Source organism: Tachypleus tridentatus, chromosome 13 (assembly GCF_004210375.1).
Source record: "Tachypleus tridentatus isolate NWPU-2018 chromosome 13, ASM421037v1, whole genome shotgun sequence".
Lineage (NCBI taxonomy): Eukaryota > Metazoa > Arthropoda > Merostomata > Xiphosura > Limulidae > Tachypleus > Tachypleus tridentatus.
Window position 1 is genome coordinate 150,398,154 of NC_134837.1, and position 101,979 is coordinate 150,500,132.

Consider the following 101,979-nt stretch of genomic DNA (forward strand, 5'->3'; position numbering starts at 1 on the left):
AAAGCTATTAATTATGAAACAGTTTCTTTCCTAAAACATGTACAAGTTAATGATAAGTTTCCTTCTGAACATTTTCCATCTGCATACATGACACATTCTGAATCAAGTAATTCAATAAAAATAACAGGAAACAACTATGTACTCACAACATACATAAAACAATAACAATTACACTGACACTACAGAAATTGTGCATCATGATTTAACAAGAAATAACATTTTTTATTCTAATCACAACTATTGAACGATTTGTATTTCACATTTTAACAGACAAAATAGCAGTTAATCAAAATGCATATTAATATTAAAGACTAGCTTTAAATTTAAATATTCTTTACACCTATAAAAAATTTATTTTGCAAGTTTCATAAAATACAGAGATCCTCAATAGACAAATATATATACCTTAGCTAACTTATGTGTCAAGGGTCAGACCTTTATCAAAACATTTAACAGTTTAATAAACTTAAAAACAAAAACATGAAGCCTCTATTGATTGGAACTTTCCTGAGCTATGTGTACATTTTAATGAACAATGAGAACACTCAAAATGTGTCCAAAATGTCCGTATAAAGTGTACCAGTGCTAATTGATGTTTATTAATGCCTTTACAATAAAACAAAAACGACTGACAAATATACATCAAGCAAATTAATTTACACAACTACTTTTGTATACATGTCAACAAGATCACTAAACTGTAACATAGTTAACTACTGATTGAAAAAGTAAGACTTGAATTGTTTATACTGGCTCTCCCTCAAGTCCTGGAATCTTTATTCTAGTGTAAGTTAGCTGATTTAAACCACTACCTATACCAATGTCTCCCTGGATACTTGCATTCTGTTAAAAATAGAAGAGAAAAGATTTATATCTTATAGTAATCACTTAATAACATGATACTCATATTTCATGTGTACATTAAACATTTATAGAAAGATAATGAATGTAGTAATCCTCTAGACTTCAATTGCATTGTATATCTAAAATTTGACAAGCTTTTTATGCAATTAATTTAATAGCTCTTGGAATATCTAGAACATAAAATTACAAAAAAATGTTATTGTAGTTTGGATAAATATAAATTTTATATATTTATTTGAAAAGAGAAATTTCACTTGCTATATAACAATAATTTACACATTTTGCATTTATATTACAAAGTGAAGAGCTTAAATATTTACATATTAATAGATCTTCAAGCACAAATTTTCATTCACTTTTTTGTATTTAAATATTTTCATACCACTTACAGCACTATAGTAAAAACAAAGTTCAAGTTAACAGATAAAGATAAAGAAATTCAGGTAATTTCATTCTAATAATTGAAGTATAATTTTATTATATGGGTCGTGTAATTGTGGCTTTAAATTTCGAGAAGTTATACTTCATAATTTCAACTGCTAAATATTATTTAAATTGATCAAAGTCAGTCATGGCTGAAACAATTTTACATCTAGATGCAAAATAAAAAGTTCATTTAAATGCATCATTATGAAATAGATTTAAAATTATTAAACACATTTTCAACACATCTCTAAGATTTAAAGAAAAGAATAAACTGCTTTTTTTAATGTTACCTCAAAGCTAAACATGCATATTCAGTATTTACTGCCAAACAAGTACATTTAAATTTAATATTACAGGCAACAAACATTTGTTTAAAATATCCAATTAACTTCTAATCATACTTAAATGGTTACACATTTTACAATGTGGTTGTAAATAATATAATATAAAAATACAAAAATCATTAAGAAAAACTCAGTATACATATGAACACATACATGCAGATACAGTTTCAGTAAGATGCAGTGAACTTATGCTGAGGCTATAAAGAAAAAAAGTTGTATTTAAAAAAAGAAAAAGTTATAAACAGTAGTATAAAACCATTTTGAACAAAAGAACGTTTTCACTCACGAAAATCAATGACAAAAGATACAATTCTGATATGTCAAATTTAGAAACATTGTTAACTTTGTGAAAGTGATAAGGCTAGAAGAGCAAGTCCCATAAATATGAATATCAAAATCACTGCAAATTCCTTATTTTTAAATCACAAATATCAAATTATACTCATGTTCATAAAAAGAGGTATACAACACATTTCCTGCACAATTGAAAAAGATTTTTCACATGCTCATATATCTCGCTATAAAATAATTAAAAGTTAATACCAGCAAAGATAAACTGAAAAAAATTGTGTGTGTGTAATCATGATTAAAAACATAATTTTTTTAATAAATATATATTAATCACAATTATGTACAACAGTCAGATAGGTAATACAAACACTACACACACTACTGTAACATTTGTATGTATAAAATGCTAATTTCCAATATTCCCAGTGATACAAACATTACACTAAAAATTAAGCTTTTACTGTTTGTAGTGAATATCACAGAATAAATTTGCTGTTAGATCAGTCATACAAACTCACAAACATATCTAATAGAACAAATTTATTCTGGAGATAAAGTCATATGTGGTTGATAACATAAGCTCTATTTCAGACAGCTTTTGAATATTCTGCTCAATTTTGACCCTCTATATAATAGATAATAAATATCTACATACAATATGTACTTTTTATGTACAAAATCAAATTAAAGATATTTACTATTTAATTATGTATGGCATTAAATTACTTCTTTCTAAACTGGTGATTAAAATAAAACATCAATAGCAGGTATACATGCATGAAAGTTTAGAACAGGGAGGGGGGTGGACAAAAAAGTTACCCCCTATAAAATTTTGTTTATTTGATACACCTTTTATTAGATAACAAATATGCAAAACTGCTTTTACAATGCACTCAACAAGATTTTCAAATATGCTTTTAAATCATAATTTTATTGCTACCTTTTGCAAATACCTAAACTTTTCATGATTATAGTTACATTTTCTCAAAAAGTGGTGTGCACCTACTGTAGTTTCTTAGATCTTATTCCAATTAACCTACAAAATTATCAAACAAGTTTCTCTACAACCATGGAATCCAATTAACAGAAGATCACAAGCTAAATACATAAAATGAACTTTTTGAAGTACTCAAAAAAGTATGGCAGTCAATCACTCAGAAATATCTGCACAAACTCAATAAAAGCATGCCATGTTGATGCAAAGCAGTACCAAAATTCAAAGGAATGCCTGCTAAATATTAACTCGTGAAGCTGGTTTGCGTTATTTGGAGCTTCATTTTTATGTTTGATTATTGTAAAAACAGTTTTGCATATTTCTCTGCAACTTAGTCAAAGATGACTTTATCAGGGGAGCACTTTTTTTGTCCAAACCCTATAATGTTAGATCTTTGTGAATCAAGTCACTCATCCTTTAAACACTTCACTTTCACCAAATAAAAGTTTATAAGTTATAAATAAATTGATAAGTTAAGTATATAATTTGTTATATCCACTTATTATTAATTCTGGTTTTGGAGTATTGACAACAAAGTTCAAAATTATAATACCTTTTCTGGTGACTGGGGATCACTAACAGTAGCATTGGCATCTTCTATACAAAATGGCTACAAACAATTTTAAAATTATATATCAAATGATACATGTTTTCAAACTACAGCAAAAGCTTATTTACATTAAGAATTAGTCACAAAATATACTTATTTTGAAACATGAATATTGAAGTAAATATGAATGAATGTAATAGTGCAAACAATTATTTTTAACTCTCCATTAGTAAGTAATTAAAGCATTATTATTAAGTTTATAATTCCTGGTATATGACAAAATATTATAAACATAACTAAATGTTTTTACTATATAGAAAGTTTAAGTTAAGTTTATGAGAATGTTGCGAGTTATAACAAGCAGTAATACTAAATACATAAAACTATGTATGGAGAAAACCATGTTGCATCTTTTTCAATATGTAAGTACAATAAACATATAGAGCCTAGACTGTTTCAAAATTTGTGTATGTTACTCAGTCATAAGACATATGTTAAGCCTTAACATTTACTTATGTTAATAACTGATAACAGTATAATAAAATATACAAAATAATTATTAATACCAAGAAATCATTTACAGCTGTAACGACTATTAACTGCCAAGTTTATTTTGTAACTTTGGCCTTATGCCTAAAGTAGGAAAATGCAGATTAAACAGACTGTGGACCAACAACAATAAAATTGGTCAAAAGGACAACAGAGCATTAAATATTTTAACCATACTAATACTAATAATTAACAATCAGTTACTTAAAAATTCTTTTAACAATGAGAATGCAAGCAAGGCAATAAGGTAAATTTAAGTTGTAAGGATTAAACTGAAATAACAGATTTCAAACAATTACATACTAGTTTATACAATGTTCTAATGGCTTAAAAATGATATAGATCCCTATAAGAGTAACATGTATGTGTGAACAAAGCATTTTACACTTAATTCTTACTACTGATTGATGCAGTTCAGAAATATTTTTCTGAGTTAACCATGTACTGAATACTTTATTGCACACACATCATAATGGCCATATTAAAAACACTTGATAAAACTGTTAATACTTCATTTGTCATTTCTATATTGATATTGTTTAGGAAATATTCCAAAATATGCCAGTTTGATGACTGCTGTTTTCCATTTTCACATTCCCTATTTTAACATAATCACATACTGTTAAACACTTCAAACTTATGATGTAATATAATCTTAAAATTAAAAAAAAAGGATATTTTCTCTTGTATACAATTTCTTGAAGGAAAATTTTAGGATAATGATTTTCAGTTTTGGTGAGCGTGTTTTCCTATTAATTTTATCTCAGTGCATGATCATAAAATAAATTTCAAGCATGAATTGATATTCAAAGATTTAGAAATATTTAACTGTAAAGACTCTTACCTTAGAAACAGAGTTTTGGCTGCTTAAACCCCTGCCACGAATTGTGGTAAAGTTGCTTTCAATAATTTCCAATTCTGAATCCGAGTCATCATCATTATGAATTATACCTTCCTATAATATGTTAATAAGAAAGTCTGAATTAAAAGACTAACAATACTTTTTTAATGCTTAATATTTTCAAAAAAGCAATATATATACATGTAACAGTAGTTTAAAAAGGAAGGGTGTGTTTATGAAAATATTTTTAGCCATGGATGAGCAACTCAAAAAACAGTTCCAAGTTATTCATTCAAGGTTCATTCAATTGATAAAGAATATTTTTTTTCCTCAAATTCTAATGAACATTCAAGTATTGGTTTATTTTTCCACCTTCCATTTGATTTAGAAGAAGCATAAATACTCATTCAAATTTCCTAAACCTGCTTACAGTTATGAAGCTTATATAATTTATATATCAAAAGTTTCAATGGCATACTGCCACACCATGAGAGCATTATCTAAAATGTCTTCGCTAATCATTTATACAAAATAAAAATAAACGAGTTATGCCTCTAACAAAGTTTAATGTAAACAATTATTCTATTAAAGTAATATATATAAATTGAGAAAATAAGTTTTGCTACAAGAACGGAAATAAGAATGTGAACTGCATTACACAATTACATTTAAAATCATGTACTAAAAATTTAAATTTAATAACAGTGATATAAAAATCCAACAAACATTTCTACTAACAAAACTTAAATGTTTTTGTGAAATTCATGTTTTTTTAAATACCATTTATATTCCTTTAACTGATGTTTAATAATACTAATTAAATATATGATGCAGATGACTATGCTAATATTCAATACAATTCATTCAGATCTGTCAATAAACATCATAATATGCTAAATTGATTGGGAAGTTTCATGGGAAAATTAATTTTAATAACATGAAAATTCCATTAATTATAAAAGTGCAATTAACAGCAGTGGATATTTCAAAGTAACAGGAACCATCAATACAGTTAGGCCTAATTGCTTTATTCAAGTTGAGTAGATTTTGTATGTCTTGCATATCATTTGTTGTTTTAATTTTAGTTTTTCATCTTCTATAAGGGCCTATAACAAACAATGTGCAAAAAAGAGTTTTGGCTCTTTCTTGTTTTCTTAGTATTTAAACTGTTACACTTTTAAACACTGATACTGTTCAAATCATAAAAGTGATTACCAGTTACCCACAATTTGACTACAGAAAATGTTGCATAAATAGTACAGCTGTTAACATATTTAGCCAAATGAAACTGTTATTGTTATAAGTTTCAACAACTGCGACTACTTCACCTGTGACAACTGCTTCTCTGTTGTTAATAGTTTAGAAAATGGCAGACAACACTCAGGTAGAGTTTCTATCAAGGTAGGGTGGCTGTGTGTCAGAAGGGGTTTCATAAATCTGGATTTCCATTAAAGAATCTAATAAATTTGTTTACTACCCAACAAACCTTTGATAACTTAAAAGAACTAAATGAGTAACAGAGTAAGAAAATAACATGTGAACATTTCTCAAACCAAAGTATTAACACTTCCTAATAACATTTAATTTAAAAATGAAACATAACTTGTACTTTTGAAAGCATCATGACATTTTCTAAAAACCAAATGTGGCTTTTTTATATTTAAACTCACTTTAAGTAGCATTTTCCTATATACGTTTTTTTTTTTTTATTTAATACAAAAAATCACAAAAGGATACATCACATCAAAATTTTGCCACTTTCGAACCAGCCAAGCTTTTTCATATGGTGTTCTAGTTTCAGTCACAGATGGTGGACCTCTTAGTTCATTTGGTGTGGAGACTTGGGGAATCTTATTAAGAAAAATAAAAGAGCATTCATAACTTGAAAACACACATCTAAGTGAATTATAAATTAAAACATTTTTGAAGGAAAAACATTTTTATATATATGTAAATGCATGTTTTTGCAATGTTAAAATAGTTAATTTTTGAGCAGAGCCTGTACACAGTAAGTTTGTACTCTTTCTTGCATTACCAATGTGTTTAATTATATTTGTGCTGGAAGGTGAATTTTTGACGTTCTTAAGTTTAAAAATAGAATCTGATTTTTTTTAGTTAATGTACATACGAATGTTTTAAAACATTGTGTGTGTGTGTGTGTGTGTGTGTGTGTGTGTGTGTATTCAAATTAATTTAAACAAAATTTACAAAAATTGCAAATTACCTATCATATTGTGTAAAACCTTTTTACAAATACATATTTTTAATGTGCAAACTCCAAGATTTCCCTAAAATTATGAACATACAAGCATTTCAACAAATACTCATTAATGCAAGAAAAAAGAACGAGTTAATAGCCAGTGAAACAAGTGAAAATCACAATACCGTTCAAAATGCTGTCACTATCTGCATTATTTAAAATTATTAATAAATATTAAAAAACTAGATTGTATTCAAATATGCTAGCAAGTAATATATAAAAAAAATTGAGCAGAATTACAGAAAATTTATCCAAGAAAAGAACTTGTGCAGAAAAAGAAAGGAAGAGAGACATTTACTTGTGAAAAGCAGAGTTATTTGAACATTAGTTCATATTGAAAGAAACTTTTTGAACAATAGCAGTTGGTGCTAGAGTAGGGATTACAGTTAGTGAAACATGTATATGGAGATAGTATTTGGCTTACCGCCTGAGAATCCATTGTATTATACACCTGCAAACAATAAATTTTTTACTCATGTGACTACATCTTATGGCCTTTCCAATTCTATTTTGCATTAAGATGCTCTAACTACAGTAAACACATTTCAACATATGTAAATAAAAATATTACTTAATAAACACAACAAGAATGAACATAAACTTTTACAAAAGAAAACAAAAACTGGTACATTGCAATTAGAGTTTAATACAAATATAAACAATATTATACAAAGAACATTAATACACTCTTGATGACAAGTAACCCACTTGAAATAAAAATGCATCTCGGAAGGTCAAAACATTGTTCTCTGCTTATCAATAAAAGAAAGAATACCCATACCAGCCATTCTGAGATACATTAATATACACTATTACACAAGTTACATGAACATGCAATCAAATCTTGCACACCAACAATAAACAAGTTCTACATTATGAAATACGAGGTCTGTTCAAAAAATACGCGGACTGACGTCATAAAACAAAATGTACTTTATTTAGAAGTTACAAGTCTGGGACCCCTTCAAAGTACTCTCCTCCCCAACGCACACACTTATCCCAACGGTGTTTCCACTTGTTGAAACAGTCTTGGTACGCTTCTTTTGTAATTTCCTCCAGCTCCTTCGTCGCATTTGCCTTAATCTCAGGAATCGTCTCAAATCTTCTTCCTTTCAAGTGTCTTTTGAGTTTGGGGAACAAGAAAAAATTGCAAGGAGCGAGGTCAGGTGAGTAGGGGGGGTGGGGAAGAACAGTGATCGAGTGTTTGGCCAAAACACCCAAGAGTTCTGAGGGCTGAATTTCGCAGCAATGCGATGCATCTTCAATTTTTCGGTCAAAATCTCGTAACAAGATCCAACTGATATCCCACACTCTTCAGCAAGCTCCCTGACAGTCAGACGTCGATTTGCCCGCACCAGGGTGTTGATTTTGTCGACGTGTGGATCTTCAGTTGACGTGGAAGGACGTCCAGGGCGCTCATCATCTTCAATGGACTGTCGACCATCCTTAAAACATGCCGTACACTTCATAGCAACATCACCGTAAGCCGTGTTAAGCATAGCAAAAGTTTCAGTCGCAGATTTTCCAAGTTTAACACAAAATTTCATAGCAAGTCGTTGCTCCTTCAAGTCATTCATTCTGAAATCCGCCAAACGAAAAAATCGCACTTCACTTAAAACCGCGTAGCTAATACACAAATGAAGATATCTGCAGTCGGGAAATGACGTCGTAATCAGCCGATCTATGCAAACCTAGCGACACCAAGCAGATTCCCCTGGAACCAACTGGAGCTGCGCAATTCAAACAGTTGGCGTATTTTTTGAACAGCCCTCGTAGAGGCCACACACACACACACACACACACAAGTACAACAAATACAGGTTGAAACTAAAAGATTTAGTTAATCTACAAGTACAAAGCCCTAAAAGGGTTTATTTTGTTTAATCAGTTACATTCATCATACTATATACTTTGATAATATTATTTTTCGAAATAAATGTATACAGTGTAGACCTAAGAGCATGCTGCAAATTTCCCACAACTACACCTGCCATTTATTGGTGTTAATACTTTATTATTAATTAAATCTCTATGTTACCAACACATAACCTCATACTTGTACATATTTTATATGCATTGGTATATCCTTTGCATCAAAAATTAACCTTATGTTGGCAAATTCAGTGTTAATGTTAACAAGTGGATTTTGTACATGTATTTAATTGCTTTTGAACTTGTGTTTTCCTAACATCATGTACCACAGGGAGAAAATGTATAAAGCAGACATAATTTAAAAAATTAATTCATCAATAAAGCAACAAGTTTCTATTTTAAAATAGAAACAACCATTTTATACCATTTTAACTGCTCCAATACTAAGAATTATTCTGCATAGATAAAAGTGAGCTTTGCTAAACTGCAACTCAGCATTCAGTTTTAGGTTTTCACTATTTCTTTCAGTCTAATCAATGTGTATATTGTCTTTACTGAAGATGCTAACCGTGCAATATGTACACTTTTAAAAATTTTATTTTTGAGCTATTTTACCAAGGATCAAATGCATATTCATCATCATAGAAATGTGCAAAACTTATTTGATATTTTTACTAAAGCTGCATTATAATTTTACTGTAGGGAGATTCAGATAATCAAACATCTTTGGAGTAATTAAGGATGATATGGAGAATTTACTTAGAATGTAAACATAATTTTGTCATTTAATATACATTTATATTTTGGAACAAATCAACCATGTACTGAGAAACTGTTAGCAACACAAGATTAACTAACCTATTTAACTGTAGAAACCTGCTATTTTCAGTCAATTTCACCAAATTAATAGCTAACTTTTAAAATAAACAGTAGAACACAACTGAGATAAGTATGTTGATCCAGACAACTTGTACCACAATACATTTGAGAAAGTATTAGTATTCCATATAAATGTATAGCAAATAAGGAAGTTTCATGTTTCATTTTCAAGAAGACTACATATATTCATTAGAGGTAAACTTTGAAAATAGTGATGTGGATGATAGATCAATACTAAGCATGGCTTGCCATTCTATAAAACTGAAAATGTGCAACTGTAGATCACCATTTGTGATGAAACAGTTTTTATCTGATAACTGGCATCTTCAGTGATCTAACCATGAATTTAATCATGTGTGGTTGTCCACATTTTGAAAATTTTCATATACAGTACACTCAAAACAGTATGACTCCATTACCTGCAGGACAAACATGGGATGCATGTACTACAGAATGGAAGTGACAAAATTCACCAATATCTGGTAAATCTACTCATTCACAGATGAAAACCTTTCACCTCTTTTGCCTTTGTGTATTTTCAGTTCTTAACCATACAAATCTATGTAATTAAACATAGAATATGAGGTCTTATCAAAAAGTTCTAAGACTTCTATTACAAGTGCCAGTACAGAGGCTTCACTGAGGTGTGTATAAAGTACAAACAGTGATCTACCTCACAAACAAGCCATTTCAGATCTTATACCCATGTTGAAAAAAGTGTTCAAAGACAGATGTATCTCTTGCCCCTGTTGTAATAAAAATGGACAGAAAAGAAGAGCAACGTGTTTGCATCAAGTTATGTGTGAAAAATGGTAAAAGAGGAATAGAAATCCTCGATGTGTTAAGAACTGCCTTTTGTGATGAATGCTCAGGTAAGGCTGTCATTTATCAGTGGATAATATCCTTCCAAGATGGCTGAGAATCTGTCAAAGATGACCAACATTCTGGGAAACCTTTGACATTGTCCACTAATGAAACGGTCATTAAGGTGAAAGAAAACATTAGGTGATACAATTAACTATCTGTGAAATTGCTGATGAACTGGACATTTCCTTTGGAGCATGTCAGGCAATTTTAACTGAAAAATTCTGCATGCATCTTCATCGTGACAACACAGCTGCACACACTGCTGTGTCTGTTCAAGAATGTTTGGCAGAAAAAACATTCCTGTGATACCACACCCCCCATATTCTCCCTATCTTGCCTTGTGTGGTTTCGTTTTGTTCCCAAAATCAAAAGTAAATTAAAAGGAAAGATCAGATGGAATTCCAACCATCTATAATAAGGTGAAAGCAGAACTCTGCCATACAACAGTTGAAGACTTCCAGCATTACTTTTGGTTGATTTGGTGTTTTATGGCACAATGCAGCTAGGCTATCTGTGCCAATCATCTGGTAAAAAGTTAAAATTAACATGAATTTAGTAAAATTCATAAAAGGAAATTAAAGTAAAACAAAAAGTTAAAAACAAACAGCATAAAACCAATGTTTACATCTAGTTTACAGCAATAAGAGAAAACTATAGTAAAACAAGTTGTAAAGGACTTTCTGTAGCATAATTGTAATTATCAAAACTCACTAGGAAGACTAACAGATAAGTTCAAAAACTACCATCAGCCACCTGAAGTTAGCCTTTTCAGTCCTGGTTGAGTTATATGTTATAGCCATTTTCAAAAAATGTTAAAACTTGTAGCAAAATTATAATAACTCACCAGGATGACTAAAGGGTAGTTCAAACAGCAGTGTTAGTCACCTGAAGTTGGCCTTTTTAGTCCTGGTTTCAAGTATTTTGACATTATGGCCATTTTCTAATTTCAAATACAACTATGTGTACTTTGATTCTTAAAAGGGAATCACATTAAAAAAGGTATAATGTATAAATTAAAAAACTTTTATGGCATTAAAAAGATTAATGGCCTGTAAAAAAACTAAAAACAGTGTCACTGTCTTGCCATTGTTATGACTCTTAATGACAGCACCATTTTAAACATGTTCTGTCCTAGGGCTTATCCATAACATTAGCAACACAGTAAAATGTGGCTTATTGTGGCATGAGCATTACACAGACAACACTTGTGCATCAATCCCAGATAAAAGAAAATGAGCTAAAAAAACTGACCAATGTGTAGTCTAGTTGGAACAACTTCCTCTTTCTGATCCTTATGGAAGCAAGATGGCCAAAGTCCAATATAGGGTGTTATTTGAAAAGGCTTGTTTTCATGTTACTCACTCTGAGTCAACTGCAACTTGCACTGAGCCAAGTCTTGAATACAGGACCACAGTCCATGTATGAAACATGCACAGCTGTGATAGTGCCAGAGAAGACAGATTCAGCTGCAGTATCAGCAAGCTCGTTCCCGTGAATACCAACATGGCCACGTATCCAGAAAAACTGGATCGAAGTAGATGTTAAAATAACGGGCCAGCTGGTTCTGAATATTGTTGAGAACAGGGTGTGAAATAACGTGAAGCAATTCCAGGGCCAGTAGAGAACTAAGCAAGTCAGTATAAATAGTGCAGTTTGAGTACTGACTAGATTCTATGGGATCCAGGGCAAGAGAAATGGCATACAGTTTAGCACGAACACAGAAGCTGTAGAGGAGATTCTGTGCATGACCACCATTTTGAAAACTACAACAAACCATGGCAGAGTCCACACAGTCACCTAATTTCAAATCATCTGTAAAATAGGAATGGAAGGATGGTTTGAAAGATGTTCAGCAAATAAAAGACAGTATTTCCAATCAGGAGTGTCTGCCTTTCTCAGATGACTTAAAGATGGGTCACATTTAGGGACTGTAAAAAGCCATGGTGGGATGGGTTGACCAGTGAATACAGCAATGTTATCCAAGGACAGACTCAATTCATCCAACTGCACTCCTGGATTAGAAGACCAAAAGCAGCAATGGCAGATCATCTGTTCTGAAAAAGTATGGCCCACCAAGGAAGGAAAACACAGCTCCAGGTGGGATGCTCTGGAAAGAAACAAAATTTAGAAGCATATAATAAAGATAGTTGCAAACAGCAGAGGTGCAAAGAAGGTTTATGAAACAATGTATAAACTCTGAACTAAGGAAGAATGAAAGGCCCTAGTGCAGAGCCAAAGTCCTTGATGATGAATGGGGTCTAGCATCTTTAAGGCCAAGGTCCTGGCAGAGTAACAGACCAGTGATCCATAGTCAAGTTTCAATCGAATAAGAGTATCATATGTCTTTAGCATAGAACATAGATCTGCTCCCCAAATGGTGGAAGAGAGAATTGACTAGGTGCAAGAAACTAAGTATAAAAACCAATACTGAAAAGAGAAAGGTTGTGTTTAGAGCATACAGTCTATGGAGCAACCCCTCCCCATCAATATCAGCATTTCCCTAGAAAGAATTATGTCCATTTAAGTCCCTAGGATTAAAAATGGAGATGGCAACTGTTCAATGAGAGCATCAAGGTCTGATTGATCATAGGTCGCTCTAGGCAACAGGTAGAGAGAACAAACCATAATGGTACAACCTGAGGAAACATGGATGCCTACGGCCTCCAAGGGTGTATCAAGTAGCAAAGACAGGGTGGGTATGTGCTGATCAACGAACACCACCACATATCCATGCACTCATCCACCACAATTTTGTACAAAGAAAACTGCCCAAAAGGTGACTGCATCAGCATGTTTCAAAAATGTTTCCTGTAAGGAAAGACATACAGGATGGTAGGAAACAATTAGTGCTTTGATGTCATCCAGATGACATAAACCTCAAATCTTCCATTGTATCAAGGTGGCCATTTTTATTTATGTGTAGGTGAATTAAGTGGAGAACTCTTCTGACCTCCATCAATCCTGCCCTAGGTCGATTGGACAAGGTCTTTGCTGTTGGAAGAAAATTCCATTGACTGAGAACATGAACAAATGATCATTTATGATCTTGGGGTGGGAGAAAAAGACGTACCCAAGGAAATGCCTGTACCCGGAACCAAAGGAAGTGGATCTTCCTTTGTTGGGACAGAGATGGGTGTTGAAGTTAATTCATCAACTTTTTATACCATGGAGGTCAAAAGACTTTTCATTTGGCTTGAGAATGATTCTTTTGGAGGCACAGAGATCAGTCTGCACTCCCATTGTAGTAGTGGAAGGAAGTGCAGCACCATATGTCTGAGATGAAGTAGTAAACAGCAACTTTCAAGCCTAAGGGTAAGTAATGTTTGGAATAATTTTTAAATGCTGCACCTCTTTCTTCCAACATTTTAGGGCAAAACCAAAGGTAGAACAGGTGAAAGCCATTGCAATTGATGCAGTGAGGTTCCATTTTACACTTGTAGGCATAGTGGTCCTTACCACCAGAATGGGCACATGTTAAGAAACCACGACATAATGTCTTCGAGTAACTGAATCACTGACACTGGAGACATGCGAGAGGGTTTGGAATGTATGGCCATACTCTGCAATTAAGATAACCTGCCTTGATGGTGGCAGGTGTACGTGGTAATGTAAATGTCAGAATAAAGACATTGGTTGGCATCATAATTCCATCTTTGCAAGTGTAGATATGCCTCACTACAGAAACTCCTTGGGTGGAGAAATCAGCAAGAATCTCAGACTTAGGGATGTTCTTCAAATCCCTCTCAACCATAACTCCTTGTAATGAATTCAAAGTAGCATAAGGTGTAACCTCAATAGATATATCCCCAACCGCCTTTGAATGCAAGGAGTTCACTGTGTTGCAATGTGGATGTTTCCACTCGTGTCACTAGACCAAAGCTTCTTTACTGATTTTGGAGAGCCAGCTAGTCTCTCTAGTCCCTCCTGAATGAAAAATGGAGATATCTATTCTAACAGTTTGTCTGAAAGAGAATGTAGTATAAGAAAATGAAGTACAGGTGTTACAAATGTTGAAGATTGCTACTCAAAATCTTCAAGACATGGTCATTTACCTATGGACTGTTTTCTCACTATTTTATTTATTTGGAGGATCCACAATAATAAAAAAAAAAAATATTTCGGTGCCCACTGTCCCCACCTGCTATACGAGGGGATGCACTATAATGTTAAACAAGGACACTGTGGCAACACCAATGTTTCACGAGCTCTTTTTCCAAACACCAGCATCAGATACAATGTCCATAACACCTGTTGAAAACATCCAACACTGGTACTTGGTTGACCCTAGCTCAAGTGGACCAGCTGATTGACCCAAAGGGGGTCAACCCCAAGGCTGCCCATTTACAGGAATTCAAGGCCAAAGTGGTGTGTTAGGGTTGGACCCCTCAACCACCAGGATCCTCTCCTCCCCTTCACAGGTCACCATGCATGGCAAACACATGGGTATATGTTTAGATCCTAAAGGAGGTAAACTGAATGAACAGAACCTTCCATGGGAGGTCCCCTCACCACGTATAGGAATCCACATTGAAGGGCACTGCTTCTGAAAAATGGCAGGAACATTGGAACAAGTGTGTGTCAGCTGGGAGAGATTACATTGAAGGGGATAGCATATAATAATGTACGTACATTATTCTTCAGAATAAGAGTGAAGTCTTAGAATTTTTTTGATCACAAGTCATATTCTTGAAAGATGACACTTGTACACAATAATATATCTGAAATAAGAATTTTGTACATGCCAGCAAAACAAATTACTAATATTCACAGCAGGTATTTGTCTCAATTAAAATGCCCAAAACTTTGCTGCTAGATGCATTGGCTTTAACATTGACACATCTTAAACGTATCAGATACTTGGATGCGCAGGTTTGAAAAAGTTAAGTATACTCAAAATTGTTCTTTCAGCTTATTATCAAAACACAACATCATTCACATTTACGTGCTGACAAATAACAGTTCTGTTCTCCACCTTGCACATCTAGATTAATCTGCTGTTGCAGTGTGTACCCATTATAAACTCAGATGCATTTCATACTGTATTCACCTTAGTTCAACATGCATATTTATTATGCAAATACTTCATTGTAATTATTCTCACCCATGTGTAATTTAGAAAACAATATTAAGGCATACATGTTAAAGAAGGTATTTTTAAAAACGTTCATTCCCTGGTAAGTAACAATGATAAGCTGCTCTTGTATAAAAAGTAACTTTTACATGAGGTAAACCTACAGTGAGTCAGAGTGAGTGAGTGAGTGAGTCAGAGTGTGTGTGTGTGTGTGTGTGAATTTATAACTTGAGTTATAAATAAATAAATACATAAATACCTAATGTATTCAAACATACAGGTATATAAAGGTAATTTGGAAATATTCTCAACATTCTTTCTCCAGTGTGGAGTTTGTTCCAATGGACCAGCCCCATGCACATCTTTTGGTTGATAATAGCTTCAGTAGCCTTTTAAATTGGAGTTGTACTATACTTTACACTATGTACAATGGTGGGGGCAGACATGTACAAACTTTGTCATTCAACAGAGTATTATGTATTTGATGTCAGAGTTATCAACCATCCATTTTACTCTACTTTGCTGATTTAGGTGACACTTACTGAATCCAATTGGAAGGTGCTCTTCTTGTAACAAATATTCACTGTATGTTATCCAATGTTACTATAATCTAAACTTACTGCTTGAGCTCCACTCAGTTGAAGCATCTCATGCTCTTCTTCAACTCCAACTCTAAAACAACCATTGAAACATACATTAAGCAATTTACAGGCTACAAAATTTACAAACTGTATACAACTTGACTAAAATAACACAGCCAATACATGCTATTTAATCATTTTTATAAAATTAAAGTACAAGTTTGTTTTCTGTTCAAACTAATGCAAAATGATTTATTAAATATTAAGCTAATATTCATTACAGTTATTCTAATAAATTCAGTAACAGTATATCTTTCATGGATAAAACCTTTTTCCAGAACTTACCTATAACAAAGTTTATTTAATGATAGTTCAATAAATTTTAGAAAAGTAAAATGCCAAATTAAGAGAAAACTCTCTCTTGAACACATACATGCATGAATGTTTAATAATGTACTTCAATAACATGTATACAAACTAAAATAAGATACTTCCTATATTAATTTACAATGTGAATTTGTGAATTCATCTTGAAACAAACTTTGTTAGGCAGACTGGGGGGGTGGGGTGCATCCTATTTTTTTGATGTGGTTCCCCTACCATAAAAAGGCCAAAATATATATGGAAGGTTATCAAAGTACAATATAGGTCTAAAAGTTGGTTTTCATGGTCCATGAACTTTAAACCTATTATCTTGTAAATGGAGGTATGAACACAGTTTAAAACATGAGCACTCCTGAGATCCTGAAGGAGATCTAATAACAATATTCAATGCTAGGTTAAACATGGCACATGTGCTCTGGTATCACAGAGGGTATCCTAGCAAGTTTTTGTTTTGGAGCTTAATTCCCTTGCAATAACAACAGAAGTGTACGAGGGGACTAGAACGTGCCCAAGTTATCAAAACATGATAGAGGTCTAAGAGCAATTGATCCTAAATCTGGCACTGGTTTGTGTTTTTAGATTTATACCCCTTCCTAGGGATCCCAGTTGTGTCATTTGTTAACACTACCACTTACAAACTATTGAGGCCAAATGTGGTATGCATCTACAGGCACCTTTGGCAGGTGTCCTAAAAGTGTATGCTTTAAGGTACCTAGAAGTAATTATGAATAACAGAAGCTTTAATCAGTACATTGGGGCCTTTGTGAATCACACAGATCTTTTAAACTCTGTACCAGGGCACAAGTATTTTGTTAGTTTGCTATAATTTGGTATTTCAAGCAAATACTGTTTTAAATTCTTTTCTAAAAGACAAAAGATAATAAAAGATAAGTGAATAGATACAAGAATATTGCATATTGTCTAGATAAAAGACAATGCGTACTTTAGATTCTGAAAAAGCTTCTGATAAGGTGCAATAGAAAAAATTAAACGAGAAAATTAGTGAGTACTAGACACACTAATAATTGGATTGTTGGGTGGGCTTGATGAAAGAAAACAAAGTTACTTATGGAATCCAATCAAACTGGACAATTTTTATTATGTACTTGAAGAGTTAGAGCTTGGGCCTTTTTTTTCCTTACATTAATGATACTGATAAGGATAATTAATAAAGATTTTTGATGAATAAATGCTCAAGTATTTCTAGCTGTAATGAAGATACTCGGGTATTATTGGTTAGCCTAGATCAATAGAGTAACTGAGCAAATAGATTGTAATGACCATTTATAGTAAGTGCAAGATAATGCATTTTGCTTCACTGTAATTTGGATGTTAAATGGAAATATACTCAATACTAGAGAGATGAACTGATCAGACCAGTCATACTTTCCCAAGACTAATGGACTCATTCAAAATGATGTTCCAGGTCTTCTATATCTTATGTTACTTAGTTAAATTGACAAAAGACTCACCCAAAACAACCAGTGCTACCAATATTACTGGACATTCTTACTCAGATATAGGGGAGGATGTTATCTCAAGATATTATCTAGCTTTCCATTGTTGAACATTGGATGTTGATAATTGTGCTGTTTTGCTGTATCCCAAAACAGGTGTAATTCTCCACAGAATAATAAAGGAGAAAAAGCAATTAGAACAGAGTCAATTCAATGCTTTTCTTTCTCATGTTACATAAAAACTGCAAGGTATGCCCACGAACCACACTGTATACATATTGCATACCTCTGCATATTTACAAATCACTTCTTATCTATATGGAGTTAGACCGTGCACATACAAGTTACATCTGATAGGCATGCATGTCTTGCATCTGTTATGTATATTTGCAGTACATATTTTAACTTCAATGTTACATAACAAAAGACAACAAGGGATATGATCCACCTAGGCTGTCACATTAACTGAAAGAAAAAGTAAACCATTATAAAAGAAAAACAACTCAAAGCCAGTCATTATCATTCAAATATTTATCAAACTTTCTCATGCAGTCAATTAACTGTATCCACCACATCTAAATGTAACCACTTCCAGAAGCCAACTAACATGTTAGAAAAATACAGCTCTTAACTGAAGATAAATACTTCTACCCTACCAAAATTCATATTTTAGTCTTATCATTTTCACCATTAAATATTAAAAAGAAAATGAATCAACACTATCAATTCCCTTAACAAACTTAAATTCCTAAATAAGTTTTATTTTAATACCTAGGATGGAAAAGTTATTTTAATAAACCTACTCTGAAGAACCATTTAACAATTCACTACCTCTTAATCTTCCATAATCCTCCAAATCTCATATCTTTGCAGTTAAACTTCTTATATTTAATTTTATCTTTATATCCTTTGTGAACCAACAAGGTTTTCTTTACTTGCACCCAGCTATTTAGTTAATGATGAACATACTTGTATTGAATACTAAAGAACACTGCATACAAATGGATTTTTGTTAACTTTTTTATACAGTAATTTAACTGTATGCAGTAGCTAACAATTTTGGTTCAGTCTATTTATTTTTCAGGTAGAAAGAACTACAGCCATGTGAAAAAGTTAGGACACCCTATGAAAGCCTGTGTATTTTTGTAACATTTTTGGATATATAGATATTTAATCTCAATTTTAACAATACTGAGAGATTATAGTAATATAACCAAACAATTAAAACTGAAGAAAAAAGACTTGTCAAGATCTTCTGTAAATGTAATTCTACAAAAATGCATATTCTAACTGAGGAAAAAGTTACGACACCCCTACATTTATTCCCACTTAAAATTGCTCAACTCACACACAGGTGTATCACACCAGGTGCACATCATTAGAAGATTGTTACTCAGCATTTTGAATGAGGCTTGCCCTATTTAAACCTCAGACATTTAGTTTGGTGTGCTCCTGACTGTTGAAGTGAGAGTGAGCACTATGGTGAGAGAAAAAGAGCTGTCTGAGGCCTTCAGAAAGAAAATTGTAGCAGCTTATTAGTCTGCTAAGGGATTTTGAAATCAGCCATTCCACTGTCCAGAATATAGTCAACAAGTTGAGGGCTTTCAAAACAACTGCCAACATGCCCAGGTCTGTTTGTCCAAGCAAGTTCACCCTGAGAGCAGACCGCAAGATGCTAAAAGAAATCTCCAAACACCCCAACATGTCATCACGGGACCTACAGCAGGCTCTGGCTACTGTTGATGTGAAAGTGCATGCCTCTATAATCAGAAAGAGACTTTCTAAGTTTAACTTGCATGGGAAGTGTGCAAAAAGGAAACCTTTGCTCTCTAAAAGAAACATCAAGACCACACTGAAGTTTGCCAGGATTTCTTGAATAATGTTCTTTGGACAGACGAGTCCAACATTGGATTATTTGGACACCAGAACAGAGGACATGTTTGGCATAAACCAAATACAGCATTCCAGGAAAAGAACCTCACACCAACTGTGAAGCATGGAGGTGGAAGTGTCATGGTTTGGGGCTGCTTTGCTGCAGCAGAACCTGGACAGCTCACAATCATAGAATCCACAATGAATTCTACTGTGTATCAGAGAGTGCATGAGGATCATGTGAGACCATCTGTATGAAAATTGAAGCTGAAGCAGAACTGGACCCTGCAACACTACAATGATCCAAAACATACCAGTAAATCCACCGAGGACTGGCTGAAAACTAAGAAATGGAAAGTCCTGGAATGGCAGAGTCAAAGCCCAGAGATGCTGTGGGGTGACTTAAAACAGGCTGTACATGCAAGAAACCTCTCAAACATCTTACAGTTGAAAGAATTCTGCATTGAGGAGTGGGGCAAACTTTTTTCAGAGTGAAAAGTTACCAATGGGGGTAACAATAGTTATTAGGGGGTAGAGTGTCCTAACCTTTTCCTCAGTCAGAATATGCATTTTTGTAGAATTACATTTTCAGAAGATCTTGAAGTCTTTTCAGTTTTAATTGTTTAGTTGCATTCCTATAGTCTCTCAGTATTGTTGAAATTGAGATTAAATATCTATATATCTAAAAATGTTATACAAATACACAGACTTTCATAGGATGTCCTAACTTTTTCATATGACTGTATAGCTGGTCTAAAAAACTTAATCTGACTGCAAAACATATATTTTTTAAAGAAATTAAAATGACTGTTACCACTGAAACAATCATAAAGCTAAATATACCTGCAATTTTTCTATTTTTACATATATTATAACTGTTATTACCACTATATCCACAGTTTCTCTGCACTACAAGTTTAACTAATTTGACTTATAAATCTGCAAATTCCACTAAGTTACATATTTTGTCTCACTTATCTTCATCAGCTCTTGAATACACATTAAGAAGTGTTTTCTTAGCCTGTTCATCTATTACATACCAGATTTGTACATAAAGAAAATATGTGCTGAAGATATGCCTGTCACAAACCACCTACAGTATGTGTTTTCCATACATCTTGCAGAAGAAAGTTTTATTAAGGTAACTGAGAATTACACAATCAAAATAAACTGCAATAGTTTTACTTACGGTATACCAAGCCATGTCAATAACTGGGTTGTGATTCCACCACAAAAAAACACAGTGACAATAGCAATCATAGAAGTTGTAGTTAAAATAAGCTGGCGAGGTTCTGATAATGTATTTCTAAATGCCAGAGCAAAAGCCATTGCCCCTCGGAGACCTACAGTATACATTAAAAAATAAATAAAACACTATTTCACACTATTTTAATAAAATTTAAAACACTGTCTGCAAAATGATTATCATTAAACATTAGAAAAATAATCAATGATCAGGATCTGAAGATTTATCATTAATGAATGCATAAAAGTGCTGAGTAAGTACAAATGGGACTTCTTTACTTGGTCAAAAGGTACATGGACTAAGACAAAACAAAAACCCTTATCAACAGTAACAATAAAGGCCATTTAAAGCAAATATACAACTCAGTTCTAAATTGAAATTTTAGAATAATTAGAAATTAGCATTTTAAACATTAACTGTACTTTAAAAAAAATTCAAAATTTTAAAAATAAAATATAAGCAACAAAAATATGGTCCACAAGATGCCAGTTTAAATTAGACAATTTTGTAAGTCACATTTTATATGAAACTCAATTTTGTTCAACAGTATAAACATGTTTGATTACTATGATACATCATGTTACAAGTTTAAAAGGTAATTTTCAAATCTTCCCCATGTTCAGAGATGATCAAAGTATTTATTCAATAGAACTAGTAATTATAATAGTTAATTTCATACAACTCGTATATACCACTAAACTAAACAACGTTTAAGATTACTCCATACCTTTTTACACTTTTTATAATGATTTTCAACTAATATTACAGATTGCAGGTACATACTCTGAGATACTGTACTTGAGAAGTTTTTTTTCTGTGTTAATCCTTGAAGATTGAAATTAGACTTGTTGCTTGTTGGGAGATTAAGAACTTATGACAAAATGCCAAAAGTTAACAATTTTTCAACAACACAATCTGCTAAATCCAGTGCTAATAAATAATTTTATCAAACATCCAAGCATATTAAACGTTTTGGAATACAAGACATGGTGGTTGTTGAGATACTATCAAAGTGCATGATCAAGAAAACTGAGTTCCTGAATTGTAATTTTTTTTTTATCAAGTTATTGACAAATCAGAATTAGGTTTGAACACATAACACTTATATTAGCTCCAAATATTTTATTATTTTTTTTATTTGAATTAACTTTCCTCCTCATTCAGAAGAATTAGTTGTGTTAGAAATTCAATTCTCATACGAGTAAGCAGTTCTTAATATGAAAAATAATTTTACACCTCTTGACCTTAGTTTTCAACGTCTTTCTTCTCCTGTTGTATCTTCTTACTCCCCAACATTGTTTGAACAATGCTGATTACTGAACATTTGTTAGACTACATTCTTATGAGATTTCACCTCATACTGTACAGAAATTGCATATTTCAAAATTAAAAACTTCTACATCCACAGTTATGTTAACAAATTTGTATTTATACTTAACTATCAAATTGTACTTTTTGAATTTAATCTTAATTATCTTCTGTACATAAATTTGCATGTTTTATTAGCTATTTCAATTTTGTAAAATTAAAAATATATTTAGTGCTCATTTCAACTCTGTAGAACTAAAATACATATCTGGTGCTTACTTTGGTTTTATAAATTGGAAAAAAAAGATTTTTTGGGCTAATTTTGACTATGTAAAATTAATTTCAACTCTGCAGAATTAAACTGCAATTATTCTTAATTGTGCGTGTTGGAAAATTTAAAACCTTTTACTACACATTTTAGTAAACTGAATTGTCAAACTAACCCAAGTTTTATTCCAGAATTAAATAAAAAAGTTAAATATTACTTTAGCTTGTTGATACACATTTCTATGTAATTTTCTATTTAACTTATACTTTTAATACTTTAGAATTTCACACACATTTTATAAAAGACAAATACTGACATCTAACCATATCCAATTTTCTTTAAGTTTATTATTCTTTCATTTTCAAAACATTGCATGACACCAGTTAAATCTCAAAGCATTTATAGAGAGCAAAGATCATAGTTTTTGTAAATCCATTATTACTTTCTAAAGATTTACCTGAAAAAAAGAGCATGTGCTGAAAGTTGAGCGATATCTTGTTGTGCCGTCCTAAATTTAACAAGAAGGACAGTGGGTAAACATGTACAGCTCTTCCTACTGCAATAGCAAGCTGAGTAAGTTAAAGAAATTATTCCCATTACATGTTGCTTATTTTCATTAAAAATGAAATGAAACCAGCATACCAAAACTGCAGGATATTTCCTAATTGAATATTATAACATTATAAAACAGAAGGTTAGTTATACAGTCTCCAAGTTATTTGCTGGAAATGTGATGTTTATTTGCAGATGTTATTTTATACCAGATAATTTTGTTTAGGACATACAAATTTTTATAGCAATAATTTTTTTAATAACTATCCTTTTAAATAATTACTTAGATAAAATTTAATTATCACCTACTGTAAAGAAATGTATCACTTAGGAGCAAAATCTGTTTATAAGGTTACATACAAGCTGCATAAAGGTTGCAATGCTAATTACTCCTTTTTCTTTTATAAATATAAATATTGAGATAAAATGTACCTTATAGGTATGTTTTGTTTTTGGAACTAATTTATAACTCACCATGCTCAATCAGATGGCTGTGATTATGTACTACTGCCCTACAATTTAGTTTTAACTAAGAATGGCAAGGTAAAACTCAGACCATACACCTTGACAGCCTTTCCATTGATCCTGCACTGTACATGACCACATATTTCAAGACCATGCTTAGACAGATCAAAGTCAAAACCTTTTACTGGATATACATTGAAGGAATTGGTTGGATAAAACTGCTGTGATTCTAGCTTTTTTTTTTGTTCATGAAAATAGCCTTTGATTTGAAGAAGTGGGTGAAAACTTGTAAACTTAAGCCTTGCAAGTCTTTTCTATCTTGTGAATAATGCCTAAAATATGTGCTTAGTTTCACTGCAATGCTTTTTTTTTGGAATAGATGGTTTTCATCTGTAACAGCAGCATTCACTTTCCTAACAATGGCATTGTTCCAGATTAGGTTAGTATGAGGTTTTAGAGCTTGCCAGTACACATGTATCTGCAATGCCTTACCATTTCATCAGCATATGCAACTTATTAATATAAAACGTGAATAACCATTCATAAATAACTTATTTCCATATGGTTTTGTAAATTAACTATAAAGTATAAACGTATAAAAATTTTAGTATACTACTAATCGAACTATTCCACTCTCTTCCTTCAAAACAAATGAAAATTAAACCTTAAAAGTAGTGTTATCAATTTCTCTTCCCAAATATTTTAATGCTACAAAGTTTTATTTTAAAAATTAGTAAATTCATTTTACATTTATATCTTTTGTTTTGTCACAAAATGCTGCCAGGTGCTCACACTACAACGAAATACACTTAAATCAATTGCTTTTAACTTTTGCCTCGTGCCTTTTGACAAGCTCACTAAAACTTTCTTTGACATAAAATCTGTTACACTGAAGTAGCACTCATTTTCATTTTTGAAGTAATCTATGCATTCGACTAACAATTTTTCATGAGACAATTTTGCTTTATATATCAACATTATGATCTGTAACTGCCCTATAATAAAGTTCTAAAACCACAATTCAGACTTACATTTACCAACCTGTTTTTCAATATAACAAGAGATCTAGCTAATTATTGTTACCCAAGCTGAACAACAAAGCAGCATTTTTATTCAGAATAAAATTCTCATTTATTCTTTTCCTACAAGATATTGACAAGAGTTTGTAAAATTATTTAAAAGTTAGGAAAAAAATCCTTTATACCCAGTATTAAGAAGAAAACCTGGTACAAAAATTGTTTTTCCAAAATTGGGGTTTAACTAAAGAAAATCTGTAAATATTTATTGTGAATTAAAAACTGAAATATTCTAATATATATATATAAATGAAACCAAATTATTACATCAATGTAAAAAATCCAAGTAGGTTCTAATACAAATGCTATAATTATTCATTAGGTGGTACGTACTAATGTTGACCCCATTCTAACCTTGAATATATAAGTGGTTTATTATTTAAGAACTTTGATTTCAGTAAGTTCAGATCATGTATTCATTATACCTAAAGAAACCTTAAATTCTTATCAATACAAAGGATACAAAAGCCACAATAATGAAGCCAACATCCCATAGATGTTTAGTGAAAGTGAACATAGATACACCAATATATGTGAAGATGAAACTTTCTGCCACAAAGTTCAAGAGCTCAAACAGCTGAAACAATATAAAGAAAACAATATATTTTTCCTATTGAGTAATATCAGGATGTCTAACTATAATACCACCTTAATTCTGATGCCAATTTCCAAACTTTATCAACTAAGCTTAAAACATAAGAACTGTGTGAAATATAATTTGTAATAATAGACACTAAAAGTAAACTTAATACATCAGTGATCATACTATCTTTTTGTCCATGCATTCCAAATTTCCATGCCAAAAAATTTGCATTCTGCATTTCAGAGATTGTCTTGAAATAATTACTGTTTGTTTGCAGAAAAACGGAATTTTATTTTCCCCCAAGATACATTTGTCACTAATTAAATATAACTATACATAATTTGAAAATTGATGGCTGTCAAAATGATGTCTGTAAACCATATCTCAATTCAGAATTTATGCTGTGTTATGTGCTCCACAATAAATTGTAAGAATTCATTTATAATGTGAAAGCTTTTAGACAACAAGTAATTGATATGCACTTGCCATTTGTTTGCTCATTTCTTTGTAATTTTACCAAAACATCTTAGAACATAGTTTACAAATTTTAAAGATAATATCTTGAGCTGCTTCCATACACTTATTAATGAATCAAACATTCATCAATACTACCAACAAATAAAGATCCAGACTAGATTTTGTTCAAATCAATGTAACTCAACAGAAAAAAAAGACTTGCATCAAGTTAGATAAGAGACATGTTGAACAGTTGTTTCCATAAAAATTATGGTGACAGCTTTCAACTAATTTAAAAAAAATACTTTAGTTAATATTTTAAAATTCCATTAAGTGTAATTCATACGAGTTGTAGAACTAGTTTTATAAAATTTTCATTTCTTAATATTTGAGATTTTTTAAATTTCAATTAAGAATTGAATAAAACTAAACTCGGCAGTGGAGTTTGGATTGTATCAGTTGTAAAACGTGTTTCATGATTGAATTAAAAAATTACTGAAGCTCGAATAAGTTGCACTGTATTAACTTGATTGTTCAGAACAGCATCTCAGCAAAATGAGACACCAAACCAGTCCTGATAGAGTACAATGCATCTTAATTTATTGCAAAACTTAAAATTTTTTAATATGCTGTGAATGCAGAAAATTTATTCTTTTATGGATCAGTTTAGTTTATTTGTCAAGAATGTGCATCTTTGCATCAATGTAACAACTTGTCCATGATTAGCCACTTTAATCTGTATAGAATATGGTAATTAAATATACTTCCTAAATGTATATTATAAAGTTAGTTACTGTACAAAGAATTTTGTTTTAGAATGTTTGTTCAAAGCTACACTGACATTCCTAACATTCAGAGAGACCAGAGGAGAGGTTGATTGATTGATTTAGTGTTTTATGGCACAAAGCAGCTAGGCTATCTGCACCAAACATCCAGTAAAAAGGTAAAAATAAATGAAATATAGTAGAATACATAAAAGGAAATGATGGTAAAACAAAACATCATTGAAAAACAGAAAAAGCATAAAACCAATATTGAAACCTAGTCTACAATGTTAAGAGAGAAAGCAGAGTAAGAGAAGTTGTAAAGGACTTTCTCTAGCAAAATGGTAATGATCATAACCCACCAGGAAGACTAACAGGTAAGTACAAGAACCACTAGTAAAATTTGTAAAAGGAAACAAAGGTGAAAACAAAACAGCATTTAAAAACAGAAAATGGCATAAAACCAAAGTTGGCATCCAGTCTACAAAGTTGTAAAGGACTTCCTGTAGCAGAATGGTAATGATCATAACCCACCAGGAAGACTAACAGGTAAGTACAAGAACCACTGTCAGTCACCTGAAGTTGGTCTTTCCAGTCTTGGTTGCAGGTTGTGTGTCATTATGGCCAGTACCAAAAGGTAAAATAATAAAAGTGTTAAAAGACATGCAGCAAAATTATAACAACTCGCCAGAACAACTAACGGGTAGTTCAAACAAATAGTTCAAATAGCAGTGTTAGTCACCTGAAGTTAGCCTTTCCAGTCATGGTGTCGAGTTATTTAATGTTCTGGCCATTTTCTAATTTCAAATTGAATTAGAGAGATTGAAAAGGTAATCTCAATTAAAAAGGTGTAATGAATAAATATCCAACACTTAAATGAGATTAAAAAGATCAATGGCCATTAAAAAACTATAAACTTTATCAAGGTGGACAGTGTCACCATCACCAATAACACTGTCCAATGTTACAGACAAACCCTGGGACAGAACATGTTTAAAATAGTGCTGTCGTTGAGAGTCGTAATATGGCAACAAAGTAAATGGTGGCTTACAGTAATTTGAGACACAAACTACACACTGGTGCAACATTTCCAGATAAAAGAAAATGATGAGTTAAAAAACTGTGACCAATGCATAGTATAGTTAGAACAACTTCCTCCTTCTGAACCTTACGGAATCTAGACGGCCAAAGTTCAATAGAGGGTCTTATTTGAAAAAGCTTGTCGTGTTGCTCACTCCAAGTGGACTGCCAGCTGGCACAGATCCAAGCCTTGAATACAGGATCACAGTCCACGTACAGAATAGGTAAAGTGGTGATATTGCCAGAGCAGATAGATTTAGTTGCCGTGTCTGCAAGCTCGTTCCTGCGAATACCAACATAACATGGTATCCAGAAAAACTGGATAGAAGTAGATGTTAATGAGAAATGGGCCAGTTGGTTTTGAATATCAGCAAGAACAGGGTGTGAGCCAAAGTGAAGTGATCCCAGGGCCAGTAGAGAACTAAGCAAGTCAGTATAAATAGTGCAGTTGGAGTACTGCATAGCTTCAATATGATCCAGCACATGAGATATGATGTACATTTCAGCAGTGAACACAGAAGCTGTAGAGGAGATTCTGCATGCAACCACCAAACCACAACAAACCATGGCAAATACCACAGAATTACCTGAGTTGGAACTATCCGTATACATTGGAACAGAATGATTGTTCAAAAGATGTTCAGTTATCCAAGGACAAACCCAATTCATCCAATTGCACCTGGATGTGAAGGCCAAAAGGAGCAATAGCAGATCGTCTGTTCTGAAAAAGTATGGCCCACTGAGGAAGGAAAACATCCCCAGGTGGGATTGCTTTGGTAAGGATCGAAGTTTCTAAGAATATAGTAATGACAATTGCAAACGGCAAAGGTGCAGAGAGGGTTCATGAGATTCTATGTACAAGCTTTGAACTGGGGAGGTGTGGAAAGCTCCAGTGCATAATCAAAGTCCTTGATGATGAATGGGGTCCTGCATCTTTAAGGCCGAGGGTCTGGCAGAGCCATAGACCACTGATCCATAGTCAAGTTTTGATCAAATAAGAGCACGATATATCTTTAACATAGAACATCGATCCACTTCCACACTGGCGGTAGACAGGACACGGATGATGTTCAGTGCTCTTGTGCATTTGACCTGAAGCTGCTTTAAGTGTTGTATATAGGTCAGCTTACGTTCAAAGATAAGCCCCAAGAACTTGGTCTCAGGGACCACTGGTAGCGAAACTTCACCGATATGGAGTTTGGGATCAGGGTGAATACCCAGTTGGCAGCAAAGGTGCATGCATTTAGAGAGAAAAATTAAAGTCGTTCACAGTAAACCACTTCGGTACATGATTGAGGGCAGATTGCAGTTGCCGCTCAATATATCTCATGTTCGACAAGTGACACGAGATGTGAAAGTCGTTGACATAGAGTGCATTCTCAACAGTGAGAGGGAGTTGTTCAGTGATGGCATTTATCTTTATACTGAAAAGTGTGACACTCAAAATACAGCCCTGAGGGACCCTAAGTTCCTGTACAAAAGAACAGGAAAATGTCAAATCCACACAAACTTGGAATTTCCTGTCCATTAAAATTTTTTTAATAAACATGAGTAAATGGCCATGTAACCCATATATATGGAGGTCTCACAAAATGCCATACCTCCATATTGTGTCATGAGCCTTCTCAATGTCAAAGAATATTGATACAACATGTTGGCATTTGAAAAAGGCTTCTCTGATCGATGTTTTAAATCAAATTAGGTGGTCCGTGGTGGAGTGCTGTCGAAGGAACCCACACTGGGTGAGCGAGGGGAGGTTGTTTGATTTGAGGAACCAAACAAGATGAGCATTAAGCATCTTCTCTAAGGTCTTACAGAGACAGCTTGTCAAAGCAATTGGACAGTAGTTTGAAGGACTCTTGGGATCTTACACAGGCTTAGAGAATGGTAAGATAATAGACTGGCACCAGGAAAAACATTCTCCTGCCAGATCCAGTTAAAAACAATTAGAAGAATATCAAGAGAAGCAGGAGAGATAGCACAGCATGTCATAATGTACATCATCAGGTCCAACAGATATACTGCCAGACCAATGAAGGGCCATTTTCAGTTCCACCAATGTAAAGGGACAATTATAGTGAAAGATACAGTCAGTTCGAAAGGAAAGAGGTGAACGCTCTGTCCAAGTCTTGATGGCCAAGAAGGTGGAGGAACAAGCAGAAGTGCTAGATACTCAACAAAAGCTTTCACCTAGAGTATCAGCGATTCTCTGGAAATCAGCCACTTCTTGGTCATCAGAGAGTAAGATCGAGAGGGGGACAGAATTGTAGTGCTCACAAACCTTTCAAATCCTGTCCCATATGAACTTGGAACAGGTGATAGAAGATATGCAAGTTGGGAACTTAATCCAAGATTCCTTCTGGCTTTGACGTCTTACCCACCTAGCATGTGCACGGGCCACTTGGAAAGCGATACGGTTCAAAAGTGTGGGATATCTACAGAAAGTATCCCAGCCCCTTTTTTAAGCCTTTCGTGCCAAGTGGCAAGCAGGATTCCACCACGGACGAGAATATCATGGAAAACGTGTCGAGGTTTTAGGAATACACTGAGTAGCTGCTTGTATAATACAGTCAGTTACTGCTGCCAAACAGTCATCTATTGATGACTGATTCACGATAGCAGGATCAAGTTCTGCCAAAGCAGTGAAAGTGGACCAGTCTGCCTGATCCAGCTTCCACCAGTGCATGCAGGTAGGGTGGCATCAACCACAACCAGTCTCTCTCAAAAGTATAGGAAAATGATCACTGCCTTCCATGAAAAATGGGAGAATAATGAAGGGGAGCAAACTGAGAGATCAATAGTGGTAAAGAACTGACTAGGTGCATGAAAATAAGTGGAAGAGCCAGTATTGAAAAGAGAATAACAGCACTTCCCCAGTGGGGCTGATGACCATTAAAGTCCCCCAGGATTGGAAAGGGAGACAGCAACTGTTCAATGAGAGCATCAAGGTCTGATTGATCATATGTCTCTCCAGGGGACAGGTAGAGAGAACAAACATTGATGGTATGACCCAAGGAAACACGGCCTCCAAGAGTGTGTTATGTGACAAAGACAGGGTGGGCACATGCTGATCAACCAATAGTGCCACCCCTCCATGTACTCGTCCATCACACAGCCTGTCATTTCTGTAGAGAGAAAACTGCCGAATGGTGAATGTATCACCAGGTTTTAGAAATGTTTCTTGTAAAGAAAGACACACAGGATAATAGGAAAAAATCAGAGTTTTGATATCCAGATTAGAACGTAAACCTCGACAGTTCCATTGTATCAAGGTGGCCATTTTTAGTGACGGGTAGGCAAAGTGGCTGTTTATGACTACGTCTTTTTTATTTACTGTCCTCAGTCGGAGGAGATCTATCGATCTCCATGGATCCTGCCCTGGGTCCATGGGGCAGGTCTTTGCTGTTGGAAGGGGATTCCAGTAACTGAGGACGTGAACAAATAATTGTTTTGCATCTTGGGGTGGGAGGAAAAGATGTATCAGAAGAAGTGCCTGTATTTAAAATCGAAGGATGTGGATATTGAGGTTTGTTGGAATGTATGAGAGGAACAGAGATGGATGTGGAAGTCGATTCAACCTTTTTAACCTTGGAGTTCAAAAGGCTTTTCATTTGTTTTGACAACGATTCTCTTGGAGACACAGAGATCTGTCTGCACTCCCACTGTCGTTGTGGAATGAAGTGCAGCAGCATATGTCCAAGATGAAGTAGTGGACAGCAATTTCCAAGCCTCAGAATAACTAACGTTATGGGTCATTTTCAACCACTGCACCTCTTTTTCCTCCAACCATTTTGTGCAAGAACAAAGTAGGAAGGCTGAGAACCATCACAGTTGACACAATGTGGGTCTGTGTCACACTCATAGGCATCGTGGTCCTTGCCACCACAGCGAGCACATGTCAGAGAACCACGACATGACGTCTGAGTGGCCAAACCTCTGACACTGGAAACATCGGAGAGGGTTTGGAATGTACGGCTGTACCCTGCAAATTAAATAACCTGCCTTGATGGTGGCAGGTGCACGTGGTGATGTAAATGTCAAAACGATGGTATTTGTCGGCAGTGTAACTCCATTTTTGCAAGTGGAGATGCACCTCACTGCAGAAACTCCTTGAGAGGAGAGACCAGCAGGAATTTCTGACTCGGGAACATTCTTCAAAATCCCTCACAACAATAACTCCTCGTGATGAATTCAAGGTAGCATGAGGGGTAACCTTAATAGGTATATCCCTAATTGCCTTTGAATTCAAGAGGAGTTCACTCCTGTTGGGTTGTGGATGTTTCAATCAATGTGTCTCCAGATTGAAGCTTCTTTACTGACTTTGGAGAGCCAGCAAGACCCTCTAGTCCCTTCTGAATAAAAAATGGAAACATTTGCCCTAAAAGATTTTTCTGAAAGAGAATGTAATAAGAAAATGGGGTACGTGTGTTACAGATGTTGAAGATTGCTGCTCAAAGTGTTCAAGACGTGGTCGTTTACCTATTGACTGTTTCTTCACTATTTTATTTCAATTTTTTGAAGGAGGATCAATAGGAAAAAAGGAAAATTTTGGTACCCACTGACCCTACCCAACAAGGAGCCCTATGAGGGGATACACTACAATGTCACGCAAGGACATTGCAGCAACACCAGGGTTTCGTGAGCACTATACCCAAACACCAGCATCAGGCACAATGTTCACAACACCCATTGAGAACTTCCAACACTGATACTTGGTTGACTCTAGCCCAAGTGGACCAGCCAATTGATCCAAGGGGGGCCATCCAAAGGCTGCCCGTGTCTACAGGAATTCAAGGCCAAAGTTGTGTGTTAGGGTTGGACCCCTCAACCACCAGGATCCTCTCCTCCCCTTTACAGGTCACCACGCACGGCAAACATGTGGGTGAATGTTTAGATCCCAGAGAAGGTAACCAGATAGAACAGAACCTTCCCTGGGAGGTCCCCTCACCACATACAGGAATCCACACCAAGGCGCAGAGGAGAGGAAGCTAGTATAAAGCACCCACCGTCAACCCTTGGGCTACACTTGTTTGACTGAAGAGTGGGATTTGACTTTCACTCTCATGTTGCACTCAGGTACACTAACTGTTAGGTTATGTAAAGAAATGTCAGCTGGAAGAGATTTTAAATCTTTCAGCTCTATAGTTTTAAAAGTTTACGATTCTCTATGAAAGCTAATATTTGATAATTAAATGTAGAAATATTAGCGTGGATATAAAAGTATTTTTAATGCATAATGTTTGGGTATGTACCTTTTACTAGGTAAGAATATCTACAGAAGTCTCCTTTTATTTTGTAGGTAGTCACCTGAGGGAATGTATTTTCTCGCATGTAGTGAAATAAAATAAACTGGTGAATTCAAACAAAACGTACTACAAAAATAACTGTTTTGGGTTCAGACTTTAAACTAATAGCAATCTAGTCCATTTTTTTTAAAACACTTTAAAATTCACCAAACCATTTTTAATTCAAAGTATTCCATACAAACTAAAGTGACCAATCACATACACACATTTGCACTGATGTAGGCATATGCATTCTTGGCTGACAAAAACATTCTGCATTCATGGCATATGGAAAATTGAAAACGTATGCAGTAACACAAGATTCATATCAACTTCTTCTGGACCAGAAAAATATCAATTACAATGTCTCAAATTTTGTTGTGAGATGCTCTTTTAAAAATTCAAGATACAACATCACTGATTTTGTAATTGAGGTTGATGAAATTTGTTTTAAACCAGCTGCAAAACAAGTTCTACCATTAATACAATCCAAACTTTGTCAAAAACATTTAAAATTAATGAAAATCTAATTCCCTCTTCCAAGAAATGTTAAAAAATTTGCCAAAATTGTTCAATACATCTTTTTTTTTAATACAAAGCATATTAAAACAACAACCAAAACTGATCAACCTACATATGTTTATTTGAATAATTTGTTGTGGCCACACAAAATAAAGTGCACAGATTCTTATCTTACCTGCTTTGTCCTAATCCTGGATTCATCAGATAAGTTATTGTATGTATAATGAGCTTGACATATTCCACAGAACAAAACAGCAACAATCCCTAAAATATATTAAATCAGCAATTAAAAAAAAAATCTGAAATACTACTGGGATTTTGCTGAGAGGTTCAGTTATATCAACTTTGTTTTGTTCATATCAAAAGTGTTTACCCATTACAAAAAAAAAACACTTTAAAATTAGATTAACCACTTTTCAATCACAAAAATGTCAAATTTGATATTTTTCTTTAATAACACGTGTTCATTATAACTGGAGTTTAGAGACTTACCTGTTTAATAATGTTAAGTGCTTTTCTCAAACAATTTATAATACATTGCATTTAATGATAACAGTTCATTCCATCTTTTCAGTTTTCCTACTGTAGGTAACTTTTAAGACAGCTGTGATATGCTTACTATGTTATTTCACAGAAGCAATTGTGTACTAAATTGAAACTTTTCAATTCCTTTCTTACAGGTATCCTTTCCTGTGAATAGCACAAGATTTTACACAATTACATATAAAATTTAATTAAGCTATTTCATGACCAATATTTGTCAATGATATCAGAATTATAATTTATTTATGGTTCAAAGTTTTATATTATCTCATTCTAAATTCCTTTGTTTCCAAAAAACCCTAAAGAAAGATTCATAAAGTTAAGTTTTATTCTCACATGATCTACAAGTTTACAAAACCTTAAACTTGTATCTATGTAGCCTGAATACTTCTTTATGTACAAACTTCCATCTACAGAAAGAAACTAAGTTAATTGCTCTGTTTACACATTCTGCTTTCAAGCTCCTTAAGGCAAATTGAAAAAAAAAAGGCGAAATATTTTTCGGAACTTTTGACAGGTGCCAAGTTACTTTCTATATAAATCTGATTGATTGATTGATTGATTTAGTGTTTTATGGCACAAAGCAGCGAGGCTATCTGCGCCAGACATTCGGTAAAAATGTAAAAAATAAAATAAAAAAATAAATGTAGTAATAGACATAAATGGAAATGAAGGTAAAACAAAAAAGTATAAAACCAATGTTGACACCTAGTCTACAATGTTAAGATAGAAGGCAGAGTATAAGAAGTTGTAAGGTATTTACTCTAGCAAAAAGGTAATGATCAAAACCCGCCAGGAAGACTAACAGGTAAGTTCAAGAACCACCGTCAGTCACCTGAAGTTGGTCTTTCCAGTCCTGGTTCCGGGTTATGTGTCATAGCAACCAGTATCAAAATGTAAAATAATAGAAGTTTTAAAAGATACATAGCAAAATTGTAACAATGAGTATCCAAATGTCCAGTAAAAAGATAAAGTCAAGTAAATGGAGTAGAATTTGTAAAAGTAAATGAAGGTAAAAACAAAACAGCAATTAAAACAGAAAATGGTGTAAAAACCAATGGTAACATCCAGTCTTCAAAGTTGTAAAATATTTACTCTAGCAAAATGGTAATGATCATAACCCGCCAGGAAGACTAACAGGTAAGTATAAAAACCACCGTCAGTCACCTGAAGTTGGTCTTTCCAGTCCTGGTTCCGGGTTATGAGTCAGTATGGCCAGTACTAAAAAGTACTAAAAAGTTAAGTAGTAAAAGTGTGAAATGATATGCAGCAAAAGTACAATAACAACACGCCAGGATGACTAACGAGTAGTTCAAACAGGAGCGTTAGTCACCTGAAGTTGGCCTTTCCAGTCCTGGTGTCGAGTTATTTAATGTTCTGGTCATTGTCCAATGTCAAATTGAAGGATAGATATTAAAACTGTAAAAAAGGAACCACAATTAAAAAAGTGTAATGAATAAATATGCAACACTTAAATGAGATTAAAAAAAATTAATGGCCATTAAAAAATTAAAAACATTATCAAGGTGGACAGAGTCACCATCACCAATAACTCTGTCCAATGTTACAGACTGACCCTGGGAAAAAATATGTTTAAAATATTTCCGTCGTTGAGAATTGTAGCGATGGCAAGAAAGTAAAACGTGGCTGATAGTGATTTGAATGTTACACAAACTACACATTGGTGCATCAGTTCCAGATAAAAGAAAATGATGAGTTAAAAAACTGTGACCAATGCATAGCCTAGTGAGAACAACTTCCTCCTTCCAAACTTTATGGAAGCTAGATAGCCAAAGCCCAATTTTGGGTTTGATTTGAAAAAGTTTGTTGTCGCGTTGCTCACTCCAAGTGGACTGCCAGCTGGCACGGAGCCGAGCCTTGAAGACAACACCATAGTCCATGTACGGAATAGGCATAGGAGTGATGGTGCTGAAGCAGACATATTTAGCTGTAATGTCTGCAAGCTCGTTCCCACGAATACCAACATGGCCTGGTATCCAGAAAAACTGCATTGAAGTAGCTGCTAATGAGAAATGGGCCAGTCGGTTTCGAATATCAGAGAGAATAGGATGTGAGCTAACGTGTAGCGATTCCAAGACAAGATTAGAACTAAGCGAATCAGTATAAATAGTGGAGTTGGAGTACTGCTCAGCTGCAATATGATCCAGGGCAAGAGATATGGCATACAGTTCAGCAGTTAACACAGAAGCTGTAAAAGGGATTCTGCACGCAACTACTAACCCATAGCAAACCATAGCAGAGCCCACTGAATTACCTGATTTGGAACCATCTATATAAATGGGAACTGAATGATTGTTTGAAAGATATTCATTGAATAAAAGATGGTACTTCCAATCAGGAGTATCTGCCTTTTTTAGGTGACTGAAAGAAAGGTCACATTTGGGGGCTGTAATAAGCCATGGTGGGATGGGCTGACCTGTGGAATCTGCAATGTTATCCAAGGACAGACCCAATTCATCCAATTGCGCCGGATCACGAAGGCCAAACGGAGCAATGACAGATCGTCTGTTCTGAAAAAGTACTGCCCACCGAGGAAGGAAAACACATTTCCAGGTGGGATGCTTTGGAAAGGTATGAAATTTCGAAGTATATTGTAAAGATAGTTGCAAACAGCAAAGGTGTAGAGAAGGTGCATGAGATTCAATGTATACACTTTGAACTGGAGAGGTACGAAAAGCCAGTGCAGAGTCGAAGTCATTGGTGATGAATAGGGTCCAGCATTTTAAGGCCGAGGGTCTGGCAGAGCCCTAGACCATTGATCCATTTAGAGTTTCGACCTAATAAGAGCACGATATACCTTTAACATTGAACAGCGATCTGCCCCCCAACTGGAAGAAGAGAGAACACAGAGGATGTTCAGTGCTCTTGTGCATTTGACCCGAAGCTGCTTTAAGTGTGGTATAAAGGTCAGTTTACGATCAAAGATAAGCCCCAAGAACTTGGTCTCCGGGACCACTGGCAGCAAAACTTCACTGATATGAAGTTCAGGATCAGGGTGAATACCCCGTCGATGGCAAAAGTGCATGCATACAGTTTTGGAGAGAGAGAAATTAAAGCCGTTCGCCAGAGTCCACTTCTGTGCACAATTGAGGGCAGTTTGTAGTTGCCGCTCAAGATATCTCATGTTTGACGACTGACATGAGACGTGAAAGTCGTCGACATACAGCCCATTCGCAACAGTGAGAGGGAGTTGTTCAGTGATGGCATTTATCTTTATACTGAAGAGTGTAACACTCAATACACAGCCTTGAGAGACTCCAAGTTCCTGTACAAAAGAATGGGAAAGTGTCGAACCCACACGAACTTTGAATCTCCTGTCCATTAAAAATTTTTTAATAAACATGGGTAGATGGCCACGTAACCCATATGTATGGAGGTCTCACAAAACGCCATACCTCCATGTTGTGTCGTAAGCCTTCTCTATGTCAAAGAATATTGATACAAGATGTTGGCGGTTGAGAAAGGCTTCTCTGATAGATGTTTCAAGACGAATTAGGTGGTCTGCGGTGGAGTGCTGTCGACGGAACCCACACTGGGTGGGCGAGAGGAGGTTGTTTGATTCAAAGAACCAAACAAGACGAGCATTAACCATCCTTTCTAATGTCTTACAGAGACAGCTCGTCAAAGCAATTGGACGGTAGTTTGAAGGAATCTTGGGATCTTTCCCTGGCTTAGAGAAAGGTAAAATAATAGCCTGGCACCAGGCATCAGGAAAAACATTCTCCTGCCAGATCCGGTTGAAAACAATCAGAAGGACATCAAGAGAAGCAGGAGATAGATGGTGCAGCATGTCATAATGAATATCATCAGGTCCAACAGACGTACTGGCAGACCAATGAAGGGCCATTTTTAGTTCCACCAGGGTAAAGGGACAATTATAGTCAAAGAAACAGTCAGTTCGAAAGGAAAGAGGTGATCGCTCTGCCCGAGTCTTGATGGCCAGGAAGGTGGAGGAACAAGCAGAAGTGCTAGATACCCGGCAAAAGCTTTCACCTAGAGTGTTAGCGATGTTCCGAACATCAGTCACCTCCTAACCATCAGAGAGTAAGATCGAGAGGGGGACAGAATTGTAGTGCCCATTAACCTTTTGAATCCTGTACCATATGATCTTGGAACTGGTGGTAGAAGATATGCTGGTTGTGAACTTAATCCAAGATTCCTTCTGGCTTTGACGTCTTCCCCACCTAGCATGTACATGGACCCGTTGGAAAGCAACCCGGTTTGAAAGTGTGGGATATCTACGAAAAGTATCCCAGGCCCGCTTTTGAGCCTTCCGTGCTAAGTGGCAAGCAGGATTCCACCACGGACGAGGATATCCTGGAAAATGTGTCGAAGTATTAGGAATACACTGAGCAGCTGCATGTGTAATACAGTCAGTTGCCGCTGCTACACAGTCGTCTATTGATGGCTGATTTACGATGGCAGGATCAAGTTCTGCGAGAGCAGTGAAATGGACCAGTCTGCCTGATCCAGCTTCCACCGGGGCACATGGGTAGGGTGGCATTGACCACGGCCAGTCTCTCTCAAAAGAATCGGAAAATGATCACTGCCTAGTGGATTACTGTCAACCCTCCATGAAAAATGGGAGAATAATGAAGGGGAGCAAACTGAGAGATCAATAGCGGTAAAAGACTGACTAGGTGCATGAAAGTAAGTGGAAGAACCAGTATTGAAAAGAGAAAGATTGTGATCAGAGAGCATCCGCTCTACAGATCGGCCCCTCCTATCAATAATAGCACTTCCCCAGAGAGGATGATGTCCATTAAAATCCCCAAGGATTAGAAATGGAGATGGCAATTGTTCAACGAGAGCATCAAGATCTAATTGATCATATGTCTCTCCAGGGGACAGGTACAGAGAACAAACAGTGATGGTATGACCCAAGGAAACACGGATGGCTACAGCCTCCAAGGGTGTGTTGAGTGACAAAAACAGGGTGGGCATGTGTTGATCAACCAACAGTGCCACCCCTCCATGTACTCGACCTTCACACAACCTGTCATTTCTGTACAGAGAAAACTGTCGAATGGAGAAAGTATCAGCAGTTTTGAGAAATGTTTCTTGTGAAGAAAGACAAACAGGATGGTAGGAAGTAATCAGCGTTTTGATATCATCCAGATTAGAACGTAAACCTCGACAGTTCCACTGTATCAAGGTGGCCATTTTTAAGAACGGGTAGGTGAAGTGGCTGGAGAACCCTTCGGTTTACGACCACGTCTTTTTTCTTTACTGTCTTTAGTTGGAGGAGGTCTATCAACCTCCATGGATCCTGCTCTGGGTCGGGTGGGCAGGTTTTTGTTATTGGAAGGGGAATCCAGTGACTGAGGACGTGAACGAATAATTGTTTTGTCTCTTGTGGTGGGAGAAAAAGATGTATCAGAAGAAATGCCTGTATTTGAAACTGAAGGACGTGGATCTTGAGGTTTGTTGGAAGGTATGGGAGGAACAGAGATGGGTGTGGAAGTCGATTCATCAACCTTTTTAACCACGGAAGTCAAAAGGCTTTTCATTTGTTTTGAAAACGATTCTCTTGGAGGCACAGAGAGATCTGTCTGCACTCCCACTGTAGTTGTGGAATGAAGTGCAGCAGCATATGTCCGAGATGGAGTTGTGGACACGAATTTCCGAGCCTCAGGATAACTAATGTTATGTGTCGTTTTCAAACGCTGCACCTCTTTTTCCTCCAACCATTTTGGGCAAGAATGAAGGTAAGAGGGGTGAGAACCATTGCAGTTTACGCAATATGGGTTCATGTCACTGTCACAGGCATCGTGGTCCTTGCCTCCACAACGAGCACATGTCAGGGAACCACGACAAGATGTCTTTGAGTGACCGAATCTCTGACATTGGAAACATCGAAGAGGGTTTGGTATGTATGGCCGAACCCTGCAAATGAGATAACCTGCCTTGATGGTGGCAGGTGCACGTGGTGAAGTAAATGTTAAAACGAGGGTATTTGTTCGCAGTGTAATTCCATCTTTGCGAGTGGAGATGTGCCTCACTGCAGAAACTCCTTGAGTGGAGAGACCAGCGAGAATCTCTGACTCGGGAACGTTCTTCAAATCCCTTTCAACAATAACTCCTCGTGAAGAATTCAAGGTAGCATGGGGTGTAACCTCAATAGGTATATCCCCAATTGCCTTTGAATTCAAGAGGAGTTCACTGTGTTGGGATGTGGATGTTTCAACCAATATGTCACCAGATCAAAGTTTCTTTACTGACTTTGGAGAGCCAGCAAATCCCTCTTGTCCCTTTTGAATAAAAAAAAAGGGGACATTTGCCCTAAAGGTTTTTCCGAAAGAGAATGTAATATAAGAAAATGAGGTACGTGTGTTACTGATGTTGAAGACTGCTGTTCTGAGTATTCAATACGTGGTCGCTTACCCATTGACTGTTTTTTTGGAGGATCCATAGGAAAAAGAAAAAATTTCGGTACCCACTGACCCCACCCACCATGGAGCCCTATAAAGTCACGCAAGGACAATGCAGCAACGCCAGGGTTTCGTGAGCACTATATCCAAACACCAGCATCAGGCACAATGTCCACAATACCCGTTGAGAACTTCCAACACTGGTACTTGGTTGACTAGCCCAAGTGGACCAGCCGATTGACCCAAGGGGGGCCACCCAAAGGCCGCCCGTCTACAGGAATTCGAGGCCAAAGTGGTGTGTTAGGGTTGGACCCCTCAACCACCAGGATCCTCTCCTCCCCTTCACGAGTCGCCACGCACGACAAACAAGTGGGTGGATGTGTAGATCCCAGAGAAGGTAACCAGATAGAACAGAACCTTCCCTAGGAGGTCCCCTCACCACGTACAGGAATCCACACCGAGGGGCTATATAAATCTACACAATTTCTCAGCTAATCTTATTATATAATGCTACTTGTGAATAATCTCAAATATAAAAAAAATAAAAAAAAAATACACATCATACAAAAGTATTTACTTTAATGAATTACAGAAATGTTTTAAAAATGTATTCATATGCAATAAAATTAAAATAATATACAAATCCAGTATGGCTTTGAAAAAAACAATACACAGGCTTCAAAGATCATCAAAACTAACCAGACAAATCAGCAGCTTCAGATATAAGAAATGTACTGTAGGACATCAGTAGAAACAGGGATGATTCCAACAATGGAAAATCATTGAGACGGCTGAACTTTGTAAGGTAAATAGTGTTAAGGTTAATACCCATGTAATTCATTATGTTTACGAATTAAATTCAAAAAAATACTTTTTTATATTTACTTTAATATTATTGTATATGTATAAAAACACGTGAAATTATTTGCTTTCTCTAATTAAATTGAAGTGAACTGAAGTTTAACTATGGAGAAATAAAATAGTACTTTTCCAGTATCATAAGCTACTATTCAATTTCTTAATGTTCAAGTTTTACATATTAAATAGAGAACTGTCATGGGGTGTTAAATATTCAATTTCACTAAACTGATAACCAAGCTCACAGTGTTTCAAAAGTTATTTTGATAAAGAATTCACTCATTTGAAAATAAAGCTCAATTTAAGATATTTCACCTGAGAGAAATAAAACAAGTGTTAATTACTGAACACTCTTTCACAACTGTACTGTTTTGTTTTCTGATATACAATAATCCAATTCAGGTAAACAGTGATTTTTATCTTATCTTTTAAATGGAGCTGAGGAGTAGCCCTAAAACATAGAAGCTGGTACAATGATAATTTTAAAAATAAAATACGAGTTTGTTTTCTTATTTCTTTGTAAGAAATTTGTTTCTAGTAAACAGCTATATTTATGTTATATACACATGCAATAAATGGTAAATATTTTGACAGTATATATTCTATTAAGACTCAATCTTAAATTAAATTCAAGTATAAAAGCCTGTTTATTTTCCTGCAAGATCACCTTCTAATAAACAATTATGAAACATTTAAAGGCTTTGTTTTTATTAATAACAATTCAATCCTTAAAATACTGATAATTTTTTTAAACACAATTTAATATGAAAATGTACATATCAAAAATAGTTTCAATTATAACAATACACTTCACTTACATACATGTATGTGAAGATTGTGTGGACATAACTAAAATATAATTACAAGTAAATTTAATATTTTCATTTTCACTAAAACACCAAAAGGATATCAAAGCTGTACAGCATCCTGTCACTGATCCAATCAAAAATGAGCAAAGAAAGATGTAAATAAAGTTTCCCACCGATTTGAAACAAGCTTGAACTTCAAACCCTCCAGACTGAGTTCCATATAATTCTTCATAGCTGTTAATTGCTCTATAAACATAGAAAAATATTTCTTTGATATGTGTAACCATGAAGCATTACGAATGCTAATATGTATTTTAATTATTTAGCATTTTTACATTTAGATTTAGCATTAGGCAAAAAAGTGAGTAATATAGACAGTGTTATAAAACTGATTATGACACTTTCAGAAGAATTAATCCAAACATTGAAGAAGATTGTGAAAACTTAGATAAGACTTTCTTGAATGAGGAGGAAGTTACACAAGTATGACTCGAATACACATCTTTAACTATACACAAATAAAATATGATTGAACTTTAAATGACAAATAATAAAATAAACAGATCTGAAAATACTTATATAACAGAAAAAATTGACCAATTTTTTTCATGATTGTGATTATTAATGTTTGTTTCAAAGACAAAGTACTGGAAATGGGTAAATCAAATATAATGACCATTTTTTTTTTATATAAATAATTAACCAGAAAATGAGAGTTTAGTTCGAAATTATAGGAGAACAAGTAATAGAAGGCAAGAAAATACTTACGTGGAACAATTTGCATTATTATTATTTTTACACGTATATATTTTTTATAGTGAAATCAAATAATTGCATCTAAATGAAGCCACATAAGTAAACAAAATCACGAGGAAGGACTGTTAAAAATATCAAATATCAACCTCTCAATTATAACCATAAATTTTTAAACCATAAACGAAACAAAATTAAACAAAGTATGCTGCACATTTTTAAAAAGGATCCTAGGGTACAAGCTACAGCATGGAATTATAAAATATATCCTATGTTTTGGAGGTAGCTGAAAAAGTAGGACACTCATTGGAGTGGGGAAACACCATCTATTAGTCTTACCCTCCAATTCACTTGTCTCACATAAGAAGATTAGAAATTTAGAAATTAGGAGAATTAGGTGAGGGTGCTCAAGCCCACAATGTCCCACTTCTATATCACCCTTAATGCCTGCAGATAGTTGTGGAAAGGTGAGTGCTCTCCCAAGTTAAAATGAGAATATGAAAAACAAACAGATTAAAACAAAAATGAAAAAAAAAGGAAAATAAGGTACTACCATTTGGAGGTAAGAAAGATGAAACTTATCTCTTGAAGTTAACATTCCTGTCCCCAACATGATAGAGGCACTAATTAGCACAACATCAGTAAAGTGATAGTTTACTGTAACTGTTGTGCTTTTGTATAGAAGCTCAAGGTGTACATCTGCATAAAGTAGTGATACATTCTTAAATAACCTTATAATTAAAAACTTATTTAATAACATACTCAAAAGATTATTTTATACACTAACTAACAAAGCCCACAGTCAATGTATGATTATGTGTCATTGAAGCTAAATAGTTGTATTCATACAGAAAAACCAACAAATTTGGTGTAGACTTTCATAAAAAAAACTGGCAAGATCAGCATTGAAAATTTATTATCAGAACTACTATTCAAGTAATATCTCATTGAAATACATAGGTGAAATATTTTATACCAATTTCATGTTAAAAGAAAATTGTAGACATTTATTCATATAGAGTGGTAGCTGTTGTGTTAAAAAGGATTTTGAATACACAAATGTGATAAAGAAATTTAGTATTTTGTTTTACTCTTGGTTAGTTGACAAGTCCTTATCAATGAAAACACCCCAAATAATCCATATTCACCTCTTACATAATATTCACAGTATTTCTTTTACCTAATTAGAATTAGATAAAAGAACAAAGAAAACCTATCTTTGATCCCCATTTTAATATCATAAATTACCATAAAACATGCAGATGTTTTTTTTTTTGTTAACTAGTTTGAACACTCAAAACTGCATTTGGTATCATAGTAAATTGGGACAAAAAAGTCATTTTATTTGTTTCTGCAGTATACTCCTTGTTCTTTATTAGAAAATGCAAAAACATATATTCAAAGGGAATAATAATCATTGTGAAATTCTCTTATAGTTGGTGTGGTCTAATATGAATTAGTTTTTTTACAGTTATTGTATTTGTACATTCAAATTTGTTTTCTACAAGATATGCACAAGTCAACAATGCTATTCTGTTAATCACGTTCATCTAAAACTAGTGTCATTTTTTTTCCATATGTATTTGAATAAGAGACACTAACTGAACATTAAGTCCGATAATCTTTTGTCATTGATCTCACCAGTTTTTTTAAATACTGTTATTACTAACAAATATTTGTTTTGTTTGTTGTTGTTGTTTAAAATTTGTGCAAAACTACACAAGGGCTGTCTGCACTAGCTGTCCCTAATTTTGTTGAGTAAAACTAGAGAAGGCAGCTTGTTATCACCACCCACTACAAACTCTTGGGCTACTCTTACCAATGAAATGTGGGATTGACCATCACATAATGCCCCTATGGCTGAAAGTACAATCATGTTTGGAGTGATGGGGATTTGAACCCATGACCCTCAGATTATGAGTCGAGTGCCTCAACCATCTGACCAAGCATTATTTGTAGACTTAGAGCTACTCTAACAGATAAAGCAAAAACTATTAAATCTTGTACATTAAAAATTCTTACAAATAATCAAGTGCTAGTTATAATGTGCACAATTTAAATAATGTCTCTTAAAATGACCTAGTTTACTTACCACCTAAAATTTTATTTTACTACAAGCCCAAAAACATTTAATAGTTTAATTTTCATTAAATAATCTTTTAGGTTTTCAAATTCATAGTTAGTTGTGTGCTAAATACTGGGCAAGTGAATACATAAATGAGATAATTACAGAAAGCATTATTTCAAATTGTGTATTGTAAGTAGATTTAGTTATTTTTCTGGAAATTTAGTTTGTGTTTCCACAGTTCTTACCATAGTATTTAAATAAAGCTAATAACTAAGAATCCAGTAACAGAATAAAAATAATATACAGAAGATTATACCATTTGTTTTTAAAGTTAACTTACTTGTTTTTCTGTACAGAATTATATGCAACTACTATTGTAAAGGACTTAATTGATTTTGTTGCAATAAAAATAACAAGCAAATAAAATGTGTATTCCATCAAAAAACACTAAAACGTCCACCAGTAAACACAAACTAACTGATGAATGCTAACAGTGAGATAAAATATTTGACATTCCCAGAGCAAATAGAGTTTGTAAAACATCTCTTATGGAGTAACAAAGTTTCTTTCAATACCCGAGTTTATTAGGATGAAATACACACTGGACAATGTAAAAACAAAAGCACAATCTTTAATATAATGGAAAACAAAAACACTTGCTCATATAATGGACTGTTGCTTTTACTAAAATAGATCTGTTCTCTTTCTCCAATCTGTATTCAAGGAAAATTTCTACAAGATAGCTAACATTCCTCACTTTAAAGGTAACATATATTCAGAGTGAGTAACATTAATCGCATGACTGGTTATTTCGATTTAAGAACAAAGGTTGCAGCTTTGAGATACAACCAGATATACCACTGAAGTACATAGATTACTGTCTTCATATACAACATGAAGAATTAAAACTGTACCTCCCAAGAGCCAAATAGGTGTTACCACCTTCAGATAATGGAATAAAGAACAAAGATAGCTGAAATGCAATGAATTGAACAATTTTCTTAAACATACACCCTTGTGCAAATTAATTGAAACAAATGGTTATTTCACAATATTTTTAGCATGGCAACCAGTATAGGCTCACTGGACCTGCTGATTTCCTTTAATAGTCATTTTTGCATACAGACGGCATCATTAGCTGTGTTTTGCAGTACAGTCAATCTATTTTTGGGACATATGATGAAATTGAGAAATATTACGTCATTCAAAATTGCGTTAGAAGGGCAAGGAGACCAGTCAAAAAACCTTTTTACCAACTCAATTAAGAAAAAATGGTATCAATGGGGTGTGAAATACAAGAACTGAATGCAAGAACAATGGAGGGAGGTGTTATTCAGTGACAAGACTCATTTCTTCGTACAGGGTCAAAGAAGTCTACATGTTTGCAGATCTCCAGGTGAGAAACTTTGAGAATCTCACATCAATCAGTTCATAAAACATCCCTTGATGTTGTTTTGGGGCTTTTTCAGCTACTATGGTGTCGGAGGCTTACATATCGTAGAAGGTATGATGCGAGGACCACAGTACATCGAAGTTTTGCAGAGAAGAGTTATTCCAGAATTGAAAAAGATTTCCAGATGGATCTGGCATTTTTCAGCAAGATCTGGCTCCGTGCCACACATCGAAACTTGTGAAGAATGTTATGACTACAACGGGAATAAAGGTGCTGGACTGGCCTGGAAACTTCCCGGATTTAAATCCAATTGAAAATCTTTGGGCGATTTGTAAAAAAACCTTTTTTTTAAAAAAATTAAAAAAAGTTAATTTTGTAGTTTCTTGGGGAAGGTGGTAAAATAGACTAAAAAATACCAAAGAAACATGTCAAGTCACATTAGACGAAATTCAGGATTTAAAATATTGCTTTATCAAATTAAGAACTTAAAACTTGTATACCATTAGAATATGGATTATTAGCTAAGATTTTATGCTATACTAATTGGCATAACAAACAAAAAGTAGCTTAATAAAAATTTGAATTTACAACACTAAAACCTTGTGTTATAAACAGTAAAAGATACCAGGGTTGAGAGGGTTAAGAAGCCCATAAAAATTTACATCCACCATACAGAGTGAATTATTCAATAACAAATACAAAAGTTCCTGGTATTAGGAAAGAAAACAATTAAAAAATAGAACACATTAATCAGAATTATGCAGCAGAACTTGAAATATGTTTATTACTATTAAAAGTTTACCACTCACCCTGACAACACAATGGCAACAGCATCATTCAGTATGCTCTCACCAAACACAAGAGCATAGAGATTTACATCAACATGGAGATCACTCAGAAGAGCCAACACAGTTACTGTCAAAACACCAATAAACACATTTAACAATGTAATTTTTTTCACTGGTTTTATGAACAATATCAGCTACATAACTGTTTTTCTCCTAAATGATTTTAAATTTTTTCAAAGCAATTACTATTGTAAATTTAGAGCTAATAAATTAGGTATACAAAATCATTTTGTAACTACATTTTAAGAATAAATGTTATATATTTTGCTGGCCCAGAACAATGTGCATCAATCTATGTAAATATTCATGAAAAAAAAAAAAGCTCAAACACAGGTTTTATTTTTGATTACAAATTGTGTATAGCAGCATGTTTTTCTTATCCAATCAAATAAATAGTAGCTGTGATACATCACTTTCAATGCAACATTTAATTAGAATTAACATTTGTATTGTAATGCTATCAGAATTTTGTTGGTTTTGTTTGAAAGGTATTAATACATCTTCCTTTAATAATTTCTTCTTTTGATGATTTTACTTTTATAAATTTATTCGTGCAAGATTGGCAAATGGAGATTGAGACTGATAGATGGTGTGTCCCCACCACAATGTGGATCCTACTTCTGTAGTGACCTTCAAACACAAGGCTATATTTAATGTCCCAAATTATTGCCTGTACCCTGGGGATCCTTTTAATTTAGTATCTTTGATTTGATTTTTTGTTTGGGCTTGTTTGAGTTCAATAGAATATGTGTCAAAATACACACTATTTTCATCAACATTTTAATACAACAAATTTGCTGTGCTAATGACAACTTATGAGATGTAAAGAGCTTTCATGTGCTACAGCAAAGAAGATAGCAATTAAATAATTATTCAAGCATGATTAAAATATATTGAAATAACTCAAAAAATTAGTAAACATTTAACAAAACCTAATAATTAATGATTTTAATGAGTTAACCTTAGTTATGAGTTAGAAAATTTCTGTGCCTTGTTTTGTCAGTTTTTTACTAGTGCACTAATTTAATGTTATATCAAATTATAATATATTGACCATTTCTTATAAGACTGAAATAACACCAAAAATAACAGCATAATAAAACTAACACAAAATTATTTAATTTCAAAGAAATGAGTGATATACTCTACAAAGTATAATTTTAACTCATTCACTGCTTGGAAGTCACACACAGATGTTTAGCGTTTGTTTTTATGTGCTCATAATACACATAAGTACAAAAATGTGAAGATTACATGTTATACATGCATTATTGCTGATGTTTAAACTGAAAACAGAAATGTATTTGTACTTGCTGCAGATGATGCCAAGAATCTCAGTTAACATGTTTAACTTATGTTATATCTGGCTTAAGATACTTTTACAAATTTAGTTTGCTGTACGTAAAATTTAAAAAAACAAAAATAGAAATCAGACTACTAACCTGGATCAGTGGCTGAAATTATGGCACCAAAATACAGACAATCAGTAAAGCTAAATTCTAAGTGTGGCATAAGCTGGATAAAAGCATAGATAACAATTCTAGAAAATAATAAAAAATTATACTTATAAAAAAGAAAATTTATATTACTGAGATCACATACATAAATACAAGTATATAAAAAAAGGATAAACCAATTTTTGATATTTTATGTCACAGCATAAACACAAGTAACTAGACAAAAGAACAATGACTATAACCAACATTTAGAAATTATGTTTTGTTGTAATTGCATTACAGCTTTGTGGACATTTGAATAAATAAAACCAATAGATAGAAATACCATTAATTCCATTTGCATTGTACAAAATACATCATAGAAAATAACTATTCTCTAAATACATCAGAATAATCACATTTTTTACAGTAATGTAACTGCATGCCATATGAAAATTTTAATCATTTTAGGGTAAAACATTTTGTAAACTCCATACCTGCCATTAGTATTACTGCAATACAGGCAAATAAATAATTTAAAATTAATTTTTCTTTAGCAAGAACATATATATTTTGTTGAAAAATTGGAAACAAATTATGATCCACAAACTAAACTGCACTTCAAACTTCTAAAACTATAACAAATTTATAAGGAAAGATTTTTCTGTGTTGAGTTTACTCATAACTATATCCCAAAGACTTAATACAAAAGAGCGTGCCCTTTCTCTAGTCATAATGTAATTATCAACTTTTTTTCCTTTAAGTTTTACAATCTGTGCCTTATGTTCATGCCATTCACCAATTAGTTTCTTGAAAGTAATGCTTTCTATGTCTTTAAGCATATGAAACAAATTGTAAATTTAATTCATAGTGTGGCATAAATGTACTTTACATCAGTACCCCTTTCTCTAAAATATTTAATAATGGTTTTTCCAACATAACACCAATTTTCAATAACTTTTTTCTTTGTGTGTGTATTAAACAAAAGCTTAAGTTTCATAACAGTGAAACGAATTAAAATGTCAAACGTCAGTTTAAAACAGCATAGCACATACAATTAATTTCACCTTACCTCAAGAAGGTGCAAAGAAATAATTTAGTCAATCAACACCAATAAATTAACCAATCAAATTTCCACAAAATTTATTGTTTAAAAATATAAGTGACATTCTCAGATTGCCCCAATTTTCTAAGTAGCCTACACAAACTGTAGAAACAAGAGAGTTTGTTGGATATTTTACTGAGCCATATTTTCTCCACACATAACTAACTTTTCAGAAAAGAATGATTTGGTACTGGTTTCGTAACTTTTGTCTTATGAAAACTCAATGCCATAGACTAAAACTTTATAATCTTTAAAATCTGAACTTGCCAACTGAAGAAAGTTTCTTTCATTATAATTCTGAATTAATAACCATCTTTATTAAAATGAGGTCAAGATTCACACTTGCATTTCACTGGAGATAAAGGTCTTCATGTGTCCACATTCTTTCACAAGTATATTATAGCTCACAAAAGTGCATAGAAGAGTTTCCATGGCTAAAACCTGTGATAAGGCAGTCTGTTGCACTATAATTTCAAAATGCAATATACAGCAAAGTATCTCAATCTGTACACCTGAACTTTAGCAAACACAAGTACAGTATAACCTCATAAGTATAGCAGTCTATATGAAAAAGTAAATATATTGCAATAAATATCTTATGGAAAGAAAACATGGTAACATTTATCCTTAGATTAAAATATATTTTTGATAAACATCCTCATCTCTTCACACAGTAGCTATTCCTCATACAACTGCCTTTGGGATTTTGCATATGTTACTAGAAGAGTTTCCATGGCTAACACTTGTGTAAAGACAGTCTGTTGCACTATAATTTCAAAATGCAATGTACAGCAAAGTATCTCAATCTGTACACCTGAAGTTTAGCAAACACAAGTACAGTGTAACCTTATAAGTACAGCAGTCTATATGAAAAAGTAAAAATATATTGCAATCAATATCTTATGGAAAGAAAACATGTTAACATTTATCCTTACATTAAAATATATTTTTGATAAACATCCTCATCTCTCCACACAGTAGCTATTCCTCATACAACAGCCTTTGGGATTTTGCACAAGTTACTAGCCTCAAATTACATTCCATCTAATGAATGTTTATGATGTGATATGCACTAGTGTATGATGTAATTATGACAACAATAGCCTTCTACCAATAAGAAGGCAACATCTTTTTACCATGAAGACGATCCCCATAATCACTTATTGCACACAAAATTACCTCTTCTTAAAAATGGCATAAATAATGTGCACCAGTAGTGAGAAGAAAGGGTGAGAAGATGTGCAAGGTGGTGAGTATCTGTTGGAATTACATTTTTAAAGAAAAATTAACTTCAGTAATCATGTACGTTTCCACACAAAGTAGCTAAAATCCCACACTAGGGAGCTTAATAAAGGAGTAACACTTGCTGAAGAAAACATCCATTTCATGTGTGGTATGAGCCAATGTGTTGCAGGAGTGGATGAAAAAAAATACAACAGCTCAATTGGACATGAGGTGTAGGGTAGGTAGGGCCAGAGACTATGGTTTAGTATGTGTTCTGTTGTACAATTTATTCACCTTACATACAGAAGTGTGGACTGAATCCCTTCCTGTTGCATGAGAACCCTTCCCCACAATCTAGTTGTCAAAACTACTAAGAAATTGACATATTACATAAAAGGTAGCATCCACTACACTGACATGTTTATCCTTGCCTTACTTCCCAATCAAAATCTTTCTGGGGGGGGGGGAGAACACAAATGTTGAGGAACTCTTCAAGTTAACCATCCCAAAAGCTAACAACTAAGATGGACATGGGTCTACTGTGCTCAACTCAAAGTCCAGAGGGAAAGGATATACACTGGGAAAACAGAGGTGCCTCAGCTTAACCAGACATAACCAATGATAAGTTATAAATCACCAGAGAAAATGCACTTGACAACCATAAAGTCTAATTTGAGGACAACCATATGTGGGCCAGGGAAGTGGCAAACACTAAGTCGGTTCTGATTTTTTCCAAGAGTTTGTGGAAGGTATGGTCTGAAACATAATGAAATATAACACTATAGTGGTTTTGTGGAAAATCCCATCAGAAGTGTGCAATTTAAAAGTCAGGGTTAATGAGCTTAATACTTTCCATTACCTCTGACTCAATGCAAATTTATGGAAGTATACCTCAAGATGCAACACCAGCCACTGGATGAGTTCCAACAATTGAATAGGAGTACAGTATAAACATGTAAGAAAATAAAAATAAAAGACAGTGAAGAGACTGGAAAATGGTAGTTGGAGATAAGCAATATCATGAGACAAAGATGTTAGTGGAAGTCCATATTCCAGCTGGGAAGATCATTCAAAGGTCATCAGATATGAGAGGCCAGAGAGTCAGTCATATTTAAAGTGATGAGATGTGAAACAGCCTGTGAATATCTCTATCCAGTGAAGAGAGAATGATGCAGATAAGCTGACAAGACCATCTGGTAAATACAGAATAGAAAACACCTGAAGGAAAAGGAGTCTCATGGAGAGAATACATGATGATGGGAACCACAAAATGGAGCCATGTGCACCCAGTAACATATGACTGCTCACACTAAACCTAAAGGCAAGCAGAATCAACACAATAATAGAGGGCAAAGATCAACAGAAGATATGAGAGGAAAGGTGCAGTTCCTTCCAAAGTCACCCAAGTCTTAAGTTGGTTGGTTGTTTGATGATTATTGGCACAAAGCAATTTTTCTATCTGCACCAAACAACTCGTAAAAAAAAATAATAAAAGGTTAAAAGAAATCAAGTTAATACAAAACAATGACCAAAATTTGGATTAAATATTTCAGATATGTGAAAAAGTTCAATGGCCTTTACAAATTTAAAATTTAAACACAAGCAAGGTGGACAGTGTCACCATTACCAATGACATTGTCTGATGTCAGGGGGAAATCCACAGAAAAAATGTATGAATGATGGCACCATTTTAGTCATAACAATGATATGACAGCAAAATGTTAGGTTTTGTGACTTGAATGTCACAATAGCCTCACATTGTAGCACAGTTCCAGATAAAAGAAAACAATGAAAAACTAACAAATGTACAATATATATTAGGTAGGACAACTTCCTCCAATTCTTATGAAAACAAGATGGACAAAAAGCAACAGAGTTTGATCTGGAAAAGCTTGTTATCACATTGGTCGCTCCAAATTGACTTCTAACTAGCACATAACCAAGCCTTGAATACAGGACTGTGGTACATATAGGGGGCAGGCACAGCAGTGATAGTAGAACAGACAGACTTAGCTGCTGCATCAGCAAGCTCATTCTAACACATACCAATGTGGCCTGGTATCCAGAAAATCTAGATAGAAAGAAAAGTAAAAGAAAAATTAGCTAGTCAATTCTGAATATCAATGAGAACAGGAAGAGAACTAACTTGAAGCAATTCTAGGGCCAGTAGAGAGATAAAGAAGTCTGTATAAACAGCACAACTGGTATAATTCATAGCTTCTACATGACTGAAAACAAGAGAAATGACATACAACTTAGCAGTGAAAACAAACTGAGGAGGGGATTCTGTGTGCAACCACCAAACCACAAAAAGCCACGGCAGAACCCACAAACTTGCCTGATTTCGAACCATCTGTATAAATGCGAATAAAAGGATGGTTCAAAAGATCTTTGGTAAATAGAAGACAGTACTTCAAATTGGGAGTATCTGTCTTCCTCAAATAACTCAATGACAGATCACAGGTGGGAACAGTAATAAGCCATTGTGGGGTGAGCTGACCAGTGGAGACAGCAGTGTCATCCAAGGACAGACCCAGTTTAGTCAGCTACACCTGGATACAAAGGCAAAAAAGAATGACAGACCATCTGTTCTGAAAAATCACAGCCCACTGAGGAAGGAAGACAACCATAGGTGAAATGCTGTGGTAAGGATAAAAAACTGCCAAAAGGTGACTGTATAAAGTTTCAAAAATATTTCCTGTAAGGAGAACAAACAGGATGACAAAAAATCAGTCTTAATGTCATCCACATTAGAACTGAAATCTCAATAGTTCCACTGTATCAAAGTGGCAATTTTTATGTAGGTGGAGAACAAGTGGTTGGAGTCCTGTTTTTTGACCACATCACTTATCTTCAGTAGAAGGATATCTGCTCTAGGTCATGTGGGCAGGTCTCTGTCAGTGGACATAGATTCTAGCAAATGAGGATGCAAACAAATAATCGTTCTGCATCTTCAAACTCAAGAAGGAGATGGATCCGAGCAAACACCACAAGCAGGAGCCAAAAGAGGTGGATCTGGGGAGCAACTGGAAGGAAGGGTAGGAAGAAAGATAGAAGTGGGTATTGACTCTTAACATGATTGGAAAACAATTCTGTCAAATGAACAGAAAGATCTATCTGTACTCCCACTGTAGTTGGGGAATGTAGTGCAGTACCATATGTCCTAGATGAAGTTAGGGACAGTAACTTCCAAGTATTTGGGTAAGAAATACTGTTCACTGTTTTTAAATGTTACACCTCTTTGTCCTCCACACACTTAGGACAAGAATGAAAGTAAAATAGGGTGAGAACCACTACAGTTAATAGTGAGGTTCCAGTTCACCTATTCTTCTTTAGGTGTCATGGTCTTTGCCACCACAATGAGTATGTCAAAGAACCATGCAAAATGCTTTTGAATGACTGAACTGCTGACACTAGAAGCATAGAGAGTTTGGAACATATGGCTGTACTTTGCAGTTCAAGTAGCCTACCTTGATAGTGGCAGGTGGGAATGGTAATGTAAATGTCAAAAGAAGAACATCTGTAGGCAGATAATTCCATCCTTCTGAGTGATACAGTGCACTGAAGAAACACCTTGGCTGGAGAAATCAACATGGACCTCCAATTTGGAAATGTTCTTTATATCCCTCTCAACAATAATTCCTCTTGAGAAATTCAAAGTAGCATGGGGAGTAACCTCAATGGGTATATCCCTATTGGCCTTCAAATTCAGGAGTTTGGTGCGTTATGTAGATGTTTCCACCAAAATGCTCCAGAGCACAACTTCCTTAATGACTTGAGGGAACCAGCTCTTCTAATCCCTTTTGAATGAAATAAGGGAACACCTACCCAAAGGATTTCTCAGATAATGAGAGCTGAATGAAAAATCTGGATGTGGAATACAACTGTGATAGTGACTGTACAAGTTGTCCATGCATGGACATTTTCCAATAATCTATTTTTCTTTGCACTTCTATTTTTTCATTGATTGGGGTACCAATATTAAAGAGGAATATTGAGTACCCGCTGACCCCACCCACCATGGAGCTCTACAATGGGAGACTACAGTGCCAAACACAGACATTGCAGCAATGCCAAGGTTTTGTGAGCACTATACCCAAACACCAGCATCAGATACAATGCCCACAACACTCAATGAGAACATCTGACATTGGTACTCAGTTGATTCTAGCACCACAAAAACAATGAATGACACTAAGGGGACATCCCAAGGCTACCCATCAACAGGAATTCAAGGCCAAAATGGTATGTTGGGGTTGGACCCCTAAACTAACAGAATCCTCTCCTCCCCTCCATGGGTCACCAAGCATAGCACTCATATGGGTGAATGTTCAGATCCCTGTAAAGAACCTTCTCTTGGAGATCCCCTCATCACATACAGCAATCCACCTTAAGGGGGCAAATTCGTAAAAAGAAATTAATAGTCATGGAATGAAATCAAGGAATATCTGTAAGACAAAGTGCAAAAATACAATAACTTTGTGATAAAATGGCAGATGAACCAGAAAGAAAAAAGATGCCACATTAATTAATAGGGATAGAATAAAAGGAAAATACAAAAGGCTAAATAAAATGGCAACTAGAAAGACCTGGCTTGAGCAAGAAACCAGATAAATTCTATGTATGAAAATAAAAGAATAACAATTCTAGGTGAGAGAGAGAGAGAGAATGTATAAAGTTGGAGCAATAGTGACCAAGAGGAAGAGATGCCCTGGATATCAAACAGTAAAACCAAGTCAGCCATTCAAAAATCTAAGAAATGTCAACAAAATTCCAAGACACATGGGAAAAGGTGAAGAGAGCAAAAATATGAGATCATAAGGGTATCACCAACTAGAGATTTTGGGTGAGGTATCATAATAGAATTTTTGGAGTGAATCATAACCAAGTGATCCACACAAAGAGATAGGTTGTGGAAACAGGTCAATGGGCAGTCATGAGCTACAGAACATTGACATGAAATGTACATTCCACAGGAGGCCAAACCAGAAATGTGCCCCAATCCATAAAATATGTTTTGGTGAATAGAAAGCAACCTTGACAAGAATGGTGGCAGTGGGATACTTACCACAGTTTTAGCATGATGCAGCCACTAAAATAAAACAGCATCACAAGAAAGGTACAGAAGATGATATTTTTCCACCTGTTTTTCTGTTTTTCAGAATTAAAGACCATTGAAGAAGCCACATGCAACCCAAAGGGATAAGATGTCCAAGATATTCAATTACAAAGTGATAAATTCTTGGGCAGGAAGTACAAGAGTGGGGAGAATTGAGGTGACTAAGTGATTCATGACCTGTAAGGGAATGGTGGAAAGCTAAACCTAAGGTAATTGCAAAAGACTGAGGTAGACAAAGTACTGAGTCACAGTCAGGAATAACTCCCAAAATTTGACCATTAAGCCCAGATAAGCCATCACTTGGAGAAGTTATGTAGACAAAAAAGAGGTAATTAAAGGACAGTTATTCACATAATTATGAAACTAAATTCTGTGACTATAGATGTGACAAATAAATGCTCTTTCAACTCACTGAACACAAAAGGAGCAAAACTGATGCTAGGAAGCAAAGCTTGAAACTGATATACCTTAACATGGTAAACAAAACAAGGGAAACAGGAGTACAAAGAAAACAGAAAAAGTCAACCTTGATCATCCACAGTTGAAGAGAAAATGGTTAACAGTGAATAACAAACTACCACATCTTGAACTGAGGCACCACAAAACAGTGGTTGAGAGAGAAAAGGTCAGTGAAAGAATGCTAAGATCTGGTCTTTTAGAGAACAAAAAGAGGAATAAATTACTGAAGAGGGCAAGAATGGACTCAAAGGATCATGTTCAAGAGATCACAATGATCTTAAGGCATAAAATATACAGTCAAATTGGAAAGGAAAAGAAACAGGAAAAGCAGGCATGACCAACAGAGATAAAAAGTGGAAAGAAAATTCACCCTTTCAGTAAGTGCTCAGTCCCTGGAACAGTTCATAATTCTGTATTTGTTAGTTTTTATGCAATTACTTTTAAATTAGTAAGTACATGTTCATGAATTTTGCAGATCATCAGTAAATATTACAGGGCTTTCATACACAAAACATTTTAAATTAAGTCTAAAGGTTTGTTAAGCAGTGTTTTTCTCGTGCCTTTTTTTTTTTTTATTTTCACATGTTGCCTATCTAACATGCAAAGTCATTTTCACTTTAAGATTAAAAATACTTATGCATTAGAAATTTTTCAAATTTCACATGCAAAATCCTTATAATGTTCAGCTAGTTTTATCAAACATTTGTTAAAAACTTTATATTATGTTATTTTCACTAATTAATCTCTGTATGGATTCTGTCAATTTGACTGATCTGGTAACCACAATATAAAATTAAGAAATGAATATAAATTATGCTTTTTTCAGTCCAGAATGACTACATATTATAAAACAATGACAAATATTTAAACTAAATTCTTAAGTAAACATTCTACGTTTATATAGGTTTATTATTTTTAATATATTGACCTTTCATCTGTACCTCACTAACAATACAGAAGTTACAATGACACAACATGTGCACTCATATTACCATGTCTAATAATATAAAACTGACTTAGGTTTTCAAAGTGACCTATTTTGGCTGTATTTTAGTGGATTTGTATTTGGTAAAATACAGTCGACTCAAATATTATAAATTGTACATGTATATAGATTACTATTTACCAACAAGTTCTTACACTTATTTTTTAAAACATAGATCAGTAAATAAAGAAATAAATTATACAATTCATTTCCAGTTATGACTTGTATTCACTTGCTGCTTGTCATAGCTTGCTAAGCCTCAATATATGTTCGCACGTGGAAGATGTGAAACAATTTTTTTTCTTAGGTTTGAAAAACCCATTCAAAGAATCAACAAATCATAAATTACTTCATCAATACCATAAAATTCCATTTTAATTTATCAAGTTTAATAATTAAGCTAGTTGTGTCTGAAAAACCTCAAACAGGTTAAAGATTCAACTTGCCAGGTTGAAGGTTTGTTTAGAAAGAAAGAAAAGGAATGATTATATTTGAAAATGGACTGAGAAAAATAACCAATGTGACATACTGATCTTCTGATTGGTTATTCATGTGTCAAATATAAAATTAAGTGTATGCAAAAGACTTTCCAATAATAGAAAGAGGTGAGAATAGTCACTGTGTTTAGTTTACTAAATATAGTAATAATTCAGCAAATAGAAAATATTAAAGGTTTTTAATTTTATATTTTATCTTTTCAATATAAATAATTTGAGTTCCTAATTCATACAAAACAGACTTTGTATTTTGACATCACAAATGTGTGGTTTGTTGAATGCAATACTGATTCAAATTAGATAACACAGGAATATCAATGTTTTGGTTTGTTTGTTTAATGTTTACTTTTAAGTTTAAAAATTGAATTATAATCTACAGTTTGATACTAAATGTAAGGAGATAAATTTATAAAATAGTAGTTCCATAAGATGTTGAATACAAGTCAACAATTGCAATGACATAGCCTTTTATCCATGACCTGTTGAAATTTGGTTAATGTGTAAGAATCTGAATGAGTCACCAAGCAGCTGAAAGATGTCCAAAAATCTACAAGTAAAAATAGAAGCGTTCCCATGGGGCTGGAGATAACTGAGTACAAAAAAAAGAAGTCACTGACAGCCAACCCAGCAAGAGGGGGAACAACAAGATGCAGTAATGGAATGAGAAACAAAAAGTGGCAAGTTTATGGGGTTAAGGAACAGGAGTGAACTCCTGATTTTGTGAGACACGAAAGTAAGGAGGAAAGGAAGGACTGGTGTCAGGTAGCCTTAGCTTAAGTTTCCAGGACATTAAAATCATCTTGAAGACTTAAGAATGAAGAAATAAAAAAAAGCATAGCATAAGATAGAGGTAAGATAGTCAAAAATAGAAAAACAAAGTGAGCACTTAAAATGCATCTGTTAAAAACTGTGCCAAAGAAAATGATTTTTGAGTGAAAATGGTTATGAGAATCCTACTGTGCATGGAGGATGTGTTCTATTGGTGGAGAGCTATTGCAGCAATGATTACTTAGATGGAACACAATTCAACGTTAGTGGCATGCTAAAAATCTAAACAGCTGATGAATGAGGAATAGCTACTGTGTGAAGTTGGGTAAGTACACTGTTTTGGAAAATACATGAAGCTTTCTCTTCAGATGCACTGCTATCCACGTAACTGAAGGTTGCTCTGCAGTAAAAAAAAGTCACACCCTTGGGCTATCACATAATTTGACATTGGAGTAGACCACTGTTTCTATTTAGTATTTTATGCTATAGTTATCTCTCCTCATGGAGAAGTGACATCTATGACATCCTTCACGATTTACCCAGTCTTGTGATAAATCAAAAATGGAAAATAGTTTTCTTTAGTGATGTTCTATATTAGGAAAAAAATTTGAAATACACTGAAAATTTGAATAATGTATCTACTAACTAGGGTGATAGAACTTCATGATAAGTCTACATTATAAACTGAAAATACAGTAAATGTTTCTCATTTTCTGTTTGTGAAAGGAATAAGAAGCCAACTACAGACCAGATGGAAAATGCATTTTAAAACTGATACATACCCCACAACAAAACAAGAAATGGTAGTCCCAATAAATGCATATGTCATAATGGCTCCCAAATTTCTGAAGAAGTGACGCTGAATATGAAAAGAAAAACACATTCACGAGAGTCAAATAATGATAATGTGGCATACATTTTATGACCATTTATTAAACTGAATTTTTATAAAATGTGACAAATTATATACATTTTTTTCTCATTAAAAAAAACTTTGTTTAATAAAACATTAATAATATGAAAATTACTTTACCTTTAAATATCAAACTAGTGTGTGTGTGTTAATCTATTACATTCAGACATATTTAAAATGTCTAATAACTAATAAGAAACAGGTTATGAGAAGGGCTGACTGGTCTCAAACTATTTCCAAAAGGAAGATGACATTCACTGAACATATCTTGAGATAGTCTTGTAACAAATTCCTTAATATTATTGAAGCCAAAAATAACGGGTTGAAATTGAAATAAGAATATAAAGAGAAAGACTGAAAATAAAGAAAAAGTAGGAGGTATGAGTCAATTTATCAACCATTCACTTTAAGAGGGTTTTATGATAACAACAGTAAATAATGGTTCCTTTTTACCTTAAAAACGCATCAAACATGTTAAAAAAAGATTTATTAGTCTTGCTTTATTAAAAAGGAAACAAAGGCTAAGTATACATGTATATAACTATGAACACATAAAATCTTACTCGTTTCAAGCTATATCCAGCATTAAAAATTATTGGTGGAAGTATGATATTGAAGAAAATTTCAGGATCAAATGTGGCCTGTAAAACAGAAGATATTATAATTAAAAAAAAGAAAGAATTTTATAAAATAACTCTTGCATAATTACTTTGTTAATATACCAATTTCCTGTTATTCTAAACCTCATAACTGCAAATGTACTAATGAAATTACAAGCCCACTAAACAGTGGCTATGTCTAAAAGAAAGACAGAAATAAGTAAGAATGTACGTATAAACAACATGATTTTATTCAACCTTTTAATAAGATGGTTTCAAACTAAACAAAAATTTTATTCTCATACAACACTGGAAGAATAGCAATTGATAACTATTTATACAAACAGTGCAACTAATGTACTTTTCCTAACTAGGTAAGTAAAACAAGAGAATTGTTGAAGGTAAATAAGAGTAGAAAGCAAAAAGCTACTTAGACTGTCAGTGCCATGCCCACCACAGGTACTGTAACCCAGTTTCTAGAGTTAAAATCCTTCTTACTTATTACTGACCTACCGAGAAGCGATATGTGAACGTTTGTAGTTAATGCATAGCTACAAAATGGATTATCTGAGTTGTGCCCACCATGAGTATCACAATGTGGTTTTTAGCACTATACATCTAGAGATACACTGCTGAGTCATTGGGATGCTGGTATATAGAAGAAAATTATCCAAGTATAAAGTATGAAAATAAAACAGTAAAATAAAGATATATATTTAAAAAGTCTCTGGTGAAGGGATAGTCAACCTCAAAATAATCAAAATTTTATAACTTTTAGAGTTAGCAAAAAAACACTTAAAAATAAAGAAAAGAAAAAAGTGTTTTGAGACATACATGACTGTAAAGAAGACAGTTTAAACAGTGCAGTATAAGGACACTCTGAAATTGCTATGTAATAACAGCATTATTAATTTATTATACCTTCCTTCCAATGAATAGAATATTAATATTCTACAATATTATATAAACATACGACAGAAAGAGGATATCTTGCCTTACACATATGGAAAGTTGTGTCTTATCCAACTACAACCAATATCAGATTCATCAGGAACTGACATCCAGCAAATGGTAAGAAGAACACTATATGGGGTTTCATCTTCAGTTCAAAATCTGAAAGCACTGGGAATTTATATAGTACATGGTAGGAGGAAGGTAACCATCCACATACGAGTACTTGCATGACTGGTATGGCTTTGACCAACACCAGATCCACTGGGAACCAGCATCCAGTAGGAATAAGTGTGCCTCAGCCAGACTATTACATCTAACACCTGGCAGAATTAGTAATTGAGCAAGAAGTCTTATAGGAATGGCATCAAGCCATCTACGCTAACAGAATGCCTATCCTACTCAACTGAGTGGGACTGTACATACATAGGAGGAGAGACATTCATGGTCTATCACCCTAGTGGCTAAGAACTAGTAAGTAACGAGAACTCCAAATACTTCATTATAAGGAAGTAAACGTGCTGGAAAATCTTTGAGCATAGCACTGGAGAGTGCAATGGGTGACTGCAATATCTTGTTTTGAAAAACAGAGCAGTCACATTAACAGGGTTGATCAACCATCACTTGGCAATGTCTGGAATTGTACATCAGGTTTGCAGTAGGAAGAATCTCATGTGCCACAAATCATAGATTAATAGCTATCTCTTCCTCACTCACACATTAGCCCACAAGTGTATGGTCTGGAAAGTTATACCTACTAGCAGTTGTGTTGAACATCTCATCTCCAAAGTGAGAAGAACAGGACCTGGTTGTGTTATAGCATTGTATATTGGAAATCATGGAGATCATGTCAACAGTCAATCAATCAACGCCTGGTGGCATCTGAAATTGTACATCAGGTCTAAAGTAAGAAGAGCCTCAAAATCAAGGATCATAAGATACGTTATATGAACACAAGTCATACAATGCAGATTTAAGGCTAAGTATATCTGGTCAGGCATCATTTGCCAAAGAGTGGGATTCATGCATGCAAGAAAAAACCCTACAAAGAAAAAGAATAAAATATTTACCAAACACAGAGGAGTACAAGATGGTAACTAGTAGATGATAAAATCCCTCAGAGCAAGAAATGGACATTTAGTGAAGATAATAAGCATTAATAGATATGGGAAATTGCCCACGTACTGGCACCAAAGAAGTCCTACGATGGATGATGAGAATGAGTAGCTAAAGACAGAATAAGGTGAAAAAGAGATAATGGTTGGAAAAAGAACATTAATCTGAATAAAGGACACAAGTCAGGCAAATCTACTGGAAAATCCTATCATAAAGGTAATGGAACTGGGAAAGATTCCAAGAAATAAAGTAGTGTGTACTCCAACACATAGGGAGAGCCCCAACTTGGGAATGAGAAACTATCTGCAAATAGATACAAGGCACCCAGAATATAAGATGTCAGCACAGGAATTAAGACTGTTGCCCAAAACAAAATGACCAGTGGTCCACAGTAGACTAAGTCACTTAACTGAGCAATCACTTGCCTATATATGCACAAAGCTAGAGATGAGTAGTCAGATAAGACTACCACTACAAAGCTGGAAGGAAGTGAACCAGAACTCAAACAAACTTGATTTGCTTATGTGAAAGTCAATTCTTGCCATGGTGAAAATGACTGTCCCTAGAAAGGTAGAAGATGAATAAAAACCCAGGCCATCCTGAGAAGAGGTCCAAAAAAAGGAGCCTGGAATGAAAACATACAACCCTTATAGATCCAGTTTAAAAAACTGGAATGCAAGGGGGAAATTAATGAGGAATGCATCTGACAGAACTACCTTATCCTCCATAAACCAAGAAAGGAAACCCAACCAAAATCTAATTACAACCCTCTGGTAAAATCCAAAAGGACTAATAAATGGCTAAGAACCAACTGAGTAATGATAGAACACTGGTCTCTTAACTTCAAGAAAACAACATACAGACAGAAATAAGACCCTAACTATAGGGACCTACCTTTATGATGGCATCCTTGACCAAAGCAAATCTAAACCACCTTTTAAAAACTTTGGCAGGAAACAAACACAAGGATGAGGGAAATTACAAGTAGGGCCAGACAAAACGTAATCACCTCAGAACTTAAGGATTTGCAAGAAAATATCTTCAAATTTGGGCAAAGCAGTTGAAAACATTGTTGTATCATACCTGATGAAACAAGAATGTGTATATTGTAAAGAAACATCACATTGAACCAACTGCCATATCAACCAGGTGGAATCAAATTCCAAACCATAGTGTTGGAATTCCATATACATAATGTTGTCCCTCCAAGCTGACATGAGCCTCAATCAACTAAAGTCACCTAGACTGGTAGTTGCCCCAAAAACTGATAAGAAGCTACAAACATTTTTGAGGTCAGAATCAAGCAGGGGAGGGATGGGGACAAGGAGGTGTGGGAGAAAAGGAAGGCCAAATGAGGTTATGCAACAGGGTTGACCTAATCTTGAGCTCGAGATTCAGGAATTCCAAACTAAAAAAAAAATCACCTTGTACAAAACAAAAAATGCTATACTCAAAAACCAAAGTATGGGGTTCAATCCTCACAAAGGGAGAAGCAACAAACTACACAAACCTAAGAATGGAAGTTAGAATGATAATATGCCATAGCATGGTCATCCAAAGTATGTAGTTGTTAAGGTATACATACCCAAGGAGTTAAGGCAATACTAAAACTGACCATACAGCTGGTCATTGCAAAGAGAAGGAATAGAATAAAAAGAGACTGGAGATAAATGATAAAACATACTGTACTTGACAATGTATATTAAAGAGAAAGAAGGCCTGGACACCTCCCCAGAAATGACACATTAGGAGTCATAGGCAGGTGAAGGAACTAAGAAGCTCAAATCCTTGTTATATAAAGACAAAGCATGAAAAGAGAACAATTAGCAAGTGCTCAGAAGTCTGCAAAAATGTAGCTAACTCCCAGTGAATCAGCAGTTACATCCATAGTTGATAATGTGCTCAAGTGCTTTAAGATGCTGACAAATCGGCTGCTGTAGTTTCATCCATCAAATCTGAAACCACTTGTAATTGCACATATATGAGTGGATTTGACTGGTAAAAAACAAAAGTTTAACTCAAAATAATTTTCAAAGCCATAAAAATTACAAAATGTCAATTGCAGAAAAAAAGTCAAAAATGACATTTTAGACTTTAGCATTTAAACAAAAAAATTAATCTGAAAACATGAGCAATAACCCATACAAACTATATGACTGCTAATCAAGAAGAGATTGATGGCTGCAAGAGTAGAGATGACACTAGTTAAAATAGTGAGTAATGTACTATCAGTGGCATGTCAGTTTGTCTCACTAACAGGAAGGTAAGTGGTTATATCAAGACTAATAATGAGTGAAAGTTAACTTTTTGTAAGTAAAAAATGTACTTCAAATACCTTCTTTTACACTATAGCTATTACTCAACTGCTACGATTTCTTTTCCTTTGCCCATCTAGGCAATGGTCTGATTGTTTCTCATTTAAATCACCTTTGGTGATGTCTTTTGACATTCTCTATGTATACTATTGCACACTATCTTGGTACAGTATATAAGAACCTCCTTCAGATAACAGTGTCATGTGTTTTGAAACTGATGCAATCCACAGTTTATCTAATACCAGCTCTTAGTGGGAAGGAAAGGTAAGAGTGTGAAAGGAAAAGTATTATTGGAAATACATTTTTGATTTAAGAAACCTTTCAAAACATACTTCTTTTTTCATACTTATTACTAGTATCCCACACTTATAAAGACAGGACCAGTGAAGGCATTACCCATACAGAATGCATCTGCATAAACTGTGGGCATGCCAATAATAAACAAAAAAAGCACCATAATGGGTGAAATGCACTTCTCCAAAACAGGTATACTCTTTGCCCAGAACCTGATGCAATCTGTCATCACCAGTGGCTTGGTCCCAATCAGGTAGCCAAGGTGTTAGTGTTTTGGGTTAAAATTACAGAGCCATGCCCCCTAAATCCCACACATTAGTGGCTAAAGCACTTGGACCACAATATATAATTGAGTGGATCCCAACCTGTACCTATAGTGATGCATTCCCAAGACACCTGAATCAAGTGGAAGTAAGCAACACCACTTATTCCCATAATTATGGGGAAAAAATGGAACAAATTGTGCTCAATGAATGACCCAATATGGGACCACTCTGAAATCAAAATTATAAGGAAACAATGAACCATCTTCTATGAAACCAAAATTCATAAAAATGAAGATACTTTCAACCCAAATGGATGGGTGAGCAAATTTGGACCAGCATTCTAAGTAAACCTCTGAGAAGGTTGGCACTTCTACTAATGACCATGTTCCCCAACTTCACTTTTTTTCTTCAAGAGTGAGGACAATTCACAAATACTCTTGAGAAAAAACTAACCTCTGTCACTGTCCCAGTGTGTGGTAAGGACTCCTAACTGTTAGTATAATATGGGGGAAAAGGTAAAAGACCCCAGAAAGGTGAGATGAGATTAGCAATGAAAATACTCACCCTTCTTTATAATCTAGAAGATGTAGTTAATGCTGTTGCATAGGACAGTCAAAACCCTCAGAAGATACAGCCAAATCATGCAAATGATACAAGATAAATATTTCACAAAGTACCACACACCAGCCTGCATGATGTCCTCCACAATGTCTCTAAAAGCATAAAAATGCAATGAATTTGGTGAAACCTGACTTGCAGAAGTCTAGTCTCCAAACAGACTCCAGAATAAGCAATATGTATCAATTTTCATATCAATCCCAGTGTAACTAGGGATATGTCATGAGAAACTGAAAAAACAATGAATAAAAAAACTTGTCCAGCACCTCTAAAAGCTTTAATGTCAGCAACCTAACACTAAGGCCCTCAATGGAAGTAACAAACAGTCAGGATCTGATCACAGGTAAGAAACAGTAATCAGGTGAATCATTGAAAAGGATTTATTTTCTCCCCTGCTTTCCAGTGTCTTAGGTAAGAATGATCTGTCTTGGTATAGAAGGACACAGGTAGAAAAATGAAGCTTCCTACACACATCTAGCATAAACTTCAACTGGTGATGTCTGTAGTTCAGTAGCAATGAAAAATAAACCTTAAAGTATAAGTGATACATGATACACGAGGCTAAGAGCTGAAACAGATATTAAGAAATAACACCACCTTTGTATCCCAGATGGGTAACAAAAACAGTCATCTGGGACTTGAAAAGGATGGAGAGCACTGGGGACTCAAAGAATTTGTCCCTTTCAGTATCTAAAGGTAGCTGATTAGGCTGCATTATGTAGGGTGATCATGGAAGATGCAAATCTTGTTAAAGAAACAGGTAAAAAAAGAGCTATGGCCAACATGTCTGGAAGATGCATGTTCAACCTCCTCACAATACACCATTGTTAATATTTGTGCCATTTCCATTAATAAAATGTCAATCATGAAAACAGACTGCAACAGGTACATGGCAACCTCAAAGGCGGAACTTCGATGCTGAGTGAAGGACTGTATTTCCACTTGTGAAACCTAAGGTCCAGGATGGATGGCTGTACAATGTTGCATCATGGTGAAAGAGAAAGTGGAAGAGGTTGACACTCCTAAAGGTACCACAGAAACAGAAAACAGGTTTGAGCTAGCCAATCCAGTGCTACCAAAAGAACAAAAAAAGGGGCTGAACAAATCATAGCAAGTACTCTGGGTAGCAGATGAACTTGTGGGAAGGCATAGAGGTGCAAATCCTGTCTCACCCTGTCTGAATGCATCTAATGCAAGAGAGGTCAAAATGCCAGTAGTTGAATGTTCCAACTAGATGCAAATGCATTGATCATCAGTATCCTGAAAATGCAAATCCAATGGAAAACTTCATATTGCAACATCCATTTTGTTGGGAGAATCTGGTTGGGATGAGATAATCTACTACAAAATTCATCACTCCTGGAACAAGTCAAACTATTAAGACAATATGATTTAAATGGACCAAATATAGAAGATCCAAGGTCTGAAAAATAGATGTGGACTGAGTAACCCCTTGACAGGAAATGTAAGAGTAAAGCATGATGTCTTTACCCCCTAACTAAGTCCAGACCTCGAGACATTGCCCTTTGAACATCAAGAAATTTTGAAACACTGATGTGTAGATTAGCCTCATCATCCATTCAGAGCCTGGAATTTCTGATCGAGATATGTACCCCATCCCTGAAATGAGGCATATGTGGAGATGGATCTTTGGACAATGTAGTGGCAAAGAATCACCTATCATTGCATTGTTCCAACCTAAACACCACCCAAGACTGAAGATGTTGATCCTGAATAAGGAAACTGGAGCATCCCACAAGTAATAGTTCATTATCCATTGGCTGCATAAAAACCACTGAATGGATCTCGTCCTCTTGTCTCAAAGTAATGAGACTCAAGTTGTGCCCACATGCACAAAAGAAAACGAACCATCCATACAGTGGCAGAAGGAGATACGAGTAAGAGTCAAACTGCCTGTTCCATAAAGCACTAAACTGCAGCATCTGAACTTTCTGCACAAAATGCAGATAGTGGTTGGACAACTCTGCATTGAAATTTTTTGCCAGAGCTGTGGATGATGAAGTTGATATTTATTTACACATTCCCAAAGCAGAGTGAGGAATGAGTCCATCATGAACTCTGGAAGATGTATGAAATTATTTAACAAGAAAGATTAATGGTCAGATGCCAATCTCCCATATTCTTGAGCACAACAAACAAAGGAATAAATCTCTGGAAGAACTGGGATGACTTTCTCTAATTTCCTCTTGACCAACAAATCTCTGATGGTACTGGAATGAGGTTCTTAAATCTCACAATCTTGGGATGTTGAAACTCTACAGGTTTCAAAGAGAGATAATGGTCGTGGTGGTGGTGATGTGAACTGAAATACTAATCTTAATGCCAGGGCCTGTAGTAGTCACCACCAGTGTTCCAACTAAACTGAGAAATCTTATTGGTAAATACACTTAAATAATGGCACAATTATCACACCCTGAAGAAGGTGAGAGAAGTTAAGAAGCCAATGATGTTGGGGATGAATACAGATGGGCAACATCAGCATTTGATTCCAAAGATACTGGAAATCATGCAAAGATCAAGGGTCAGAGACAGGGGTCTTCATGTATTTCATGGTGGGTAACAGCCAGTAGACTTCCACTATCCAACAAATCCTAACATACCAGTCAAGAGACTACAGAAAGTGCATAAGCTGACAACTGAACTAAGGTGAATGGTAGCAATGGTCCTAACTCATCATTAAAGTGATGTGTAGATCACTAAAAAACTTCCAAAAAAATGTTGTGTGGATGGTAAACATTAAGCACCACAGTTAGAAACAGATTAATCCCAGAAAACTGATCTATTCAGGATATGAACAGAATATTCTGGGTACCAATAAACCAAAGGGTTGACACTGGGGAACCAAAATCGTTAAACAGGAGTAGAACTATGACTCCCTGTAGGAACAAAGTAAAATTTAGACACAAATAACAACAGCAATTAATGTAAAAAAGCTTACAGTTGATGTGTATGTTAACAATGGTCCTACTTCATTATCAATGGATGTGGTGATCATGAGTCTTCCAACAAAGTTTGGAGAGTTAATACATAACTTGGCACCAATAAAGGGTGGAACAACTCCTAGAAAGTTGTAATCTATTCACATTAACTACAGACTCCACTCTAGAACTCCAAATTTCCAGGAGCATATGTATTCCTTAAGTCAAAATATGCCTCCATCTGGGTAGTGATAGGCTAATATCACACTGTACTACCAAATGCAGTAGAGAAGGCATAGCTGTCCCTTAACATAACAGTCAACTTCCCTGCATAAACCACAATATCAGTAAATAGAGAACTAAGTATTTATTCCCAGATTTTTCATCCATCAAAGGTGCAGTTCAAAAGCAAGTTGGTAAAGACCCAAAACATCACACACCCTATGTACAACTGAAGAAATAGAACCTGAAACAGCTAATCCCAAAGTGGCCTCCTCAAGAGCCAACAAAAGAAGGCACAGGAAAAAGCAAATCCAAATTATTCATCTGGGAATTCATGCCATGCCTTGGTTTGCCAAAATAAATTTCTATTAAAAATCAAATAGGTAGCATGAAATGTGTCCAAAACATCTGCAATGGTCATATTACAGGGAAAATGTAACTACTATTTGAAGGAGGTGCTTATATACACTATCAAGATAAAGGGCACATTGTCATAGGTGAGGAATATGATATATATTGCCAAGAGCAATTAAGTAGGGAATAAAATACTGGAGCAAGCAAGAAAAAATTCAGAGATAATATACTGTATCAGTAACAGCACATAAAAATAATATTGTGCCTTACAAAGCCATGCACCTCACTCTTGGACTCTTGGACTTTTAAGTGATGGAATACTCCACTACCTATGAAATTTTTTTCTGTTAAGTCTGAGATTGTTGGTTAAAATATTTTATATTAATTTGATTACATTTTATTGCCATTGTATATACAAAAAATAAATTATTTTGGACATCAAAACCAAATAAAACAATACTGTTCTTTGAATCTAAAACATATTAGATATTTATACAGTATATGTAATAAATACACAATGTATAAAAAATAATTGATCCCCCTTAAATATAAATAGATGTTGTGGCTTTAACAATTTTTGTTCCAAAAAAGAGTTTTTTTCAATATCTATACTTGATACACATTATCCTTTTCATGCAAAATGTTTTTTTTTATGCTCTACCAACTTTTAAAGTGGCTTGTTTCAGCAGCTTAAAAGTTACAAGTTTTCTATCACTTAAAAACCATAAAACAGTACCTTAGATTTTCCCAAATTACTTGTGAAGCCTGCCCTTTATTCATACAAATAAACTGAATACAGTGTTGGAAAAATTTTAAAATAAGTTGATATTCATTGTATATACTCACCTTCTGATCCAGCTTTTTGCTTACCACATCAGTAACTTCTCCTCTAAAAGCATAAGCATATGTTTTGTTCAAGTAATTCAAGTCACCTTTAACAGGGTTACCTTTGACTTCCATGGTGTAAAATAAGTTGTCTGGTGGGATGTCTACAGGTGTATTATTATTATGTGAGATGGGTTTGACAGCAACAAATACTACCTCTGTGTCTTCACCTCCATACCTTATTAAAGCTCCTACTGCTAGACCTACATATTAAAAAGAATGCATGTTAACATCTAGATACAGGTACCAAATTTTTTTATACTCTTAAATAAAGAATGAGACTTGTTAAGAAAACAGTTTTACCATTATTTTTGAAAGCCCAACAGTTCTTAAAATTTATATGCATCTTAAACTCATTCAAAATTCAAGGACAATGATAAAATCCAAATTAATATCAAAAATCTCAACTTTACACAAGAATAGCTTATATATTTATTTATTATAATCATAAACTATTCAAGTCATAAAACACATTGGCATGAATTTTGTTTTTAAAAATATTTAAAATACACTGCACATTTTTTTTTTTAAAAAGGATCCTTGGGTACAAGCTGCAATGGGGGATTATAAAATGTATCCCATGTTTTGGTGGTGAATGCAGAAGTAAGACCCCCTTTGTGGTGGCAATACACCATCTGTCAGTCTTAACATCCAATTTGCTAGTCTTACATAAGAAAATTAGAAATTAGGAGAGTGAGATGTGGGTGCTTAAGCCTACAACATCTCACATCTATATTACTTTTCACTGCTTGCAGACAGTTGTGGGAAGGTGACTGCTCTCCCAAGTTAAAATAAGAATAAGAAAGATTTCTATCGTGTATTATAATTTAAACTTTATTGGCTTATTATTGATGGCACTTATGTAATTCAATGTTAATTTTTTTCTGAATATTGTAAGAATTATTAAAAGAAACAAAAGTATCTAGAGCTGTGATAAAACATCGTTCAGTTTATCTCTCCAAAAATTAATTTTCTATGTTCTGCAGAGCAGAGGAGCTTTGACAGAAAGTGTATTATGGGGTAACTTTGAATTATCCAACTTTAAATGATTCAGTTCACAAAAATAAAGACTGTAGACTTTGAAGGACATGATTGTTAATTATTCCTATAGAAAAATAATGAAATTATATACCTAAGGGGTTTCACCTCACCTTTCAATCAAAAAGATGACTACTTTCACAATGTTCAAATTTAAAGAAATATTTCAGATAAAAATTACATGACACCTCAGATGAATGACAAATAGATAACCATAGTAAGAACAGCTTAATTACACTGCACAAAAGTTTTTGCTTCTTGAACACTGTTGGGTATTCCTAATAGATTTTTGACTGCTGATCACGAAAATCACATCGAAATTCACCCATCACATACCATTTCATCGAAATCTTCAGTTTTGCTACAATGGAAAAATAATATCAGGCCAACTGGAATCTGTTAATGCTTGCTGACTACTGTGGACGCCGCAACGTGATGCACCAGACATTGAATACAAACGAAACTCAGGAGCAAAACACTTATGTTGAACTTAATAGCATATTAGAAACATAATCGCAATTAAATATGTTACTGCTGATAAACAGTTAACTGTATTTCTGAGTTCCTACGTGATGAAGCAAAACCAAAACTATTTGTGCATACCCACCAGGTACCTGTTACAATCAGCAAAAACTTTTCAGGAAGCAAAACTTTAAAAAAATTGTTGTGCAGTGTTATTTGACTGTTGTTAAATGTTAAACTAGATACACCTTCATATATTAAAATTAAACATGGAGGTAGCAAACAACATGCCTGCACACCACAAATACATTTTTAAGTTGTTTAAATTTTGTGCAAATGGAGCCTATAAAGGCAATATTAAACAGTCATAATAAATTATAACTTTTACTTTATTTCTAAATTCAAAAATTGTGTAAATTCAGTTATTGTGAAGACAGTTTTCCTGTTAAACAAATTAATCAAATTTTTCATTGAAAAAACAGCTTTAAAATACTTAATATAATAATTTTAGCAAATTAAAAATAAGAATTTATTCAAAATACAAGTTGAGATTCAGACATAGAAATGAGCACAAGCATCATAACTTACAATCTTGAATTTCAATTTCCTCAAAGTAATGAACAGTGAGAGAAACTTTCAAATTGTAACTATGTAAAAATTACATTAGAAATTCAAAACATTTCAAACATTTGTAAGAACTCTTTCAGAAATTTGAAAAGTTGTCAATTTCAAAATGAAACTCTTTAAATTTTTGGAGCAATTAACTTTTACAAGATTTATCGTTAAAGTAGGTAACTTTTGGCTCATTTATAATATACACATACAGAAAAATTGTAGGTAATGTTTCATCTCTACCACTTGTAGGATTATCATGCTGAAGAAGTAATTCTGAACTCAACCATTGCAGATATGTATTTATAAAATAAACTTGGTATATACAAATACATAACTTGTTCTTAGATACATCTCTGTACTTAATAAAGATCAGCATAGAGAATCTTAATGTTTACAATGATATTTAAAGGGATAACATACATTCATAGTTCATATGTAAATCAATTTAAGAAGTTATAATTGTAAGTAAAATAAAATTTTCCCAAGATAGTTGGATCTAAGATATTCATGCAACTGCTGAATTTTCAGTTCAGTTACTTCTCATATAATCTCTTAGTAATGTGTTTGAACCTGTTTTTGTATCATACATGCAAATTTCTTTCCTTACATTTTGACATTTAGTAACACAGCTACACAAACAAATGATGTACATGTAGGTATGAGACTACATGTGTAGTAAAGTACGTGTATGTATAAACACATGTATATGTAAAAACAAAAGCAGAACACTAAGCAGGTAACAAGCCATTACATCTACACTTTACACACCATAAATCACAGACTGAAACAAGCAATGACACAAAGTAAACTTAAATGCATAGTCAATGTTATTTTTAAATAAAATATAGTAATTGATTGCCCATTTTTCAATCATGTACTGTATATTAACTTAAAGTATCACATGAAATATTTTGAAGAATTTATTGGTTTCTGAAACACATGTAAGTTGGAATACACTGTTCATTGTTTCTGTTTGATAAGTTAAAATATTTAATTGTAATAATAAATACTTTTGTAAAAAGACAATTACCTACTGTGAAAACACAGCAGGCCATCTTTGATTTTTTAATGCTGTAACATCACCCATATTATGTTTCCATTGTTTCTATCAAGAGAATATACAACTTAAACATTTGTACAATGTAGATTAAAGATACACATGTACACTGTACTAACATGCAATCATATTTGCACACTTATAAACACTTCAGTATTCACAAACACCTTTAATCTGGAACAATATTATATGTACTGTACATATGAATATTTTACCTTTAAAGAGGCTCTTACATTAACTAGCTTGGTGTTTTTGGTTGTTTTTTTTATAATGCACATTACTATGTATTAACCTTAAAAGTACTAAAATAAAAGCACTTTCCAAGTGACCAGTATTTGTACCTATGAAATTAAACAAGACAGATGTTTGAAAATACATGTCAAAATCATGCATTCATTAGCAGAATTGCCTTTCTGATAGCTGACTAGAAAAACTAATATAATCAATTTATTCATGAGTGAGAAAAACTTTCATTAAATCATTCTACTGATGGATAAAACTGCTCTCTAAGAGCTTAAGATATTTTTGGAATAAAGCTCTTAATCAGATTTATCCTAAAACCTTAAAAAGTGAAAACTTTAAATGTGTACAATAACTGGAAAATTTCTTCATATTTTTTTAAAACAGCAGATCAAGAAATTAAACATTAGGTTAACTTCTAATGTTAACAAAATACATAATATCTATTGTAAGAAAAAATAGAAAAGTTAGTACATTTTATAATTTATTGCAATTAACATAAACTGACTTTGAAAAACAGCCACACACATCACTAATGTCCATTAAATTTAAGAACATAAAAAGTGATAATTTGCTTTGATGATTTAAATAACATTGGTGTTATCCTGATTGCAAAAAAATTACTAGTCCCACCTGGTTTATTTCTTATTCTTTATCTATGCTGAAAAGCTGGAATGCATGTTTAGACAATAGTATTTCCAATTTCAGTGATGATATTAGGAAACTGGAAAATCCTGTGACAAATTAGTTATTTTGAAAATAGCATTGGAAGTCTTAGTAAGTAAATGAAAAAAAAGTGGAAAACAAATTTGATTATCTAGTATCAAATGATGCATTTTAGTACAGAAACTTGGAAAGTACACATTAAGAAAATTATTACTAATATTTTGAAGAAAGAATTATTGTTAAAACCATTTGTTCCATTTTTGACTGGGCTAATAAAGTTTCAGGATTTATTTACACAATTTAAGTTTTAAATAAGGTGCTGTAGACATTGTTCAACTAGTTTGGCTTTCAGCTAATTTTTGAGATTTAGTCTACATCTTCCACGATGGATTTACTGGTAAGAGTTACTTCACAGCCATTGTACTTAGAAAACCCCTAATAAATGCTTTATAAGCCTTAATTCAGATGATGCATACCACAGTTAGTAATAAACTTAAACTAGTTGTGCTGCAGTTTAAATTGATATAAATATTTATTGTGCAAGTATGTGAATGTGAAAAATCCACATTTTGGTGATCTTTGTACTTGTATAGAGTGAATGGTTAATTCTGATAAGTTAAACAGCTTTCTGTCACCTTGCTCTATCTTAAGATCACTAAATGCCATGTAAAATTTGAAATTCATACCAGCCTCTAGAAAAAAAAAAAAAAAATCCAGAGTACTGAATAGGAGGGCCACCAATAATGCTCTGTTTCCATAGGTGAACCAAGTTCTCTAACCTTTTTAAAGTAAAACAACCCTGATTTATTCAATCCACTGATTGACAGGGAAAGGCGGGAACCCTTTATGCTTTGATCACGAGTCTACAAAAGACAGTCCAGCATAGTAGTTATCATCCAGTCAGCCTATAGTCAGTCTTTTTGGAACACCTCATTTCTACAGAGCCTGATGCAACCTAGATAAAGTATTTCACACGAGCAGTTGCTAGTGTGGAAGTGATGTGGTACAAGTACACCTAACTGGGCAACACCACAGAGTGAAATCCTGTGAAAACAAAGTAAAGGACCCTGAAAAGAAACAATGAAAATACTCACACCTCTGTATAATCTACCCTAAATGGGTAAAATAGCTACAGAGGGTAGGTAAAAACTCTCAGGGAAAGGTATTAATCAGATCATTCAAAGAATGCAAGACAAAAGTAATGGTAGAGGTCCACACAATGTCCTCTAGTGAGCAATTGATTGATTGATTTAGTGTTTTATGGCACAAAGCAGCGAGGCTATCTGCGCCAGATATTCGGTAAAAATGTAAAAAAAATAAATAAATAAATGTAGTAATAGACATAAATGGAAATGAAGGTAAAACAAAAAAGTATAAAACCAATGTTGACACCTAGTCTACAATGTTAAGATAGAAGGCAGAGTATAAGAAGTTGTAAGGTATTTACTCTAGCAAAGGTAATGATCATAACCCGCCAGGAAGACTAACAGGCAAGTTCAAGAACCACCGTCAGTCACCTGAAGTTGGTCTTTCCAGTCCTGGTTCCGGGTTATGTGTCATAGCAACCAGTATCAAAATGTAAAAGAATAGAAGTTTTAAAAGATGCATAGCAAAATTGTAACAATGAATAGCCAAATGTCCAGTAAAAAGATAAGGTCAAGTAAACGGAGTAAAATTTGTAAAAGTAAATGAAGGTAAAAACAAAACAGCAATTAAAACAGAAAATGGTGTAAAAAACCAATGGTGACATCCAGTCTTCAAAGTTGTAAAATATTTACTCTAGCAAAATGGTAATGATCATAACCCGCCAGGAAGACTAACAGGTAAGTTCAAGAACCACCGTCAAGAGCAATTGAACCAGGCTGCTAAGGACAAAGAAATATAACAAGTCTAATCAGACATACTTCACAGAAGATTTCCCACTTTCAAAGAAAGCCCAGAATAAAAAGTCATTGTTTAGCATCTCTAAAGGCATTAGTGCAGGCAACAAAACCTTACTAAATGCATCAATGATCCATTATGTATTATAATTTATCTTGGACAAGTCTCTAACTTGTCATGTTAGATATACTAAATTTCAAGATTAAGTAAGGGCAAATTTAAATTTAGAAGTTAATTACATGCTGATATGCGTTAAATATATGATACTTCCCAACAAGTGATACACACAGGTTTCTTTCTAAAAACAAATATATCTTAATATATAAATGACAATACAATTTATAATAATGATTATTACAAATAATTATATACAAAAAAATGTTACAAATTCAAACAATATTCAGTTTTCTATCTGGTCTGGAAATAAATATTTTATTGACAGTCAATGTTCAGTAAAACCTATCAAATCATGACTGCCTCCACAAATGGCTTAAGAAGCAGGAGAGGAAGACACTTTTGAAGATACTGAAGAAGCAGAAACCAGGGTGTAGCTGTCAATTTGATGTTATCAGCAGAACTCAATGATGGGTTGGTTGGTTGATTTAGTGTTTTATGGAACAAAGCAGCTAGGCTATCAGTGCCACACATCCAGTAAAAAGTTAAAATTGAATTTAGTAAGATTCATAAAAGAAAATTAAGATAAAACAAAACTAAGTTTAAAAATAAATAGCATAAAACCAATGTTTACATTTAGTCTACAACGTTAAGATAAAACTACAGTAATGCAAGTTGTAAACAACTTTCTGTAGCATAACTGTAATTATCATAACTCACCAGGAAGACTAACAGGTAAGTACAAAAACCACCGTCAGTCACCTGAAGTTTGTCTTTTCGGTCCTGGTTCAGAGTTATTTGACATTATGGCCATTTTCAAAAAGTAATAAAAGTTTTAAAAGACTTGTAGCAAAATTTGAATAATAGTTCGCTAGGATGACTAACGAGTAGTTCAAACAGCAGCATTAGTCACTTGAAGATTGCACAATGGGTTTGAGCATATAGTTAGTACCTTGAAGATATGAATTGGAGATAAGGCCTATAATAGTAATAACTTCCTGTTCTGATGGAATGCATCTACTGCCAAAGCACAAAATGAGATACTGGAGAACAAATTGCCAGTAGTTCAGTGTTCCAATGAGAGACCAACTTACCAATCTTAGTTGCAAAATAAGAGCCAAACCAACAGAATATTGCAATGCAGTATCTATTCTGTTGGGAGAATCTGTTTGGGTTGAGACAATTGATTTGCTGCTACAGCCATCACTGATGGAACATGGCAAGCTTGCAGGGTGATGTGACAGAAGGGGTTCCGAGAAAGAGAACCCAAGATTCAAAACAAGGATCCCATGACTAAGTGCCACCTTGATGAGAAATGCATAACCATGGAATTATCATAGTGAAACCTGATTATTTTCCCCTCAAACCCAGATGATATGGCATTGCCTTTGGAAGAGCAAAAAGAGAAAAAGAATGTGTAGGGAAGCCACATCATTCATGTGTAGACCCTGGAAGAATTCTCAACTGTTGGTACATGCACTCCCTCCCTGAAATGAGGAATTTACAAGAAAAAACTCTGGATTATAGGGTGGCATAGGATCCCATATCTTTATAGCATCAACTGAACAACCTCTTAATATCAAAGAAAGATCCTTATAAAGGAAACTGGAATACAGTGAAATGTTTGACCTCTTGGTTGCATAAAGACCATTAAAAAGATCACTTGTCCTCTCTTCCCAAATGTTTGAGGGGTTTGAGCAAGCCCACATTCACAGAAGAGAAAAAATCATCTGTGTAGTGGGAGAAGGAGAGGCAAGTAAGAATCAGTTTCCTGTTTCATAGCTCACAGCCAATGCAAGTCAGCTGAGCATGACAAGAGACGTGATGAAAGATCTGGACTAAAAACATTGAACTAGAGTAAGAATACATCTCAGCTCAGAGAATGAGGCCAGCTTTGGTAGTTTCTGAAAGAATCTGGGTGTGCTGTTTTAACAAGATGGTGCCAGCAGTAACCAGCTGTTCATGGAACAGAGGTGGCAAGGAAAAGCTTGTACAATTTGGCAGAATCTATAAGAAGCCTACGCTAGTGTAAAGGTAAAATACTGAACTGCAATACCTGACCTTTGTGCACACACACACAAAATAGATGGTGGTGGGACACCATGACTATGACAATGCACAAATAGGAGCTGATTACAATGACCTGTATATCCACAATTCCAGTTAAAAAAAAAAAAAGTCAACTCAGACTAGAGAATGAATAACTTATGAATCAAACTCTAGATTACTGTGCTGCAAGCCTATAAACTCACCACTATCTCACAGAGACTGAAAAGCCAACAAACTAAAAGGCACAGGAAAGAAAATCAGTATGCTCTCCAATGTGAAAAACTACTCTCATTTCCAATCTCAGAAACACCAAGAAGCCAAATGTTTCCATCTCATTATAAGTAAGATTGCAGACAAGCTCAACTGAGAGTGATCACTTCTCCCCAAATTGTTGTGCAATGCTAGATGCCAAGGATAAGATAGGAGAAACCTGTTTGGTCTCCATGCTGCCAATAATCTGATAATTCCTACCATAAAGTAGCTTGCTAATCATAAAAAAGGAGCATAGTTTAAGAAAATTAACTAGGCGACAGAGAATATCCAAATTATCTCTGAACAATCACAGGACTGGAAAACGCATTAGTTATACCCTGTTGAGAAAAAGTTAAAATTTTCTGAATTAGGTACTTATATACAGTATCAGGATAAAGGGCACCTTGATGTAGGTGGAAAGTGTCACAAGATAAATATCATCACACTCAATTAAGTACAGTATAAAAAACTAGAGTAAGCAACAGTGTGAAAAAAATCATACCAACGCTTGGTTGAGTAAAGGAAGAAACCTTAGCAGTAGAGTACTAACTGAAAGTGTGAAAGGAGGCAAGTATATTTTGGAAGTGCCAATTTACATTAACCTTTCTGTTTAGAGAGAAAGGGAGCCAACAGATTCACATTTTAATACTTTTCAAATTTTAACTCAATGTCTTATGGTTCACACAAGTTACTACACTTTACATAATTTTATACTTGCATGCATTCATTTACACACTTAGAAATAAAAATTAAACCCAAGTTTGAATTTGAAGACTAACAGTAGAAATAAAAACTAACTTAAAAATATACTAGTTTTACATGTAGCTTAAAGTTATATCTACTCTTTTATAATTTTTATAACTTATTACCAACAGATTTTGGTCACTGTATCAACTTTTCTTTAATTGGATCACTTAGATAATTCAAAGAACAAAATTTAAAGATTATCAGACAACAGTCTAAGGACACTTATGACTTAGGGCACAAATACACCTGTATCAGCAAATACTTAACATTGCTCTCAGAGATAATTCCTTAACTGTCATGATCAAGTGACAAGTAACAGAAAGCCACCTAATAATGAAGGTCACCAACACATCCCATATACATAATGAATTACGATTAAATGTACTTGTTATCAAGCTTGAAATACTACAATCAACAGAACTAAGAACGTTAATTAAGAATAAATTTGTATATGAGCTTCTATAATGTGCAAAAATAGCTTCTGATGTCAACATTTCCTGCCTTATCATTTCACATGCATCAAAAACTTCATGTGGGTACAATGTCTCTCCCTTCACCATGCTGAACATATGAATCTAAATAATTTCCCCCTCGCATTCTACTGAAAATGAACACTCAAGCTTAGATTCACACATTAAAAACAAAACAAAAACACAGATTACAATGCAGTTATTTTATTCTGACCCTTTCAAAGAAATCACATATCTTTAAGATACCATAATTAAAGATGAAAAATATGAGTTCTATACAAAGCAGAAATAAAAACCTTACACTTACACTTAAAATTACCATAAATTAATCTAAGCACCAAGTTACTTTCTTTACCAGTAAGGCAATCATAAAAAAAAAACTCAGCAAACCTAATACTTTTCATCCAAGTTACAAACATTCCCAAAATGTAACCCATGCACAATGATATCATTTCTTAGTCCTAAAACTGATTTATCTATTAGTTTTGAACATGCATAGTTAAACCTTAAAATGATTAGTGAAACCAATTTGACTTCACCGATATAATTTCTGGGTCTGCCATAAGAACCAAGCAAAACTAAATACTCTTGCAATCACTTACCTAATCAAAAAACATTATATCCCTATTTTATCAATAAGAAAATGGGTTTCTACATAATTTAGTGAAAAGTAATAGTGGAAAATAAGATTGCAAAAATGTCAAATGTCCCCATCTTTTTATTAAAAGTTAATTCAATGATGCTTTCCAGAATTATTGCTGAGAAATTAATTCAAAGTATTTCCAAGAGATAAGGCTATTTGGCCATCAATGTTGCCTTATGTTCTACCACTATACTACTGTACTATAAATCATATATAGAACTAATATATTTTTCTGATATTCAACTTGTACTCAACATATTTATCAATGCACCTAACATTTTATTAGCTTTACAACTTGCAACTAAGTAATGACTCAATGATTGGGTGATGACTTATCCATCACTGTGTTAATATCCATTTATTTTATCAAGCTACCAAGTAGGTTCACATTTATATTAAATGTATGATCCAAGTTATTATAATTTAAATACGTTATCTTTACCTATAGTCAAAAGTCAGTTAAATGCCAAAAACATATCTTTGTCAAACTTACCATGTGATCCATATCATTTATCACCTCAGTATTTTCAATAAATAACCAAGAAATTTTCATTATCAACCAAGTTTATTAACCCACTAATTATACCTAAGTCAATGTCATTAATACAAGTATGAAAAATTTCTAAACACTGCTTCTGTGGCACTGTTTGCAACAAAGCACCAACTGAGCTGTACTTCATTAATCTTTACCAAAATAATTTTTATTAATATCTTGTGGTACCATATACATATTTTTAAAATCTAAGTACACCAAGTACACTCACTTTCCTTTGTCCAGTTAACAAGTACTGTCCTCAAAAAATGAAAACAGATGACCAAGGCATGATTTCCCTTTAGTAAATCCATACAAACTATTTTAGAAAGCCAAATTTCACTAAATAATTATGTAAACATTTAATCAAACTATCTAGAATTTTTGTCACTCCAAAAGTAAGAGTAATTGGCCTATAATTCCAACGGACAACTCTTTAACACCTCATTTAAAAGTAGTAGTAATGTTAAAAATTCTCCAATTCTGAAACACCTATACACTATCTATTGAACCATCAATAATGAAAAAGAAAAGAAAGACTCGTATTTTGATTTTTGATACCTTTTAGAACTTTTGAGAAAAACTGGTCATCGAACTATTTTTCATCTTTCTCCTTGTATGTACCACCAAAAGATCAATATATTTATGATTCAAATCCAATCCAATGTCTTATACCAAACTTAGGCTCAAGAATATTGATGATATTCTCTTTGAAATATAGAACATTTAAAAACTCGACAATCTCACAGCTGAACATTCATTTAATATAAAAGTTTGCCTCAATCTGTGGAGAGAAAAATAAAGTGGCTTAATGATGAATTGACTGCACTGATGGATAATACTTTAGTTTTGTGACCAAATAATTAAGATATAGAAAATAACTAAATATGAGATGTTTTATAAGGTATATTTCAAACTACATTTATTGATAGCCTTTGAAATATATTATACATATTTTATAACAGTAAACCACATAATCCAATGGTTTAACTTTTTGTTCATGAAGAACCACAAAAAGGTTTATGTATGTTACCACTTTCTTCTTCCAATTATGCAACCTGTCAAAGACCACAAGAGGGAGGCCAGCAGACCACTGACTTAGCCCCATTAAGGTTAACCAATTGACATTTGCTGATCTGGCTTTCTTAATGAGCTAAACACTCCTCTCTCATTTTGTTCATTAGTACAAAAAATACACAAGGATTTATTACCATATACTACTCCAGATAAATAAAAACTTATTAAGAAGATGAAGGTATGATAAATAAACCAAACATCCTTAAAGATATACATAAGAAGTATGTTACATAACACTGTATGACTTATCTACATGCACAAATATTCTTTAGAATTTTCTTTTAAGCATATGAAAATTATAAATATGGTAGGGTAGTTATAAGCCTGTATGTAATAATAAAACAATAGGTGGGACTTTTCAATATCCAGTTACCACCAACAGATCATTTTAAAAATAATGCAATAAGATAATTAATAATAAAACTTTGTATGATATTTATTTAGCAAATTCTAGCATATTGAACAATATTTTATAAAAATACCAGTTTATGTGAAACAACTATAAGATATGATTATAATACTTCTTATATTGTATTTTTTTCCTTTTGCTTTATAGTTATACAAATTGTTGAATGTCACATTTGACATTTTTGCATTTACACCAAACATGAATTTCATAAAATTCAAAAATGTTAGTTTATTTTTAGAACACATTTTCTAGTATTTGCTGAATAGAACCTTCTTTCAAATTTAGTTCAATACATTACACATACCCCCAAAAATTGTAATGTGTCGATAGCAAAAGCTGCTTTCTATGTCAATGAGTTCAAAAACATTCACTTCGTAGATAATTAAATAGTTTGCTTGATTTAAATATAAATGGCATTTTCATAAGATAACCGTTAGTCATTCTCATATGCATAGTTAATCACAATAACAGTGAATAAAATATCATGACTAATTTGTTATATTACAAACCAATGAGAATACTGCTGTAGATATCATTGATTATATCTACTGTATATCTACACCACTGTATTAACTTTTAAAACTATTGAAAGATATCGTGAAAGTACTTATATTATTCGAAACGTATTTTTATTTAAAATTCAGGTATTACCATATATTATCGCCAATCCGGTTTCGTGCAAGAATCGAGCCCTTCGACGCTTGAAAAGCCATATCGTACAAACTGTCAAAATTAGAAGAAGAACGTACACAAGTATGTTCAGACAATCAATTCGGTGAATTCTTTTTGCTTTTTCATCAAGTTTTATATCTGTTGGTGCATTACATAAAACACTTGTTAAACAAAATAATAATGTCACTAACAAAACCAAGCGCTGCACAATCAACACCATCTCGCCGTAAAATAAAATATCTAATCATGCCGTCAGACATCAAGTTAGCAACTGCTGATTAAAACCGTGTGGCTCCACCTAACTATGAGTGAGAAAGTGTCTTGTGACTTGTACGTATAAAATGTTTCCACAACATGCTCATTTCGAAACTACAAGAAATTGCATAATTTTTAAATTAGAAGTTAGAGTGCATTGTAGAGTTAGGTTTAAAATTTTGTCTATTTCAGTACAAGTATTGGGGGTGTTATGCATAATTTAAACATTAAAAAAACTAAAACAGGGTACAAAAGTATACACGTGACAAAACATTGTTAAACTCTATGTTTTAACAACCGTCATGAGCAGATTCGCACTACATGACAAAATTAAAATAATATTTTTAATAAAATTATCGTCATTTCTCGAGATTTGCTTTTTTATTTAAACGTTTATATTGTTTTTAGTAAAGAAAGCTTTTAATGTCATGTGATAAGCGAGTAGTAAATAGACGGCTTAAACTTTCTGGAGAGTGCAGCATACGAGGGCTGTTCAAAAATACGCGGACTGTTTGAATTGCGCGGCTCAAGTTAATTCCAGGGGAATCCACTTGGTGTCGCTAGGTTCGTACAGATCAGCTGATAACGACGCCATTTCCCGATTGCAGATATCTTCATTTGTGTATTAGCTACGCGGTTTTAAGTGAAGTGCGATTTTTTCGTTTGGCGGATTTCAGAATGAATGACCTGAAGGAGCAACGACTCACTGTGAAATTTTGTGTTAAACTTGGAAACTATGCGACTGAAACTTTTGCTATGCTTAATACGACTTACGGTGATGTTGCTATGAAGCGTGCGGCATGTTTCAAGTGGCATGAACGTTTTAAGGATGGTCAACAGTCCATTGAAGATGATGAGCGTCCTGGACGTCCTTCCACGTCAACTGACGACCCACACGTCGACAAAATCAACACCCTGGTGTGGGCAAATCGACGTCTGACTGTCAGGGGAGCTTGCTGAAGTGTGTGGGATATCAGTTGGATCTTGTTACGAGATTTTGACCGAAAAATTGAAGATGCACCGCGTTGCTGCGAAATTTGTGCCTCAGAACTCGCGAGTTTTTGGCCAAACACTCGATCACTGTTCTTCCCCCCCCCTACTCACCTGACCTTGCTCCTTGAGATATTTTCTTGTTCCCCAAACTCAAAAGACCCTTGAAAGGAAGAAAATTTGAGGCGATTCCTGAGGTTAAGGCAAATGCGACGAAGGAGCTGGAGGAAATTACAAAAGAAGCGTACCAGGACTGTTTCAACAAGTGGAAACACCGTTGGGATAAGTGTATGCGTTGGGGAGGAGAGTACTTTGAAGGGGTCCCAGACCTGTAACTTCTAAATAAAGTACATTTTGTTTTATGACGTCAGTCCGCGTATTTTTTGAACAGCCCTCGTATGTAGGAAACGATTTCGAACGATTAAACAACGCGAGTTGCAAAGCTACTCGAAAATTATTGTTGATGCTTTAGGGAAAGAGAATTTCTCAGCTTTTAGGCGCTCCAACTATCTGCCTAAATATTTGTCAGTCGCAGTTTTTGTTCATTGATTATTGAATCAACCATTTAATTCATTCAGCAGTGTAAATTTTGATTTGTTGCACGTACGAGAAAAGCAGCGAGAGAAGGCGTAATCCATTTGTATAATTACTTTATCCAGCGGTAATTATGTGAATTTTTTACAGGTTGTATTTCTACAGAATGTATTTATGTAGTTGAAGAAATAAAATGCTTCCATTGGCATTAAGTGGACTGTACTCTGTATTTTTATTTTTCCACCAAATAATCCAAGAACAACTATTCTAAAAATAGAGCTTAAGAATCGATACAACATTTATGAGTGTCAAAAGAAATTTCTCCGGAGGGCGGGCGTGTATTTTTTCTTATAGTAAAACCACATCGGGCTATATGCTGAATCCACCAAGGGGAAGCGAATCTCTGATTTTAGCGTTGTAAATACGAAGACTTACCGCTGTACTAGCGGGGGACCCGGAGGGCGGAAGGAGAGAAGAAAGCCTAAATCAATAGTTTATACATACTGAAAGAATACAGAACGAAAGAAATTTGTTTCTTATTTTCCAAGGGGACAATTGTTTCCCTACGGCCGATCATAATAACACCATGCGTATGTGCGCTTGTATAAATAAATGTCAATGTATGTGTGTCTGTTCCTTATACATGTCCACATTTTCTTATTTTCTTTTTTATCTATCAGCACCAAACTTGACATAGTAATACAGGATGGTATGAGGGGTTTTGGACCCTCAACTGACATCGGAAAAACTATCAAAGTTGTATATACTTCAGTATTAGAATTAACTAATAACTACTATTGATAGAATTATTGAAAATAGTATACAGTCATGTGAAAAAGTTAAGACACCCTATTAAAGCCTGTGTATTTGTACAACATTTTTGGATATATAGATATTTAATCTCAATTTTAACAATACTGAGATATTATAGGAATATAACTAAACAATTAAAACTGAAAAAGAGACTTTTCAAGATCTTCTGTAAATGTAATTCTACAAAAATGATTATTCTAACTGAGGAAAAAGTTAGGATACCCTACCCCCTAATAGCTAGTGGTATCCCTTTTGGCTGAAATAACTGCAGTGAGACGCTTTTTATAACCATCTACCAGTCTCTGACATCGGTCTGAAGAAAGTTTGCGCCACTCCTCAATGCAGAATTCTTTCAGCTGTGAGATGTTTGAGGGGTTTCTTGTATGTACAGCCCGTTTCAAGTCACCTCACAGCATCTCAATGGGATTAAGATCTGGGCTTTGACTCAACCATTCCAGAACTCACTACTTCTTAGTTTTCAGCCAGTCTTTGGTGGATTTACTGGTATGTTTTGGGTCATTGTCGTTTTGCAGGGTCCAGTTCCGCTTCAGCTTGAATTTTCGTACAGATGGTCTCACATGATCCTCAAGCACCCTCTGATACACAGTAGAATTCATTGTGGATTCTATGATTGTGAGCTGTCCAGGTTTTGCTACAGCAAAGCAGCCCCAAATCATGACACTCCCACTTCCATGCTTCACAGTTGGTGTGAGGTTCTTTTCCTGGAATGCTGTATTTGGTTTATGCCAAACATGTCCTCTATTCTGGTGTCCAAATAATTCAATGTTGGATTCATCTGTCCAAAGAACATTATTCAAGAAATCCTGGCAAACTTCAGTGTGGTCTTGATGTTTCTCTTAGAGAGGAAAGGTTTCCTCCTTGCACACTTCCAATGCAAGTTAAACTTTTGCAGTATCTTTCTTATTGTAGAGGCATGCACTTTCACATCAACAGTAACCAGAGCCTGCTGTAGGTCCCGTGATGACATGTTAGGGTGTTCGGAGACCTCTTTTAGCATCTTGCTTGGACGACCAGACCTGGGCATGTTGGCAGTTGTTTCGAAAGCCCTCAACTTGTTGACTATATTCTGGACGAATATAGAAAATTAACGTACGAGGGCAGAAATTAGAGTTGTTGAGTAAGGTTATTTGGATTTGTGCAATGGTAAAAACTATTACTAGAAATAAAAAGAACAATGAAGTGTAAAATATAGATTTTCAATTAATTTTTGAATTCTACATGAAAAAGCTGCTTTTCTATAACAGAAGAATGTATAATTAAAATACAATTTTAATCACAACGTATGCAACTATAGTCTTTTACGTTTGTAGGTTTTGTTTGTTTTGGAATTTCGCACAAAGCTACTCGAGGGCTATCTGTGCTAGCCGTCCCTAATTTAGCAGTGTAAGACTAGAGGGAAGGCAGCTAGTCATCACCACCCACCGCCAACTCTTGGGCTACTCTTTTACCAACGAATAGTGGGATTGACCGTCACATTATACACCCCCACGGCTGGGAGGGCGAGCATGTTTAGCGCGACGCGGGCGCGAACCCGCGACCCTCAGATTACGAGTCGCACGCCTTACGCGCTAGGCCATGCCGGGCCATTGTAGGTTTTCAAAAATATGTATCTAATTCAAATTATTTATTTTAGTTTGAAAAGTGATAATTGGACGTTTTTATTGTTGATAATCTGTTAAATTACATATTAAATCATGAAGACATTAGATAGACAGTAAATAATAAAGAAGAGAGAAACAGTAACTTACAAGAATTGTGGTGATTTGTTTTATATATACACTGCTGGCTAAAATCTTAAAGCCAATGAACATAAATAAAAAATATGCATTTTGCATTGATAAACTCAACCACTTATTTGAGTAGAGCTTTGAAAGATGAAAATAAGAAAAGGGGGAAAAAAATTAGAATTTAATAGGGAAAGTGTGAACACTATGAAATTAGCCTAAATACTAGCTGGTCAAAAGTTTAAGACTATACTGAAACGAAGCGTTAATCGGTAAATACGTAACGAAATTTAGTCATTTGTGTTCAAACATTAGCGTTGTCAACATCTCCCACTGACATCTCCTGTGTTACATTGGGAAAAAACATGACAAAAGCTAAAAAGATGACAGAGTTTGAACGTGGCAGAATTGTCGAGCTGCAAAAGTAAGGTTTCTCTCAACGTGCGATCACTGGTGAGATTGGGCTTAGTAAAACTACATTGTAAAACATCATGTTTGTTACGGGTCAATTAGTGAGGTAGTGAGGAATTCTAGGAACAATGGAAGTAAAGGCCTTGAGGTTTATTTGTGGGTTAGGTATATATTAAGTATGTAAAAACGGCTGGTATGAGTAGAGAAAGCACTATTCCATTATACTATATCAGCCGTTTTTACATATATAATTTTCTCTACAAGTGGATTTTCTCGTCATCACGGATTAGGTATACATTAGTTTTCTAATGTCCGTTTAAGGGCTGCTTTTGAAGTCAAACCCACTAGAAAACGTGATCATTTATAAATGAATTTGTTAAAAGGATTAGAATTCACATTATCTACACCAAATGATCCTTTAGAACCTACTCAATAACAGGAAACGCTACAACAGAACAATTTAGACTTGTTGATGTTATATCATATCCTGAATCTTAAACGTTTCAACTACTTACAGTTTAATTTACATATTTGTCTATGACTATGTTTTACAGGAGATATACACACATAAGTTATCATCTGAGGGTCTTTTGTGCTTGATACAGCATAAATTAATGCAATTTAAGAGTGAGATACTGTGAGCAAAAGAGCAGAAATTGTTTATATAATTTTAACACTCGAAATTACAAGTTTAACTTTTGGTAAATTGATGAACACAACCTCTTCTTGGTGTTCCTTATTCATTAAAAGTCTTCAATACTAGGAGAACGTGCAAACTAGGAAACATTACATTGTATTAATAAGTACCAAAAATGTTGAATTTTTAAAACAAAGTCGAACCAAAGGACAGAGAAACGTATTCATGCATTTAGTAACTATCACTCTCTTTCTCTAGAATAATTTCAAAGCCTCCTAAGTGTATCACAATATTCCTTATTTCTGTGCTCCAACTCCATATTCTCACTGGCAATAAAAATTTCTGAAGAGAAACTCCAAACAGGAAAGAACAACACATGACTGTTTCCAAAGATTTACTCATTAAAGTTGTTAATGCTAGAGCTATATATATTTGTATATATAAGCAAAACTAGTCTGCTCAGAGCTAGTACTTCATTCTCGTTACTTTTAATCACCCTTTCTTTGGAACTGGAGTGAGGATGCTCCAGCTGTTATTCAATTCACTAACACAGAAGACAACCTTTGCACTTTGCAACTTTAGGCCTAGGTGTAGGCTTTTTCAGTAGCCGAAATGTATATCTTTAATATAGGCGTGCTTCTAAGCTTTTCGATCTAAGCGATAGTTCGTAAGTATCAGTCAGCAGGACTAAGTATACATGCAAGGCTTGCAAGCGCTATTACAGAATCTACCTACGTCTTATACGAAGTGTAAGATCAAGTAAAATTTTCATCACAACAGATTGAACATAGCATGAAATTCGAAAATATTATTCCCAAGCCATTTGTAGCTTTGAGCTGCATCAATCTCATGTGTATATTGTGCGGTTTTCCTTCGCCATTTGTTCTTACGCATGTCTAGCCGGTTTTATTGTTGAACGCTATACTCTCCTTAACTGCCGAATTCGCTGACCATAGTATACGTTTAGTGCACAGTTATCGACAGGTTCGGGCCGCTCAAATCTTGACGCGCCCTACATCACCCCCTACGCTCCCTTTAGTCTGAGCCTCGATTTTACAACAGGGCTCATTAGACCTGTGTTTGTCGCCCTCATTAATCCATAAAATTTCATATTATCACCGCCCTCTAATAAGGTGCTGGTGCTTTATGGTAAAAGAACAATATATTCTTTTATCATTGATAGTAAAAATATTGTATTTTCTTGAATAATTAGAACACAAAAGGAGCGATTTCAACGACCTGAAGCCTCTCCTCGAATGGTATTGCTAGTTTTTGTTTAGTTGTTTTTATTTAATAGACGTGCTTATTGACATTATATCACAACGTGTTTGCCTTTTGATGAGCTTTAACAAGAATATAATATATTTGTGATTGTTTAAGTATTTTTCGAGAAACTTGCAATTACTTGTGTTGTAACTAGCACACATTATTGTCCCAGCGATACCCAGGCGGTCAGTCGGCTCGGTAGTCACTGTGAGGTTCGAGCGTTCGTCTTAAATACATTGTAAGTTCACTTCTACTTCCATGACAAGAGTTTTCAAGGTCGCCGTCAAGCAGAGCAGACGTGCAAGTCAAGAGCTGCGAGACAAGTACATTGAAGACAAAGTATCCGGTGAAGTGCATAAAGTTTTACTCAAAAAGGTTAGCCCTTAGTCCTTATCAGGACTAGTAAAACAATATGAAGCGAAGGAAGATAGCAACTCGATCCAACGGAAAAGCCCTTTCGAACGAAGAGATTATGGAGATGCTGAACAAAGCAATCGAAGGACCAGCCTCTGAATCACCGAGTAGTTCAACTGAGAGTTCCGAAAGCGAACACTCAGGAGCTGAAGAATCACCAAGACCAGAATTTCATGAAACAAATGAGACATCAAACAAGAAGAGGCTGAAGAAGAAGAAGAAAAAGGACATGGTAAGTGTAGTTTCTGACTATTCTACTAACCCCAACCTTAACGACGCTACTAATAGTACTAAAAATCAAAGTATTAGTAACATAACCCATGTTAACGACGACAAAGCCACTTGCTCTAACGAAAATAACTTGAATACTAACAACACCACCATCGCCACTAATTCTAAGAACACCATCACTGTCACACAAACACACAATTCTCCTAACTACAGAATCCCAACTCTGTTCATCGAAGGAGTAAACAACACAACACGCATTCCACAGATTGTCAAACAACTGAGGGCCTATTCTTCCTAATGGAAGAATCATGCTGAAATGTTCCGAACCGCAAGAGTTTGCGCATATTTTGGCCCACTGGCCCAAGGATGCCTTCGGTGTTCAAGCCACTATCACTACACCTAAAATCAACACACCAAAACTAACAGTCATAATCAGAGGTGTCGATTTCGACATTGAAGATCATGAAATCACTGACGAACTAATAACTCAAGGCTATGACATTGCAGCATCAAACAGAATTATCTCATTCAGAACGAAACAAAAAACGCCACTAATCAAGGTTACCGTCAACAAAAAAGACGATCAGGAAAAATTATTAAAAAACGGTTGCTTTTTATTTTTCAAAAGACACACGACCGAACCGGAAAAAACACACCAAAAACCAATTATCCAATGCTACAAATAGCAACGGTTCGGACACACAAAAACTAATTGTATGGCCAAGGACAGATGTGTTAGATGTGGCGGATCTCACGAGGTCGCTCAGTGTCCTAACGAGCGTAACCAAGTTAGATGCGCTAACTGTCAGGGCCCCCACGCAGCCAGTTACAAAGGCTGCTCCAAATACGCAACAGATTCCTTTTCAAAACCACGAACAACAATAATCAAACCCACGGCTACCAAAACAACACCAAACAACCTTTACTACCAACTCCAACCGACTCGCAAATCAAACACGCTCAACCTCAACCAACACGTACTTACGCGGACGTAACACGCCCGAAAACAACACAAGCATTTAACCCCACAGATTTCACCACAAACTTGCTAGCAATGCTGATAGAATTGAGTGATCTCCCCTCATTCGAATCGAGGCACGAGTCACTCAAGGCTGTTTGCAGCCTTGCAAGTTATTATTTTAACCTTCCTCACCTCAAACCACACCATCTTTCACTCAAAATTCACGCAAGGGAAATAAAACAACACAATGATACAACACATTAAAATCTGACACATCAACTGCCAAGGAAATCTCAAAGACAAAAGGATAGAAATATACAACATAAACAAACATATAAACGCCAACATAATCATCGTTTCAGAAACACTTTGCACAGAGAAACAAAACACCACAATCCCCGGATTCATCTCACACAGCATACCTCACTCAGAAAACAACAGAGGTATAATAACTTACTTTAGTACAAAAATATCGCATCTAATCTCGATAGAAGATTCCTTTAAATCTGACATTAATGAGACCATTTTTTGTAATATACACTTTAACAACCGGCTAACTATTCCGATTCTAGCTATATATTGCTCACCAACCAAAGATATCGACATTAACTTCCTTCAAAAATGTGTTAATCGTAAACCCAAACCAATTATTATTGGAGATTTTAATTCACCGCACACAGATTTAAGGGGTAACAGAGACACACGCAGAGGATCGTGCATAAAAAATTTTATCTCTAGCAATAAAATGCACTTAATTAATGACAATACACCTACACACTTCTCAGCCGCTAACGGCTCATACGATGTACTCGATTTCATCATCGCACCCAAGGACATGGTTAACAGAATATCTAACTTTAAAGTGCATGATGAAATCACCAGTGACCACTTCCCCATGTCATGTATGATTCACCCGCGCCACCCTGCTGTGGCGTACGTGACTCCTTCCGCATACACCTACACTGAAACAGACTGGCTCACTTTTAATGCCTCTCTGGACTCATACCTACCCCATCCAATCGAACATGTAAATAACAAAACAGAACTAGACAACTATGTTGATCAAGTTACAGAAGCCATAAAGAAAGCCATAAAAAACACAATTCCTAAATCAAAAAGAAAACAATCACTTATTCAATGGACTCTAACACCAGAAATTCACGCACTAATAATCAAACGCAGACAATTAAGACGAACACACTACATCACACGCGATCCACACATTAAAACAGAAATCAATAGAACAAATATAAAAATTAAACAAGAAATTAAAAAAGTCAGAGAAAACAATTGGCATAACTTCTGCAAAAACTTGGAAAAAACCAAGAACAATCCAAAAGAATTCTGGAAAAAATTCAAGAGTATTGCGTCAGACAAAAACACAAATCACATGCTACAACACATCACACACAACAATAAAATCGCAAGAACGGACGAAGAGAAAGCTGACTTATTAGCTGACTATTACAAATCCGCTTTTAGCGATTTAAACTCAGTAGATTTCGACACACAACACCATGTCAACAACTACATAAATACAAACCAAGCTTCATTCTCACCAGGATTTCCCGGAGAGACACTAGAAGCATACTCAAATTCAATCAATAGAAAAATAACCATATCCGAACTAAAGATTAATATCAAAAACTTGAAGAACACTTCCCCCCGGACATGACCAAATACCAAATATTATTCTCAAAAAAAGTTCCACTCTCCTACTACAACACCTCACAAACATCATGAACATTTCACTAGCGACCGGGTATTACCCTGACACGTGGAAAAAAGCCATCATAACAACGATCCCCAAGAAACAAACTAACAGAACAAATCCAGATAATTTCCGCCCCATCAGTCTGTTAAGCTGCCTTGGCAAACTGATGGAGAGAATTATCTCCAACCGTCTCCTCCATTTTTGCGAATCAAACAACATCCTTCCAGAATCTCAAAATGCCTCCAGAAAAAATAGACATACAACAGATCACCTCACACGACTCACCGAATCAACCTACAAAACTTACAACAACAATTAAGTAACCATCGGGGTATTCCTAGATGTCAAAAAAGCATTCGACAGCGTTTGGTACAACGCCATTATATACAAACTAAATCACTTACAAATAAATCCTACGATAGTCAAATGGATTTCAAATTTTTTAACCAATAGAACAGCACAAGTAAAAGTCAATAAAACCATATCCAAATTATTTAATATAACGGCAGGAGTGCCCCAAGGATCAGTCCTCTCTCCACTTCTATACATAATTTTCGTCAGTGACATACCTTTTCCAAATCTAACATACACACACAATTCACAATACGCAGACGACATCGCAATCTGGAGCACCTCCAGAAACCCAGTAATGGCCATGTCTCGCGTACAAGAATCACTAAACAACGTCTCAACATGGAGCAACAAGTGGAGGGTCGTGTTAAATCCGACAAAAACACAAGCAATCACCTTCTATAGAAAACTAAAGAAGCAAAGAAAAAATCTAGAAAAAATAAAACTATCACTTGGAAACACAACCATTAACATGAGCAAAAACATCACATTCCTTGGCGTCACTTTCGACACAAAACTAACATGGAAAAAACACATAAACAATATACACTCATCAATCAGAAAAAGGATTTCATATCTAAAGACTATAACTGGTAAACAATCGAAATGCGCACCGAACACCATTATACAAATATACAAGGCTTACATCCGTCCACTAATAGAGTACGGATGTCAAGTAACATACAATATGTCAAACAACACACTCCAAAAAGTCCAAGTGCAACAAAACAAATATTAAAATCCGCATTCAGTTTACCATCTTTTACGCCAACAAATTATCTACACCAAATTAGTAATTTACCAACTATAAGAGATAGAATAACAGAACTTTCTCTCAAATACTATCTAAAAGCAGAAAATAGAAACAAACTAACGGCATCACTACACAAATTATCAAGTGCACCAACAAAATACATATCACCTTACAACATATTTCAAGAATCACAATCCACTCAACAAAGAATTTAAATAAATAAAATCTATGTTATTAACATGAATTCCTTTTTTTTCAGGTACAGGGCACACGACAGGCAAAACTTTCGGCGCCTGTCGTGTGAAAGTGGGTTTTCTCGGGGCACTCCCGTTTCCCCCCACATCAAAATCTTCAGGCATTGGATTTCTAGATCCCAGCCTAGGCAACCTTTTTGCCAGACCCAGAATCGGGCCGTTTGATTTGATCGGAATTTGAATGAATTACATTCATGTTCACATCTGCCCAACTTTTTCCTTTCGGGACAGGTCCCGGCCTTTCTTTCCACTGCTGCCTCTGCCTCCACCCAAAGGAACATTTAATGAGACATTCTCCACCCAAAAGTCAAGGATAATAACGATAATTAATTTATTAAAAAAATAATAATAAAAAACCACCACTTAATCTTAATAACAATCCGCGAAAGGGGACGAAGAGGAACTACAAAGTTCCTGAACACCCCAGTTGGAGAAAGAACTCTTCTGATTTCTCTCTCTCTAAACTGAACCCCTGCCACGTTAGTTTAGTTTAATTAGTTCTACTTCCATTATGCCCTGAATCGGGCCGTTTGAGTTCACATTTGCTATGACAACTGCCTTTCGGGACGGGATCTGACTGTTTTCTCCAGTGTTACCTTGGCCTTGTTCATGAATGATACTAATTATGGCCAACTTCACTCCTTCACCCCCCAAAAAAAGAGTTTAAAAAATAAAAATAAAAGCTAAATTCAATAACCTTCCACTAAAGGGGACGAAGAGGAACCACAACGTCCTTGAACACCTCAGTTGGAGAGAGAATTCTTCTGATTTCTCTCTCTTTAAACTAAACCCCTGCCACGTTGGTTTGCGTTTGCCTACTTCCACTCTGTTCTATCTTCGTTAGAGTTTTTCAATAAAGACTTATTTTAGCATGTTGAGTCATCTGGGAAACAGATTCCAATTATGACAAGCAAGCGTCTGAAACTTTCCGATATTAGACAGTTCTGCAAGCCAGTTACTAGTACTACAAGTGACAACGCAGATAATTCAACAACCCCAAGCAAAGGAATAGAAACTTGCCATACAAAGAAAATACCATGTTCATTGGAGGACGAGTCTGAAAATGCTTGTGCAACTATTGTACATCATGAACCACCAGATGGTTGTGAAACAAGTTTGTGCAGGAATGAAAAATCTGACTCTTCACAGATACAGTATGGAAAGCCATATCATCCAGATGCACAACTTATACCACGACAGAAAGCAAAATCTCAAAATATCAACTTCCAGGGCAAGTGGTTTGATGAGTTCTTATGGCTGCACTTCGACAATCAGACTCAAAAAGTCATATGCTTCCATTGTGCCAAGGCGGAAAATAGAGGTCTTTTTACAGGGAAATTGGAAAGGCCAGTGGAGTATACCTTCATATCCACCTGTTTTTGCAACTGGAAAAAGGCAAAACAGAAATTCAACGAACATCAATCCTCCTCTCAGCACAGATTCGCTCTATCTTCAGAAGTGATTGTCCAGCTACATGATAGAAAAAAAAGAAGCAGCAGGAAAAATGCAAAAGAAGTCTAGCCAAAATATTCAGAAGATTACGTTTCTTACTGCGTCAAGGTTTACTATCACGTGGACAAACTGATACAGAGGGGAACTTCCTGCAGTTAATTAAGCTCCTGGAAGAGGAAGATCCTGAGTTGATGACTTACTTGTCAAAGAAAACCACATTTACATCACCCCATGCTCAGAATGAAATAATGGAGATGTTCAGCCATCAAATACTGAGGAACATAGCACACGAGGTGCAGCAAAGTAAAATCTTTGAATTAATGGTTGATGGCACTCAAGATGTTACAGGTGCCGAACAGGAAGCGACATGTGTACGATACGTAGATGAGAACCTTGACGTCCATGAGACATTTCTTGGTTTGTACAGTGTTTCCAATACAACTGGTGAAACAATATCCTCGACTATATTTGATGTACTGACTAGACTCAGTTTAACACTGTCAGAATTAAGAGCACAAACTTATGATGGAGCCCTAACATGAGTGGTGCGTACAGTGGATGCCAGGCAAAAATAAAAGAGAAGCAACCGTCAGCTTTGGTTTTTCGCTGCGGAGCACACAAGGCTAATTTAATAATGCAACATGCAGTTGAAGCTTGTGAATGTGTTCGAGATTTTATCCAGTGGGTACATGAACTTGGTGTCTTGCTTCAGAGGCCAGGCAAATACAAGACAATCTTTGAAAAATATTGTATCGTCAGACAGCCACAATGGTCCAGTTAAATACATTTGCCCACTGTGTTCAACACGCTGGTTGTGCCGCCTATCTGCAATTACATGTGCTAATGATCACCACATTGTCATTGTTGATTGTCTGAATTAGCAAATGAAAAGTCAGATGTAGCAGTGAAAGCACGATGTCTGCTGGATAGATTTGACAAAGGAAAGACAGTTTTAGGATTATTGATGGCTCAGCATCCATTAGAGGAACTAAACTGTGCATTCCAAGCAAAATCAGTGAAAGTATCTGGCATGATTGAAGCATCTGCAATGACAGTTGAGCAATTGCGGGTATTGCGAACAGAGGAAAATTACAACAAAATATTTGATGAAGCTGAGAAAAAGGTAACTTCCCTAGATCTGTTGCCTATTGAACTACCATGCATTTTCAGACCCCCCAGAAGGATCATAGGTGATGGCTAAGCACACCATTCTGCAACAACTAGAGATTACTACACAAGCCAATAATTTGAATTTGTGGACACAGTCATAAAACATCTGACCACTAGATTCAATGCAGACAACAATGACTTGAGACAATATCTGGCACTTGAGAACATGATCACATCTGGCAAGATTGACAACTTGGTTATAAACTTCTATCCAGAAATCTCTGTATAACGGCTCGAGTTTCAGTTGCCCATGTTCAAAGGAACAACAAAAGCAGTATCTCTGAAAGGTGCAAAGGATGCTTACTGTAAAATGCATGAAACAAGCCAGCAGATGTTTAATGAAGTGTTTCTTCTCATGAAAATTTTGCTTGTATGTCCAGTATCGAGCTGCAAATGTGAAGGCAGCATTTCTGTATTAAGACGGTTGAAGACGTGGTTAAGGTCAACTATGTCTCAATGCCGCCTCAACCATGTAGCAGTTTGTCACACTCACAAAGATGAGGTCGACAAGATAAATATAGAAGAGTTTTTGTGAAATAATTCATAAACAGATCATCACAAAGGAGGTCTATGTTTGAAAACATGTGGACTAGAGGACTAACTGAATCTTACTTCAATGAAAAGTATGAATAATTATGTGCTACATTGTATTGATGTGTAATTTTCAAGAGTTTGCAAAGACATTTTAATTATTTTTATGAAGCAACATGAACAGTCTTTCAGTAGATATAAACTTATCAAGGGTAATTACTAATTTTATTAATATTTGAAAACGTAATTCATGCAATGAAAGTTATTAGTAGCCTTGTCAAGTATAATGGCCATCTTTTATACTGTGCAGTGTGCAGGAATAAATTCATGTGGCAGTTAATTTGTGACACATTTGTCTTTATTCTATTAAAATTTTGAAAACTGTTCACAACACCTCACTCATACAAACCTACATGGAAACCTTGAAGTATTGTGGTAACAAGATTACTCTGTGACTGCATGTTTACAGCTTTCAGGTTCACGTAATCAGAGATTACCAATTTGCAAATTGAACAGTCCACATAAGTGGTTGCAAAAATCATCCCCCCATCGAGTGTAAAAAATCTACAGCCCCGATCATCTGCATTCTGAAAGATATCATCAAACACTATGAATGTCACTCAGATATATCAGGCACTTCCCATTATACACATTCAGTATCAGCTCTTTTTGCCTCTCACAAGTAGTGCAAGAATCACACAAGATATTTAACATGATGCAAAACATGTACAAGATATCTCTCATATGAAAGCAATCTTAGTTGTTCTCTGTTCCTCAAGTTCAACTGGATGCTAGATCTGATGTGTTGAGCCAGCAATCTCCTTCAAATTTTTCTATACATTCATCTCTTTACAGTAATAGAAGAACATCAATGTGAATGACCACAATCACTTGTCTAAATCAATGCAGAACCTGGGCATATCTTCCTTCTTCCTGAAAATTATTACTCAAGATGATCAAGTATTATCTGAAGACTATATGATTCCATCTTTTAAAATCCACTGTACTTCATTGCTGGCTCCAGGAAAACCTGTACAACAGTTTTCTAATTTGATATCTAACCAGTGGGTATCTGATGTTATGTGAGTATTGTTCAACCCAATAAGCCATCTGCTCCCAAAAATACATTAGCATAGTTTTTCAACAAGTCACAAAGTTGCTGGTTTTGCACTGGCACTGCACAATCTTTAACTAGTGATCTCGGATGTGTTCTGAGTTTATTTTTGTGTATGGCATGATGAATGTAACTGTAGATTACTACTACCATCAGTTGCTTCCATTTTGTTCACCATATTAATTACTATTTCAGCATGCAGCTGGATAACCAATCATCCATAACTTTAGCCCATCCACACAGAAAGATAACTGCCCAACTTGGTCCTGCTTGCTTTCTGAGCAGTAAACAATCTGCATCATGTGTGGGCTCTATACTCATGTTACACAGCACTGGAATACTATAGAATGTCTGTAGAAAACAACAGAAAACTACTTCTGTACATGAGATGCTGTGACTACATCTTCCACATTCTCATGTAGTCCACTGCTTTTGTGGTTAATCTGATTGGTATTAGATAACTGTACTATGGAATATTCAATTTATCAGTTGCACAAGCAATAAAACTGACATTTAATCTTTTCAGTGCATCCATACTAAAAATGTTAGAACCCACAACTGAGGTTTTGGGGGAAAATGCCCTTGTCCTGTAAATGCAACATCCTAGATATAGCCAGAACTTGATCTTTCCATTTATCTCTAGCTTATCTTCATCTCCAGAACAATGTTCGTTCTGTTAGATCCGAGAGCAAGGTAACCATGTTCCTTCATTGAACAGCAGTGTGATTAAATCACAATGCTAAGATCTAGGGTGGTTAGTTGGCCTTCTGCTGAGTTTGAAATCTAGCATGATGTAGGTGGCCTGGTAGGATGGTATTTGAAATGATAACAGTAGAGCAGTCAACAGGATATTTTCTTTATTTCAAAGTCACCACTTTGTACCACATTGTGGCCAAAAACTATCTCAATCAAGGTGAAAAGATCCTTTACATTCATTTGATGACACAACTACCACCTTTCTACAAACTTTTCAAGAACAATATTCTCATGATCTCTTAATGCCATTGTCAGGTAAACTATGCCATGCAAAAAAACACATCATCTGTGGTAATTTTTATGGTATACCTTTTCATCACCTTAAATTTGGACAGACAGATTAAAATCACATGTTTTCCAAGGAATTAAAATTTTGTTGTAACTCAGTAATGACTGTTTTGTAGTCTCAGACTTGATTTTCCTTGGAATACTCAATTAAGTCTGGGATTATATATTTAACTTAAAATCAGTCATTGTACAACCTCCTTTGGAGCCAAGGCATCAAGTTAGTTATCTTTCTCAAAATAGCTCAAATCCTTCTTCACTAGCTTTCTGAATGTTGGTAAAAAATATATTTCTTCTCATTCATAAAGAGTGTGTATGTGTGTTTTCTTATAGCAAAGCCACATCGAGCTATCTGCTAAGCCCACCGAGGGGAATCGAACCCCTGCTTTTAGCATTGTAAATCTGTAGACTTACCGCTGTACTAGCAGGGGGTCATTCATAAAGAACTGTGATAGCAGCTAGACATTCTACTTCATGACTCCACAACAATACCTGGCTGAGATACTCTTAACATTTTGAGCACAGCACTGCAAGAGCTCTCAGGAACCCCAGCACATTCACTGATGATCAAAATGGCTTTGCTCTAAGGTGACAGAACAAGGAGATGCATTAAGCTCTTCACCCATCAGATCAGTTCTTTCCAACCCCAGGCTTCTTAGTGATACATAGCTAATTTGGCAGTATACTTTCATGATCTGGGAGGCACAGCACTAGTCTATTATCTAATAATTTAGCTATCCAGAGCCTGCTATCTCACCTGTTGATGAGGTTGCTTCAGTCGGTATACATTATTATCAAATATTACACTAGTCACTCTCTAATGTTTTCAGGCCAGAATTACTCTGGCTTGTATAAGTGTGAAGTCCTACATAGGCTGCTGTACCTGATTTTAGGTTTATCAGAAGCCATACAACCATGACGAGTCTTAATCATCTGTGTTTTTCTTGCATCGAGGTCGATCCTTAGGGAAGTGTATGGACATCCATTCTGGGTGTACCAGATATCTGTAGTCATTCTTCCTGAGTTGGCAATTGCAGAAAGATATAAATCATACTTTTTCATAACTGTCAAAAGATCAATGACCAGGAGAGGAATTACCCTAGACCCAACACCTCTCTTAGAAAAATATCACCCCTCAATGGTTGACTCTTCCTCTGAGTTATAAGGCCTTCTAATCACAGTGAAAAATGCTATTTCATGAATTATGGGGCATTTTAAAGTATACATAATACGAGAGAAAGAACAAAGCATCATAAACACTTCAAGAATACTGCAAACCCCACAGTGTGATATTGTGTGACTTTGATATTTAAATATACCATGCATTTACAGCTTGTTGTAATATTATAGTACTTTTTTTCTAAATATGACCTTTGTTCTATCTATGTGTAGGTTTCCGATAACATGTGGTTGAGAAAGTAATTTTGGTGATTTTGTTACAAGCTATGCTTGTTTTCTTCTTGTTGATGGTTTTGAAGCTAATAATATCTTATTATATTTCTTAAATAACGTTGCGAGTCAAATTGAAAGCTACAATAGATAAACTAAGATAAATTTGCTATTTCAATTTTGATGATGCAGTTAGAAGTTCACTATAACACATAGTCAACATTATATTTGGAACGTACCATAGCTTTTTAACTTTGCTTTGTGCATTACTATTTTACTGTACAAATAGCATTAAAATCGCTGTCCACTAGACGATGCCACTAGGTGAATAAGCTCCCTCAGGCCTCTTTAAAGATTTAATTTTCTTCTCTCCCTTACATCAGTATCTGAAACAATAATAAAAAAACCAATACAGTTAGCTAAGTGAAATGAATTTGCGTTTTTTCTGTATATATATATATATCAGTTTTCTTAAGTCAGTTCATTCAATCCAAGGATTCAAGGCTTGCACTTTAGGGATAGGAATGCGCTCTAAAAACAGACTGTGAAATCTTATTTTTTGATCAGATATGAGCGACACGAAATATGAAAG

General features: G+C 34.6%; 1 protein-coding gene across 3 annotated transcripts; it reads right to left on the bottom strand.

The window, feature by feature from the left end:
* Positions 1-562: 562 nt before the first annotated feature.
* LOC143238031 (sodium/hydrogen exchanger 6-like) lies at positions 563-83,672 on the bottom strand. Of its 3 annotated transcripts, XM_076477925.1 has the most exons (20): positions 83,340-83,671; positions 70,398-70,639; positions 60,441-60,518; positions 59,747-59,823; positions 48,814-48,911; positions 47,333-47,438; positions 42,411-42,555; positions 41,342-41,447; positions 33,883-33,971; positions 25,481-25,594; positions 23,382-23,493; positions 21,292-21,445; positions 16,429-16,480; positions 7,544-7,570; positions 6,597-6,709; positions 6,188-6,296; positions 4,863-4,973; positions 3,473-3,529; positions 1,788-1,831; positions 563-843 (listed from the first exon to the last, which is right to left on the bottom strand). In XM_076477925.1, exons 1-19 carry the CDS (start codon positions 83,578-83,580, stop codon positions 1,802-1,804), a joined length of 2,061 nt encoding a protein of 686 aa, XP_076334040.1. In that variant the 5' UTR covers positions 83,581-83,671; the 3' UTR covers positions 563-843; positions 1,788-1,801. The 3 variants fall into 3 exon arrangements, with proteins under 3 accessions (XP_076334040.1, XP_076334038.1, XP_076334039.1); XM_076477923.1 differs by lacking the exon at positions 1,788-1,831 and having other exon boundaries at positions 83,340-83,672; XM_076477924.1 differs by lacking the exons at positions 1,788-1,831; positions 7,544-7,570 and having other exon boundaries at positions 83,340-83,672.
* Positions 83,673-101,979: the final 18,307 nt, after the last annotated feature.

Coding starts and splice junctions, on each gene's coding strand:
- LOC143238031 (XM_076477923.1), bottom strand. CDS start 83,580: ATGGTGTTGATTGTGCAGCGCTTGGTTTTGTTAGTGACATTATTATTT. Junction 25,595..33,882: donor CCAGGATTAGGACAAAGCAG/GTAAGATAAGAA, acceptor ATATTGTTTCAG/CTGTTTGAGCTCTTGAACTT. Junction 844..3,472: donor ATCCCCAGTCACCAGAAAAG/GTATTATAATTT, acceptor TATTTTTAACAG/AATGCAAGTATCCAGGGAGA.